The 144,179-nt window shown below is 45.0% G+C and overlaps 2 protein-coding genes across 2 annotated transcripts in view; one reads left to right on the top strand and one right to left on the bottom strand.

Moving 5' to 3' along the window:
- The first annotated feature begins 69,484 nt into the window (after positions 1-69,484).
- On the top strand, positions 69,485-132,699 carry LOC132874726 (zinc finger protein 271-like). The gene is made up of 6 exons (XM_060911098.1): positions 69,485-69,629; positions 93,483-93,654; positions 97,759-98,030; positions 125,005-125,072; positions 125,242-125,420; positions 130,521-132,699. The coding sequence occupies exons 2-6, from the start codon at positions 93,495-93,497 to the stop codon at positions 132,317-132,319; spliced, it is 2,478 nt and encodes an 825-aa protein (XP_060767081.1). The 5' UTR covers positions 69,485-69,629; positions 93,483-93,494; the 3' UTR covers positions 132,320-132,699.
- Positions 132,700-143,149: 10,450 nt separating this feature from the next.
- The window catches only part of LOC132874767 (paraneoplastic antigen Ma1 homolog), a 1,470-nt gene continuing 440 nt past the window's right edge, over positions 143,150-144,179 (bottom strand). The window contains exon 1 of the mRNA XM_060911162.1: positions 143,150-144,179. This exon is cut by the window's right edge and continues 440 nt beyond it. Within this exon, the coding sequence (XP_060767145.1) occupies positions 143,150-144,179 (1,030 nt within the window).

The raw sequence follows: 144,179 nt of genomic DNA, 5'->3' as shown, positions 1-144,179 counted from the left end.
CCAGGTATTTAAACTCTGTGGTCTGTTTGAGCAGTTGTCCATTAACTGTGATCTCCAGTCTCTCTGGGCAGCGGCCAACTGACATGGATTCTGTCTTCCCAATGCTGATCTTCATCTCGTGATGATCGCATGCACTGTTTAGCTCATCTGTGTGGTGCTGGAGTTCCTCCTTGCTCTCGTTCAGGATACCTTGATCGTCAGCAAAAAGCAGTTCGTTTAAGGACTCTGGATCTGGGTTAGCTTCCTTTGTGATTTTATCCATGTACACTATGAACAGTAGAGGTGAGAGTACGCATCCTTGTCTCACTCCGGACCTTATCTGGAACCAGCTGGAGAGACCATTTGGTGTTTGTACTGCACTCTGACTGTTATGGTAAAGTGCTCTTATGTTCTCTAGAAGTTGGCCCTTTACACCGTACTGTTCCAAAATCTGGCAAAGTTTGTTCCTGTTTACCCGATCGAAAGCTTTTTCCTGATCGACAAAGACAAGGCGGAGGTGCTTTTGGTCCTCGCAAGCCTTCTCACAGAGTTGTCTGAGTGCAAAAATTGTGTCCGTGCAGCCCCTCCCTTTCCGAAATCCGAACTGGGCTTCCCTGAGCATCGGATCTACAATTGCTCTTGTGCGTTGTTCAAGAATTTTTGCAAATATTTTACCCGTGTGACTGATGAGGGAGATGCCTCAGTATGTGCTGCATTCTTTCTTGTTCCCTTTCTTCTTACATATTGGTATGACAATCGATTTCCTCCAGTCCTCCGGCACACACTGTTCCACCCATACTTTCTGGAAGATACTAGTGAGCCATCTAATGCCAGTCTAGCCACATGCTGTGATGATGGCTTCTACAGGGATCCCGTCAACCCCTGCAGCCTTGTTCTTTGGACTGGTCTTCACTGCTGTCCGTACCTCTTCCTCTGGTATGCTGGGTTCCGTGTGCTCTGGGTAGCTGGGGTTGAACTGGATGTGACTGTTGTTCTCGTCAACCCAGTTGAGGAGATCTCTGAAGTATTGCTCCCATTGCTGTTTAATCTTGTCCTCCTCATATATGGGGTTTCCATCCTGATCGTTTATCACAGGGGTGGGGTTGTAGGGTTCGTCTCTGAGTCGCATGGCTCTGACACTCCTATAGAACTTCCCTGGTGACCGTTTGCAGAGTTCACTCAGTTCCTGTCCGTAAGCCTTCCATAAGGCGTCCTTTGCATGTCTCACCTCTCTCTTGCTCTTCCTTCTGGCTAGTCTGTAGTTCACATAGTCTTTGTGTGTCTGTGATTTTACCCATACTTTGTAGAGTTTCTTCTTTTCCCATACTGCCTCTTTCACCTCGTCATTCCACCACTTTGTGGCTTTTCTCTGACTTCTTCCATGTCTCTTCGTCCCACATGTGTTCTTGAGGCAATCAAGGAGTGTGTCTCTAAAGATATACCATGTTTCTTCTGCGCTCTTGTCCTGTGTCTTCTTGCTCTAGTCTTTCTGTGACTCTCCATTTTATCTCTTCTTGTGTGTCCATGTTCTTCCGGAGTTTGTGTAAGTTAATCTGTGGCTCATGTGGCACCTTTCGACTGTGGTTCCCATTTTTCTTCCCTCTCATACTCTTCAGCACTGGTCTGTGTCCAGCCCGGCATTTGGTATCGCCCGTGCATCGTGGACTGTGGTTGTCCTGGATGCCCTAGTGAGGATGAAGTCTATCTGGGATGAGACTGTCATGTCACTCCACCGATACCAGGTCTGGGTGTGGCTGGGGCGATGTTGAAAGAGAGTGTTGGTGATGACCAGATTGTACTCTGCACATCGACTCAGGAGTTGATGTCCATTGTAGTTGCATTCTGTGTTTTTGTCACTGTGGGGGCCAAGATGTGCTGTCCATGGGTCTCTCCTTCTTCCTACTCTTCCATTGAAGTCACCCATGACAATTATTTCCTCCTCATCAGCCACTAGAGAAAGACTGTCAGAGAGTTGTTCAAAGAACCTGTCCTTCTCCTCTTCTGTGTAGTTGTTGTTGCATGGTGCATATATTTGGAAGTAATTGGTTATGCTGTCTTTTTCCTTGATCGTGATCTTGATGATCCTCTCTGAGATGTAGACTGTGTCTGAGAGATTCTTTGCTGTGTCAGGGTGCAGGATGAACCCTACTCCATGGGTTGCCCTTTGATTTTGCTCTACTCCACTCCAAACTAGGATGAAGTTGAGGTGGATTTCTTTACATCCTTTCCCCTTCCTTCTGCAGTCTGATATACTCATAACTGGGATGTTGTGCCTTTCCATAAACTCTACAATCTCTGGCTCCTTGTCCCTTAGACCACATATATTCTATGTTCCTATCTTCGTCAAAGCCTGTCCGTTCCGGGTCTTTCCATTCTGGTCCAGCCGTTTACATTTCCTTTTGTTTCTACGAGCAATGTAATACACTGCCGGCTTGCTGGGCCTGTCGCAGCTTCACCAGAGCCCCTTTAGCCAGATGGGTTGGTGTGCCGATGTTGTGGGCTGTCCAAACTCCATCTGTTACCATCTCCCACAACGAGGATGAGGGGTTGGACCTTGGGAGATGACCACACCTCACCCTACAATAACTGTGAATTGGACTCTGCATTGCTGCAACATTACATTAACTCCACAGCTGACCATGCTCTCTGTTTTTGGTGCCCCTGTTCTTGATCTGTTTTCTGATATACCTCTTGCTGCTATGACTATGACCGTTTACATTTCATGCCTGCACTGGACTCTATTTATAATGGGTATTATGGGACTTTGCACTACTATGCACTTTTTACATTGTACACTTTTACACCTACTATGTATGGCTGGGTTGCTCCAACGGAATTTCGTTGTTATTTATGAGAATGACAATTAAAAAGTGATTTGATATTGTTAACTACAGGGTCACTTACATTGTCTGACCTTAAATTACTAGTTTGAATTTTTTGTCAGATATTCTCAATTTTGTCATTAAAAAAATTCATGAAATCGTTGCTACTACATCAGTGTTGTTTTCGTTGATGATGATGACAAAATGATTTCATTAACGCACTTTTTTTCATGACTAAAATGAGACAGTGATGAGCTAAACATAACTCTTTGATCACAAAAATATGACGAGACGTATCTGTTGTTTTCGTTGACGAGATGAGATGAAAATGTTAGTGGGTTGGCTATAGGACTATCAAAATGCATGGTGTTAACTCCAACAGCACGTGCAACCTGTCTGCCAAATGCTGAAAATATCAGCAATGCACTCCATCCTGTCCTTGTTTGGCCACGCCCACCAGGCACAGTGCACACAGTTTATGGACCATGGCGGCGGCAACACCAGCCCAAGGGCTTGGTGGGCGGAAAAGACGCAATGATTTATGGACATACTTTACACATAATCCAGCAGAAAATAAAACGGAATGCCTTGTAGTGGGAGACAGAGGTACACGCTGTGGCTATAAACTACGTGGCAAGAATACGACTGACCTCAAGAGGCATCTAAAGCTCACCATGCTGCTATTTCTGCGACGGTAAGTTAACGCTACAAGAAGTCCTTAACAGATCATATATATATATATGTTTGCTAGCTTTGTTTAATGTCACTCAACAATTGGTCTGTGATGAATTTCCTATGAAGTTTTCCAAAACACCGTGACCTGGCAAAAATGAATGGGACCGCTAGCTTCATGCTAAAGTTGGCTTCGTTAAGCTAACTTAAATTCAATTAACATGTCATGAGTAAAACTTGTCCTGCAGGGATTATTGGTGGGACAGCAACTGAATGCTTTGTCATATATTGACCCATATTTGAGTTAGTATGAAACATATGGGGGGAAATGTAGCTTTTCAGACCTGTTGCTGTGCCTTAATATATTGCAACATGTTAAATGGAGGCAGAAACACGAGTCTGTGAACAATGGAGCATGCGCACTAGCAGACATCCCAGCCTGCAGAAACTCATTTCAGGGAGGTGTTGTGACGCATGACTTTTTTCCCCATCAGCGCGGGGGGGGGTCACGACACCTCCCTGAAATTAGTTGGGATGTCTGTAAATCAATCAGGATGCTCTTTGTCTAGCATGCGCTACTTGAACAGGTACACGCACAGTCTCTCTCGCTCTCCCTCGCGCATGCAGTCATATGTGTGATGCAGACATTAATGTTTCACGTGCACGCTCTTGCTCGCTTGCTCTAGATTCCGGGAGATATTATCCAATTTGCGGGCATCAGGGAGCCACTATCAATATGCGGGAGACTCCTGGAACTTCCGGGAGACATGGGATGTCTGCACTCGACAGTGTTTATGTAGAGAGCATGCACACTTCAATCAATCAATCTTTTATTTCAATTACATATAAACATATAATAGACTACACGAGTCTGCAAATAGCGCACTGCTAATCAAGGCAGACTCATGTTTACAAAGAAAAAAATTTTATATGAATTAATATAATACTTAAATATGTATGAAAAAGATAATAAAACATACTTGACAAATTAACAACTATTTGGTAACAAAAAGAAAAAGAGGAGACAATACTTGTTATTTGATATAAAGGTACAGTAATATATCATTCAATAACATTGAAAAAATATAGATAGACAAAGAGGTATACTTGTCATACTGATAATAATTCATGCATGTTATTAAATAATATTTAAAGTTAAAACTAAGATAAATAAATATAATTATATATAGACATAAAGTTATGTAGAAAGAAAGAGTTTGGAGATGTCAACATCATATCCATATCTACTTAAATCAGAAAAAAGGTGGTGTCTGACTTTTTTCTTGAACAACAATTTAGATGAAGATCTTATAGAAGTTGGAATCTGGTTCCATACCCTAACACCAACACGGGAAAATGAGTTCTTTTGTAGATTTGTACGAGAATACTGAGTATAAGTTCTTGGAGTAAGATGACCTAGTTTTAGATTAGATTAGATTCACTTTATTCATCCCACATCGGGGAAATTCACGTTACAGTAGCAAGAAAATGTCTTACAGATAACAAATAAAACTGAAATAAAAATTAGACAAATGAAAGATTAAATACAGAGGGCTATTTGCATTATCTACCGTGAAAAATTATAGAAAAATTGCCTTATTGAGAGGCTCGGAAAAATTGCACATTACAGGTAGACTCTGTGTATGTATATATACACACATATATACATAAAAAAATATATATATAATAAAAGGGCGGCATGGTGGTGTAGTGGTTAGCGCTGTCGCCTCACAGCAAGAAGGTTCTGGGTTCAAGCCCCGTGGCCGGCGAGGGCCTTTCTGTGTGGAGTTTGCATGTTCTCCCCATGTCCGCGTGGGTTTCCTCTGGGTGCTCCGGTTTCCCCCACAGTCCAAAGACATGCAGGTAAGGTTACCTGGTGACTCTAAATTAACCGTAGGTGTGAGTGTGAATGGTTGTCTGTGTGTCAGCCCTGTGATGACCTGGCGACTTGTCCAGGGTGAATCCCGCCTTTCGCCCGTAGTCAGCTGGGATAGGCTCCAGCTTGTCTGCAACCCTGTAGAACAGGATAAAGTGGCTAGAGATGATATGAGATGTATATACATAAATATAAGTATGCATAAAAAATAGTTAAGGCCTATATTATTGCACATAATTGCATTGATGAGAGATGGCAGAGGTAGGAGTGGTGAAGTAGTGCAAATATAATGACAAACAGGTTATTGGTGCTACATTACAAGTTGTGAGTGTTATACAGTCTGACTGCAGCAGGTACGAATGACCTGCGGTATCTCTCCTTCTTACACCGTGGGTGTAGCAGTCTACTACTAAAAGAGCTGCTTAAAGCCCCCACAGCCTCATATAGGGGATGAGAGGGGTTATCCATGATTGATGTCAGCTTGGCGAACATCCTCCTCACACCCACCACCTCAATGGAGTCCAGAGGACAGTCCAAGACTGAGCCAGCCCTTCTGACCAGTTTATTAAGTCTCTTCCTGTCCCTCTCTGAACTTTCACAGCCCCAGCAGACCACAGCGTAGAAAATCGCTGATACCACCACAGAGTCATAAAAAGTCCTAAGTAGTGCCCTGTACACACCAAAAGACCTCAGTCTTCTCAACAGGTGGAGACAACTTTGGCCCTTCTTATACAGGACATCTGTGTTGTTAGTCCAGTCCAGTTTGTTGTTGAGGTGAACACCCAGGTATTTGTACTTCTCCATGATCTCAATGTCCAAACTCTGGATGTTCACTGGTGCAATTTGAGGAGCTGTTCTTCTGAAATCGATCACCACCTCCTTTGTCTTGCTGGTGTTGATTGCAGGTGGTTCAGTTCGCACCAGGCGACAAAGTTGGTGATGACCTCTCTGTACTCCAGATCGTCCCCCTCTGACATGCGTCCAACGATGGCTGTATCATCTGAGAACTTCTGGAGGTGGCAGCTGTCCATGTTGTAGCTGAAATCAGATGTGTAAAGAGGAAAGGAGAGAGCACTGTACCCTGTGAAGCCCCTGTGCTGCAGACTACCACATCAGAGACACAGTCACGGAGCCTCAAATACTGCGGTCTGTTAATGAGGTAGTCGATGATCCATGCAGCCAGGTGGCAGTCGACACCAGCTCCCTCCAGCTTCCCCCTAAGCAGTGATGGTTGGATTGTGTTGAAAGCACTGGAGAAGTCAAAGAACATGATTCTCACAGTGCTCCCAGTGCCCTTCAGGTGCAAAAGTGACTGGTCTAGCAGGTAAATGACAGCGTCATCCACACCAATGCCCGGTCAATATGCAAACTGCAGGGGTCCATCTCACTGTTCACCAGGTGTCAGAGGTGGGAGAGAACAATCCTCTCCATGATCTTCATTAGGTGAGACGTTAAAGCTACTGGCTGAAAGCGGTTGAGCTCCCTGGGGTGCGCAGTCTTGGGAACTGGAACCACACATGATGTTTTCCACAGAAGTAGAACTTTCTCCAGACTGAGGCTCAGGTTGAAAATGTACAGAAGAATCCCACAGAGCTGATCTGCACAGTCCTTAAGCAGTCTGGAGTTGATACCATCAGGGCCAGCAGCTTTCCTTGTCTTGATCCTCCTCAGCTCCTTCAACACCTGATCAGCTGTTATGGAGAGGCGAGGGGTGTAGCCAAGGTGTGACTCCTGTAGAGTGAGGTTGGGGGTGGAGTGTGTGGATTGGTCTGGCAGGGAGCAGAGGGGGGTGATGTGGTGTGAGGAGGAAGCTGTTGGTGTCAGAGGTATTATGGAGGGGTGGAGTGATATCACAGACAGGTCAGGACTATGGTGAGTGGGGGAGGGTGGGGTGGCACAGTCAAATCTGTTGAAAAAGAGATTCAACTCATTTGCCCAGTCCTGGACCCCAGATACAGGGCCCCTTCCACTGTCCTTTGTGTGGCCAGAGATGGTTTTCAGGCCTCTCCATACCTCTCTGGTGTTGCTCCCCTTGAGGCACTCCTCCAGCTTCCTCCTGTAGCTGTCCTTGCCTCTCCTTATCCCCCTCTTCAGCTCCCTCTGCACTCTCTTCATCTCCTCCTTGTTGCCAGATTTAAAAACCCTCTTCTTCTCATTTAATAGTGCTTTTAGTTCAGAGGTCACCCAGGGTTTATTGTTGGGAAAACACCATACCTTCCTGACTGGCACAGTGTTTTCAACACAGAAATTAATGTAATCCGTGACGCAGGTTGTCAGGCTATTAATATCATCACCGTGACGTTCACACAACACATCCCAGTCCATGGTGTCAAAGCAGTCCCTCAGTCCCATACTGGTCTCCTCAGACCAGCTCCTTACATACCTCTTAGTGGGTGGTTGTTTATTCACCATAGGTATGTATGTAGGGGACAAGTGAACCAGATTGTGGTCAGAACGGCCCAGTGGGGGGAGGGGTGATGAGCTATATGCGTCCTTGGTGTTCACATACATTAAGTCCAAAGTTCTCTTGTCTCTGGTGTGGCATTTCACATACTGAGTGAAGGTTAGGAGAGTGGAGGACAGGGAAGCATGATTGAAGTCACCGGAGATTAGTCGCAGGGACTGGGGGTGTGATGTCTGAAGCTTTGACACTGTAGTGTGTAAGAGCTCACAGGCTGCAGCAGCATGGGCCGCCGGTGGGATGTACACAGTTATCGCGATAACGTGCGAGAATTCCCTTGGGAGGTAATATGGCTGAATGCTAACCGCTAGCAGTTCAGTGTTTTTACTGCAGTACTGCTCCTTTAACCTGATATGCCCTGGGTTACACAATCTGTCATTCATAAACATTGCTATACCCCCTCTTTTCCTCTTACCGCTCTCCTTGGCTTTCCTGTCCGCTCTCACGAGTTGAAATCCGTCCAGAGTGACGTGTGAGTCAGGTGAGAGTTCATTCAGCCAAGTCTCTGTGAAGCACATAAGGCTACACTCCCGGTACTCCCTCTGCAGCCTGGTTAGCGCCATTAGCTCATCCATCTTATTAGGGAGAGATCTTGCATTTCCCATGATGACAGATGGTATGCATGGTTTATACTGTCTTTTCTTCTCCCTGCACTTCAATCCAGCTCTGCATCTCCTTCTCCTTAATTCTGTGGGGATCACCGGTCTTTCCACGGGGAGGACTTTGGTGTTGCGCAGTATGAACAGCTGCTCCCGAGCGTAAACAATGGAGCCGTGGCTAAAAGGGTCCGCTGATGCTGATTTAACTAGCCCCAGAAAGAAAAAGAGAAAAATACAAATGCACAGTCTCGCGAGTAGTACATCCCGAGATGCACACTTAACGACTGAGAATAGTGCAGAAACATGAAAAAAGTCCAAAAACATACCAAAACACATAAACACGCTCGGAGCTACTGCAACTAGCTGCCACTCTTGTGGCGCCATCTTGAATAAGGATGGATACTAGAAATAGAAGGAAATAATTTACAAATGTTTGAGGGTGCAATTTGATTAACAACGTCATACATTAATTTAGAAATACATTCATAGAAAAGATGATTTACTGGTAAAATATTGGTTTTGGAAAACAATGGAAGGGCACTTTCTCTATTATCAACAAAATGGATTAATCTTAAACCTCATTTTTGTAGGATTAATACTTTATTTATATGAGTTTAACAAGCCTGTCCCCAAGAACTAAGACCATATGTTAAATAAGGTTGAATCAGAGAGCGATATAATGTCATAAGGGTATGTAGTGGAATAAAATGTCTTGGCCAAAAGGCCAACAATCTTGCTTATTTTGTTGCAAATAAAATCAACATGAGGCTTCCAAGAAAGATTGTCATCGATTATTGAACCCAAATATTTGACATACTTTTTACGTTCAAGTGAAACAAGTTTGTTTTGAAACACTGCTTTGAGAGTATGTTATGCACAACCTGTCAACCTCAATTACAATTTCCTATCTCTGTATTGGCCTAATTTAATGTTTTAAAGTAATTATTTTTTCGACTAAAATGAATGAATGACTAAAACTGGACTAAAACCCTTTTAGTTTTCGTCGACTAAAACTAGACCAAAACTATCAAGGATGGAATTGATTAAAATGTGACTAAAACTAATAAGCATTTCGTCCAAAAGACTAAGACTAAAACTAAATCAAAAATGGCTGCCAAAAACAACACTGTACTACATACTACAGGTGTGCATGTGTCTATAGTTGACGAGTTCTGCAGGGGCTGACAGTGACCCAATCAAAGTTGATAACTCTGGGAGATCATTTATAAAGCTCTGTGCAGTAGTTGACATGAATGTACATTTAATACAGTAGCGTGGTGATGTGTATATATTATTACTCAGACATAGTTTGAATGAGATGAGATAATGATCAGAGATAACTTCAGACTGTGGAAATATGACTATATTTTCTACGTTTAACCCGAATGTTAGTATTAGATTGAGGGCATGACCACCATTATGGGTCGGTCCTATGGCATTCTGATTAATCCCTACTGAATCTAAAATGGACACAAATGCTGTTTTCAAAGGGTCTTCTGGGTTATCGAAATGGTTATTAAAATCTCTGACAACTAAAGCTTTGTCTAAGGAAATAACTAGGTCTGAGATAAAATCTGCAAATTCAGAAAGAAACTCGGACTATTGCCCCGATGGCCTGTAAATAATAAGTAATGGAATTAACTGGGTAGACTTATTTTTCGAGGCTACATACATTATATGGGTATGAAGAACTTCAAATGTATTTAATTTATAACCAGGATTTTGTGTTACGCCTAGACACGGGCGTAGCGGACATGGGTTACGCGGGGGACATGTCTCCTGCACTTCCCGTATTTGTCCCCTCTGTCCCCCCGCACTTTTTACAGCCATTACAACCACTGAATTCATTTTTAACATGTGGAAACGTGTTTTTCCGAGCCGCCTCTAAACGCATCATGAGCAGGTGGAGCTAAGGCGGCAAACAAACACCGCTGTCATGTGTGATCAGAGACGCTCTAGAAAATATTGTATGAGTATCTTTGGTGTGATTCAGATCTGGGCATGTTCAGCAAACCAGCCAAGAGGCTAAAGACTTTAGACAGTTTTTTTTCCAAACAAACCATGTAAGTTGAGTAATGCTGTTGAATGTAGATAATGTTTAGCTAAAAGATGACAAATAGATGTTAATTTAGTTAGTTAAGCTAGCTAGCTAACTTAGAGGTGGTAGTAACTAGTTACATTTACTCCGTTACATTTACTTGAGTAACTTTTTGGATAAATTGTGTAGGTACACAGTCCGTCTCTTTAAGAAACTACATTTCCCATCAGCCCACTTCCACGTTGACCTGCGTCACGCCGGGGCGGGATCACCAACATCACGTCCTCCATGAAAGCATAAATAATGGAACAAACTTCCGTTCTTTCTCTTTCCGTCGTGGGACCAGCGGTCTGCGTACACAAAGAGGCTGCTCACCCGAGCAAATTTAAAAAGACGTCTTTTCTTTCTTGCAAGAATCAGAGTTTCGCGCTTTTCTTTGTTTACCTTTGGCCACGGTAGACTCTAAGATCACGCGATTTCAAACTCAGCTTGAGTTTACAACCGGTTTTTCATTTGTTCCTTCTAAGTACGTACAACACTGCAACCAGGCAGTTATTTTAAAGTTAAGAAGCAATTGAATCCTTTTTAACTCAAAAGCTGTGCACAGTATTTAATCAGAGACTTTCTTTTCATCACGAGCGACCGTCGTCGGATCAAGAAGTTCTCTGCTCCACGGAATCGCCTCACGGAAGCCTCACGTGTTCCACAACGGCGAACCTCCAAAGTCTCGGAACATCTCTTCATAATCTTGCTAGAGGCAAGATACTAAGTAAGACTGGCAAATTTTGGGCATAAAGACTAGTCTTAGGAATTTGCTTTTATTGAAGTAGTGTGAATTTAAACTCGCGTTTAATTGTTACATTATAGACATGCAGCATGTTGAATTGATTTATTTTGTTTTAATCTCTCAATTGTTTAATAGATAGGCTGTGCATGCTTCTCTCTATCCCTTACTAACATTTTGATTTCCTTATTACACTTTTTGATTGTATCAAGATTTCAGTGAATTTGGTAATGTTATAAAGCTAGTGGATTAGCTGCTACGGCTAATTCTTCTATCTTATTAGCAAACAGAGATAACTGTATTGTCCCCAAAGGACTGCTAGGCCTTACCACGTGGTCAAACACACCTCAGTTAGCAATCCACAGGCTAGCTCTTTGTTCAGGCCACGTGGCCACTCACAAACACACTTTAGCTAGCTCCCCTTTGTCTTAGCTTAGCCACACGAGGTTAATCTAGGCCTACCCGAACACGTGGCGGTCCTTCCCCCACACTCAAACACACCTTTAGTTAGCTACAAGAGCTAACCCTCTTGTAGGCCACACCCAAGGTCTCTCTCTCTCACACACAAACATATCTTAGTTAGCTACACAAAGCTAATTATTTTGTCTTAGCAACCAAAGCTAATTCTTTTGTCTTAGCAACCAAAGCTAATTTTGTGTAGGCCACACCCACACAAGGCCTCTCATACACACACACACCCACACACACCTCACTGTTTGTATATATTTCAATCTGCTATTATCCATTTTTATTTTTGTTATAATAAATTCATTTATTATTGAAACTCTGTGTTTTATTTGTGTTCCAATATCTTTGAAGTCCCCAATCTCCCAAAGAATTCAGAAAGGTGCATATAAGTTATGTAATACGGTAAGTGATCATAATAATTTGGAATATACCATAATTTGGCTGTTTGGTAATTTATTATTAAGCACCAAAATTAATGGTATGATTCACTTTGAATGTTTCACTTGAATGATTCACTTGAATGATTCACTTTAAATGATTCACTTTAAACAATTCAAATGAGACTGATTCAATTTAATTATTAACCTTCAAATTTAATGAGACTGATTTAATGAGATTGATCACTCAATTACCCAAATGCACCGACAATTGTACTCTTAAGAGTTTTGTTGCAAAATACGTTTTACTTGAGTAATCTTATTCTAAAGTAACAATACTCTTACTTGAGTAACGTTACTATTTTGGCTACTCTAAGTTTACTCACTTCTGGGTAGAAAATAAAAATATAAATGTATTTGTGTTCCTTTGTTATTTTTGTAAAGATTTAATTTATTTTTGTGGTAGTTAAAGTTTAAAGTACATGAATTTGCTGATTATTATTACTGTATTCCTAATTCTGTTTCAAACTGTTGCTTTCCACATATTTTTTAATTTTTATTGCCACAATAGAAAGAGCAGGGTGAGAGAGGAGACAGTGGACCAGACGCCAACAGGGATGATTACGCAGGGTCACAGGTGAGAAGAGAATATAGCTAGCTATGTCACTACTACTATTTTAATTCTATTTATAAATTTTACTTTATAGATTTATAGATTTTGACTTTAGATTTTGATATATCATTTTAAAGAACTAAAGTTGGTTCCCTGGTGCTGTGCTGTTTGTGGTTATGTGGTTCTTTAGCTGCTAAGGAGAGGTGCAATTGAATGCGAGAGGATGATAAATCACTCAAAAGACCTCTGAACAATTTGTCCCCCTCACTTCTAAAATGATGGCTACGCCCCTGCACCTAGATAATCATTATAAATAACCTCAACACCTCCTCCTCTGCCAGTTAGACGAGGCTGGTGTATATAACTGTATCCAGGAGGACTCGCTTCATTTAATGCTATATATTGATTTGGCTTAATCCATGTTTGAGTTAAACACAGTACATTAAACTCCTGATCAGTAATGAGTTCATTAACCATTAGCGCTTTAGATGTAAGAGATCTAATATTTAATAGCCCCACCTTTAGATCAAAGGTGCTGGCAGCAGCTGTACAGTCAGTATGATCTAATTTTACATTGATTAGGTTACTGGAACAAACTCTCTGAATATTTCTACTTTTTTGTTGAGCTCGGGGAACAGACACCATCTCGATGTAGTGGACCCTGAGTGACAACTCTGTGCAGCTAGCAGACAGTCGGTTTAGCCTGTTCGTCTGCTCCCTGGCCTTGGCTCTGGATTGTCAGAAATTAACTAGGCCTGTTCTGAGACTATGACCTATGCTACAGGAAATGAGAGCAGCACCTTCCCGAGTGGGATGGATACCGTCCCGGCCTAACAGGCCAGCAGTGACCTCAAAGTTAGCCCAATTATCTATAAAGCCCACACTGTTTTCAGAGCACCATCTGGACAACCAGCAGTTCAGTGACCATAACCTGCTGTAAGCTATATCGCCATGCCGCATTGGGATGGGGTCAGAGCATACTACAGCATTGGGCATCGCCTTTGCTAATTTAAACACCTCTACAAAGTTACTCTTAGTAACCTCAGACTGGCGAACGCATATATCATTAGCTCCTGCATGGATAACTACCTTTGAGAACCTGTGCTTGCCTAGGACCCTATGATTACCTGCTATGTCCGGCACCCTGGCTCTCTGTATACACCTGACTAAAGCTGCTGGTGCCCCTAAAGGCTGAGCTAATTTCACATGCCGTATGATAGAGTCCTCTGTAACCAGAGCTCTTTCAGGTTTCTCAGCGGGTGCATCACTAAGGAGAGCAAACCTGTTCGACATGTGATGCGGAGAGGAGTGGTGCTCCCATGGGTGAGCCTCAGTGGTAGCTTTGGCTCTACACTTATGCCACCGAGCCGTCACCCATTCGCCTCACTGTGAAGGCTCTAATGCCGGAGTTGGGGGATTACTAACTCGACCTAGGGCATCCAGACTTTCCTCTACAGAAACTACACTATTCTCACGCTCACTGACCTTCTCTAAAGCCTGGACACATACTTCTAGCACTATAATCTTCTCCATCAGAGAGCTAACTAATCTGCACTTATCATAAATAAAGCTATCGCAAGTGATGGAGGAAGAATAACTAAACATCCTGCACTCAGCACACTGAACAGGCTGAAGGTGTGCCATGATGAAAAGATTCACGTACCCTTAATCAAAGATCTACTGATATTAAGGCAGATCCGATGTGGATGGCCTCCGCTTGTGGTCTTTACGCAGGGGGGGAAGAAAGCTTCCAGTCTCGGCGTTCTTCTGAAAAAAGGAAAAAAATGGAAAAAGGAAAGCGACAGTACAATAAAAATGAAGATGTTACTGGAAAATTATTTGTAGAAAAAAATGTAGATTAGTAATTAACGCCAACACTCGCGGGGAAAAAAGGACTCCTTTCATGTGCTATGATGAATGGATTCACATACCTCAATTGAAGATCTGTTGATATTAAGGCAGATCCGATGTGGATGGCTTCTGCTTGCGGTCTTTGCATGGGAGTTAAAACTTCCAGAGTTTGGCATTCTCTGAAAAAAATTTCAAAATGCGGAAAAGGAGAAAGTGAAAGAATAAAAAAATGAAAAAGGTACTGAAAAATTATTTGTACAGAAGATGTGTGTGTGTGTGTGTGTGTGTGTGTGTGTGTGTGTGTGTGTGTGTGTGCGTGCGTGCGCAAGCTCAGTACAAAAGCATAACCTGAATGGATTCCCCTTCCCAATATATTAAACCATATCTCCAAGATCATATGGCAGTTTTCACCTTAGTGTGTGAGTATAAAGTATGGACAACTGATACTCAACTTAGGCACTCGTCATCCAATGTGACAAGACCAAGGTGTCAACTTTCTTTTAGTTAACTTCACACAATACAGCTCACCTTAGAGCCTGCACAGCTCAGTAGATAGGACCAAGGTTCAACATTCTTTGAGGTACCTATACCATTTTCTGAAGCGAGGACATCTGTCAACAAGGCCACTGAAACCTGTGTTCTGAAAGCTTCTCAAGCAGTATTTTGCAGCATTTTTTCAAGCAAGCCCAGTGGACAAATTTTGGAAACATATATTGCATTACGTTGTGAAGTTATGAAAGGCACATTGGTGAAAGAGTTGTTAGCAGAGCAATCTTAGCTTTTTGCATGAGCTTGACAAAATCCTAAATGGTCATCATAGAGATAGGAGTCTATCTGAAAGTTTCTGCATGAGACTGTACAAAAAAACCAACAGCATTATCTTGGTGCATGACCTCAACATGCAACCTTCTGATCTGGAGTCAGATGCGCTACCATTGCGCCATGAGGTCTGAGCTGGAGTACAGCGGACCGTACAAGCAAGGTACAAAGTTGGCATCGCTCTGAACTTGAGCTCTTTCAGAGGATGAGCTCAGTATGAAAGCATAACCTGGCTGGATTCCCCTTCCCAATATATTAAGGGATCTTTCCAAGCTCATATGGCAGTTCTCACCTCAGTGTGTGAGTATAAACTGTGGACAACTGTTGCTCAACTAAAGCACTTGTCATCCAATGTGACAAGCCCAAGGTGTCAACTAACTTTCAGTTAACTTCACACTTTTACATTTTATATGAATCCTTTATGTCACTATTTGTGTCACATGATGGGCATTCAGTGGAAAAGTTGTTTTTTGAGGGTTCAAAGGAAAGGTATATTAAGATACTTTTGAATGTGACAAACAGCAGATGGTATGAGCAGGGCTTCAACTGAATCAGAGGAACCTGTTGAAAATGTGTGTCCAAAGTCCCGACATGCTTTGACTCTGACAGAAACAGAAGAGTGGAGCCTGGAAAGCTCAGTCGGGAGCGCATCAGTGTTTTAATCTGATGGTCCAATGATGAATTCCGTCTTTGTCAGAGGAGCGGACTTGCTTTTTAGTCAATTGGTCTCCTTGTTCCAAAAAGACAGGTATGGTTGAAAATGGTGATGCTTGTCAAAGGAGTCCAATACCATGACAAGAAAGGGTTCCTTGAACCAAGATAAGACTTTTTCATCTTTAACAAAAGTGTCTTGTTTATCCATCATTCAATGTGGGCACAAGCTTTTACAGGTTCCACAGACATTTGAAGTCAGATGACTGGATTCACCATCCAGAGTGCTAACCATGACACCGTGGAGCCAAAGGATTTGGTACTTGTGCTGTTCAGAAGATCAATACAGGCATATAGTGCCCAATTGATTAGATTAGATTAGATTAGATTAGATAGAACTTTATTGATACCTTTGGGAGGGTTCCCTCAGGGAAATGAAGATTCCAGCAGCATCATTACAGCATAAACAGAGAATAGAAAATAGAGAAAAAATTCTAGATAAATTAAATTAAGTATTTACATATACAAATATAAAAAGAATAAGATATGGGGAAGAGAGGAAGATATTGCACATTATATTGCACATTGTCTGGTATTGCTTATTGTTAGGCTAGGATACTGCTCTAAATTTTTTAAACTTTAATGAAAATAAAACTGAGGCCTTAGTCTTTTGGCCCAGTGCTGCTTGTGGTACACATGGAGACTTAGGCCCCCTTGAATCATATGTCAAAGACACTGTAAAAAACCTTGGTTTAACTTTAGACTGTAATTTTAAATTGGAGAAACAAATAAATACAGTTGTAAAATCTAGTTTTTTTTCCAGTTAAGGCTTTTATCCAAGGTTAAGCCCTTCTTATCCCTCAAAAAATTTGAGATGGCTATTCATGCCTTTGTTTCTTCCCACCTAGACTACTGCAATGCCCTATATGTGGGCATTAGCTGTTCCTCCTTATTCCGTCTTCAACTAGTTCAGAATGCTGCAGCCCGCCTTCTAACCAGAACACGAAGGTGGGAGCATATTACACCTGTGCTTGCAGCCCATCACTGGCTCCCTGTCGGTTAGAGAATAAATTTTAAAATTCTTTTGTTTTCAAATCTTTACATGGTCTGGCTCCACTTTATATATCAGATCTTCTAAAGGTTCAGACAACATCTAGGGCATGTAGGTCAGCCGAGCAACTCCGTCTTGTTGTTCCTCGTTCTAGGCTAAAAAGCAGAGGTGACCGGGCTTTTGCAGTGATTGCACCTAAGCTCTGGAACGAGCTGCCACTGCACATACACCTGGCTCCTTCCTTGGCTGTTTTTAAATTTCATCTAAAAACCCATTTTTATGCCCTGGCGTTCAATACAGCATGAATTATTTATCTGTATGTATGTGTATAATGTTATGCTCATGTTTTGTTGTCTTTTCTGTTGTCTATTAAGTCTACAACTTTGCCTATCCAGCACTTTGGTCAGTTGTTGTTGTTTTTAAAATGCTTTATAAATAAACGTGACTTGACTGCCCATCGTCTGTCCTCCTGTTACCCTTCCTCCCCCCCAGAGAGGAGTTGTACAGTCTGATGGTGTGAAGGACAAAGGAGTTTTTAAGTCTGTTCGTCCTGCACTTGGGAAGGAGCATTCTGTCATTGAACAAGCTCCTCTGGTTGCTGATGACGGTGTGCAGAGGGTGACTGGCATCGTCCATGATGTTCAATAGTTTGTCCATAGTCCTCTTCTCTGCCACCGTCACCAGAGAGTCCAGCTTCATGCCGACCACAGAGCCAGCCCACCTGATCAGTTTGTCCAGCCTGGATGTGTCCTTCTTTGATGTGCTGCCCCCCCAGCATACCACAGTGTAATACAGGACACTGGCCACCACAGACTGATAGAACTTCCACAGGAGTTTCCTGCAGATGTTAAAGGACCACAGCCTCCTAAGGAAGTATAGCCTGCTCTGTCCCTTCCTGTATAAGTGTTTGGTGTTGCAAGTTCCATCCAGTTTGCTGTCCAGCCACAGCCTGAGGTACTTGTAGGAATCTGGAGCCTCCACCTTGACTCCCTCGATCAGAACTGGTCGTGACCTTGGTCTGGACCTCCCAAAGTCAATGACCAGCTCCTTGGTCTTCGAGGTGTTGAGCTGCAGATGGTTTCTGTTGCACCACACAGCAAAGTCCCTCACCAGGCTCCTTTACTCCTCCTCTCTGTCGTCACTGATGCATCCAACGATGGCTGTGTCATCGGCGAACTTCTCAATGTGACACAGCTTCAAGTTGTAGCAGAAGTCCACGGTGTACAGGGTGAAGAGAAGAGGGGACAGCACCATGCCCTGGGGTGCTCCAGTGCTGCTAATCACAGTGTCAGACGTGATGTCCTTCAGCCTGACGTACTGTGGCCTGTTGGTGAGGTAGCTGGAGATCCAGATGACCAGGCAGAGATCCACTTGCTTCCTGTTCAGTTTCTCCTGAAGCAAAAGGGGCTGGATGGTGTTGAAGGCACTCGAAGTCCAAGAAGAGGATCCTCACTGTGCCATTTCCCTTATCCAGATGCGAGTGGGCTCGGTGTAGCAGGTAGAGGATAGCATCTTCCACACCCACACCTGCCCAGTATGCAAACTGCAGACAGTCCTGAGCATGTTGTACCCGGGGTCTGAGGAGGCTGAGTAAGAGCCACTCCAATGTCTTCATCAGATGTGAAGTGAGTGCCACCGGTCTGAAGTCGTTCAGCTCGCTGGGCCAATTCTTTTTGGGAACTGGAACGATGCATGATGTCTTCCAGAGGGTGAGCACTCTCCCCAGCTGCAGGCTGAGATTGAAGATGCATTGGAATGGTTCACCGAGTTCAGCAGTGCAGGTCTTCAGTAGTTGGGGACACACCTTGTTCGGGCCTGCTGCTTTCCTGGGGTGAAGCTTCCTCAGTTGACCTCTGACCTGGTCTGCAGTAATGCATGGAGGAGTCTGTGTTGAGGTGGGGGATGAGGGGGAGGAGGGGGCTGCTGTGATGACTGGGGGGAGGTGTGTTGAGGGAAGGAGAGATGGCTACAGTGAGGGGGAGGGTGGGGGGTACATGGGCTGGTTGAACTGGTTGAAGAAGTTATTCAGAGCGGAGTCTCCAGGCCAAAACCAGCAGGCTCAAGGACAGTTTCTTTCACCAGGTGGTCAGGAGGCTCAACTCCCTCCCTGTTCTGCCCCTTCTCCCCCCTTTGCCCCCTGCCACAGATTCTGCCCACACACACCCCTGCCCCCCCTTCAGCATCTGACATCATGTCTCCCTCACAGTCCCCCCCCCCAACACACACACACACACATGCACACATACTCTCAACATTCATTCGCACACTGAACTCAGGGACTGCACATTTCACTTTACCTCACTCATTTGCACTATTCCACACTACCTCATCTTAACAGCTATTAGTTTGTTTATACTGGTTATTTCATGTTTACCTGCTATACCTCAAGTGCCCATGACTAAGTATTTTATGTCCTTTTGCTCCAATTTATATCTGTGTGTGTGTGTGTGTGTATGAGTGTTTATTCTATGTCTATTTCTTATCTAGAGTGTTTATACTGTTTATATTGTTCATTTCAATTATTTTATTTTTTATTTATTGCATTGCCTGTTTGCACCGTGGGTCACAGAGGACTGAAATTTCAACTTTGCTGTTGACAATAAAGTTGACTTGACTTGATTCAGCTCGTTTGCCCTCTCCACTGTCCCCTCAATGACTCTGGTCTTGGTATTGTGGCCTGTGATGGTTTTCACACCTTCCCAGACCTCCCTCATGCTGTTCTCCTTCAGCTTCTGCTCTACCTTTCTCCTGTAGTTGTCCTTAGCTTCCCTCATGCAGCATTTCACGTCCTGCTGTGCTGCATTCATTGCCTCCCTATCCCTGCTCCTGAAGGCGACCTTCTTCCTGTTGAGGACAGCTTTGACTTCCTGTGTTACCCATGGCTTGTTATTAGGGTAACACCATACAGTCTTAGTGGGGGAAACCACGTCTGCACAGAAGTTGAGGTAATCCGTCAGACAGTGTGTCAGCCCCTCTATGTCCTCACAGTATGGGCTAAGCAGCACATCCCAGTCCGTGATGCCATAGCAGTCTCTGAGGGCATCTTCCATTTCAGGGGACCACTTCCTGATGGAGCTAGTTGTTGCAGACTGCCTTTGAACCAGGGGGATATACTTCAGCTGTAAACGAACCATGTTATGGTCAGACTTCCCTAGTGGGGGGAGGGGTGCGACTCTGTATGCATCCCTCATATTAGCATACAGCAAGTCAATTGTCCTGTTGTTCCTTGTTGGACAATCCACAACCTGGTAAAAAGCAGCCAAAGTAGAGTCCAAAGTAGTGTGAATAAAGTCCCTAGAAATGATCATAAATGCCTCAGGGTGCTGTGTCTGCAGGCTTGCTGTGACAGAGTGAATCCTCTCACATGCAGTGGCTGCGTCAGCCCTCGGAGGGATGTAAACACAGATGATGATCATGTGACTGAACTCCCTCGGCAGATAATATGGCCGCAGGCTAACATCTAGCAGCTCTAAGTCTGGGCAACATAAAACTGTCTATACGGAGATATGTCCTGGGTTACAGCAGTGGTTGTTAACATAAATGATGAGTCCCCCACCTTTGCTTTTCCTGCATGCGTTAGTGTCACTGTTGGCTCTAACAGCAGTGAATCCCCGCAGGTCCATGTTAGCATCCGGTACAAGGTGTGTGTGGCAGTTCTTATGAATGGGCAGAGCACAGAAGATGACAGGACAGAGCTCAGGTTGGTAAACCTTTTTATTTTTAACACTTTTCAGTGGACTCTCGTTAATAAACACAGACACGCGCGCGCGCACACAACCGGCGTCTGGTTCGAGGGAGAGCTCCCTCTGCTCTCGCTCTCCTTAAATAGGGCGCAGTCACTGAGGAAGACACGCAAACACATTAATTAACCTCAGGTGCAGTGATTCTGCCACTTACCTTCCCTGACTCCGCCCTCCGGTCACAGACCGACGCTTGACCATGCCCCCGCTGCCACATACTCCCACCGCCCGACTCAGGCTGGGCGGCCGTCCGGCCCGTAGCCAACTCCCCCCCCCCCCCCTTGACGGGAGAGGAAGTCCGCCACGACCATCTGCACCCCCGGCCTGTGGATCACCTTGAAGTTAAAGGGTTGGAGTGCCAGATACCAATGGGTGATCCATGCGTTGGCATCCGTCATGCGGTGGAGCCACTGGAGGGGCACGTGGTCCGAACAGAGGGTGAAAGGGCGTCCCAGCAGGTACTAACGGAAGGCGAGGACCACCCACTTGATTGCTAGGCACTCCTTTTCAATGGTGCTGTAGTGCCCCTCATGCACTGACAGCTTTCTACTGATATACAACACTGGGCGGTCCTCCCCCTCCACCTCCTGGGACAAAACAGCCCCCAGCCCTCTGTCCGACGCATCCGTCTGTAACCTAAAAGGGAGAGAAAAGTCAGGGGAGTGTAAAAGTGGCCCCCCACACAGTGCAGCCTTTACCTCAGAAAAAGGCCACTGGCATTGCTCCGTCCACTGGACCAGATCTGGTGTCCCCTTTCTAGTCAGATCAGTCAGCAGGCTGGTAACGTCCGAATAATTAGGTATAAACCTACGATAATAGCCAGCCAGCCCCAGGAACTGTCTCACCCCCTTTTTGGTCTTGGGCTTCGGGCAGGCTGCAATTGCTGCTGTCTTGTTAATTTGGGGGCGCACCTGCCCGTTGCCCAAGTGGAAGCCCAGATACCATACTTCCACCTGCCCAATCGCACACTTCTTCGGGTTGGCTGTGAGACCTGCTTGCCTCAGCGACCTAAGGACGGCCCTCAGATGTTGGAGGTGCCTCGGCCAGTCATTACTATAGATAATGATGTCATCGAGGTAGGCGGCCGCATAGGTGGCGTAGGGGCGGAGAACCCTATCCATCAGCCGCTGAAACGTAGCAGGCACCCCAAACAGCCCAAAAGGAAGTGTGACAAACTGGTGTAAGCCGAACAGTGTGGAAAAGGCCGTTTTTTCTCGGGATAATGGAGTCAAGGGGATCTGCCAATAACCCTTTGTTAAATCCAGTGTCGAGTAAAAGCGAGCCGTGCCTAGTCGATCGAGCAACTCATCAATACGAGGCATTGGGTATGCATCAAATTTAGACACGGCATTGACTTTTCTATAGTCTACACAGAACCGGACCGACCCGTCGGCCTTGGGTACCAAGACCACCAGGCTGGTCCAGTCACTGTGGGACTCCTCGACGATGCCCATTTCAAGCATGGCCTCGAATTCTTCCCGAACCATTTTTTTTCGTGTTCGGGTAGCCTGTAAGGGCGGCTACGCACTACCACCCCTGGGGGTGTCTCAATGTGGTGCTCTATGAGGTTGGTGCAGCCAGGCAGGGGCAAGAACACGTCCGAAAATTCGGTCTGCAACTGGGCAACCTCCGTGAGTTGGGTCAGGGAGAGGTGGTCTCCACAGGGGACCGGAGAGGTACGTGATGCTAATGTTCCTTTTTGAACCTCCGGTCCCAGCTCCACCTTCTCCGGAACCACCGACACCAAAGCCACAGGGACCCGCTCATTCCAGAGTTTGAGCAGATTGAGGTGGTAAATCTGTAGCGCCCCACCCCTATCCGTTCACCTCACCTCATAGTCAACGTCCCCGACTCGCTGTGTGACCTCAAAGGGTCCTTGCCACTTGGCGACCAATTTGGAGCTTGATGTGGACAACAGTACGAGTACTTTATCTCCCGGTGCGAACTTCCTAAGGCACGTACCCTTGTCGTACAGGCGGGTTTGTCGTTCTTGGGCCTGCCGCAAATTCTCCTGGGTTAGGTGGGTGAGTGTGTGGAGTTTTGCACGCAGGTCAATAATGTATTGGATTTCATTTTTACTTGGTGAAGGTCCCTCCTCCCAATTTTCCCGCAGCACATGTAGAATGCCGCGCGGCTTATGCCCATCGGACAATTAAAATGGGGAGAACCCCGTGGAGGCTTGGGGGAGCTCTCGCACTGCAAACAACAAGGGTTCAAGCCATTTATCCCAATTACATGCATCCTCACTTACGAATTTTTTAATTATATTCTTGAGGGTGTGATTGAACCGTTCAACTAAACCGTCCGTTTGTTAGTGATACACGCTGGTGCGGATCGGCTTAATACCCAACAACCTATACAGTTCGTTCAGTGCACGTGACATAAACGAGGTGCCTTGGTCAGTCAGAATCGCTTTTGGGATTCCAACTCGGGAGATAACGGAGAAGAGCGCTTCCGCAATACTGCATGCTGAGATATTGCGAAGAGGCACCGCTTCCGGGTATCACGTTGCATAGTCCACCAGAACTAATATAAAGCGGTACCCTCGTGTTGACTGATCTAATGGCCCGACGAGATCCATCCCAATTCTTTCGAGTGGGGTCTCGATTAATGGGAGAGGGCGCAAAGGCGCTTATGGAATGGCTGCTGGATTTACTAACTGGCATTCGCGGCACGCCGTACACCACCTACGGACATCGCCACGAATCCCTGGCCAATAGAACCGGGCCATTATTCGGGCTAGTGTTTTATCCTGCCCAAAGTGTCCAGCCATGGGATTAAAGTGAGCCGCCTGGAATACCAATTCCTGGCGTCTCTTCGGAATCTAAAGCTGTGTGACTTGCTCTTTAGTCTGAGTGTCCTGCATCACTTGATATAATCTAGCCTTCATAATTGCGAAGTAGGGGAAGGACAGGGTGGTGTTTGGCTGGAGTGTTTGACCATCGATTACTCTCACTTGGTCAAATGCATGCCACAGAGTCTCATCTTGCAACTGCTCTAATGGAAAATCCGTGAGGGATTCCCCAATAGAGAGAGGAGGAGCCGGCGGCTCCTCACTCTGACGTGGAGATGATGTCGACGGCTCTGTGTACAGCTGCTCCCACCAACGCGACACCGGGACCTCCCCCTATTAAACTACGGCAGGACCCACTCTTCACTAGATGACTCATTAATTCCTCAAATCCCAGCCAATCCGTTCCCAAAATTATCGAGTGGGTAAGGCGAGGATTAACCGCCGCGTTTTTACTCTAAATTTTTCCCCTCAAAAAAGAATGTGGACCGACACAAAAGGGTAGTTGTGAACATCCCCGTGCACACACAACACCTTCACCAATTGTGCTCCCCCCAGTGCCTCGTCTTGCAAGAGGTTTTGGTGGATTGAGGTCTGATTACAACCAGCATCCACCAACGCCTGATATGTATCCCCTTGGACACTCACCGGTATGCGATACACTCCGGCCTGATCGAGGGCGGCTCCTGGCGCGTTGGGGATCCGAACCACCGTGCCCACCTCCATTACCAAGCACTGCTGTTGGAGGTGGCCCGGCTCCCCGCAGCGCCAGCAAACCGGCCTGGGCTTCCTCTCTGCACTGGTGCTCTGGGGCTCACTCACCTGAGGGGGGGGGAGAGACAGACACAGAAGGGAGAAACAGGAGTGCACCGTGGGTGTGGCGGGCCGGCTGGTGGCGCCAGCCCCCGCCTCTGCGGTGGAGGAACGTGGCGAGGATGAGACACAGGAGGAGGGGGAGAGAGAGAGAGGAGAGAAGAGGTTGTCTATTGTCCTGCCGTCGGGACAGCCGCCAAATGGTCCTCCACCAGCTCGATTGCCTGATCTAGCGATGCCGGGCGGTGGCACTAGACCCACTCTGCAGTTCTGGCTGGTAAGTGCGCAATGAACTGCTCCAGTACCACCTGGTCGATGGTCCCCTTGGCATCGCGGTTGTCGGCCCTCAACCACTGCCAGCAGGCGTCCCAGAGTTGCTGGCCAAACGCGAATGGCCAGCCGACTTCCTCCAAGCGCAAAGCGTGGAAGCGCTGCCGTTGTTGCTCGGGGGTGCACCCCACACCCTGGAGAACGGCCCGACCAAGGCCCGCATAGGCCAGTCGGTGGTCGGCATGGAGCTGTAGCGCGGCCAGCTGCGCCTCTCCCGTTAGCAGGGCGAGGTATGCCACGTGCTGTTCACCGGCCACCCCAAGGTCTCTGCTACCTGCTCAAAGAGCGTGAGGAAGGCCTCGGGGTTGTCCTGCGGGCCCATCTTCATGAGGGTGAGGGGGGAAGGGCCTGCGGCGGTGGAGTTGGTGGACCCCACCAATGCGAGGAGGTGCCGGAACGCCTGTTGATCTTCCTGCTGAGCCAACACCAGGGCCTCGAACCGCTGTTCCTGCTCCTTCCGGAGGGCGACTAGCGCCTAGTGCTGGCTTTGCTGGGCCGTGGTGAGGGCATGGACCAGGTCAGCGAAAGGGGAGGACTCGATGGGGCTGTTCTGCTTCTGTGCTCCAAGCTCCTGGGTTTCGGCACCACTTTGGCAGTTCTTATGAATGGGCAGGGCACAGAAGACGGCAGGACAGAGCTCCGGTTGGTAAACCTTTTTATTTTTAACACTTTTCAGTGGACTCTTGTTAATAAACACAGACACACGCTCGCATGCACACACACAACCAGCATCTGGTTCGGTGGAGAGCTCCCTCTGCTCTCGTTCTCTCTCCTTAAATAGGGTGCGGTCACTGGGGAAGACACACAAACACATTAATTAACCTCAGGTGCAGTGATTCTGCCACTTACCTTCCCTGACTCTGCCCTCCAGTCACAGACCGATGCTTGACCACGCCCCCGCTGCCACAGTGTGTTAGCCATGTCTCCGTAAAGATGAATAAGCTGCTCTCCCATTAAATCCACTGGTTGTTCAATATGGATAGCTCATCGACTTTATTCGGCAGCAAGTTCACATTCCCCATGATAACGGAGGGAATGGATGGTTTGCAGCACCACTGGTTGTCCGCTAGCCTAGCCTTTAGCTTAGCTCCGGTTTTGCAGCCCCTGGGTTTCCTCCTCAGCTTCGCTGGGATGGGGTGTCATATCCCAGCTCGTTCCATTGTTTTCAGGGCTAGCAGCTCCTCTCTCGACTAAGCAAGGAAACTGGCTCCTGGTTGCGTGTTAAAGTTAAAAATATCCATGTGATATAAGTAAAACACACTATGTCTTTGTAAAATAGATTAGATTAGATTAGATTAGATTAGGTTAGATTAGGTAACACTTTATTGATACCTTTGGGAGGGTTCCCTCAGGGAAATTAAGATTCCAGCAGAATCATTACAGCATAAACAGAGAATAGAAATAGAGGAAAACTTCTAGATAAATTAAAATAAATCAAGTATTTACATATACAAATATAAAAAGAATAAGATATGGGGAAGAGAGGGAGAGGGAGGAGGAAAAAAGGGGGGGCGGCAGGAGAGATATTGCACTTTATATTGCACATTATATTGCACATTGTCCGGTATTGCTTATTGTTAGGCTAGGCTACTGCTCCTTCCCATCGTCTGTCCTCCTGTTACCCCTCCTCCCCCCCACAGAGGAGAGTTGTACAGTCTGAAGGTGTGAGGGACAAAGGATTTTTTGAGTCTGTTCGTCCTGCACTTGGGAAGGAGCATTCTGTCACTGAACAGGCTCCTCTGGTTGCTGATAATGGTGTGCAGAGGGTGACTGGCATCATCCATGATGTTCAATAGTTTGTCCATAGACCTCTTCTCTGCCCCTGTCAACAGAGAGTCCAGCTTCATGCCGACCACAGAGCCGGCCTGCCTGATCAGTTTGTCCAGCCTGGATGTGTCCTCCTTGGATGTGCTGCTCCCCAGCACACCATGGTGTAAAACAGGACACTGGCCACCACAGACTGATAGAACTTCCACAGGAGTTTCCTGCAGATGTTAAAGGACCACATCCTCCTAAGGAAGTATAGCCTGCTCTGTCCCTTCCTGTATAAGTGTTTGGTGTTGCAAGCTCCGTCCAGTTTGCTGTCCAACCACAGCCTTAGGCACTTGTAGGAATCTGGAGCCTCCACCTTGACTCCCTCGATCAGAACTGGTCGTGACCTTGGTCTGGACCTCCCAAAGTCAATGACCAGCTCCTTGGTCTTCGAGGTGTTGAGCTGCAGATGGTTCCTGTTGCACCACACAGCAAAGTCCCTCACCAGGCTCCTATTGAGGTATTTCACTCACGTGACCAAGTCATGTGACACTGCCATTTTGGACGGCACGGCTCGAATCAGTTTGAATGCGAGGAAGGCGACAAACGAAAAACATAAAAGAAAAAGGAGCGAGATGCAGAAAACACCTTCACTATCCAGCGACGTAGGGCATTTACAGGGCGAGCAGAGGGAGAGGTATTTGCAAAAATTGAGGTTAGCAGGCTTAGAGAACGATGTTTACCTGCTTCCACCAGGATTGTTCACTGACAGCTAAGGTTTGTTCACATTTTCATTTACTTTCGGTCCTCAGGATAAACAAAATGTTATTAAATGTCATTGAAATAACTTCTTAGTCTGTTGAGACATGGCCCGTTATAAGTTTTTCCTTTACTGTATTTACTAGTTTACTGAGCGCGCTCCGGAGCCGGCTGGCTGGCTGGCTAGCGCTCCGGAGCCGGCTGGCTGGCTGGCTGGCTGGCTAGCGCTCCGGAGCCGGCTGGCTGGCTGGCTAGTGCTCCGGAGCTGGCTGGATGGCTGGCTAGCGCTCCGGAGCCGGCTGGATGGCTGGCTAGCGCTCCGGAGCCGGCTGGATGGCTGGCTAGCGCTCCTGAGCCGGCTGGATGGCTAGCTGGCTAGCGCTCCGGAGCCGGCTGGATGGCTAGCTAGCTAGCGCTCCGGGGCCGGCTGGATGGCTAGTGCTCCGGAGCCGGCTGGATGGCTGGCTAGCTAGCTAGCGCTCCGGAGCCGGCTGGCTGGCTAGCTAGCTAGCGCTCCGGGGCCGGCTGGATGGCTAACGCTCCGGAGCCGGCTGGCTGGCTGGCTAGCTAGCTAGCTAGCGCTCCGGGGCCGGCTGGCTGGCTGGCTACCTAGCTAGCTAGCGCTCCGGGGCCGGCTGGCTGGCTGGCTAGCTAGCGCTCCGGGGCCGGCTGGCTGGCTAGCTAGCGCTCCGGGGCCGGCCGGCTGGCTGGCTAGCTAGCGCTCCGGGGCCGGCCGGCTGGCTGGCTGGCTAGCTAGCGCTCCGGGGCCGGCCGGCTGGCTGGCTAGCTAGCTAGCGCTCCGGGGCCGGCCGGCTGGCTGGCTAGCTAGCTAGCGCTCCGGGGCCGGCCGGCTGGCTGGCTAGCTAGCTAGCGCTCCGGGGCCGGCCGGCTGGCTGGCTAGCTAGCTAGCGCTCCGGGGCCGGCCGGCTGGCTGGCTAGCTAGCTAGCGCTCCGGGGCCAGCTGGCTCAGTAAACTAGTAAATCCAGTAAAGGAAAAACTTGAGACTGAAAGGTTTTAACAGTCATCCAAATGACTGAACGTAAACATTGCTCCAGTAACATACCAGCTACTGTTATTGAGATTAGCTAGCTTGTCGTCCAAAATGGTGGACACCGGGGCGTCACGTGACCCTGTGACGTCAGGTGAAATACCTCAATACTCCTCCTCTCTGTCATCACTGATATACTCAATGATGGCTGTGTCATTGGCAAACTTCTAATAATAATAATAATAATAATAATAATACATTTTATTTATAAGTGCCTTTCAAGGTACCCAAGGACACTGAACAGTAGAAAACAAACAATAAAAGCAGAACAATAAAATAACGATAATAAAACAATAAGAAATCAATAATAACAATAACGTTATTAAAAAGCAAAGAGAAAAAGCCAAGCTAAAGAGATGTGTTTTTAGCTGTTTTTTAAAAGAAGACAGTGTTGAGCATTGGCGTAACGCTAGTGGCAGGGCATTCCACAGCTTTGGGCCATTTACACTGAAAGACCTGTCACCCATAGAACAGAGCCGAGAGTAAGGGACTGCTAATAGGTGGGCATCTGTAGAGCGAAGATTTAAAGGTAACTGATATGGAGTTAGGAGATTTGATAAATAGGGAGGGGCCAGGTTATGTAGGGATTTGTAAACAAGTAAAATAATTTTGTACTGAATGCGGTATTTAACTGGGAGCCAATGCAGGTTGTATAGAACAGGCATGATATGATCCCAGGGCCTGGTATGAGTGAGTACCCTAGCAGCTGAGTTTTGGACATATTGCAACCTATTTAGTCGCTTGGCTGGAATGCCATCGAGCAGGGCATTGCAGTAGTCCAGTCTTGAGGTGACAAAAGCATGTATAAGTGTTTCAGCTGCAGATGAAGTCAAGGAGGGATGGAGTTTGGAGAGACTTTTCAGGTGAAAAAAAGCTGTTTTAGTGATACTTTTAATGTGTGAATCAAAAGAGAGAGTACAGTCCAGAATAACACCCAAATTTCTTAATTCAACAGTAGTGGAAGTGAAATAACCAGGAATAGATAGCTGTGAGTGCTCCAGTTTTTTCAAGATAGAAGGGGTGGAAATGAGGATGGCTTCTGTTTTGTCTTGATTTAATTTTAGAAAATTCTGCACCATCCAGTTATTAACAGCATTTAGACAGTTGACGAGATTAGACGGAGGGAGTGAGTGAGAGGGTTTGGTTTGAATATAAATTTGGGTGTCATCTGCATAACAGTGAAAGTTAAGCCCATAATGCTGTATTATGTGGCCAAGAGGAAGGATGTATATTACAAATAATAAGGGTCCCAAGACAGAGCCCTGAGGGACACCATGAAGGAGGGGTGATTTCGGGGATCTAAATTCTCCAATTGACACAAACTGTTCTCTCATGGTAAGATAAGATTTAAACCAGGCTAAAGAAGAACCAGTGATACCAAGCAGAGTTTCTAAGCGGCTCAATAAAAGATTGTGACATACAGTGTCAAAAGCTGCTGTAAGGTCGAGGAGAACAAGTATACTGACATGGCCAGTGTCAGCAGCTAACAGCAAATCAATGACAACCTTGACCAGGGCAGTCTCGGTGCTGTGCATGGCCCTAAACCCAGACTGAAACTTCTCCCAAAGATTATATTGAGTTAAATGCTCTTGGAGCTGATTGGCAACAATACGCTCAAGGACTTTAGCAATGAAGGGAAGATTGGAAATGGGGCGATAATTTTTAAAATCATCAATAGCTGTTCCAGGTTTTTTCAAGACAGGAGTGATAGCTGCTGTTTTGAGAGCCTGAGGGACTAATCCAGTTGAAAGGGACGAGTTTATTATCTTAACCAGCAGGGGACAGAGAACTGGCAGGCAAATCTTGACCAAAGAGGTGGGCATAGGGTCGAGGAAGCTGGTGGTAGGCCTGGATTTAGATACTAAGCCAAATACATACTGCTCATCAACTAATGAAAAAACAGAGAAAGATCCAACTGGTGGTGGACAGGAAAAGGGGACATTAGAGGGAGTGATGGAAGTGGATTTGATCTGCTTGTATATAGAGTTGATTTTATTTTCGAAAAATTCAAGAAATTTACAGCAAAGATCAGTGGAAGGAGTAAGAGGAAAGTTTTTAGCAGGCAAAAGAAGTTTGTTTACAGTAGAAAAAAGCGCTCTGGGGTTTCCTTGGCCTCTGGAAATAATGGTGGTGTAATAGCTGGTCTTGGCATCAATTAGAGACTCTATAGGCAGAGACATGGTTACTATATGCTAGTGCATGAACTGTCAGGCCAGTTTTACGACTTAGTCTCTCCAGCTGCCGACCAGCAGCCTTCATTTTACGAAGCTCAGGTGTAAACCACGGAGCAGAGTGAGAGAAAGAGACAGTACGCATCTTCAGGGGGGCAAGGTGATTGAGAGAGTCAGCAAGGTGAGAGTTATAGAGCATGACTAACTCCTCAGGGGATGAGTTTAATGATTTAGTGGTCAGAATAGGATGTAGTGTGTCAAATAAATCAGCTGTAGCTATGTTTTTTGTGTTCCTGTATGTGATGGTGCGAAATTCACCCCTACGATGGAGAGGCTCAGGGACAGCAATATTAAAAAAAATAGCCAAGTGATCAGAAACACAGAAATCTCTGGAATATAAGTTTGACGGTGTAATGCCAGAGGTACAAACAAGATCTAAGATATGACCCTTTGAATGGGTGGGAAAATCTACATGTTGGGTGAAATCAAAACAATCAAGGACAGCCACAAAGTTTTTAGCAAAATCACAGTTATCTGAGTCAACATGAATGTTCAAATCACCAAGCACCAGTACAGATGGACACAGAGCACTGACAGATGAAAGCAGCTCAGACAATTCATTAATAAAAACAGAGGAAACTCTGGGAGGCCGGTAAATGAGCAAAAGCAGTAGAGGTAGACCACCAGTAAACTTCAGAGCAAGACATTCAAATGATGAAAAATCCTGCAAGGGCATAGATACAATCCTGTAACTGGAGCGATAGATCACAGCAAGACCGCCCTCCCCCCCCACCCCCGCCCAGTTAAACTTGGCTTCTCCATATACTCATAACCTACAGGAGTAGCTTCATTTAGAGCCAGAAAATCATTTGGTATTTGCCACATTTCAGTTAAACATAATACATCTATGCCAACATCAGTGATCAAATCATTAATATAGGGTGCTTTTTTATTAAGAGATCGCACATTTAATAAACTGCGCATTTCTTGAAGAAGGGCAATTCTGCGAAGTTTTAACGAAATTTATGGGACACAAGTTCGTAAAGTCAACAGAGCGCCTCTCAACGACAGTCCACTTGATGTTACGATTCCAGCTCCAAAACGAATCAACGTTGTTTGGATGTTGATGGCGAGCAAACGTCCGTCCAGAGCCCCTGTGTATATATTTAGGCCGACACAGGAACCCAAGATGTTTGTGCGCAAGCAGAGTGTCAGGGAACTTATATGTTTTATTCTCCAAATAGTGGAGATAGGCAGACGAATATTTAAGCGCCATGTAGAAGTCCCAGGAAAGCTGATGCAAAAGTTTTGGCTCACTGTAAAGCCGGTGTCGGTGGCTTAGATCAAGAACAAGGAGCCAGAGTAGAATCACTGTTGCACACACCATCCAAGCGAGCAAACGTAGGCTACACATAGAACAGCTAGACAAACACCTGTGCCCTTAACACGTTAGCCAACAGGATACTCACTTGACACTCCAGAGGGCAGGCAACTGAAATAGCCAGCCCTAGGGAGAGCAGTAGTTCATTCAAACAAAAAACTTACCCTCATAGCGAGTAAGAGACTTACCCAAAAGAACAGGTAAGGCAGACACAGGGTAGTCAGCGTTAGTAGCAGCCTAGTCCATTAGTTTGACCAACAGTTCAGTAAACTCCTGTTAAAGTCCAGACAGGGAGATAAGATGAATCCCCAGTCAGTACACAGTCTATCTCCTGATTTCAACAGTAGCAGATGGCTTATCTTAGGATGTCAAGAGCAAAACAGGTTTCCGAGGGCATTGGAAGTCTGACACAGGTAGTCCTGGAATCCGCTCAACAGGTAACGTTACTGTTTAGGCAAGTATTTGCAGATGACATTCAAGGAAGTGTGAGATAAGGAACCCATCTCCAAAGAAGATTAGGGGAAAATAAAAACACACAGATAGCGTGAAAGTAAAATGCTAAAAATAATAATAAACAAACAAATACGGGACCGAAGAGTAGCGGCAGCCAAAAGCGCCAGCGTTCACTCTGGCGCTTCTGAATGTGACACAGCTCCGAGATGTAGCAGAAGTCCACGGTGTACAGAGTAAAGAGAAGAGGGGCCAGCACCGTGCCCTGGGGTGCTCCGGTGCTGCTAATCACAGTGTCAGACGTGATGTCCTTCAGCCTGACGTACTGCGGCCTGTCAGTGAGGTAGCTGGAGATCCAGGTGACCAGGCAGGGGTCCACTCGCATCCTGTTCAGTTTGTCCTGAAGCAATAGGGGCTGGATGGTGTTGAAGGCACTCGAGAAGTCCAAGAAGAGAATCCTCACTGTGCCAGTTCCCTTATCCAGATGCGAGTGGGCTCGGTGTAGCAGGTAGAGGATGGCGTCTTCCACACCAACACCTGCCCAGTACGCAAACTGCAGACAGTCCTGGGCATGCTGTACCTGGGGTCTGAGGAGGCTGAGGAAGAGCCGCTCCAACGTCTTCATCAGATGTGAAGTGAGTGCCACCGGTCGGAAGTCGTTCAGCTTGCTGGGCCGATTCTTTTTGGGAACTGGAACGATACATGATGTCTTCCAGAGGGTGAGCACTCTCCCCAGCTGCAGGCTGAGGTTGAAGATGCATTGGAGTGGTTCACCCAGTTCAGCAGCGCAGGTCTTCAGTAGTCGGGGGCACACCTTGTTCGGGCCTGCTGCTTTCCTGGGGTGAAGCTTCCTCAGTTGACCTCTGACCTGGTCTGCAGTAATGCATGGAGGAGTCTGTGTTGAGGTGGGGGATGAGGGGGAGGAGGGGGCTGCTTTGATGACTGGGGGGAGGTATGTTGAGGGAAGAAGAGATAACTACAGTGAGGGAGAGGGTGGGGGGGACGTGGGCTGGTTGAACCAATTGAAGAAGTCATTCAATTAATTCGCCCTCTCCACTGTCCCCTCAATGACTCTGGTCTTTGTATTGTGGCCTGTGATGGTTTTCACACCTTCCCAGACCTCCCTCATGCTGTTCTCCTTCATCTTCTGCTCTACCTTTCTCCTGTAGTTGTCCTTAGCTTCCCTCACACAACGTTTCACGTCCTGCTGTGCTGCTTTCATTGCCTCCCTATCCCTGCTCCTGAAGGTGGCCTTCTTCCTGTTGAGGACAGCTTTGACTTCCTGTGTTACCCATGGCTTGTTATAAGGGTAACACCGTACAGTCTTAGCGGGGGAGACCACGTCTGCACAGAAGTTCAGGTAATCCATCAGACAGTGTGTCAGCCCCTCTATGTCCTCACAGTGTGGGCTAAGCAGCACATCCCAGTCCGTGATGTCATAGCAGTCCCTCAGGGCATCTTGCATTTCAGGGGACCACCTCCTGATGGAGCTAGTTGTTGCAGGCTGCCTTTGAACCAAGGGGGTGTACTTCGGCTGTAGAAGAACCAGGTTGTGGTTAGATTTCCCTAGTGGGGGGAGGGGTGTGACTCTGTATGCATCCGTCACATTAGCATACAGCAAGTCACTTGTCCTGTTGTTCCTTGTTGGACAATCCACAGCCTGGTAAAAAGCAGCCAAAGTAGAGTCCAAAGTAGCATAATTAAAGTCCCCAGAAATGATGATAAATGCCTCAGGGTGCTGTGTCTGCAGCCTTGCTGTGACAGAGTGAATCCTCTCAAATGCAGCGGCTGCGTCTGCCCTCGGAGGGATGTAAACACAGATGGTGATCACGTGACTGAACTCCCTCAGCAGATAATATGGCCACAAGCTAACAGCTAGCAGCTCCAAGTCCAGGCAAAATAAAACTGTCTTTCTGGAGATATGTCCCAGGTTACACCAGCAGTTGTTAACATAAATGATGAGTCCACCACCTTTGCTTTTCCCACACGTGTGTCTCTGTCGGCTCTCACAGCAGTGAATCCCTGCAGGTCCACGTTAGCATCTGGTACGAAGTGTGTTAGCCATGTCTCCTTAAAGATAAATAAGCTGCTCTCCTGGTAAATCCGCTGGTTGTTCAGAGCGGAAAGCTCGTTGACTTTATTCAGCAGCAAGTTCACATTCCCCATGATAACAGAGGGAATGGATGGTTTGCAGTGCCACCGCTTGTCCGCTAGCCTAGCCTTTAGCTTAGCCCCAGCTTTGCAGCCCCTGGGTTTCCTCCTCAACTCGGCCGGGATGGGGTGTCGTATCCCGGCTCGTCCCATTGTTTTCAGGGCCAGCAGCTCCTCTCTCGAATAAGTGAGAAAACTGGCTCCTGGTCATGTGTTAAAGTTAAAAATATCCATGTTATATAAGTAAAACACACTATGTCTTCGTAAGAAGAGCAGAAAAGTAAAAAAAAAGGTGGAAAAAAGAGGTTTAAAGAGTTAAAAACTACAGAGCGACTGGAGAGGCAGCCATCTCACACAGCGCCCCACACTCAATACCATAGATGCTGTGATGATACTGCAATAAAGCCCAGATTCAAAATTGCAGAACTGGCCCATACCCATCTTCAAAAGAAGTTGTTCCATGGTGGCAGTCGCAAAGGGTTTAGGACATAAAAGCTGGCTTGCCTTCCTTTGAGACAGTCTTTACATATCAGTTTGGAAGTTGTCACTGAAAGATTCAAAGGTTCCACTGAGATTTGAACTCCGATCACTGAATTCAGAGTCCCAAGTGTTAACCATTACACCATGGAATCAAAGTTTAGTAATGCACTTGTTTTAACCACCAAATTACTGGCATTGACCTTGCCAAAAAAAAAAGGAAACATCACACTGGCCACAGACTGAGATACACAGAAGCCACACTTCTCAATGCTGAAACCCGAGATTGAACCAGGAACCTTTAGAACCAACAGCTCATCCACCGTTAAAATGCAATTCCAAGATGTTACTGTGACTCTTTGAGCTTGGTTTTGTGTCGAACAATTCTGACTGGTTATCTTCAGATTGCTAGCCATTAGAGGCCTTCGACTGCTTTTTCAAGCGAATTTGTTCCCACAACATAGCCTTTAATCTGAGGAACCAGGCAACTGCTGTCTTAAGACGCCTCCAATCAGAGAAATAAATGATGAACTGGTTAGCAGGATTAAACTTATCATGCACATTAATAACATTTGTGGTCATCTCACATCTAACCTCTGGATCGTTGAAGTCCACTTAATGTCCAACACTACTTTGAGCCAGTCCTCCTCATTCGTCCAAATAAATGCAGGCCCCTCAAGCCACCGCTCATTCTTCAGCAAGTCTGCCACCTTCAATCCTCTTGATGCATCATCTGTTGGATTGTCTTTGGTGCGGACATGTCGCCATTGTGATGGCTTGGATGCTTCTCTAATGGCTGAGACTCTATATGCCACAAATGTTTGAAAACACCTATCCTCATTATTGATATACTTCAACACTGAAGTGCTGTCAGTCCAGAAAACTGAACCATCCAGTTGGAGTTTAAGCTCTGCCTTTAACATCAAATCTATTTTGACAGCAAGGACAGCTGCAGTCAATTCCAGCTAGGGAATAGTAGCAGCCTTCAGTGGAGTCACTCTGGCCTTGCCCAGAAGAAAGGAAACCTGAATGTCACCATGCGGATGTATGTTGCAGTTCCATAGCCACCTTCGCTAGTATCTGCAAAGTGATGTAATTGAGCATACTTGATCTTGCCAAAATTTCCAGGCTTGATGGACCTGGTCACACTAAATGCTGCAAGCAGATCCAAGTTCTCCAACCCATGCTTTCCACTGATGTAAAATGTCATGTGGCAGATCATAATCCCAACCACATCTCCTCCTACACAGCTCTTGCTGCATCATCTTGGCAAGGAAGGTGACAGGTGCCAGGAAACCCATATGATCGTACACTGAGCTGGTGACTGACAGCATACCATGTCTGGTGAGAGGCTGCTGCTTCATTTCCACCTTAACCCCTTGGCTGCCACCCATAATTAATTGTAATGTGCTGGGCATATAGGTCAAAATTGGGATATTTTGATCATCTTTCTCTAACTTGTTCAGAACTTTATATTTTTATAGAAAAATCACAAAAAACACTGTTGTAGAGTAAAAATAACTTTAGTAATCAAAAACAACTTCAAAAACAGCCAAAAAAAATGGGTCTGGTCAATGAGAACCTGTCCATAAAAATGAATTACTAGTACTTGAAAATACAATGTACACCAAGGGTCCATGTATTCCAAGTACATGTAACTAGGTACCATTTCTATGATTATCTTTGGTTTGACCCAACTGTGAGTAGAGCTCATGATATCCCAAATGAAAGGCAGACACACTAACCACTAGACCAACTCACAGTAATACAAGCCTCTGAAGTAAAAGTGATGTGCTATGTAAGGTACATAAAAGGAGGTGTTTATGACTAGTAGCATACCTCATAAGGCACAGCAGTAAAAGATTTCATGATGTACATGACTCGTCCAAGGACAATGAAGGGGTTAAACTTAAAAGAGTCTGTCTCCACACACCACTGCAGACATAAAGCTCTTTCCACTGGGAGTTGGTCTCGATCCAGGTCCAACTCCTTTAGGTCTTGAGCCCTTTTATCTTCTGTAATGGGCTGCAAAACAACATGGTTATTGATAATCCATTTTTCCAAGAGAAAACCCCCCTTTAAGCATAAAGCAGTGAGTTCTTCAATCACATAGATAGCTTCTTGTGCCGTGACTGATCTCTTTAAACAATCATCTCATCTCATTATCTCTAGCCGCTTTATCCTGTTCTACAGGGTCTCAGGCAAGCTGGAGCCTAACCCAGCTGACTACGGGCGAAAGGCGGGGTACACCCTGGACAAGTTACCAGGTCATCACAGGGCTGACACACAGACAACCATTCACACTCACACCTTTGGTCAATTTAGAGTCACTAGTTAACCTAACCTGCATGTCTTTGGGGGAAACCGGAGCACCCGGAGGAAACCCACACGGACACGGGGAGAACATGCAAACTCCACACAGAAAGGCCCTCGCTGGCCATGGGGCTCGAACCCGGACCTTCTTGCTGTGAGGCAACAGCGCTAAGCGCTAACCACTACACCACTGTGCCGCCTAGGAGAAACATAATATTAATTATTTGCTCTTTTATTATCAAGCACAAAACTATTGATAAATCGCAGCTTTTGGATCCCAGAAAAAGGCAGTCTTGCCCCAGGGCTCATCTCGCATGACATCTGTAATGGAAATTTTCAATAAACACTTCAGAATGCTTAGCAGTCATCTTTTCAGTTATTTATTATAGTAAATCATATAAAAGGAATATAAGATAGGAAAGAAAGAAAATTAAAGCAGAACATCACCTCTAGTGATGTGAGAGTACGCGCGCGCTCTCTGAGTTGTGTTTTTGTGGCTGTTATCTATTATACTCTAAAGGCATTCGCTTACTGCTTGCATCTTCACGTGATTGCCTCAAGATTTTCTATGAAGCTTTGTTAAAGCATGCACCTGGCATTCTCTGAGATGTGCAGGAACTCAGACACCCTGCTTATCACCAGCCAAGGCCACAGAAAGGCAATTATAACATTGGAAAAATAACTTTTCTCAGTACACTAAGTCCCTTGAGCTTAACATACAGAGGCACAGAGAATAATAATGTTTGTCCATTAATTTTCCTTCACATTTCCCCCCTTATTATCCTATAGGATAATAATTGCTAAAAGGAAAGAACTGTACACAGTTTCAGTGATAAGAGTTCCCAGAGAGATTCAACTTAACACGTCATTGAGTGTACAGGGATAATGCTAAGGCTGTTTTTATAAGATATAGACGTCTTAAATGAATGCTAGCAAGCCATATACATAGATCAGGAATAATAGAACAGGAAATAATCATAATGAAAGTGTTTTAAATCAGGACTAGTTTCATGTCAACTGTGCTGATGTCATCGAACAGTGGGTTATAGTCTTCATGTGAGTTTGGAGGCCAGTCAGGCAAGTCATCTGAGTCTATTTTCACCATCTGGTAACCGATATTTGTCAGCTGCCTCTGAAACAGACATACAACATTGACAGAAAACAGGGAGCAAACATAGCATCACAATCACTAAGCTCAGGACCGGTATGGTGGATAGAATTAGAGTCTTCCATCCACTAAACCAGTGCCACCAGCTGTCTTTGTCTCCTCCATGTTCATCTGCTCATAATTGTTCAGCAACCTTGTGCATCTTGTTCAGTGCCTCAGTGATGTTTCCATGATTCCCGTCGTTTTCAGGAATGTACGTACAACAGTGTTCTCCTATCATGACACAAACTCCACCTACCTTTGCCAAAAGGATGTCGAGGGCCATGCGATTCTGTGTCATCATTAATCTGAGTGCGGTCAATTCAGTTCTCACACCCTCCATGGCCTCTATGGTTGAATTCACAAACTGCGCCAGTCTATAATGCACCACCTCAAGTTCATTCCAGAGTTGTGTTGTCCCGTACTGTGGAAACAGTGCCTGGAAGAATTTCTTCACCTTGTGTTGCAGCTGATGTTCTGGAGGAGGAAAATCATCGTTGACACTTCTGCGCCGTCTGCCACTCGTCTCAGGGGTTGCTATTATTAGGTGGGCATCTAATTGGATCAGGGCACATGTGCCTTTCCAATCTACTGGAAGAAAGTTATACACATGGTGACCACACTTACTTTGCCAGCCTGGGTAATAGAAGGTTGGACCCGCTAACTGAGTTAGATTCCCTCCTGGTCCTAAGTCACCTCCTATTGTCGCTTTTCTGCCTTGCTTGTACAGAGTGCCACTTCATCCCGTGCAGGTCACATTTGGATTTGGGACTGAACCATGCACTGTGCAAACGGTTGAACACCTAGTTTCCTTGACCTTCCCTACAAGGTTAGAGTTCGGATCGCCCTTTCGCCCTGTGCATAAGGTATAATTTATCCCCTTTCCTGGTTCATTTACACTAATTTCTACCCTCGGGTCGTCTCCCCCACCTTGATACGTGACACTACAGCCTTTTTCTACATTGTTACAGACAGCTTCCATCACAGCTCACCATGCTTGTGCAGTATCTTCATCCGTTGTGTTGGCGATCTCGAACATGAATGGTTGTGTAACAGTGTGTGGCAGGGTTGAGCAAACGAGACAATTTGACCTGTTAGCTTGTTTCGCTGTAAAATTAGCATACTGCCGATACAAATTATGAGTTGGATGTCTCCCTTATCTCGATTCTGTGTCAGTCTGGGTTCCCTGTATCGACCAGCACACGAATCCTCCCGTGAGCCCCAGTAGGATCAGGATGCTCAGGCCCACAACTGGACCTAGTTTATAATGATTTACCCCCTTCATTTTATGTTAACTACGTCTCCGAATTAACCCTTGCCCTTCTTGATGTGTATTGGTGCTCAGAGGGCAGGCATGCCCTATCAGCCCTCGTCCCACCTCACCGGAGCTTGGAGAAACTCAGGACTTCTGAAACCAGTTTTACTGACTAGATACTAAAATAATCTTCTGTATTGAGGGTGCAGCAGCGTAACTGTGCTGCCACGCTCAGTTCTGCGGAACTTGCTCGCCATGTGGTTTGGATCAAGATAGGAAAGTGGTCATATGGGACACCTTCTAAATGATAATCACTTACCTCTCCTCCTGAGTCTCGGGTTACCACTTGTCCCACCTTATGGTTGGGGTTCTGTTCTCAGATGTACTCAATTAACACTTCTCTCTCCTCGAGCTTTATTCAGCATCTGGGTCACTTAGGCCTTCTTTTCCCTCCTGCTCAGCCGGTTCAGGAACCCTCCTGCAGTGGCTAGCGTGGATCCATGTCACTCTGCCTGTGACCTTCACTCTCCATTGGGGTCGTGAGCAGGACCTTGAATGGGCCATTCCACCGTGGCTTGTTCCACTTGGTTTGTCGGAAGTCCTTCACCACGATCCAATCCCCTGGTTGTAGATCGTGCAGAGGTCCCTCAGCGGGTTTGGGAAGTGCTTCTTTTACCTGTTTGTGGATAGATTTCAAAGCAGAGGACAACGTTGCACAGTAATTCAACATTGCATCATCACACAGTGTGGTGTCCGGCAGTGTTCCTTGAGCTGGCCCTATCCCCATGTTGGGTACTCGTCCAAACAGAATTTCGAATGGGCTTAACCCATGTTTAGGCCTAGTTTGCATCCTCATTTGTGTGAGTACTACAGGGAGGACCTTTGTCCATCCCAGCCCTGTTTCTGCACAAGCTTTGCTTAGTTTATTTTTAAGGGACCCATTTTCCCTCTCTACTGCTCCTGCACTGGCAGGATGATAGGCACAATGTTGTTTCAGGTCTATCCCTAGGAATGCTCCTATTTTCTTTAGGGTTGCATTAACAAAGGGTGTTTCATTGTCACTTGAGATTTTGCTAGGTATACCCCACCTAGGAATTATATCTCTCAGGAGTGCTTTGACTACTGCCTCTGAGTCTTGTTTAGCGATGGGGAATACTTCAACCCATTTTGAAAACATGTCAACTATTACCAGGCAATACCTTTTCCCTTCACTAGGTGTCAGTTGAATAAAGTCCATTTGGAGGTGATCAAATGGTTTGTCTGGTATTGGGTGTGCTGCTTGAGTTAGTCTGATACCTTGACCTGCATTATGTTGTGCACATATCAAGCATTGCTTGCAAAATTTCGCAGCATAATTTGAAAACCCCTTTGTGAACCATCTCTTTGTTACTTCTGCTACCATCCCCCCTTTTGACACATGGGTGAGCCCATGTGCCAATTTTGCACAGAAAGGGAACATGTATTTTGGTAGACAGGGACGGCCCGAGGGACAAACCCAGACCAAGTTTGCAAGGATACAGCCTGCCTGTTTCCAGACTCGTCTCTCGTCCTGAGTGGCAGTGCTCTGAAGGTCTGCTAGCTGTAAACAAGGGGTAGAAACCTAAGGAAAAGCAAGGTTAGAGAGTGAACTGGAAGCCAAGGCTGCACACTTAGCTGCAGCATCTGCCCTGGCATTCCCTTGAGACACAAGATCAGTATTGTTAGTATGGGCAGCACACTTGCACACAGCAATGGCTCTAGGGAGTAGAATAGCATCCATCCAACAACTTAGAGACCAGTTTATGATGTGCAATGGGAGATCCTGTGCTAGTAAGAATTTCTGTGTTTCCAAATGGTGCCAAAATCGTGCACAACGCCAAATGCATACCTACTGTCCATAAAAATATTGACAGATTGCCCTGCCCCCAATTTGCATGCCTTAATGAGGGTACAGAGCTCTGCAGCCTGCACCGACAGGTTTGAGGGCAGACACGATGCCTTGAGGACCTCGTGATCTGAGACTACAGCAAAACCTACTTTGTTCTTTCCCATCTCTGGAGGCTGAACCATCCACAAAGAGGATCATGTCTGGATTTTCCAAGGGGTCGCTCTTTAAGTCTGCCCTGGGGGAACAAAAATCGTTAGTGAGAGCAACACAGTCATGTGGCTCTCCATCGTCCTCTGTAGGGAGAAGAGAGGCAGGATTCAGAACAGTACAATGTTTCACAATGATGTTAGGCATATCAAGTATGACCGTGCTATACTTCAACCATCTCTGTGCTGACAAATGTGACGTCTTTTTCTCCAACAGAAGCAGGGAGACAGCATGTGGGACCAAAAGGGTGAGGTTAGAATACCCCACAATATTTCTGGAGGCAGTGACCGCCTTTTCAGCTGCAGCAACTGCACGCAGGCAAACAGGAAGTCCAGCTGCCACTGGATCCAGCCTGCTGGAGAAGTAAGCTACAGGTCTCAATTTATCCCCATGTTCCTGCAAAAGAACAGAGGTCATAAAACCCTTCTTTTCATCGACAGTTTGAACAAATGGTTTATTGGGGTCAGGCAGTCCCAGCATGGTTGTGGTCTGCAGGGCGCCTTTTAGGGCCAGGAATGCTTCTTCAGCCTCTGGTGTCCATACGACAGGTGACGAAGCTGTGAGGGACAAAGCAGTGAGGGACGAACCGTGCACGAGCTCTCTCACTGGACTTTCCAGGATGGAATAATTCAGAAAGAATGCTCTGCAATAGGAACACATGCCCAAAAATGACAAAACTTGTTTCACAGTGATCGGCTTGGGAATTTTCTGAATAGCTGAGATTCTGTCTGCAGACAGTGTTTTTCCCTCCCCTGTGATATCATGCCCCAAGAAATGCACCTTCTGTTTTGCAAACTGTAATTTTGTGAGGCTAGCCTTATGACCTTCCTTAGCGAGGTGTTGCAGTAGCGTTATGGTGTCATCTTCACATTGAGCTTTAGTTGGGGCACAAATAATTAAATCGTCAACATACTGCAGCAAAGCTGATCTTGGTGACAAAGTTAGCAAAGCGAGGCTGTCTCTGAGGCACTGGTTGTATATGGTTGGGGACTCACAGTAACCCTGGCACAAACGAGTGAAAGTGTATGGACGACATAAAGGCAAACCAATACTGGCTGTCTTTATGTATAGGAATAGAAAAGAACGCATTTGCTAGGTCCACCATTGAAAACCACTTACTGTCAGTGGGCACCTGGCCCAAAATGGTGTATGGGTTGGGGACGTCAGGTGCGCGCAGAACAACCGCAGCATTGACTGCTTGCAGATCTTGGACAAACCTCCACTCATCGGGCTGGGATGGTTTTCTTGCCTTCTTAACTGGAAAAATAGGAGTGTGCACTGGAGAGTCCGGGCAAGGGACAATTACACCTGTTTTCAGCAACGAATCAAAGACCGGTTTTATACCTGCAATTGCTTCTGGTTTGAGTGGGTACTGGGTCTGTCTAGGCCTGAAATCTGATTTGGGGGTGATCACCACTGGTTCAGCATTCTTTATTAGGCCCACATCATGTTTACCCTTTTCCCAAACGGAATTTGGAACTCCTGCCAATTTGGGGTGCACCTCTGCTGGAGTTATGCCTGTGTAAACAGAGACAAACAGGCCACTATGGCCAGGGTCCTCAGGACCCTGGTCATCAGTGGCTAATATTACGCTGCGCTTAACATGCGCGCACACAGCCTGACTTTGCTTGTAGACCCCAAGCCTTTGACAAAACAACACACTAGGGTCCTCTGTTCGGGACCATTCATTGTCATCGGCTGCACACTTCCTGACCCACTTCCCCACGTCTTTCCAATGGGCGGCTCGCGGTTTTGCTAATGAGACATGGGGTATAGAATTAACGATGTCAAAGAAATCATATTGGCAGCAGTCAACCTCAGAGTCCTCTGTCATGAGGCCACATATAACATGTTTGAGAACACTGCGATGAGTATTGATGCAGCTGTTTGGACAACAAGTAAAATGGACCTGCACAGCACAATAATGTTTAGACCAGTATGTAGTTTTGAGGGTCAATCTTTCATGTGTGTGGGGGTCTGCAAACCAAGTCTTTTCAAACTCTACATCTTGCCCTTGGTGAACATGTGCTGTGCAATGCAAATCTTCCTCTTTCATATAATCTGTGTCAACTGATGAGGTGTTCAAGTGTGCGAGCTGTACAAGGTGTTTTGGAGTTTGTGTGAGTTGATCTGAGCAGAGCCGCCAGACATACACATACAGGGGGCTTCCAAACCCATACTGCACACTGCACATTTCACTTACTTCAATAGTTAGCCCATTTGGAGTGGATGTGAGATTTACTCCTAATTTGCACATTAAATCACGTGCTAACAAATTTACTGGACATGTATGTCAGATGAGAAATGAGTGGGACGTAACTATTCCTCCCTCGCTTTCACACGGGAGGTTGACTGAGAAAGTTTCAGTTACAGGTCATCCTGAGATGCCCATTGTCTGAATAGAATTTGAGCTGAGTGGTGGGTCTACTGGAAGTACCCCATGTTGTATCACTGAGTGTCCTGCTCCAGAATCTACTAAAAAGGTTAACACATGCCCACACACAGTGAGGGGCATACAAGGGAGTTTAGAAAAGGGAGTAGTTGTGTATTTTAACAAACTTAAGGCAACTTCAGGTGTATCAATTTGGACTGGTGTATCGGGCATTTCCATGTAGTCTTGCTGTTGCATGCAGGTGCTGCTACTAATATGTTGAATGCTATGTGAATGTTCCTGTCTATGTGTATGTGTATCATCAGGTGTGTGTGTTACCTCCCTTGTTCTCTGTGTGGGGCCCGTTCCCGGAGTCCGCCCATCAGTCTGCTTTGCTGTACTCCTCACAGGGCTTCTGCCTGTTACTGTGGAGACAATCTCGAGCCATGTGTCCCTTCTGATTGCAGTTGTAGCAGGTTGCGCCTTTTATCCAGGACAGGTCACCCCAGGTCATCCTGCCTCGGCCTCTACCTCGATCTCTTCCTCTTCCTCCTTGTCCAGGCTGAATAGTCTGGAAAAGAGTGAAAGTGGCAGCGTGTAGGTCTTGGTCTCTTTGTGCCGACTTTGTCTTCTCCTTCTCTTTCAGCAGCTTTTCTGCATGCACAGCGTACTGCTCGATCTTGGTGAGACTGGTGGTTTCCCACAGGAGACAGAGCTGCTTTACTAACTTGGCCACTGCTGGATTCATACTGCTTATGAAACTGTTCCGCAGGTGCACTTCCCAGACCTCAGGAGTGCCTTCCACTCCAGCCAGGGTGGCGGGTCTGGTCAGGCCACTGTGTTTCTCATGCGCGGCGGTGAGACGGGCGAGAAACGCTGACACCCCTTCTCCATCTTCTTGCTTACACATACTGATCTTAGTCATGTCTATGTTCAAGGGAAAAGCACTGTCCAGACGAGCACAGAGAGCAGTGATGCTATCTCTATACTCACCATTGCCAGCCGCGCTACAGTCTGGTGTAGTCATTCGCTGGTCAGCTTCCGGCCACTCTTTGGAAACTTTGTTCCAATCTATACCCATCTTGATCATGAGCAGGTGGCAAAGTTCATGGGTGGTTGGTTGGAATTCTCTGCAAAATATCAACAGCTCATTACCAAATCTCTTTCCTGCTACCTCTCTCACGTTGGGAAGAGAAGCCATGCTTTCCTTCATGTCAGCTGTCTTCCAGGGTCTGTGGACTAAAAGCATACCATCAGCTCCAGCCACTTCCATCATTGGAAGATGAAGGATTCAGACTTTAGATTATGGCCTTGTGGACCCACTGGTGAGCACGTGGTCAGGTCCAGGAGGGTGTCTTTTCCATCGCCATATGCAAGACCGGATCTCATGTGTGATGGAGAAGCGAGGGGAGGCACTGACGCTGGAGGCAGCTGGTAGGCTGGAGGAGATTCCAGAGGCTCAGTTTTTTTCTTTGTCTCGACTTCTCCCCTTCTCTGTGGGTGAGGCGCTTGTGGGAATGATGCTCTGCCTTGCTGAGGAGGCAGTGTGTGTCGGGGTGGTGGGGCAGACTCCAGGTCAGGGTCCATCTGAAATTTCAAACACCGAGAAGAGGGTGAGAACCCTGCCTGTCGTTTCTCTCTTTTGTTCAGTTCAGTTGGTTGGGTTCAATGCCCGAACTGATGATCACATCATCAGTTTTTCTTTGGCTAATCAGACACAAGGTACGCCACCACTCTTGCCGGAGCGGTTGGGGGTTAGGTGCCTTGCTGAAGGGCACTGAAGTCAATCCTGCTAGTCTGGGGAATCAAATCAGCAACCTTTTGGTCCCAAAGCTCTTTCTCTAACCATTAGGCCATGATTTCTCTTTTGTACTCTCTCTTAAGTGTTTCTTCTTTCCATGCAGAAAATGCCCTCCAGTCCCCTAAGAACTTAACATTATCTGCAGGCTCTTCTTTTTCCTTCTGTTTCAACATTTCTTCTAACTGTCCTATCTGCCTGGGACATGTCTGTGAAGATTCTCAGTCATCCAGGTCATAGTAACTGTGGGTGGTAAAAGAGAGCAACTGGACTTGCTTGAAGATTCTTGAAGACGTTTCACCTCTCATTCGAAAGGCTTCTTCAGTTCTGTCTGACTAGTAGGGAGTATCAGGTATTTATCCTCTCATGGATGAAAAGCTCATCTAAGGTGTCGTTGAGTCATCCTGTTGGTGTGGGTCACTGGGGGCTAGATGTGAATGGTCTCGAGAGTCGTTAGGGTGATCAGTGGATTGCCCATTAAGGTGATCAATGGAATGCTGATTCTCTCTGTCCTCTTGTGAGTCACTGAAAACAGCTGGGTTTTGGTGTGCATTCAGTTGTCTGGGAAGTGTGCCAAGGACTGCATTGTAGGTGGCTGATAAATGATGTCTTAGGCTACATCCACACGACAACGGCAACGAGATGTTATTTAAAAATATTTCGCGTCCAAATGGGCAACAATCAGTAAAATATCAGGTCCATATGGCAACGCAACGCTTGCTGAAAACGATGCAATACACATGCCACACCTCTAGGGGCGCTGTAAGACGGTCCCTTCGGAGACACCAGAACAATAGAAGAAGTAAGGACGCATGCGCATAAACTATTATGCGCGAGACTTCATATTAGCCACAAAGTCAGGAAAATCTGTTTGTAAAATTATATTATAATGACCAAATACAATGAAAAGTATTTTTCCAGTCTCACCTGTGAAAGGTAATCCCATGTGATCTCGTTTGGACAGCAAACCTGTTGGTAAAGTTAAACGCAGCTAATCTTTATTCTCCGCTTTGACCTCTCCAAAATGGCGGCGAGGATGACACATGATTCTATGCGGAAGGCGGCGTCTTTAATGGTCCGGAATAAATTGAATACTACACGTTGATGGATTAATTTGCTGTTTCTCACCTGTGAAAGGTAATCCCATATGATCTCGTTTGGACGGTAAACCTGTTGGTACAGTTAAACGCAGCTAATCTTTATTCTCCGCTTTGACCTCTCCAATATGGCGGCGAGGATGACGTATGATTCTACGCGGAAGGCAGCGTCTTTAATGGTCCGGAATAAATTGGATTAATTTGCTCCTCTACGCCCTTTTTGAGGAATGTATTGTCGGACTTAAATCAACATCTGAAGAGGTGAGATCGCTCCTTTTTTTTTCCCCTATTTTTGCTGGTGGGATTGCACCATTACACAATAAATATTCACAGTGAAAATATTTTGTAAGCGCGTTTCATGAACCAAGTTATAGGATTTGTTGACAACTCGCATCGCAATGAGAAGATCATTGGCACTACTGGTGTTAAGAATCAGACCATTTCATAAATGAATATTTTGCTGTAGAGCTGCAGTGTTTGTACAATTGCATGTTTTTGCTTCACTATTACTGTCACTATTCTGCTTCTTGCATTACTACTGTGAACTAACACTGAACATAATAATAATAATAATAATAATAATATCCAAGCTCGTGTTTCACTCTCACTAGTGCTCTGTAAGGCTTTTTCCTGGTGATATTCGTTACACTTCTACCCGGCGTGAAGCACTCACAGTCATGTGGTTGTGACGTCATCGTAAACAAATCCGTTCTACTCATCCAGACGACTTCACAACGGCAACGTTGCCAGATCTTTCCACTCTGGAACCCGTTCTCAAAAAGATTGCGTTTTGGGCACCCAAAACGCCGGTGCCGTATGGACACCAGGCCTAAACGATAAGCAATTGTATCGGAGTCACCTGAATCCGTTGCCGTGTGGACAGGGCCTTAGACCCCCACCTCTGTTCAGTGATGGCCGTTCCAGGTTGACAAAAATGGCTTCTTTAACTCCTCGCTCATACCAACGATCCTTCACACACACACACACACACACACACACACAGTGCACCAGATGCAGGATTATGAGCAACATTTACATGCCCGCAACGTCCGATCTTATCATATCTGATGCACTTTAACAGGAAGAAAAATGCATGCGCGCAGTCATCATAATTAATTATTAACTCAAACATGTTAAATGCTCTCAGATTGCAATATTGCAAGACTCGATTTGTTTTTAGTTTTTTTCAGGAAAACATAATGAAAGGTAACCACTGTGTTCTGCACATCTCTCTATCTATCTCTCCATCTTGCACGTGCTATAGAGGAAGACTGTCATGAACTGAGTGAACTGGCAGTTTCTCATGTTGGGGGCTCGAAAAGATAACCATTTACTCTGGAATATCCTTGATAATCTTCTGCCCCCTTCATCTGACATATAAGAATCCCAGTCACTATCAGAATTCTCTCCAAAACGTGATTCCATATTGAGAATGGTTTAACCACTGCTGCTCATGGGAATGAAATTGATACCTGAATTGTTACACGCGTGATGTCACGTACCCCTTCAGGATCTTCCAGTTCAGTCTTGGCAGATTCCATGAAAATCAGCTGATCTTATTGATTTTCCATCAATTTATGGCCTTTTGCATCAGCTATGGTTCGAAAACACATGGTCAATCAACATAATGATTATTGCTTTGTACAAGGAAAGAAGTGTGGCTTAGGGACATTACATACATTTTAAGAATGATGCAGCCAAGTAAAACCACGTGGTCCAGGCTTCCTTTATTTTTCTTTCCAACAGGAGGTCGATGTTTTAAAGTTGAGGCTCTCTGGGATTTTAACCCAACACCTCACAGCAAGATTCATACCCCTAAATCAATGAGCCAAACAAGCCAAGCAACCCACCCACAAGCTAGCATGTGCTGCTGGAATTCCATTATATCATGCAAAAGTATATCTTTTCATGTCTGCAGGATCATGCTGAACATTTCAGACAGTTGCACTGGATATTCCAGGGAAAGCAGGTTCATGTTACCTTTGCCTTCTTCAGAAAATCTGTATGGCTTCACTGATTCTGCTGTCTTCAACCAGGGCTACAAATACATTGTCTTGGTATGTGAGACAAATTCGGTAGCAGGGGTTGTGATTCCAAGAAGAGTCACGACAAGCTGTCTGCTGTCCTAATGAACAAGAAAATCCTTTTTTGATGTGGCCATGACTTATGTGTACTGCAATAATTCCAGTGATTACATTCTGTTGGAAAGGAGACATCCAAAAACAGGGTTCATGGTGACAGATTCATCTTCAATTTGGTGTTTTTGTTTGTTTGTTTTAATTTTATTTATTTATAACCAAGTTTATCTTGGTTAAAAAGAAACCTCCTTGAAACAAGGTCTCATTAATAAAATGGGATATGACTTAAAAATACTTTTTTTTCAATTAGGTCACTTGTTTTATCATCAGATCTACTCATAACTAGTTGCAGTATCTGAGCTCCTGCCATCTGGAAAAAAGTTACCAAAGCATTCGGGTCTTCACAGCTCAGCTCTGTAACAGTTTCTTCCCTCATGCCATCAGACTCCTCAACTCTGAGGGACTGGACTGATTATCACGGACTGTTGATCACACTACTCATACTGCAGTGTTTTGCACAGTGGACAATAATGCACTCTTGCCTTACAATGTTTACAATGTCTCTCTCACACACAAGGTTTACATGACATGAGAGGAGAGGAGAGGAGGGGCGGCACGGTGGTGTAGTGGTTAGCGCTGTCGCCTCACAGCAAGAAGGTCCGGGTTCGAGCCCCGTGGCCGGCGAGGGCCTTTCTGTGTGGAGTTTGCATGTTCTCCCCGTGTCCGTGTGGGTTTCCTCCGGGTGCTCCGGTTTCCCCCACAGTCCAAAGACATGCAGGTTAGGTTAACTGGTGACTCTAAATTGACCGTAGGTGTGAATGTGAGTGTGAATGGTTGTCTGTGTCTATGTGTCAGCCCTGTGATGACCTGGCAACTTGTCCAGGGTGTACCCCGCCTTTCGCCCATAGTCAGCTGGGATAGGATCCAGCTTGCCTGCGACCCTGTAGAACAGGATAAAGCGGCTAGAGATGAGATGGGCAGGAGAGGAAATGAAGAGGAGAGGAGGAGATGAGATGGAGAGAGGAGCAGATGAGGAGGAGAGAAAGACATGAGAGGAGAAGAGGAGATGAGATGAAGAGGAGCAGATGAGGAGGAGGAGAGAAAGACATGAGAGGAGATGAGGAGGACAGAAAAACATGAGAGGAGAGGGGAGCAGATGAGGAGAGGAGATGGAGAGGAGATGAGAAGGAGAGAAAGACATGAAAAGAGAGGAGATGAGGAGGAGACAAAGACATGGGAGGAAATGAGGAGAGGTGAGGAGGACATGATATAAGGAGGAGAAGAGATGAAGAGGAGAGGAGAAGAGGACGGGTGATGAGGAGGGGAGGAGAGAAAGACATGAGAGGAGAGGAGGTTGAGAGGAGAGGGGAGCAGATGAGGAGATGAGAGGAGGAGGAGAGGGGAGAAGAGAAGGAAATGAGAGGAAAGGAGGACAGGAGATGAGGAGGAGAGGAGATTAAGTGTAAAGCAGAGAAGGACATGACAGGAGAGGTGGAGAAGGGATGAAGAGGAGAGGAGAGGGGAACAGATAAGGAGTGAGGAGGAGAGGAGATGAGGAAAAGATACATTTATTTTCTCAATTTTCAATCATCCAATTATGAAAAAATAATCATCTTCAAAGCAGACGACTTCTTGCTGTTCCCCAGGGTCCTTAGCAAAAAAGTAGTATACTTAAAGTTCATTTTATTAAGTATGCTTCAGTATAAGTATAGCAAGTATACTACAGACCATGTACTTTTAGTGTACCAGAAAGTATACGAATTTAATACTTTTTTGGACTAAATTGGAACATTTCAATTTTATAAAAGCATACTTTAAAGTTCATTTTAAGTTTGCAAAAGTACACTTTAAAGTATACAACAAGTACACTCATCTATATACTATCAATGTACTTGGTATATCCCTCTCGTATGCTTAAAGTATACCACAAGTACACTTATCAGTATACTGCCATTGTACTAGTTATAGACTTCGAGTCCCTATTTTTAATTTATTATTGCATACTTTAAGTATACTGTTATAAACATTGGTTATTTCACTAGTTTACTTGTTATACTTTAAGTTTGCTTGGCATATTACTTGTAGCTTACTATTTATATACTGGAAATATACTCCTTAAAGTATTCTTAAAGTTTACTCATACTGTATGTACACGAGTGTGATGGATTTACAAAATCACAAGACAATGTTGAAAACAAGTTTGATATATTTTCAAACATTTCAAAAACAAAGACCTATGAAATCAAGTCCTTCCTTACTGGAGAAAATGAAAGGAAAAAGTGCACATTTGCATGTAAAAATGTAAACATAATGGTCTCTCCAAGATCAAGTCCTTATTTGTAAAAAGTGGTAAAGCAAAACTTGTGCATATGCTTGTAAAAATGTAAACATAGCGTCTTCAACTGAGAACTAAAGTCCTTCCTTGTCAAAAAAGGTAAAAGAAAAGTGCACACCTTTAGAACCAAAAATAAATAACTAGATAGAAACAAAATCTGTACTTTTATGACTTCTTTTCATTTACTTGCTTGGCGTAGCTTATGTTGTTGCATTTCTTTCTTATGATTCGTCTCACATCTTGCATGGTGGTGTCAGGGAATTTCGCCTGCTTGATCAATAAAGTCAAGTCAAAAGTTTTTCTGTTTTTGTGTATGATTTTAAGGTACATAAAGATAATGCAATTGAGCACACATACTATATACTGTAAAGTTTTAAACTCCAGCATTATATTATATTAATATATAAATTAAATGTTCAGCATGAGTCAATGACTTGACCTTATTATGCACTTGGAGCAAGATATACGGTACTAAGTATTAGTACTTTGTGGCAGAAAAACGTAAAAAGTATACTAAAGTATAAGTTTTAGTATTAAAGTATAAGTGTAAGTCTTAGTATTAATGTACTTAGTCTTAGACTTTTGCTTATACTTTTCAGTATAAGCCAAGTATACTTCACTATACTATTCTTAAGTATATAAAATATAGTTTATAAAAAGTCAACTTCAAGTATACTTCCTCAGATTTAGTACAAACTAAGTATACTCATAGTACACTTGAATAAACTTCTTTTTGCAAAGGGGGTACTCAATGAGGCAGCAGACAACAGCATCCCTTTTGTTACTCAGTGCTCTGGGACTGTAAGGAGGTGAATTTTAGTGAGAAGACTTACAGTTGAAGTCAGAAGTTTACATACACTTAGGTTGAAGTCATTAAAGCTCATTTTTTGGCCAATCCACAGATTTCATGCTCACAAACTATAACTTGGCAAGTTGGTTAGGACCTCTACTCTGTGTATGACACAAGAAATGTTTCCAACAAATTTAATTTCACTTTATCACAATTCCATTGGATCAGAAGTTTCCATGAAACATGATGTCATCTCCTGTGCACCAGTTCCTCCTGCAGCAAAGCACCCCAACATCATGATGCTGCCTGACACCCCCCAGTGCTTCACAGGTGGGATTGTGTTATTTGTGTGGGCAGCTTTGTGGTGTAGTGGTTACCACTTTCGCCTCACAGCAAGAAGGTTCTGGGTTCGAGCTGGGATGGGCTCCAGCTTGCCTGTGACCCTGCACAGGATAAGTGGTAATGGATGAATGGATTTATCACAATTCCACTGGGTCAGAAGTTTACATGAAATGTGATTTGATGTAATTTCCTGTGGACTAGTTCTTCCTGGTTTGAGCCCAGTGGCTGATGGGGGCCTTTCTGTGTAGAATTTGCATGTTCTCCCTGTGTCAGCATGGGTTTCCACTGGGTGCTCTGATTTCCCCCACAGTCCAAAGACATGTGGTTAGATTAACATGGGGCAGCCTTGGGCTGAAGTACCCTTGAGCAAGGCACCTAACCCCCAACTGCTCCCTGGATGCTATCAAAGATCCTGGTCAGTGAATAAGGAAAAATCAGAGTTGATTTTATGATTTTCTAACATTTTTCACCATGTTGTTCTTAAGCACAAGACATAAAAACACATAATACATAATTAAACAAGTGCCTTGACTTGTATACATATATTCATTCACTTTCTGTACCCATGAGCTATCTCAGGGGTAACCTAGACACATCCACACCTCTGGGCTATTGAGAGTTGTCACGTGACCTAATCCACATCCACATGTCTTGGGCGGCACAGTGGTGTAGTGGTTAGCATGGTCGCCTCACAGCAAGAAGGTTCTGGGTTTGAACCCAGTGGCCAGCAAGGGCCTTTCTGTGTGGGGTTTGCATGTTCTCCCTGTGTCTGTGTGGGTTTCCTCTGGTTTCCCCCACAATCCAAAGACATGCAGGTTAGGTTGATATGGGATGGCCTTGGGCTGAGGTGCCCTTGAGCAAGGCATCTAACTCCCACCTGCTCCCTGGGTGCTGTTAGCATGGCAGCCCACTGCTCTGGGTATGTGCGTGTGTGTTCACTGCTTCATATGGGTGAAATGCAGAGAGGAAATTTCACAAGTGTGTGATGAATAAAGTTGTGCTTTCTTTTTGGACTGGGGGAGGAACCCAGAGCATCCAGTGGAAACCCTCAAAGGCACAAGGAGAACATGCAAACTCCAGACATAAAGACTGCCGGTCATCCACGAGACTCACTCTAGATCACTCACGAGGCTGCTTGCTGTGAGGTGACACTGCTAACCACTGCGACATCGTGTGGCCTATGTAAATTCAGTACAAAGCTGTGTTTTCCTGTGTAAAATTGACTGGCTTTGAGTGGCAGTGTACATGCCTCCAGAGAAAAGTGTACTTACTGAAGTCAGGGTAAAATTATTTGCAAGCAATTTATGATTGAAATGAGGATGTGCTGACATTAAAGCCAGACTTTACAAGTGTTTGACTTTGGTGCAGAGCCAGCAAAGTATCTCAACTGAGCAAATCGAGGACACACAAAAGAAGATTCTGTAGCTGAGATGAAAAATGTCTGAGGAGCAATCCTTGCAGTTTTTGAGTCACTGTACTTTTTCAGTAGCATGTAGCAGAGCCCCAATGGTCTCATGTCAAGTCAAGTTTATTTGTATAGCGCTTTTAACAATAAACATTGTCGCAAAGCAGCTTTACAAAATTTGAACGATTTAAAACATGAGCTAATTTTATCCCTAATCTATCCCCAGTGAACAAGCCTGTGGCGATGGTGGCAAGGAAAAACTCCCTCAGACGACATGAGAAAGAAACCTCGAGAGGAACCAGACTCAAAAGGGAACCCATCCTCATTTGGGCAACAACAGACAGCATGACTATAATATTAACAGTTATAACATGAAGACAGTTTTGTTGATGTTATAAACTCTTCATTGATGGAAACTTGAGTGCAAAACTGTTCATGACAACTGCAGTCCTAAAGTTAGCAAGTCAACTGCAGTCCTCAGCCATAAAAGCATTACTGTAAGAGTCCAGGGCATCCTCCAGGAGTAACTTTCAACTGTCCTCATGGGCCCATCCTCCACAGGAGCAATGCGATGAGACTCCAACCAGACACAGGGCAGCAGGATGGATCAAGCAGGTCCAAGGAGCAGAAGAGGTCAGCATCTTGATCCCAGAACCGACATGTAACTCAGAGGGACAGATTTTTTTTTTTGGGGGGGGGAGAAAACACAGGTTGTTAGGTATGCCCTAAAAATGACACAAGTATTAAGTCTGTGTGGTAGACTCACAGAGACGAGAGTCCTGACATCAGGCATAATACACAACAATGGCATGTTAATATGGTTAAAAAAATATCATGACCTGCTCTGGCTGGATGCTTGACTGGGTGATGGGAGCACACTCCTCAGCAATGAGACAGTTGGAATTATAGATCAGAGTGAGTGCAGGCAGATGCAGATGGGACCCTTAGGGCTGGCCAAGACAATTCAGTTACATTTCACTGGGACATGTGACAGAATGTCTGACAGCCGATTCCCTGCAGGCTACGAGACCCAGTTGAGGGCTCCACCCTCTCCACCAAAAGATTTCCTGTTGACTCCATGTAACTCAGAGAGACAGATTTGGGGGGGGGGAGAGGGAGAGAAAACACAGGTTGTTGGGTATGCCCAATGTCACCTGAATAAGTAGGAACAGTAAACATATTGCACTGAGTACAAGCAGGGACTCCGGCAACTAACTATGACAGCATAACTAAAAGGGGAGAGCCAGAAGGTAACACAGGCATGAGGGAGCCCCGGGACATAAAGCAGCCAGCCACTACACTGTCAACAAACTCGAGTGAGCAAGCAAGTGGGGACGGACAGCATCCATACATCCCAGTTTACCAAAACACTCTATGTCTGAGGACCCTCCAGATCTATACCTTTTACCTCATAAACACCATTAACACAAGGCTTGACTAAACAGATATGTTTTCAGTCTAGACTTAAACGCTGAGACTGTGTCTGATTCCCGAACATTACTTGGAAGGCTGTTCCATAACTGTGGGGCTTTGTAAGAAAAGGCTCTGCCCCCTGATGTAGCCTTCACTATATGAGGTACCAGCAGATAGCCTGCACCTTTTGATCTAAGTAGGCATGGTGGGTCATAGAGGACCAGAAGTTCACTCAGGTACTGTGGTGCGAGACCATTTAGTGCTTTCAAGGTTAAGAATAGTATTTTACAATCAATGTGAAATTTGATTGGGAGCCAGTGCAGTGTGGATAAGACAGGGGTGATGTGGTCATATTTTCTAGTTCTAGTAAGGACTCTTGCTGCTGCATTTTGAACTAACTGGAGCTTGTTTATGCACTTATTGGAACATCCAGACAGTAAGGCATTACAATAATCCAACCTGGAGGGAACGAAAGCATGGACTAATTTTTCTGTGTCGTGTAGTGACATTGAATTTCTTCTCTTAGAAATATTTCTGAGATGAAAGAAAGCTAACCTGGTAATGTTAGTGATGTGAGTTTTGAATGAAAGACTGGGGTCAATAATCACCCTGAAGTCTTTTACTGCTGCACGTAAAGAAAGAGAAAGGCCATCCAGAGTTACTGTGGAATCAGAAAACTTACTTCTAGCTGCATGTGGTCCGAGTACAAGTACTTCAGTCTTGTCAGAGTTAAGCAGAAGGAAATTAATAAGCATCCAGTGTCTAATGTCCTTAACACATTCCTCAATTCTATTAAGCTGGTGTCTCTCATCAGGTTTTGCAGAAACATACAACTGTGTGTCATCAGCATAACAGTGGAAACTAATACAATGTTTACAAATGATATCACCCAGTGGTAACATATATAAAGAAAAAAGCAGTGGACCCAAGACAGAACCTTGTGGAACACCAAACTTTACCTCATTACGTCTAGAAATATCACCATTTATATCAACATACTGATAACGATCAGTTAAATAAGACCTGAGCCAGGAGAGGGCCGTTCCCTTAACTCCCACAGTCTTCATTTTCATTTCTCATTGTTTTTTTCCTTTTTTTTTCAATGTTTGATTGTATTTGTGCCTCGTCTGACTTTTTCAATTAATCATAAAAAGATTTGCTGCCTAGCTCGATTAGCTTTTCAGTTATATCTAGGCAGCATCATACTATTTGTCTGTTTTATTTTTTTGTTACTTGTAAATTTTAGTGTTTAGTATGAAATGAAATAATTTTAGTGTTTAGTATGAAATTTTTGTCTTGTCTCACAATGTTTTCTAGTCTATCCAGAAGAATGGAATGATCAATGATATCAAATGCTGCACTAAGGTCAAGCAACACAAGTAGCGAGACACAGCCCTGATCAGACGCCAACAGTAGGTCGTTTACTACTTTAACCAGAGCTGTCTCTGTGCTATGATGAGGTCTAAATCCTGACTGATACATTTCATCGATGTTATTCCTATGTAAATATGAGCATAACTGCTGTGCCACAGCTTTTTCAAGGATCTTGGAGGTAAAGGGGAGGTTTGATATTGGCCTATAATTGGACAGCTGAGAGGGATCAAGGTCAGCTTTTTTAATCAGGGGTTTGATAATTGCTGGTTTAAAGGATTTGGGTACATAGCCAATCATGAGAGAATAATTTATTATTTTTAGAAGCAGTTCAATTACTTCAGATATTATCTGTTGAATAGATGTGTAGGTAAGGGATCTAGTACGCAAGTTGAGGCTTTTGATGCCGAAATTAATGAAAGTAATTCAGTTTCTTTAAGGGGAGTAAAACATTCTAACTGATGATCTGATACAGTTATATGGTTAACTACAAGGTCACTTTCATTGTCTGACCTTTAATTAGTAGTTTGAATTTTTTGTCAGATATTCTCAATTTTGTCATTAAAAAAATTCATGAAATCATTACTATTACATACTGCAGGTGTGCATGTGTCTATAGTGGACTTATTCCTGGTTAATTTTGCGACAGTATTAAACAGGAATCTAGGATTATTTTTGTTATCTTCTATTAGGGAGGAGAGATATGCTGATCTCGCAGCACTAAGAGCTTTTCTATACTTCAGGAAGCTCTCCTTCCACTCTAATTTGAACACTACCAATTTTGTTTGACGCCATTTACGTTCCAATTTTTGAGTGGACTGTTTTAATGTGCAAATGTCATCATTATACCAGGGTGCTAATTTTTTGTCTCTGACCATTTTCCTTTTTAGAATTGCTACATTATCTAAGGTATGGCGGAATGTTGACTCTAAGCATTCAGTTGCCTGATCAAGTTCTGCAGGGGCTGACAGTGACCCAATCAAAGTTGATAACTCTGGGAGATCATTTATAAAGCTCTGTGCAGTAGTTGACGCAAATGTACATTTAATACAGTAGCGTGGTGAGGTGCATATATTATTACTCAGACATAGTTTGAATGAGATGAGATAACGATCTGAGATAACTTCAGACTGTGGAAGTGTGACTATATTGTCTACGTTTAACCTGAATGTTAGTATTAGATCGAGAGTGTGACCACCATTATCGGTCGGTCCTATGACATTCTGTTTAATCCCTACTAAATCTAAAATGGACACAAACACTGTTTTTAAAGGGTCTTCTGGGTTATCGAAGTGAATATTAAAATCTCCGACAACTAAAGCTTTGTCTAAGGAAATAACCAGGTCTGAGATAAAATCTGCAAATTCAGAAAGAAACTCAGAATGTGGCCCCGGGGGCCTGTAAATAATAAGCAATGGAATTAACTGGGTAGACTTATTTTTCGAATCTACATACATTATATGAGTATGAAGAACTTCAAATGTATTAAATTTATAACCAGGTTTTTGTGTTACACCTAGAGTGTAATGAGTTCATTAACCATTAGCACTTTAGATGTAAGAGATCTAATATTTAATAGCCCCACCTTTAGATCAAAGGTGCTGGCAGCAGCTGTACCGTCAGTATGATCAAATTTTATATTGATTAGGTTACTGCAGTAAACTCTCTGAAAATTTCTACCTTTTTGTTGAGCTTGGGGAACAGACACCGTCTCAATGTAGTGGACCCTGAGTGACGACTCTGTGCAGCTAGCAGACAGTCGGTTTAGCCTGTTCGTCTGCTCCCTGGCCTTCGCTCTGGATTGTCAGAAATTAATTAGGCCTGTTCTGAGACTATGACCTATGCTGCAGGAAATGAGAGCAGCACCTTCCCGAGTGGGATGGATACCGTCCCGCCCTAACAGGCCAGCAGTGCCCTCAAAATTAGCCCAATTATCTATAAAGTCCACACTGTTTTCAGAGCACCACCTGGACAGCCAGTAGTTCAGTGACCATAACCTGCTGTAAACTATATCGCCACGCTGCATTGGGATGGGGCCAGAACATACTACAGCATCGGACATCGCCTTTGCTAATTTAAACACCTCTACAAAGTTACTCTTAGTAACCTCAGACTGATGAAGGCATATATCATTAGCTCCTGCATGGATAACTATCTTTGAGAACCTGTGCTTGCCTAGGACCCTAAGATTACCTGCTATGTCCGGCGCTCTGGCTCCTGGTATACACCTGATAAAGCTGCTGGTGCCCCTAAAGGCTGAGCTAATTTCACATGCCGTATGATAGAGTCCCCTATAACCAGAGTTCTTTCAGGTTTCTCAGTGGGTGCGTCACTAAGGAGAGCAAACCTGTTCGACATGTGGCGCGGAGAGGAGTGATGCTCCCGTGGGCTACCCTCAGCGGTAGCTTTGGCTCTACGCTTATGCTGCCAAGTCGTCACCCATTCGCCCCGCTGTAAGGGCTCTAATGCCGGATTTGGGGGATTACTAACTCGACCTAGGGCATCCAGACTTTCCCCTACAGAAACTACACTGTTTTCACCCTCACTGGCCTTCTCTAAAGCCTGGACATGCGCTTCTAGCACTATAATCTTCTCCGTCAGAGAGCTAACTAATCTGCACTCATCACAAATAAAGCTAATAAAGCCATCACTAGTGACAGAGGAAGAATGACAAAACATCCTGCACTCAGCACACTGAGCAAGCTGAAGGTGTGCCATGATGAAAAGATTCACATACCTTAATTGAAGATCTGTTGATATTAAAGCAGATCTGATGTAGATGGCCTCCGCTTGTGGTCTTTACACAGGGAGAGAGAAAAAAAAAGAAAAAGAAAGCTTCCGGTCTCTGTGTTCTTCCAAAAAAAGAGAGAGAAAAAATGGAAAAAGGAACGCAAAAGTGGAAAGTACAAAAAGGAAAGCAACAGTACAATAAAAATGAAGAGGATACTGGAAAATTATTTGTATAAAAAAGTTAAAGATTAGTAATTAACGCCAGCACTCACGGGAAAAAGGACTCGGCGCAAACAACTCAGGAACCAGGAAGTTCCTGAGTTGTAATGGGTAAGGCACTAACCTCCTAACCCAGGGATTATGAGTTTGAGTCCCACCTGGGATGTGGGGGGCCCTATAACCCAGAGATTAATGTGTCAAAACCATCCTCTGCTAGTTCTGAGATCTCTTACACCAATGTTTTCCATGAGCCAGGGATTGTGGGTGCAAGTCCCAGGTAGCACACAAGCTAAGCAGAGTGGCACAGTGGGAGCATGCTGGGCCCATAACCCATAAGTTGATGGATCGAAGCCATCCTCTGCTAGTTCTGAGGTCTATTATGCCAGTGTGTTCCAGGGATTGTGGGTTTGAGTCCCAGGAGGCATGTGAGATGAGCAGAGTGGCACAGTAGGAGCATGCTGGGCTTCTAACCCAGAGGTTGATGGATTGAATCCATCCTCTGCTCATTCTACAGTCTTTTACACCAACGTTTTCCATAAGCCAGGGATTGTGGGTTCGAGTCCCAGGCTGCACATGAGATGAGCAGAGTGGCACAGTGGGAGCATGCTGGGCCCATAACCCAGAGGTCAATGAATGGAAATCATCCTCTGCTGGTTCTGAGCTCTTTTACAGCAATGTTTTCCATGAGGCAGGGATTGTTGGTTTGAGTCCTATCTCGGGTGTGAGGTGAACAGAGTGCTGCACCGGAAGCACACTGGGCCCAGAACCCAGAGATCAAAACCATCTGTTGCTTTTTCTATCCAGTTTTCTTCCCAAAATTCCCAGCAGAGGCAAAAAACTTCATCTAATTATCTTACTATAAATTTATTCGCTGAAGGCAGCTCACTGGCCCACCATTCCCTGACCTTGAAAATTGTCCATAAGAGGCCTGATTTTCAGTGCTCTGTCACTAGTTTAGCATTGATCAGTGTCTTTCTATCATCACATAGACAAGCACATACGCATTATGGAAATGAAATAATGCCCACCCTCAGTACCAATTTTGTCATAGTATGTTACTCATGTCTAAGACTCACAACTCAGAGCTGTTTTGGTATCAAAGATCCTGGTAAGTGAATAAGGAAATATCAGAGTTGATTTCATGGTTTTCTAACATTTTTCACCATGTTGTTCTTAAGCACAAGATATAAAAACACATAATATATAATTCACAGAAACATTTCCTGTTGACTCAGGGCAGTTAAAAGCAGAATGTCTGTACTCTTTCAAAAAACATGGAGAGGAAATGAGCATTTTACTTTGTTGTGTGGCATATTAAAAAAAGGGCACTGGGAGTGACGGCAGTAAAAAAAAAAAAGGACACTTTGGAGCACTTTGTACACTCTGTGCACATTACAGCTGCTGCTTATTTTAACCAAGTAGGTGCCAGATGGTGAAATAATTAAGCACCAATGTGCAGTTTCTACCCCCCCAAAAAAAAAATAATAATAGTAAAAGAAACAACCCCAGAATCTTCAAACGTATTGAAACAATTCACTGATAAATCATTCAACATATTGTCAAAAGCGACGTCAGGGTGACAAAGGTGAACAAGGACCCCCTGGTGAGCCTGGGCCAAAGGTAAGCATTCTGTGGCATTCTGTAAGCATTATTCTCATTCTGTGGCAGGCATGTGACCAGAAGCGGTAGAAGCAAATCAATTTTATACGCAAGTAAAAGTGCTAAGGCTTGTGTTAAAAAAAAAAAAAATCCTTCAGTTAAAGAATAAAAAAAATTGCTGAAATTACCTTGAAGTACAAGAATAAAGAAAGCAAGAATAAAGAAATCTTGTTACCCAAGATTTTGGGTAACAGTAACAAACTGAAGCTATATGTGCAATCTCTCAAATGTTAGCAAGCCTGTTAATAATTCTGACAATACAGTCTCGCTTACATGCTAGTAATAAGCAGTTAAAATTCAAATTTCCTGATACAAATACAAAACACAGCTCACAACATATACTTGTAATAATGCTGCAATTTTTGGAGAGAAAAATATTGCTATTTAGTGTAAACACTCTGCTTACACATGTAAAATGTGCATATAAATAGTTCCCCCGTTTATTTATTATTTCACAGCAGCTAAAAAATTGATTGAAGCTATCAGAAGAGAAAAAAATGAGCTAGAGTTATGAAAAAATATGTATATCATAGAATTTTGAAATGTAGTGAGTAAAATCAATAGAAAAATAATTGAAAAGAAATATAGATACTTGAAAAAGACACTAAAATACACTGTAGCAGTTCGGATGGGTGGGTGGAGCACAGAAGGACGGCAGGCCAGAACTGAGTTCACAAAAACTGTTTATTTTAGCTTTTCAGCCTTGACTATACACATATATACACACACTCACGTCGTCTGGTTGGGGAGAGAGCCCGCTCTGCTCTCGCTCTCTTCCTTAAATAGGGCACGGCTGCTGGGAAGACACACAAACACAGGTTAATTCACATCAGGTGTCGTGATTCTGCCACTTACCTTCCCTGACTCTGCCCTCCGGTCACAGACCGACGCTTGACCACGCCCCCACTGCCACATACCCCCAACGCCCGACTCAGGCCAGGCAGCTGTCCGGCTCACAGCCGACTCCCCCCCCCCACCCTTGACGGGAGAGGAAGTCCGCCACGACCATCTGTGCCCCCGGCCTGTGGACCACCTTGAAGTTAAAGGGTTGGAGTGCCAGATACCAATGGGTGATCCACGCTTTGGCATCCTTCATGCGGTGGAGCCACTGGAGGGGCGCGTGGTCCGAACAGAGGGTGAAAGGGCGTCCCAGCAAGTAGTAACGGAGGGCGAGGACCGCCCACTTGATGGCCAGGCACTCCTTCTCTATGGTGCTGTAGTGCCCCTCACACACTGACAGCTTTTGACTTATATACAGCACTGGGCGATCCTCCCCCTCCACCTCCTGGGACAAAACAGCCCTCAGCCCTCTGTCCGACACATCCGTCTGCAATATAATATAAAAGGGAGAGAAAAATCAGGGGAGTGTAACAGTGGCCCCCCACACAGTGCAGCCTTTAACTCAGAAAAAGCCCACTGGCATTGCTCCGTCCACTGGACCGGATCTGGTGTCCCCTTTTTAGTGAGATCAGTCAGCGGGCTGGTGACGTCTGAAAAATTAGGTATAAATCTATGATAATTGCCAGCCAGCCCCAGGAACTGTCTCACCCCCTTTTTGGTCTTGGGCCTCGGGCAGGCCTCAATTGCCACTGTCTTCTTAATTTGGGGACGCACCTGCCCGTTGCCCAAGTGGAAGCCCAGATACCATACTTCCACCCGCCCAATCGCACACTTCTTCGGGTTGGCTGTGAGACCCACCCACCTCAGCGACCTAAGGACGGCCCTCAGATGTTGGAGGTGCTTCGGCCAGTCATTACTATAGATAATGATATTGTCGAGATAGGCGGCCACATAGGTGGCGTGGGGGCGAAGGACCCTATCCATCAGCCGCTGAAACGTAGCGGGCGCCCCAAACAGCCCAAAAGGAAGTGTGACAAACTGGTGTAAGCCGAACGGTGTGGAAAAGGCCGTTTTTTTCTTGGGATAATGGAGTCAAGGGGCTCTGCCAATAACCCTTTGTTAAATCCAGTGTCGAGTAAAAGCGAGCCATGCCTAGTCGATCGAGCAATTCATCAATACGAGGCATTGGTTACGCGTTGAATTTAGACACCGCGTTGACCTTCCTATAGTCTACACAGAACCGGACCGACCCGTCGGCCTTGGGAACCAAGACCACCGGGCTGCTTCAGTCACTGTGGGGCTTCTCGACGATGCCCATTTTGAGCATGGCCTCGAGTTCTTCCCGAACCACTTTTTTCTTGTGTTTGGGTAGCCTGTAAGGGTGGCTACGCAAGGCTTCTGCAGACATACACTGGAAAAATAAATGATCAGAGGTTTCATTATTTTCACAAAACACAATTCCTGGTTTCAATAATTAACCACTGTCGCAACAGATCACTGGATGGTACACTCCATTTAGAGTTTGAAAATGTATTTCTCTGACTTTGGGATTTATCAGAAATTGTACATATTTTCTATGTAAAATATGAAGTTATTTTTGAGTAAATTTGTAAGATGCAATTTCTATAACAAATGGGGGACAACATTGATTGATTGATTCTTTATTGTCATTGCACATTACTATACAACAAAACACTGTTTGAGGGCTCAGATCACAGCAGCATATCAATAAATAATTTTATATATATATATATATATATATATATATATGAGTGATTCCACGCTTATGGGTACTGAAATGGGGACATGAACTTATTTTTAAAAATTCACCTAAAACCATTCTTTTTTTACCATCAGGTCACAAAACATGTAATCTTTAATGAATTATATGTTAAAAGATAACTTTAATTTTCTGAGATGTAATAAAAACATATTTATATGCCAAAGTCAGAACGTAACAGAAGTGTTGTGGACATATATGTTCTCAATTTTAACAATGTAGAATTACTTTTTGAAACATAGGAAGGTGATGTTTTAGCAAATATAATTAATAAACATGTGTAGTAGAATAAACATACACATTCTTTCAATAAGATTAACATGGTATATAGCTAGATTGTAATTAATTTGTAACAGACGCGAGATGGACAATCGTAACAGAAGTAATGTAACAGACATCATTTTGGAACTCATAGGCTTGACTTTGGCATATAAATATGTTTTTATTACATCTCAGAAAATTAAAGTTATCTTTTAACATATCATTCATTAAAGATTACATGTTTTGTGACCTGATGGTAAAAAAAGAAATGGTTTTAGGTGAATAAGTTCATGTCCCCATTTCAGTACACATAAGCGTGGAATCACTCATATATATATATATATATATATATATATATATATATATATACATACACACACACACACACACACACACACACACAACCTTTTAAAAGCAGCATAATGGCATATAAGCAGTAGTATAAATTGTTAAAAGTTAAAGTCCTTCCCGCGCTGTGTGGCGCCGATCTCCATTTCCACAGCCCTCGGCCTCTCGCCTATTACATAGCTAGGGTTACAGTGGGGGGCTAGTCCTCTGGTAACCATGAGAGTTTAACTCCCCACTCACATCTGTATTGCAGCGTGCCTTGCCAGATGGTAGTAGGTACCATTTTTATGATGGTCTTTGGTATGACCCGACCGTGACTAGAACTCATGATCTCCCGATCGAGAGGTGGACACACTACCACTAGCCGGTAGTATAAATTGTAGTATGTAATTATTTAATGTAGCCAAACACAGTAAGGTGCAGAGTGTGAGTCCAAGTCCAGATCAAGCCTCCAGCAGAGCTTTTACAGCCCTGGGGAAGAAGCTATTTTGGTGTCTTGCTGTTTGTGACTTTCTAACCCTAAGCCTTCCAGGAAGGGTGTCAAAAAGACATTGTCCGGGGTGAATGCAGTCAGTCCTAATCTTTGTGGCTCTGTTTCTCAGCCTGGCAGAGTAGATCTGTTCCAGGGATTGGAGAGGGTTACCAATGATGCAGTCCTGATGATCCACTGCAGATCTTTCCTCTCCTCTGAGGTGCAGCTGGAGAACCACACTATGCATCCATAGCTCAGAACACTTTGTATGGTGCACTGGTAGAAGTTGGTGAGCACAATCTGGATCTGGGACGGGACTTCCGTCTTGCTGGCATTCACTTCCTGGTTTGCTCTGCTGTGTAGAAGGGGACTTTGCCAGAATGTCTTGTTTGTTTCTTGTGCCATTTTTGTGCTTCCTGGATTTCTGCTCTTGGTGGCATGGTGGTGTAGTGGTTAGCGCTGTCACCTCACAGCAAGAAGGTCCAGGTTCGAGCCCCATGGCCGGCGAGGGCCTTTCTGTATGGAGTTTGCATGTTGTCCATGTGGGTTTCCTCCGGGTGCTTTAGTTTCCCCCACAGTCCAAAGACATGCAGGTTAGGATAACTGGTGACTCTAAATTGACCGTAGGTGTGAATGTGAGTGTGAATGGTTGTCTGTGTCTATGTGTCAGCCCTGCGATGACCTGGCGACTTGTCCAGGGTGTACCCTGCCTTTCGCCTGTAGTCAGCTGGGATAGGATACAGCTTGCCTGCAACCCTGTAGAAGGATAAAGCGGCTACAGATAATGAGATGAGATTTCTGCTCTCTGTTTTGCCTAGTCTTGTCACAGTTTTTTGCACTGTTTTTTGTCTCCAGTTTTTGTCAGAACTATTTTTCATGTTTTTTCATATTAGCTCTTTGTCTACCTCGTTGTTGTCTGGATTATTTTGCTATTTTTGTTCATTGACTTTTTTTGGACTTTAATTAAATCACTTTTTATTCATTGGATTGTCTGGTTTGTGTTCTGCTATTGGATCCTAACTCACCACATCTTGCTACCCTTAACAGTTTTATTCTCTGCTGGCTGTACAACAAATTGCCCCTCACAGAGATAATAAAGTTTACTATACTATAATGCATCAATCAAGTGGAAGTGAGTAGGGGGAGGGCAAAGTAGCTAGTTTTGGAAAGGGCCACAGAGTGCTTCCACTGGCGATGCACACAGCTGTGTGCATATTTTGCTCTCCCATACAATCCTGAGTGCTTGTACATTTTCTCTATGATTGGAGGCCTTGAATACATACTCTTGTGTATTATAAAATAGAGAAACTTCCCCTAATCCTGTCCAATTTCCATAAACAAATGCTCTTGGTATGGTCACTAACTTATAAGTACAACTTCTCCCCACATAGATGCTTCATCTGGAATAATCAGCACATTAAATATAAAAATAAATCCTTATTTTTTTTTCAATCCTGGTTCAACAACATAACTAGTAACACAACTACTCAATGATAATCAAAATCTGCTAAATTACTGAGTTCCTCCAAACATTTGGTATTCCTGTTACCCCAAAAGAGTTTGCCATTGTAATGGATGCCATTCCCTCTGGTATCCTAACTCTTCTCAGAGGGGCTGAAAAACCAGTTTGCTTAAGGCCAATTTATGCTGACAACCCAGTCCTCGCAGATGGCATCGCAGATGGCGTCTGCGAAGCCCCCCCTTCGCAGATGCTCTGCTCGCACCTCCCAAAAATTGTGACCACCGCAGACAGCGTCGCAGACAAGAGGGCTCTGATTGGTCCACTCTACATCCACTGTACACACACTTCCGCTTCCCTACTTTCCCGGTTTGGTTTGTTTTCACGACCGCCATTTTTAAAAACATGAGCGAAGATGGAGCAGCATGAAGAGCGGTTGATCGAGGAAGTGAGGAAGTACGTACATCTATATGACTCCAGTTCTAGTCATTATAAGTAACCCGAGGATAAACACTCCACTAACCACACCCACCAACTACTCCTAGCGATTTCACGACTTCGCGCCCCCTTGCGTTGTGGCGGTGAATAACATCGTGCACGCCTATTACTCCCCGCTCAATGATAAATTACAACTGTCTGCGAAAAGCTATCTCCGAAAGCCTTGTCGCAAGAGCATGCAGAGGCCTTTACCATCTCTGGACCCCATATTGACCTCAGTGGGTCAGGTATGCTTCTCTGTCACACACAAGAACAATAATCACAATATTCGTGCATTATTCCAGGCAGATATCACCACTATCCCCTCTGTGGTTCAATACTGGACTGGTCTTGTTGGTGACCTGAACTGGAGCAGTGTGTGGAGCCTCCCATACAGATACTTCCTTACAAAGTAAGGGAGGTGTCTTTCAAACTGATTCATAGATACTATCCTGCCAAGCATTATATGCTTAAGTTTAAGAGAGACATTTGTGTGGACTGTTCATTGTGTGAGACAGACCCGGAAACAATAATGCACCTGTTCTGGCAATGTCCCTTTACCATCACATTCTGGACAGAAATAACCTGGTACATTAAAGCCAAACTTGACTCTGATTTTTCTCTGTGTTGGAAATATGTACTGTTTGGTTTCTATAACAACAAAATAAAAAGAATTATATATAAATTTGTTGATAATTTTAGGAAAATGCCATATTCATAAAGCCAAGTTTAGTCATTCAAAACCTTCATTTATAGCCTTCAGAAAGGAAACTGAACAGGAAATCAAAATCACCTCTAACTCCAAAAACAAGAAAGCTGCTAAATTTTTTCATTTGTGCTTATTATTTTGTTTTTATTTGAAAACTCCCCCTGGCTCTTGGTTTGTTGTTTGTGTGTGTATTAATAACTGTATTTATATTTTGTTGCTGTTATTTTCAATAAAGATAAAAAAAGAGAGAGTGCTTGTGTTGCGTGGATAATTTTAGACTGCAGGCAGCTGCTCTACTGTGTTTATCATAGAAATACCCAATAAAAAAGTAGCTTGTATGGCCATTGCCATGCTACTTGATCAATAAAAGAGTTAAGCTACTGAAAAGCTATTTGATTCAGTAAATAGTGATGTTACTGAGAAATTTAGTTAAGTTACTCATGATGCTACTTGTAGTGACGCTACTGCCCAACACTGAATTTCCCTTTGGACGGACACTTTTTGTAGACATCAACAAGATTTTGACAGAAAGCTTCTTGGGCAGGGGGCGGCACGGTGGTGTAGTGGTTAGCACTGTCGTCTCACAGCAAGAAGGTCCCGGGTTCAAGCCCAGCAGCTGATGGGGGCCTTTCTGTATGAAGTTTGCATGTTCTCCCTGTGTCTGCATGGGTTTCCTCTGGGTGCTCCAGTTTCCCCCAAAGGCATGCAGGTTAGGCTAATTGGTGGCTCTAAATGTGAGTGTGAATGGTTGTTTGTGTCTATGTGTCAGCCCTGCAATGACCTGGCAACTTGTCCAGGGTGTACCCTGCCTCTCGCCCATAGTCAGCTGGGATAGGCTCCAGCTTGCCTGCGACCCTGTAGGACAGGATAAGCAGCAACAGATAATGGATGGATGGAGCTTCTTGGGCAGTGGTGCCTAATTGCTGCGACAGAAAAGCATTCACCCTATCATCTAGAGATTGGGAGTCCAAATCCTGATGTTCTCAAAAGTCAGGAAGGGAGAGGTGTCAACTGCAAGTTACACTAGCCAAATGTCTATGAGTTCCTACATATAGAAATGGGTAGACAGCTGGTGTGTGATGCTGTATGAGCAGCAGTTCAAATAGATGCTGGCTTTATGTGCCCCAGAGGAGTCTTTATTATTCCAGCCCCAGAGAATTTTAGCTTCTGGCAGAAAACAAACAAACAAACAAACAAAAAACCCCAATCCGGACATGTTCAGAACAACCAAATGGGTCCAGGCATGCAACATTACACTTTTTAAAATTACATTATAGTTGTTATTAGTAGAAGTGTGTGAGGGTTAAGTCAGTATCTCACTGGGCTGCGACAGCCTGCGACTAGTTGGAGACACAACAATTGTGATAAAATATGTGAATTAGCGACAATTTTCACTTGGAATCACACTGAATTGATATTCACATATTTTATCGCAATTGCTGTGTCTCCAACTAGCCGCAGGCTGTCGCAGCCCAGTGAGATACTGGCTGAAGAACTCGCACTTCCTGTCTCACGGAAACTGACTTGAGAAGGGTTCGTGACAGCTTTGCGACACCAGCGATGCATTTGCGGCTATTTTGAGAGAAATTTTGTCGCACTAATTTTTTGAACATGTTCAAAATATCAGCGATGAAGGGGCGACACTTTGCAACTCATGCGAGGAAATTGAGAAGTCCCGCGAATGTTTCAAGACACTTGAAACTACCTCGCGCATGACGTTCGCAATTTGTCGCAGCCCAGTGAGATACTGGCTTTTGGGTTCGGCTGGGATAGGCGTCCTCTACCCTGAAACTCCGCTCCAGTCCAGGTGGTGGCGGTAACGCGTCCAGTAGCTGCTTCTCCAACCGCCAGAAAACACTGGAGAAGAAAAAGCCGCTGCTCGCCTGAGCCGCTTTAGCCCCTCGAGTTATAAAAATAAAAACGCGTTATTGTGTCTGGCTCTGAGGATTTAAAACCCTGAGGTAAGTTAAACTGAAGGTGTGCGGTCGAATCCCAAATATATCTCCACTTTACTGTTTTAGGAACTCCGTTCAGTATGAAATAATGCCGTGTGCACCCTAGATAGTGCACTATTTATCCACTCAGGAGAGAGTTGTAGTTTGGCTAACCTGCTTAGTTGTATATTGAAAGTATTTAAAGCTTCACTTCAAGTTTATTTCCATCACGGGTTTTTTTCCCTCTTTCTCTAAATTGTGACTTTCTCGCAATTCCAGCTTTTTATTTCTCAAAATTCCGACTTGATTTCTCACAGACTTTTTTTTTCTCGGGGCTTTTATTTTTTAAAATTATTATTATTATTATTATTATTATTATTATTATTATTAAGCTAATCAGGCAGAATCACCCCCTCTGCAGTGTGTTGAGCAGAAAGCTTTACACACTGAAAATGGATGAAATCATAGGGGAGGGTGATTCTCTTTTTGGGGCAACATTTCATGTCCGCATGTTTTACTTGCCCTGATTTTTGCCCAAACTGTGCCAAATATTAAAAAATAAGGTAAATCAATGATGTGTCAAGTGTTTGCCAAACATTATATGCAATTCAAATGCATTTAAAATATTATTTCATATTTTACACACCTTTTTGGTATCACATGCACTTAATTTTACTGTGTCCCACAGTGCCAGGTAATCAACATCATCTAGTAGAATGACATAAAAAAAAAAATTTATATAAAAAACTCTTTTTCACAGTTGAATAGACCAAACTAAGTTTTATTAAATCATGTAATTTAATATGGTAAAGTTCTATTTCTTATATACTATTTTAATCCTACTTTATATGTCTCAGTAGTAATTTTCCCCCCTGTTAGAATGAGTGTCATTGCGATGTAATAAAAAACTACAATTCCATACGAGCCATTTACAGGAAGTGACATCATTTTGGAGGCATTTTCAAACTGTGGAAACTGAGGTAAGCTTCTACTAAGACTCTCTCCTCACTATTTTTTATCTTAAACATGTTACTCCCTTATGGATCAAGCTTAAAGTTCCCCCCTGTTAAGCTAACTTAAGTGGAATGTTAATTCAGTTTTTTTTTTTTTTTAATATTCAATTTAGTTATTAAAGTAGTGTTAATCTACTGAAGGTCAGATAGCTAATTTTTCATCTATTAAGGAGCTAGCATGAGATTAGCGAAAAATTTTCCACCCTGTCGGGTTCCCCCCTGTTAGAACTATGAGCCTAACAGGGGGGAATGGGAATCTTCCAGGGTGGAAATATTTAAATTATATTATTGTTGTTATTATTATTATTATTATTATTATTATTATTGTCATTATTACTATTGTTATTGTTATCGAACCTGCAGTTCATGGCAAGCCCTCTTTACAGATGTGGGCTTTTGTCAACTAAACACCTGGAAGAGCTGACAGACGCATCCATGTACAACACTGTATCCAAATCCTGTGCCTATGGAGAATGTGGCACTTGTAAGACCACGGCCATCCCAACACTCCGGCCTGCCACAAATGGTCCCCTGAAATTCCAGCAATGGGCAACAGAATGCATTTCATCAGAGGACAAGAAATCCATCATAACAGTGAAGAAAGAGCGTACCATAACGGAGGATGAGGCTAACGGAATTCCAAGACAGGATGGTGAAATTCAGATGCCACCTATTTAACATCCGCTGGCAATACAGGGCATACAGGGAGCTGAGGGAGAATCTGCTGAGCCACGAGTGCCTGCTGCACATAGACTTTAGTGAAAATTATGTGTGCCAATACAGTGATGAGGTGCAGTCTGTGCATTTTGGGGGGTCCCACCAGCAGGCCACCCTCCACACAGGCGTGCTGTATACAGCACAGAATCCTCCCCTTCCGTTCTGCTCAATCTCACCCAGCAGACGGCATGACCCGCCGGCAATATGTGTCCACCCAGTGCTGGATATGATCAAGACAAAGTTCCCCGAAGTCAGCTGCCTGCACTTTTTCAGTGATGGCCCAGCGACACAGTATCGACAGAAGGGGAACTTTTTTCTTCTATCCAGGGAACCATTCAAAAATGGGTTTCAAGAGGTGACCTGGAGTTTCTTTGAGGCCAATCACGGCAAAGGGGCTCCAGACGGTGTTGGGGGCACCCTCAAACGTTCAGCAGACAGGCTTGTTTGCATGGGCATTGACATACCATCTGCTGAAATGCTCTACACAAAACTGAAGGAGCGGGAATCGGCTGTGCAGCTGTTTTTTACAAGGGAGGAGAGTGTGGAGGCCAAAGTGCATGAAATGTTACAGGTAAGAGTTTTATTTTACCCCAGACTTGTGCCACACCCACCTATAATGGCGTTTCAGACTTGTATTGATATGCACTCTCATTCATTTGCCATCTTTCTGTTGTATTTTAAATAGCTACCCCCATTGACAGCCATCAAAGGGACCATGCGCATACACCAGGTCCTCAGCAAACAGAGAAGCAAGATCCTCTACAGAGATGTCTCTTGTTTCTGTAGAAGACAGCAGGGGGTGATCGACTGCCCCTGCTATGAGCTGAAAGAGGCAGTCTTGCAAGAGGAGGAAGCTCAAGGGCAAGAGATGACGAGAGCCTCTCGGCCAGAGGTATTCGGCGCCGACCATGTCGGAAGGTGGGTTGTGGTCGAGTACGACCACGACTTCTACCCTGGAGTCATAACTCGGGTAGAAGATGGAAATGTGGAGGTGGACTGTCTACACAAAAAAGGGATCAACAAATTTTACTGGCCAAGCCCAAGGCGAGATATAAGCTGGTACGATGAAAGCCAGGTGCTCTGCCTCATCGAGCCAACAGCCGAACCAACAGCTCATGCAAGATACTTGCAGCTTAATACAGCCACATGGAAACTCATTGAAGAGCAAATGTAATGAACCATAATGATTAACTGATATGTGAATGAAATTATATGTATGATGATATGTGATGATATATGTGATTTGTGTTATTGTTATTGTTAGGCTATAATAGCTAAATGTTGTTGTTTTTATTATTGTTATAATGGCTAAATTGAAACGTATGCCATACCGCAGATGAAATGAAATATGTGATGATTTGTGTTTTTCATTGATAACTTTTAAATGTTTGTTCCTCAAACTTTTATTCACATCTTTTAAGGATTACATAACTAAATAAAAAATAAGTATTGTGTGAAATAGGTGTTGTTGTATGATTTTAAATACTGAAACACTGCTTCCACCCTGTTATGTTCCATTCCACCCTGTTAAGTTAAATGGTTTTTTTTAAATATTTTGACATAATCACTAACTCTTGTTAATATGTTTGTGCTACATTGGAAGGTTAGGAATATTAAATGCACCTATATATGTAGGTTTGAAGAGATGACAATTTGTCCAGTGATGTCAGTAAAAGGGATGTTCAAAAAAGTCATTTCATATAGGATACACCCATATACTGTTTTATTATCAAATAACTTTTTATAGATTAAAACTAAATCCTATTATGGGATCAAAAAGGACAAATTATTACTATGAAAATGTTCTTATTCATCAATATTACTATATTGAACTATATGCAGTTTATAGGTTAATGTCCCTAACAGGGTGGAACACTTTCAGCAACAACATTTAATAAAACTACCTGTAATTATTACTATATTCATCCCTGAGCTTGACCTTTATGCATTTCTTATAAACATGTCAATATTGAAAAACAATATGAAAAAATATATTCCACGAGTATTTTTTTCCCCAACTTTACAAACCTGAAATGTTGCCGCAAAAAGAGAATCACCCGGGACTGTTTTAGGCATGGTTTCCCGAACAGGGAGGTCTTGTTGTTGGAAGAATCGTATGGTGTTGAGCTCGAAACCTCTTATCCCTGGAGAGAGAGAACTGTGTCTAACAATTAGTTCTGGCAGCAATGAAACCTCTTACTTTAACTCAGGGCTGGTTTTATACGCAGGGCTTTATTAGGCACGAGTGTTGGGAGTAACGCGTTACAAAAGTAACCAATTACTGTAATGCATTGCTTTTTGCAGTAACACGGTAATGTAAGGCATTACAGAAAAAAATTTGGTAATATTTTACTCGGTACAAATGTCAGTAATGTGCGTTACAATGCATTTTTAACCTGGAATGAAGTGGGTTTTTTTCCTTCATACAAATTCGCCAAAATCACGCGAGATCAGCAGAGGTGAAACGTCCGCGCAAAATGTTTCGCTTCCTTTTCCTTTATTAGGCTAGTCAGACAGAAGAGAGAGATGAGTGAACCTGCAGCTGATCTAACGTCGGATAGCACATTCTCCAGATGGGCACACGCCCATTACTTGTGAAAAATAAGGATGTGAAGAACATCGTAGTCAAATGCACTTTGTGTGCTAAACCTAAAGAACGGTCCACCTCCCGAAATAGCACCAGTAATTTAACTAAACATTTACAGAGGTGCCACAGTAACATAGCCTGGCTAACGTGACTTCAAAGCTCTCTGAGCATTTGGTCTGGCCAAGCTATTAAGCCAAAACGTTTCCCAGAGCCCGTGGTTGACCCGCCTCCCTGAAATGCCTCAGTTTGCTACTGGTCGAAGCCAGAAAAGGCTGTGACGAAGCTTAAACCAATCACATCACTCTTTCGTCTGACGTATGCGACGCGACAGGGCTAACTGGTAGATTAAACTCTTACCGAAGCCGGTCGGGAGCAAGGCGAAAACGTCCTTCTTTCAATAAATGCCTCCAGGGCTGCTCCTTGCTCCGTTTTCATTGAGAACTTCCCGTTGAATGCTTTCAATACAGCATCTACCGCTGTGTTAAAGGCTTGCCGCTGCTTCATGTTCGTGATGTGAATAAAGCGCTTCCGGCATAGATTCTGTAAACAATCTATGGCTTCCGGTCGCAGTTCTACTACGTCACTGCCTTGAACACGCCTCTACCCAGGGCCGTTGGAGATGCTCAAAGTTGATTGGTTCCCGATTTTTCGGGAGCTTGGAAATGCTGTAGATAGCCTGCCTGGCCAGACTAAGCTCGGAACAGGCCCTCGTGTTGCGTCACGCTTAGGATGGGCGGGCCCAGGCTAACAGTAACATGAAGTTAGCAAGGAAGCAAGCGGAGGATGAGAGTGGCGATAAAATCACCAAGCAGCCAAAATTAACGTTCTGCCGCTCTGAGATGCTCCTTCAGCCTCAGGAGGTGAGGAAGCTTGTGGCGGAGATTGTTGTTGAAGATATGCTGACTGTTTGTTTACATTTTTGTCCTGTATAACTGAGGTTTTTTTTCTGGTCGGAAGTCAGACTAAAGTGATTGAGCTGCCTTTCCTTCGAGGGCTAATAGGCCTAATCACTTCAATATCAGTAAAAGCACTTTGATTTTGTTATTTCTAATTCTGTTTTTCTAAATGTGACTGGGTAGCCTCATATAGCTAATAGTCATTGTCTAGCTGTGATTTAAAAGGCTTGTGGGGTTTTTTTCAGGCCAGTTTTATTGTAGGCTACGATTTGCCATAATATGTTCATTTTTGTTAAATTTCTGAAATGGAGTCATATCCCTTAGGGCTAATCTTTTTTTTTTTTTTTTTATGAAGCATAAACTATGCTTAATGCTGTAAACTTGAAAACAATAAAGGCATAGAAATGCTAATTTTGTATCCTGTAATATCTTTAGACATTACAATACAGTTCAATTAATGTTAATATGAATAGGCCTAAAGTTACAGTATTTCTGTCACAGTTTGCCAGACTTTCACCTTTTGTCTGTTCTTGCGATGATTGTTCCTTGTATTGTGCCATGAGCATCACTGTGGCTATTATATTCTAGTGTTTTTAACCATCAGCCTAGCTCAGTCAGATACCACATCACCTTCCACTGGATGTGTGATGAGCTAATTGAGCGTCTTGAGCTACATTTAGATTGCCAAATCCATACTTCCAGTTATTTTGATGAGAGCAACTTAAAAGTAATGCAATAGTAGTGTAATGCCTTACATTTTAAATACAGTAATATTGTAATGTAACTAATTACTTTAAAATGACAGTGACAAGTAATAGTAAATAATGCAAAACAGTTTTGAAGTAACTTGCCCAACACTGTTAGGCACTGCAAACTCATTCTTCTACATGTTTCTTCTTCTTAAACTTATTCATCTTCCGTACAAATTTCGATTTCGAATAACCCAATAACCGTACATCGCACACAGACAAACAATACATCAAAACGTGTGGCTCGATCGGACTCGCTGTGCTATTACTTTGTTCAGCATTCTACGATTTTTTTAGCGACGTAGTCGCGAAAAAAATCACACAATTTCCCATTCATTTCAATGGGAATAAATGAAAAAAATCACACATTTTCAACGTTTTTCAAACATCTGCTGCTCTGGCATGCTTTCACCAAAGGGGTGTTCACACGGCAACTTTTACTCCGGTGTAGCACCGGGGCTGCCCCGGTAGAGCGTTCACACGGTACAAAGTTATACCGGTGTAGCCCCTGAAAGCTGCTTAAACCGGTGCAAATCTAACCCTGCTCGGGAGGTGGTTTAAAGCAGGGATGAGAGTTTTCCGCTTTTTGGCGGAATTCCGCTTTTTTTCAGTCAAAATGGACCTTTTTTATATTGTTGCAAATCCGTTGAGAAAATTTTAGGGGGGTAGGGTATAGGGATGTTAACCAATGACCATTTGACCGGTGGTTGACCAAATCAACGTCAACTGGTTAATTTTTTTTTGGTTGTCAGTTAAAAAAAAAATCAATCGTTTTGAAGCTGCCGATTTTGGAGCGGAGAACCTGGAATTCTGTGTTTGTAAACGCTTGGGGCATGCCATGCGGTGTAAGGATGACAGCTGACGAATCAGAAACACCCATTCAGTCATGTCCCGCCCTCCCGCCCCAGTTAAAGACAGCTAACAAATCAGAAACACCCATTCAGTCATGTCCCGCCCCAGTTAAAGACGGCTAACAAATCAGAAACACCCATTCAGTCATGTCCCACCCTCCCGCCCCAGTTAAAGACAGCTAACAAATCAGAAACACCCATTCAGTCATGTCCCGCCCCAGTTGAACACAGCTGCCACTCGGCGAAAGAAAAAAGTGTAGACACAGGCTTTTTAGCTTACAAATTACTATTCTGTTCTTTTTTTTTAAATTATTATTAGAAGGCACATCGAGTTTAGTCCTGCCAAAGCACTCTTCAAAACACTTAAGATCACCGCTAAGATGTTGTCGGGTTGACTGTTGATGAACTATATTAGAGATGTTAAATGCGATTTATTTGGATACTGTTCAAGAGGTCTATATTTCGTGTTGGTTCGTAGTGATTTTTGTTAGCGTCTGCTGTTATTGTTTAGAACTAGCTCGTGCATAACTGGGACAGTGTCTTAAAGGGGCAGTGTCATTAAATTAAAGGGATGGTTCAAACACCATTAAAAGCATAGAAACTTGTACTAAGTGGATTCTAATAAGTGTATTTATTAATGACTGTGCCTTATTTATGTGTTTATTGCTATTTATTCATAAATATTTCTTATTTCACTATGATTATTTCTAGTCCTATTTGAACTGGGGGTTACGTCGTGCATTCTGAAAGTATGTTTCGGTCTGTAGCCAACAATGCATGTTATTGCAGATCATATCTCTCCACACAAACTAAAGGCGCGGATGCCGACTTTTTCACGGCTGAATCGCGCAGATCCGATTGCTTTCCTTTGAGCATACAGAAGGAGTTGTTAGACAGGGAGCAAAAGAAAGCAAGGCTGGAGCATGTGAAAAATCAAGAGGAGTTGGCTAAAAAGAGGGAGAGGACCAACAAGCTTTTAGCTCTTGCTAAAAAGCTCAAAATAAAGAAGAAATAAATTTTCTACACCATGAAACTGAAATAGGGGCGGCACGGTGGTGTAGTGGTTAGCGCTGTCGCCTCACAGCAAGAAGGTCCTGGGTTCGAGCCCCGGGGCCGGCGAGGGCCTTTCTGTGTGGAGTTTGCATGTTCTCCCCATGTCCGCGTGGGTTTCCTCCGGGTGCTCCGGTTTCCCCCACAGTCCAAAGACATGCAGGTTAGGTTAACTGGTGACTCTAAATTGACCGTAGGTGTGAATGTGAGTGTGAATGGTTGTCTGTGTCTGTGTGTCAGCCCTGTGATGACCTGGCGACTTGTCCAGGGTGTACCCCGCCTTTCACCCGTAGTCAGCTGGGATAGGCTCCAGCTTGCCTACGACCCTGTAGAAGGATAAAGCGGCTAGAGATAATGAGATGAGATGAGATGAAACTGAAATAGTTGTATATATTGTAAATAGACAAACACTTTATAGAACCAACGGAAAAATGTATTCATAAATCATATAAACCATTATTTAATATAGCAGTGAATGTGTTACCTTAGTTTGGATTTAGAGCAGCAAATTTGAAGTATCATGTTGGTGCTCACCTGGAATGTATATGCAAAATTGATCACAAAAGGCCTATGTCAATGTTTCCTTTACATAGGTGTAGTTGATCTTTATCAAATGAAAGTTTAAGTAATGTATGTACTTGAAAGAGAGTTCTACTTTTGTATGAGTGTCAATTTTGTAAGCAAACAGGGTATGGTATTTCAACAACATTTGTAAAAATTTTCATGATAAAATAAATGGTTTTTAGGGTAAAAAATATCTAAAATCCATGAGCTCCCGGGGGCTTCTCCCCCTGGGCCCCCACCGGGGCTTCGCCCCTGGACCCCACTGGGGGCCTATGGCCCCCAGACCCCCGGCTAATTTTTCAGATTTTTTCATCACAAGCCACTCTCATCCCTGTTAAAGGGGTGTTCACACGGCACATATTTGCATCGATGCTGCACCGATGTATTTTGTTGCGATATATCTTAACACCGGTGTAAATTTTGTGGGTCGTTCACACGTCACAAACCTGCTTTCTAGAGAGAAGCGTGTTAGCACTGGTGCAGCCCCACTTGCGCTCACACAGCAGTTTTTGCGACCGTGCTATATGATAGTAATAATGAAAATGAAATATGCGCATGCGTGAAAATGTACTTCCTTTTCCCGGTTGTCATGGCATCACCAAGCGCCGGGAAAACAACGTGGATGAAGACACCAGTGTTGCCAGATACTGCTGACGTTTTCCAGCCCAAAATATGTTCAAATCCGCCAAAATGCACTTAGAACCGCCCAATCTGGCAACACTGGAAGACACGCAGTTTTGTTGTTGTTGATATTCACCATTTTGGAAGCGCAAAATACCAGGATGCAAATTATGCAATGCCCATATGTAACCAACTCTCCTCACGCGTAGCGAGTCTACCCCTGTAGCGTTCAGACGTCCCGTTTTATATCGGTGCTGCCCCACAAACTAGCATTTACTCCGGAGTAAATTTCTTAAACCACCTCCCGAGCAGGGTTAGATTTGCACCGGTTTAAGCAGCTTTCAGGGACTACACCGGTATAACTTTGTATCGTGTGAACGCTCTACTGGGGCAGCCCCAGTGCTACACCGGAGTAAAAGTTGCCGTGTGAACACCCCTTAAGAAATTTACTCCGGAGTAAATGCTAGTTTGCGAAAACTGTAAATCCTATCGTTTAGGTAGAGACATGATTCAAACTTTAAAATGGAGACAAAATTCTCCTGTGTGGATCTGGCGTTCAACTTTTTTGCTAGGTTGTATACTTTTTGATCAGTCACAGATCAATCACCATGATCAATTCTGGAGAAATTCAGACTTTATAATGGGTGTCTATGCAGTCGAGCTAGAGTGAGCTAGAGTGTACACAGCTTTAAAAAAATGCCCTACATTTCTCATTTAAACTGTGTTTTCAGCCACAAATTTCACTCTACACATATAATTTTCTCAAAAGTTGGAATCACACTTGTCTTGATTCACACGATGTGTCTACCTAAACGATAGGATTTACAGTTTTCGCACAAGAAGCCTCAAAGTGACAGGTTCACAGCCCGACTGCCCAATTGACTCCCATTATAATCCTGACAGCGCTTTTACTACAAAATCAGAAATGTCAGTTGTTTTCAACTCGCTCTGTTGTCCACATTTTTTACACTAGGGACAAAAAAATTACATCAGTGTGTTCATGAGAGCCTTGTAGCGCTCAATGTGAAAGAATTTTGTGGAAATCTCTTTTAGTTTTCGTGTAAATTGCCATTGTTCAAGGAGAAGAAATTCTGAGAAAATGCTCTCTGTGCCAGTGATATTATGTGTCTGCCTCCACCTGTGCACCGTCACCATGGCAACCAGCTCCAGTCAGGGAGCAGATGGGGGAGGGGCTGCTCTCTCTCTCTCAAACACACACATGATCATAGCATCGTAGCATCATAGCAAGTCACACATTCACACAGTACAGTACAACTCCTGCAATAGCGACTGCTACGGCCACTGCATCACTCTCACGATTTCCCACAGGGGAATTGTCTAGTTAAACTTATTCATTCATGGATGTGTTCTCTCTCCCTTACTTTTTATCCTTTATACAGATATGTTTAAGAGTGTCTATGTAAACAGGCACATTGTAAGTTTGTTACACAATAATGAATACAGCCATGGTCCAGTCTTGGAGGATTTTGTTAGGTGGTGTGATCTTTCTTTCTTGGTGCTTAATACATCCAAAACAAAAGACATGATTATTGATTTTAGAAATCAGGCTCCAAACCATGATCCCACAGTCATCAAGGGCCAATCTGTTAAACGCGTGGATAATTTACAAGTATCTTGGGATTGTCATTGATGATAAATTGACTTTTAACAAGAACTGCGAAGCAGTATGCAAGAGGGCACATCAGCGGTTGTTTTATCTTCGGAAATTGTTCCATTTTAACATTGATAAAACTATGCTGACCTTATTTTATCGTGCTTTTATTGAGTCATTGTTATCTTTTGCCTATGTGTCTTGGTTTGGTAATCTGTCACTACAGGAAAAAAACTCCCTGAACCAAATAAATGGGCTGGGTGGCTAATTGAGAAGCCTCAACCCACCATGTCTTCTCTTTATGACATACAGTTACAACGTAAAGCTACCTGTATTCTTAAAGATGGCTCACACCCTTTGCATGGTGAGTTCCAGCTCCTTCGCTCTGGTTGTGGTTTTGGGGTCCCTAAGGGAAGGACAAAACGGTACAGAAAGAGCTTTGTACCAACAGCAATTGTATTGCTGAACAGTAAGGCCCAGAGGTGAATAATTTTGTTCTCGTCTCGTCTTCTTCCGCTTTATCCGGGACCGGGTCGTGGAGGCAGCAGTCAAAGCATGGAAGCCCAAACTTCCCTTTCCCCAGACACCTCGGCCAGCTCCTCGGGAAGAACACCGAGGCGTTCCCAGGCCAGCCGAGAGACATAGTCCCTCCAGTGTGTCCTGGGTCTTCCCCGGGGCCTCCTCCCAGGGGGACATGCCTGGAACACCTCCCCAGGGAGGCGTCCAGGAGGCATCCGAAAAAGATGCCCAAGCCACCTCAGCTGATTCCTCTCTATGTGGAGGAACAGCGGCTCTACTCCGAGCTCCTCCCGAGTGACTGTGCTTCTCACCCTATCTCTAAGGGAGCGCCCAGCCACCCTGCGAAGGAAACTCATTTCGGCCGCTTGTATCTGCAATCTTGTTCTTTCGGTCATTACCCAAAGCTCATGACCATAGGTGAGAGTCGGAACGTAGATCGACCGGTAAATTGAGAGCTTCGCCTTTTGGCTCAGCTCCTTCACCACGGCGGACCAGTAACGCGACCGCATCACTGCGGAGGCTGCACCGATCCGCCTGTCGATCTCGCGCTCCATCCTTCCCTCACTCGTGAACAAGATCCCGAGATACTTAAACTCCTCTACTTGAGGCAGGACTTTTCCACCAACCTGGAGAGGGCAAGCCACCCTTTTCCGGTCGAGAACCATGGCCTCGGACTTGGAGGTGCTGATTCTCATCCCAGCCGCTTCACACTCGACTGCAAACCGCCCCAGTGCATGCTGAAGGTCCTGGTTTGAAGAAGCCAACAGGACAACATCATCCGCAAAAAGCAGAGATGAAATCCTGTGGTTCCCAAACAGGATTCCTTCCGGCCCCTGGCTGCGCCTAGAAATTCTGTCCATAAAAATTATGAATGGAACCGGTGACAAAGGGCAGCCCTGCCGGAGTCCAACATGCACTGGGAACAGGTCTGACTTGCTGCTGGCAATGCGAACCAGACTCCTGCTCCGTTCGTACAGGGACCGGACAGTCCTTAGCAAAGAGCCTCGAACCCCATACTCCCGAAGCACCCCCCACAGAATACCACGAGGGACACGGTCGAATGCCTTCTCCAGATCCACAAAGCACATGTGGACTGGTTGGGCAAACTCCCATGAACCCTCGAGCACCCTATGAAGGGTATAGAGCTGGTTCAGTGTTCCGCGACCAGGACAAAAACCACATTGTTCCTCCTGGATCCGAGGTTGGTCAAATTCTCCTCTCCAGTACCCTGGAGTAAACCTTCCCCGGGAGGCTGAGAAGTGTGATTCCCCTATAATTGGAGCACACTCTCCGGTCCCCTTTCTTAAAAATAGGGACCACCACCCCAGTCTGCCACTCCAGAGGCACTGTTCCTGACCGCCACGCGATGTTGCAGAGGCGTGTCAACCAAGACAGCCCCACAACATCCAGAGACTTAAGATACTCAGGGCGGATCTCATCCACCCCCGGTGCCTTGCCACCGAGGAACTTGCAAACCACCTCAGTGACTTGGGCTTGGGTAATGGACGAGTCCACCTCTGAGTCCTCAGCCTCAGTCTCCTCAATGGAAGACATGATGGTGGGATTGAGGAGATCCTTGAAGTATTCCTTCCACCACCCGACAATGTCCCCAGTCGAGGTCAACAGCTCCCCACCCGCACTGTAAACAGTGTTGGCAGAGTACTGCTTCCCCCTTCTGAGGCACCGGACGGTTTGCCAGAATTTCTTCGAGGCCGACCGATAGTCCTTCTCCATGGCCTCCCCGAACTCCTCCCAGTTCAGAGTTTTTGCCTCCGCAACTGCCCGAGCTGCAGCACGCCTGGCCTGCTGATACCCGTCAGCTTCCTCAGGAGTCCCGGAGGTCAACATGGCCCAATAGGACTCCTTCTTCAGGTTGAGGGGGGAAGAGAGAGAGAAAGAAAACATGTTGTTAGGTATGCCCTAAAAATGACAAGTATTAAATCTGTGTGGTAGGCTCGCAGAGATGAGAGTATTGACATCAGGCATAACTCACAACAATGGCATGTTAATATGGTAAAAAATATATCATGACCTGCTCTGGCTGGATGCTTGATTGGGTGATGGGAGCACACTCCTCAGCAATGATGAGATGCAGATGGGACCCTTAGGGCTGGCCAAGACAATTCAGTTACATTTCGCCGGGTCTGGGACATGCGACAGAAGTCTGACGGCCGATTCCCTGCAGGCTACGATAGCCAGTCGAGGTCTCCACCCTCTCCACCAAAAGATTTCCTGTTGACTCCATGTAACTCAGAGGGACAGATTTGGGGTGGGGGAGGGGGGAGGGAAAGAAAACCCAAGTTGTTAGGTATGCCCAATGTCACCTGAATAAGTAGGAGCAGTATACATATTGCACCGAGTACAAGCAGGGACTCCGGCAACTAACTAAGACAGCATAACTAAAAGGAGAGAGCCAGAAGGTAACACAGGCATGAGGGAGCCCCGGGACATAAAGCAGCCAGCCACTTCACCGTCAACAAACTCGAGTGAGTAAGCGAGTGGGGACTGTCAGCATCCATACATCCCAGTTTACCAAAACACTCTATGTCTGAGGACCCTCTAGATCTACACCTTTACCTCATAAACACCATAAACAAAAGGCTTGACTAAACAGATATGTTTTCAGCCTAGACTTAAATGCTGAGACTGTGTCTGATTCCCGAACATTACTTGGAAGGCTGTTCCATAACTGTGGGGCTTTGTAAGAAAAGGCTCTGCCCCCTGATGTAGCCTTCACTATACGAGGTACCAGCAGATAGCCTGCACCTTTTGATCTAAGTAGGCGTGGCGGGTCATAGAGGAGCAGAAGTTCACTCAGGTACTGTGGTGCGAGACCATTTAGTGCTTTAAAGGTCAATAGTAGTATTTTATAATCAATACGAAATTTGACTGGGAGCCAATGCAGTGTGGATAAGACAGGCGTGATGTGGTCATATTTTCTAGTTCTAGTAAGGACTCTTGCTGCTGCATTTTGAACTAACTGGAGCTTGTTTATGCACTTATTGGAACATCCAGACAGTAAGGCATTACAATAATCCAACCTGGAGGTAACGAAAGCATGAACTAGTTTTTCTGCGTCATGCAATGACATTAAATTTCTTATCTTTGCAATATTTCTGAGATGAAAGAAAGCTATCCGGGTGATGTTATCAATGTGAGTTTCGAATGAAAGACTGGGGTCAATAATCACTCCGAGGTCTTTTACTGCTGCATGTGAAGAAACAGAAAGGCCATCCAGAGTCACTGTGTAATCAGAAAACTTACTTCTAGCTGTATGTGGTCCTAGCACAAGTACTTCAGTCTTGTCAGAGTTAAGCAGAAGGAAATTAATAAGCATCCAGTGTCTAATGTCCTTAACACATTCCTCAATTCTATTAAGCTGGTGTCTCTCATCAGGTTTTGCAGAGACATACAACTGTGTGTCATCAGCATAACAGTGGAAACTAATACAATGTTTACGAATAATATCGCCCAGATGTAACATATATAGAGAAAAAAGCAGTGGACCCAAGACCGAACCTTGTGGAACACCAAACTTTACCTCGGTACATCTAGAAATATCACCATTTATATCAACATACTGATAACGATCAGTTAGATAAGACCTGAGCCAGCAGAGGGCCATTCCCTTAACTCCCACAACATTTTCTAGTCTATCCAGAAGAATGGAATGATCAATGGTATCAAATGCTGCACTAAGGTCAAGCAACACAAGTAGCGAGACACAGCCCTGATCAGACGCCAACAGTAGGTCGTTTACTACTTTAACCAGTGCTGTCTCTGTGCTATGATGAGGTCTAAATCCTGACTGATACATTTCATGGATGTTATTCCTATGTAAATATGAGCATAACTGCTGTGCCACAGCTTTTTCAAGGAACTTGGAGATAAAGGGGAGGTTTGATATTGGCCGATAATTGGACAGCTGACAGGGATCAAGGTCAGGTTTTTTAATCAGGGGTTTGATAACTGCTAGTTTAAAGGATTTGGGTACATAGCCAATCATAAGAGAAGAATTTATTATTTTTAGAAGCGGTTCAATTACTCCAGGCATTATCTGTTTGAATAGATGTGTCAGTAAGGGATCTAGTACGCAAGTTGAGGCTTTTGATGTAGAGATTAATGAAAATAATTCAGTTTCTTTTAGGGGAGTAAAACATTCTAACTGATGATCTGATACAGTTATATAGTTAACTACAAGGTCACTTTCATTGTCTGACCTTAAATTAGTATTTTGAATTTTTTGTCGGATGTGAGCAATTCCAGCGTTATGGACGTGACACTTGAACTCAAAATGGCAACAAATGACCCAGTGCATGTTTTATTGTCTCCCAGTATTTAAACAGGTGTTGCATATTTTAAGGTTGTACCATACTGGAGAAGTGATAGAACAAGAACAATTCCCATAGTACATCTAGGGCATGCCAGAAAATGCCAATAAAAGATGTGTTATGGATGTGACAGAAAAAGTATCACTTTTCTTGGGTGACTGTACATTTTTATCAAACTCTGTGAAATTGTAAACCTAATGTCGAAATGGAGATATCCATTTGATAGAGGGGTCCAAGGTGAATATTAAAAAATCTTTGTTTAAAATATTTTGTATTTCATGCAGAGTTTCGGAAGGAAAAGTCAGTGTTATGGATGTGACGAAATTCCGTTACGGATGTGACGCGTCTGAAATAGACATGGCATATGTTTAGAAAATCAGCAATTTAACCACCATAACCCTTTGAAAAACTCTCTAAATATCAGCTAAAACTATCAAAGTTCTTAAATAATATTTAGGATGGCTATTGTTTTGCTGTTTTGTGGATTTTAGCATACATTTCTGTGGCTTATGGCAATAATATAGAATTGTACATGATCAAAGTTGGTTTGGTTTTAGCTTGGGGTTTACATTATAAGAAAGAAAGACTGACAGTGATGTATTAGGTTGGTTACAAATTGGTTCAACTTATTCACATCTGTAAAATACAGGTCTAGGTGATATCTCTGGGAGTGGTTTTGATGTATTACATGTTGCTTTATTTTTGCATGGTGAGGTTGACATTTACATGGAATTGCCCATATTCTCAATTTTGTCATTAAAAAAATTCATGAAGTCGTTGCTACTACATACTGCAGGTGTGCATGTGTCGATAGTGGACTTATTCCTGGTTAATTTTGCTACAGTATTAAATACGAATCTAGGATTATTTTTGTTATCTTCTTTTAGGGAGGAGAAATATGTTGATCTCACAGCACTAAGAGCTTTTCTATACTTCAGGAAGCTCTCCTTCCAAGCTAATTTGAACACTACCAATTTTGTTTGACGCCATTTACGTTCCAATTTTCGAGTGGTCTGTTTTAATGTGCGAGTGTCATCATTATACCAGGGTGCTAATTTTTTGTCTCTGACCATTTTCCTTTTTAGAGGAGCTACATTATCTAAAGTATGGCGGAATGTTGACTCTAAGCATTCAGTTGCCTGATCAAGTTCTGCAGGGGCTGACAGTGACCCAATCAAAGTTGATAACCCTGGGAGATCATTTATAAAGCTCTGTGCAGTAGTTGACGTGAAAGTACGTTTAATACAGTAGCGTGGTGAGGTGCATATATTATTACTCAGACATAGTTTGAATGAGATGAGATAATGATCTGAGAACTTCAGACTGTGGAAGTATGACTATATTGTCTACGTTTAATCTGAATGTTAGTATTAGATCGAGGGTGTGACCACCATTATGGGTCGGTCCTATGACATTCTGCTTAATCCCGACTGAGTCTAAGATGGACACAAACGCTGTTTTTAAAGGGTCTTCTGGGTTATCGAAGTGAATATTAAAATCTCCGACAACTAAAGCTTTGTCTAAGGAAATAACCAGATCTGAGATAAAATCTGCAAATTCAGAAAGAAACTCAGAATATGGCCCCGGGGGCCTGTAAATAATAAACAATGGAATTAACTGGATAGACTTATTTTTCGAGGCTACATACATTATATGAGTATGAAGAACTTCAAATGTATTAAATTTATAACCAGGTTTTTGTGTTACACCTAGATAATCGTTATAAATAACCGCGACGCCTCCTCCTCTGCCAGTTAGACGAGGCTGGTGTATATAACTGTATCCAGGAGGACTCGCTTCATTTAATGCTATATATTCATTTGGCTTAATCCATGTTTCAGTTAAACAAAGTACATTAAACTCCTGATCAGTAATGAGTTCATTAACCATTAGCACTTTAGATGTAAGAGATCTAATATTTAATAGCTCCACCTTTAGATCAAAGGTGCTGGCAGCAGCTGTACAGTCAGTATGATCTAATTTTATATTGATTAGGTTACTGGAACAAACTCTCTGAATATTTCTACCTTTTTGTTGAGCTCGGGGAACAGACACAGTCTCGATGTAGTGGACCCTGAGTGACGACTCTGTGCAGCTAGCAGACAGTCGGTTTAGCCTGTTCGTCTGCTCCCTGGCCTTGGCTCTGGATTTTCAGAAATTAACTAGGCCTGTTCTGAGACTATGACCTATGCTGCAGGAAATGAGAGCAGCACCTTCCCGAGTGGGATGGATACCGTCCCGCCCTAACAGGCCAGCAGTGCCCTCAAAATTAGCCCAATTATCTATAAAGCCCACACTGTTTTCCCGGAGGTGGGAGTTAAAGACCTCCCCAACAGAGTGCTCGGCCAGATGTTCCCAGCAGACCCTCACCATACGTTTGTGCCTGCCAGGTCTGTCCAGCTTCCCCCTCCGCCAGCAGATCCAACTCACCACCAGGTGGTGATCAGTTGACAGCTCAGCCCCTCTCTTCACCCGAGTGTCTAAGACATGGGGCCGGAGATCAGATGAAACGACAACAAAGTCTATCATCGACCTCTGACCTAAGGTGTCCTGGTGCCACGTGCACTTATGGATGCCCCTATGCTCGAACATGGTGTTTGTTATGGACAAACCGTGACTAGCACAGAAGTCCAATAACAAAACACCACTCGGGTTCAGATCGGGGAGGCCATTCCTCCCAACCACGCCCCTCCAGGTGTCACTGTCATCGCCCACGTGAGCATTAAAGTCCCCCAGTAGCACAATAGAGTCCCCAGTCTGAGCACCCCTCAGTACCTCTCCCAGGGACTCCAAGAAAGCCGGATACTCTATACTGCTTTTCGGCCCGTAGGCACAAACAACAGCAAGAGCCCTCTCCCCAATCCGAAGGAGCAGAGAGGCGACCCTCTCGTTCACTGGGGTAAACTCCAACACATGGCGGCTGAGCTGGGGAGCTATAAGCAAGCCCACACCAGCTCGCCGCCGCTCACCATGGGCGACTCCAGAGAAGTGGAGAGTCCAGCCCCTCTTGAGGAGCTGGGTTCCAGAGCCCAAGCTGTGCGTGGAGGTGAGCTCGACTATCTCTAGCCGGTACCTCTCAACCTCCCGCACAAGCTCAGGCTCTTTCCCCCCCAGCGAAGTGACATTCCATGTCCCAACAGCTAGCCGCTGTGTCCGGGGATCAGGTCGTCGAGGCCCCTGTCTTCGACTGCCACCCAATCCACACTGCACCAGTCCCCTACTGCTACCTCTGTGAGTGGTGAACCCACAGGAGGTCGGGCCCACGTCACCTCTTTGGGCTAAGCCCGGCCAGGCCCCATGGGCAAAGGCCCGGCCACCAAGCGCTCACATACGAGCCCCAACCCCAGGCCTGGCTCCAAGGTGGGGCCCCGGCTGCGCCATACCGGGCGACGTCACGGTCCTCGATGGTTTCTCCATAAGGGTTTTGGTGAACTGCTCTTGGTCTGGCCTGTCACCTAGGACCTGTCTGCCTTGGGAAATGCTGACAGGGGCATAATGCCCCCGACAACATAGCTCCTAGGATCATTCAAGCACACAAACTCCTCCACCACAATAAGGTGGCAGTTCTACACTGAACAATTAATGTTGAAGCACTTTTTAAACATCACACTTTTAAGGATTGTATATGTTAGGATGTGTGTACTGTTGCTGTCTTGTCTGTTACAATGTATTTTACATAGCTGTTATTTTGTATTGGGATCGCTGAATTCCTGCCTGCACAATGAATTTACCAATAATATGGTATGTTACAAATAAAGAAACTTTGGACCCGCCCTCCATTCTCAAACTGCCGCTAGGCCATGTCCCCACTGCCACATACCCCCACCGGTCGACTCGGGCCGGGGAGCCATCCATCCTGCAGTGGACTCCCCCTTCAATGGAACAGGAAGTCTGCCACCACCATCTGTGCCCCGGCCTGTGGACCACCTCGAATGTAACCATGTAACCTACTGGAGGGTGAGATACCAATGGGTGATCCGCACATTGGCATCCGTCATGCGGTGGAGTCACTGGAGGGGCACGTGGTCCGAACAGAGAGTGAAAGGGCACCCCAGCAGGTAGTAATGGAAGGTGAGGACCGCCCACTTGATGGCCAGGCACTCCTTTTTAATGGTGCTGTACATACTTTCATGCATAGAGAGCTTGCAGCTGATTTACAGTTCCTTGCTCTCCACCTTCTGGTACAAAACGGCCTCCAGCCTTTTGTCCGATGCATCTGTCTGTAAAATGAAGGGGAGAGAGAAGTCAGGGGAGTGTAAAAGTCCCCCCTCCCCCCCCCACACACACTGCAGCTTTTACCTTGGTGAAAGCCTGTTGGCACTGCAACGTCCACTGGACCGGATCTGGTGCTCCCTTTTTAGTGAGATCAGTCAGTGGGCTGGTGACATCTGAATAATTACAACCCCGATTCCAAAAAAGTTGGGACAAAGTACAAATTGTAAATAAAAATGGAATGCAATAATTTACAAATCTCAAAAACTGATCTTGTATTCACAATAGAACATAGACAACATATCAAATGTCAAAAGTGAGGCATTTTGAAATTTCATGCCAAATATTGGCTCATTTGAAATTTCATGACAGCAACACATCTCAAAAAAGTTGGGACAGGGGCAATAAGAGGCTGGAAAAGTTAAAGGGACAAAAAAGGAACAGCTGGAGGACCAAATTGCAACTCATTAGGTCAATTGGCAATAGGTCATTAACATGACTGGGTATAAAAAGAGCATCTTGGAGTGGCAGCGGCTCTCAGAAGTAAAGATGGGAAGAGGATCACCAATCCCCCTAATTCTGCGCCGACAAATAGTGGAGCAATATCAGAAAGGAGTTCGACAGTGTAAAATTGCAAAGAGTTTGAACATATCATCATCTACAGTGCATAATATCATCAAAAGATTCAGAGAATCTGGAAGAATCTCTGTGCGTAAGGGTCAAGGCCGGAAAACCATACTGGGTGCCCGTGATCTTCGGGCCCTTAGACGGCACTGCATCACATACAGGCATGCTTCTGTATTGGAAATCACAAAATGGCCTCAGGAATATTTCCAGAGAACATTATCTGTGAACACAATTCACCGTGCCATCCGCCGTTGCCAGCTAAAACTCTATAGTTCAAAGAAGAAGCCGTATCTAAACACGATCCAGAAGCGCAGACGTCTTCTCTGGGCCAAGGCTCATTTAAAATGGACTGTGGCAAAGTGGAAAACTGTTCTGTGGCCACACGAATCAAAATTTGAAGTTCTTTATGGAAATCAGGGACGCCATGTCATTCGGACTAAAGAGGAGAAGGACGACCCGAGTTGTTATCAGCACTCAGTTCAGAAGCCTGCATCTCTGATGGTATGGGGTTGCATTACTGCGTGTGGCATGGGCAGCTTACACATCTGGAAAGACACCATCAATGCTGAAAGGTATATCCAGGTTCTAGAGCAACATATGCTCCCATCCAGACGACGTCTCTTTCAGGGAAGACCTTGCATTTTCCAACATGACAATGCCAAACCACATACTGCATCAATTACAGCATCATGGCTGCGTAGAAGAAGGGTCCGGGTACTGAACTGGCCAGGCTGCAGTCCAGATCTTTCACCCATAGAAAACATTTGGCGCATCATAAAACGGAAGATACGACAAAAAAGACCTAAGACAGTTGAGCAACTAGAATCCTACATTAGACAAGAATGGGTTAACATTCCTATCCCTAAACTTGAGCAACTTGTCTCCTCAGTCCCCAGACATTTACAGACTGTTGTAAAGAGAAAAGGGGATGTCTCACAGTGGGAAACATGGCCTTGTCCCAACTTTTTTGAGATGTGTTGTTGTCATGAAATTTAAAATCACCTAATTTTTCTCTTTAAATGATACATTTTCTCAGTTTAAACATTTGATATGTCATCTATGTTCTACTCTGAATAAAATATGGAATTTTGAAACTTCCACATCATTGCATTCCGTTTTTATTTACAATTTGTACTTTGTCCCAACTTTTTTGGAATCGGGGTTGTAGGTATGAACCTAGGATAGTAGCCAGCCAGCCCCAGGAACTGCCTCACCCCCTTTTTGGTCTTGGGCCTCGGGCAAGCCGCAATCACAGCAGTTTTGTCAATTTGGGGATACACCTGCCCATGACCCAGATACCGTACTTCCACCCACCCAGTTGCACATTTTTGGGGGGGGGTTAGCTGTGAGACCCACATGCCTCAGTGACTCTAGGACAGCCCTAAGGTGTTCAAGGTGCCGAGGCCAATCATTGCTGTACGCGATAATGTCGTCAAGGTACATTGCCACATAGGCAGTGTGGGGATGGAGGATATTCTCCATGAGCTGCTGGAATGTGGCAGGAGCCCCAAATAACCCAAAAAGAAGCGTGACAAACTGGTGTAATCCAAACGGTGTGGAAAAGGCCATTTTCTCTCAGGATAGAGTAGTCAAGGGGATCTGCCCATATCTCTTTGTTAAATCCAGTGTCGAATAAAAGTGAGCAGCATCTAACCGATCAAGCAACTCATCAATGCGAGGCATTGGGTATGTGTCGAATTTAGACACCACGTTGACTTTTTTCTATAGTTTACAAAGAACCGGACTGATCTATCAGTCTTGGGTACCAGGACCGCTGGGCTACAGGAGGACACCACTGGTGCGGTGGGCCAGCTGTGGGGAGCCAGCCCCCGTCTCTGTGGTGGGGGAATGGGGTGGGGATGGGACGAGAAGGGAGAAGAGGTGACCCATCCGCCTGCTGTCGGAACCGGCATCAGATGGCCCTCCACCAACTTGATGGCTTGCTCCAGGGACGCTGAGCGTTGATGCTGGACCCAGTCTGCCGTTCCTTCCGGAAGTTGAGCAATTAAACTGTTCCAGTGTCACCAGATCGATGATCCTGTTGGTGTCATGGTCTTCCACCCTCAGCCGCTATTGGTCGAATGCGAACGGCCGGCTGACGACCTCCAATGTCCGTGTCCAGAAGCACTGGCGCTGTTGTTCCGGAGAGTGGCTGACACACTGCAGGATGGCTCTCTTCAGGTCGGTGTATATGAGCTGGCTGCCGGCAGCGAGCTGCTGTGTGGCGGGCTGTGCCTCGCCAGTCAGAAGCGGAAGTAGGCATGCTGCGCGCTGCTCGACTGGCCACCCCCACACTTCGGCTGCTGGCTCGAAGTGAGCAATTAAAGCCTTCCGGATCGTTGTACGGGCCCATCTTTGTGAGGGTGCTGTGGGGAGGGTCCGCTGCGGTCGAGGTCCCCGACAACACAAGCAGATGCCGGAATGCTTGGCGATCTTCCTGCTGGGCCAGTATCAAGGCTTCAAAGCATTGCTCTTGTTCCTTCTGGAGGGCGGTCAGCGCTTGATTCTGGTTCTGCTGGGCAGTAGCGAGGGCATGGATGAGATCCTTTAATGGGGAAGACTCCATGTCATGGTTCCCTTCTGTACTCCCGGGTTTCGGCACCACTCTAATACGTCCCTCATGTGGGTGGAGTACAGAAGCATGGCAGATGAGAGATGACGTTCACACACACCTTTTATTTTCATGTTGTTTTTCAGCTTTAACGTCCGTTTAGGTACACAGACGTGTGTATACACACAGTTGTGTTTTGGTCTGGGGAAATCTCTTCTCTCTGCTCTCTCCCTCTATTTCTGTTCTCCACAGTCACTGCAACACACACACACACATTTAATTGACAACAGGTGCATTGACTTTGCCACTCACCTTCCCTGGCCCCGCCCTACATTCACAAACTGACACTAAGCCACGCCCCCACTGCCACAAATGCGTTTGAAGTTCTTCATACTAACTGTCCAGGTTTTTGTGTCATGCCGAGATAATCATTATAAAGAATCGCGATGCCTTCTCTGCCAGTTGGATGAGGCTGGTGTATATAACTGCAACCAGGAGGACTAGTTTCATTTAATGCTACAGACTCATTTGGTTTAATCCATGTTTCTGTTTAAACACAGTACATTAAACTGCTGATCAGTAAGAAGTTCATTAACAGTTCGTGCTTCAGACATAAGAGAGAAAATATTTAAAAGTCTTACCTTTTACAGTAGGTCAAAGGTGCTGGCAGCGGCTGTACAGTCAGTATGATCTAATTTTATATTAATTAGATTATTAGAACAAACTCTGAGTATTTCTACTTTTTTGTATAGCTCGGGGAACAGGCACAGTCTCAATGTAATGAAACCTGTGTGATGACTCTGTACAGGTAGCAGACAGACAGTTTAGCCTGTTCGTCTGCTCCCTGGCCTTGGCTCTGGATTGTCGTGGATTAACTAGGCCTGTTCTGAGACTGTGAGCTATGCTGTGAGAAATGAGAGCAGCATCTTCCCGAGTGGGATGGATACCGTCCCGCCCTAACAGATTTGTTTGATCTTTAGCTGTGTGAGGACATGAAGACAGAGACATCCATGGATGGAGAGACCTCAGAAGCCTGTGTGAAGAAAGAGGAGACGTTGGAGCTGAATATCTACAGCTATGGAGACGATCTCAACAACCCACCTGAAGGCCTCTCCGTTAAAGTGGAAGATCCTGACGATAAAGACTATCTCTGTAAGACATTAGGCCACTCTGGTGCTCAGTAACACTCACTGTTTATTCTACCCTGCACACTATTTGGTGCACTAAAAGTGCAATACAGTACATTTGGGATGTAGCCTCAGTCTCTTATTTTAATCAACAAATTGACATTGAAATTTTTATTTTTTATTGATGAAAGTATGAACTTTGTTTATAGAGTGTGTAACATGGTAGCGAGGAGTGAGAGAAACTTTGTTTGTTTGTTTGTTTGTTTATTTATTTAAAATACTTTCGTCATTATAAACCGAGGATGTTAACCTGAACAAAAAAAGCATGGAATATCACACGATGGGTGTGTATTAAAAAAATCTGTGCTGCGTGGTTTTATTTTCATATTACAGCATGGCCCAAAATGTATGATTCCCCTCAAACCATAGTGATTTGCTTGTTATTGCAATTTTGAATTTATTAATGAATGACACATTCAATGTTTAATTTGTCTCTGTTTACATTTAATGTTGCAGAATGTCTGTCATTCCCTCCAGCCACTCCTGTGTTTTATTCTGAGACAAAAAAAAAATGTGGCATGTCGTGTGACTGATGCCCCTTTTCCACCAAAGCAGTTCCAGGGCTGGTTCAGGGCCAGTGCTTAGTTTGGAACCGGGTTTCCTGTTTCCACTAACAAGAACTGGCTCTGGGTCCAGAAAAAATGGTTCCAGGCTAGCACCAACTCTCTGCTGGGTCAGAGGAAAGAACCGCCTATGTCAGCGGGGGGGCGGAGTTAAGACCAACAACAATAACAAGACCGCGAAATATCGCCATTTTTAAGCGACGAGAAGCAGCATCTGTACAAACGCGAAGTCCTCCATTATTATTATTGTTGTTGCTGCTGCTGCTGCTTCTTCCATCTTGTTTTGCTTCGATATTCGCGCCAAGGTTTATGCAAACGTAGCAACGTAACTGACGTATACAGCGACGTAATGACGTGTCTTCTCTTAGCACCAGAGCTATGGAAAAGCAAACTGGTTCTCAGCTGGCTTGCAAGTTGAACCAGTTGTGAACCAGCACCGGCACTGGCCCCGAACCTGCCCTGGAACTGATTTGGTGGAAAAGGGGTATGAGAAACCAGAAAGCACAAAGTCCTCTGTCCTGAAGACACTTCCATCTTGGGGAAATTTACTGACTGATACCTGGGTCTCCTTCCATAAATGTTAAATAAATGTGTCCTAACGTCTTCACCACATTAGAAGATTATAGGTTCCCCCCCCTTCTTGCACCCATTTGTCGTCCAGTGTGGTCACCTGCTAGTATCCACCCACTAGCCAGGTCTCTCTAACCATGTGAGTGAAGGCTAACACGTACTTCCTCCAAGACATGTCAAGCCATCAAACTCCTCTTTTTCAATTGCAGCTCATGCTGTGTCACATGATAGCAAAACACACCTGGAGGACAGTGCTATGTGCTCTGTTCCCCACATGCATAAGCTCGCAGAAGATCCCAACCAGCTGTGATTTAATAGGGGACAGAGAGTATGCCCCTCATTATGCCTCTAGAATGGAATGTTCAATAAGAGACAGTGGGTGTGAGAGACAGGAGTCCAAATATACGGATTTTGGGGCATCACAGTGGCGCAGCTCCAGGGTCCTGGATTCGATTTTAAGCTCAGGTTGCTGTCTGTGTGAAGTTTTGCAAGTTCTCCTCCCCGTTGGACTATCTATTTATTTACTTACTTTCTTACTTACTGTGTGGACAGAAGAAGAAGAAACTTTTTATCACATGCACACTTCAAGCACAGTGAAATTCATCCTCTGCATTTAACCTATCTGAAGCAGTGAACACACACGCGCACACACCCAGAGCGGTGGGCAGCCACACCAGAGCTCCCGGGGAGCAGTCAGGGGTCGGGTACCTCGCTCAAGGGCACCTCAGCCCAAGGCCGCCCCACGTTAACCTAACTGCATGTCTTTGGATTGTGGGGGAAACCCACGCAGACACGGGGAGAACATGCAAACTCCACACAGAAAGGCCCTCGCCAGCCGCTGGGTTCGAACCCAGAACCTTCTTGCTGTGAGGCAACCGTGCTAACCACTACACCACCGTGCTGCAGTTGATTTTGTTTGTACCTGCATGTGATTTTCATAACAAATTTGGGAAATTCTGTTCCCCAGAAGATAAGCAAACAAGTAGGTGAATTTAAAACAACCCTGACCAGGCAAGTCCTAAGACAATACTGTAAATATATCATGCAGTGCCACAGTCATGTTAATGAACATTCGTTTTATTTTGCCCTGCAAGCTTCGTATCTGACCATTTGTTTACTCCCACAAGGAAGTAAAAAAAAAAAACTCATACTCGTATCCAGTACTGGCACAAAATATGGAAATGCCTAGGAAAAGATCAATTTTGCATACTTAATCCATGCAAATAACATCAGAATCTGCACTGAAGGCAACTGAAATACATTATGGAGATACAGAGACACCTTTTAACCACAATTTTATACTTTACCCATGAAAATACTAGCAGTTTTGGCCATCATTGTGTGATAAACAACATAAAGATATTGGAAATAGTATCATCTGTTTAGTTTAGCCCCAAAAACCACCTTAATCACTCCTTGTTGGGCAATCCTACCCTGATATGCTAATTATTCCACAGGTGAAAACCATTAACTAAATCATGTGGTCTCGACAAATAATTAATTAGAAAAAGTATTTATCCTCTGACTACAGCCAGGCAACAGGCAGAAATGGCATCAGAGAGAGAAACTACAGAAGAGCAGCGTATTAGGATGAAAGTTTTGTGGGAGGAGGGTCATTCATAATGAGCCATAGCAAAGAAACTGCATGTGACCCATAGTGCTGTCTGGAAATGCCTCAAGCATCACCAGAAGACTGGGAACTTCAAGAACATTTCAGGCAGAGGAAGGAAGAAAAAGTTGACTAAAGCTGATGTCCAGTACCTCAAGACTACATCCCTACAAGAGAGGAAGAAATCCAGCAAGGAACTGGCACAGGACCTCCAAGATGCTACAGGCAAGGATGTGTCCCCACACCTGGTTAGGAAGACGCTCTCAGCAGAAGGCCTCAAAGGTCATGTGTCATTGCGCAAAACTTTTGTTGAGAGGTGGAAATAAGCAGAATAGACTTAACTGGGCAAAAATTCACAGGAGTTGGACTTCTGAGCAGTGGAAAAGGGTCATGTTCTCAGATGAGAAGAAATTTTGAATTATTTGGCAACGCTATGCAACAGTAAGTCAGGTGCAGAAAGGGAGAAAGATACAAGGCAAACTGTATTTCTCCCACAGTAAAACATGGCGGAGGGGTCCTGCAAGTATGGGGAGCCATCACCGACAATGGAGTTGGTCATCTCCTACAAAATAGATGGGACCTTTACTGCTGACAAGTACAGACAAATCCTTATCCATCATGCTGTGCCTTCTGGAAGAGCTCTCATTGGCAACAACTTTATCTTCCAGCAAGATAATGACCCAAAACACACAGCCAGGATGGTTAAACAGTATTTACAAAACAATGAACAAGATGGCAGCTTGGCAATTCTTGATTGGCCAGCCCAAAGTCCTGACATGAATATAATTGAGCAAGTCTGGAACTACATGGAGCGAGAGAAGGTGAAAAGGGCTCCTTCAAACCTGCAACAGCTCTGGGAAGTGTTGCAAGACATATGGAGATCAATTCCACTTGATTTTATTCATAAACTTTATGATAGCATGCCTGATTGTGTCAGTGCACTTCAGTGTCAAGGGGTTCCATACCAAATATTGATAATATTTTAGAATGATTTACTCTGGTTACTTGTAACATTTGTTTGTTATGATGAAAATGTTTAGTTTATTAAGAGAACTTGAGAACAAAAGGTCAAATTGTGTTGTTTTGTCATTTTGGTAGGTGTTTCCATATTTTTTGCCAATACTGGTACCTTGTTGTGTCCTGTTTGATCCCAGTCCTGATGGACACCTCTAGTCTCAACCAGATGCTCAGTGAACCTTACTGGCAAGCTTTCTTAGGATAATCTTTATACAGTACTAATGTACTGTATATGGTCTTGGATAGACACACACAGATTGCACACACATTTGGGCCTCATTTCTTCCTGTTGTGTTTTCTCTACTCCTAGACTGTGAAGTTTGCAAATCCTTCTTCCTCAACAAATGCGAGGTTCATGGACCACCCCTCTTCATCCCCGATACTCCTGTTCCCATGGGAGTCCCTGACCGAGCCAGACAAACACTTCCTCTTGGGCTAGAAATCCAGAAGTCCAGTATTCCTGATGCAGGCCTGGGAGTGTTTAATAAGGGGGAGACTGTTCCAGTAGGTGCACACTTCGGCCCCTGCCAGGGAGAGCTGGTGAACCGAGAGGAAGCCAAGAACAGTGGAGCTTCCTTGGTTGTGAGTTTGTCATAAATTTTATTATAAAGATTGTATATTTTTATGTAACAAAATATGATGACTAGATGAAGGTAGCTCCAATTAATATCAATTTCTTCTTGCAGATGATATGTGGAGTAGTGGTGTAAATCGCAAGTTTGAGCACAATGCGGTCCGTCATCAGTTCTTTTAGCCAGTGTGGTGGAACTTGCCTGTTAATAAAAATACACCTCAGTGCTCAAGTTGTCTGTGTCTATGTGTCAGCCCTGTGATGACCTGGTGACTTGTCCAGGGTGTACCCCGCCTTTCGCCTTTTTTTTATCTAAATGGCCTTTAATCCCATTTTGAAAATAAATTTGGCTCCAGGGAGGAGGATTATTATTGTAGCGACCAGAAAAGGCAGTCGCTTTAGTTGTTGCTAGTTCCACGGAGCCTTGCCAGAGTGCAAAGGCTCATGGGGCTGTTAATGTTTAAGCTTGGAGAACATTAGGGGCTAAATAGCAATGAGCCACCTTGACCAAGACTCCTGCAGTAATTGACCACCTCTGTCCTGTATTTCTGATAGGCATGTATCTTGTAGTAAAATAAAACATCTAGAACCATGTTATGTACAGAGCATAGGATGTCACATAAGTCAATCAGTCCCTATCCCAGTCCACCATCCCACCCTGCCTGAAGTCCTCTACCATCTTCCATTGCCAAAAAAAGACCATGAGCAGCCTGAATATCCACTGACCAGTGGCACTTACTCCCGTTATCATGAAGCGCTTTGAGCAACTGGTTCAGACTTGCATCATCTCAAGTCCCCCACCCATGTTAGACACCAGTATACTTATAGAGCTAATGGGTCTACAGAGGACGCCCTAGCAACAACTCTCCACACTGCCCTCACTCACCTTGAGCAGCAGGAGAGCTATGCTAGGCTGTTCTTTGTGGACTTTAGCTCAGCATTCAACACCATTCTCCCTCACAGACTGGTGTCCAACCTGACAGACCTAGGACTGTCTTAATCCATCTGGCTCTGGATAAAGGACTTCCTCTCTGATTGCCTCAGCAATGGCTCCCCACTCTTCACCCTCTCGTCAAGTCAAGTTTATTTGTATAGCGCTTTTAACAATAGACATTGTCGCAAAGCAGCTTTACAAAATTTGAACGACTTAAAACATGAGCTAATTTTATCCCTAATCTATCCCCATTGAGCAAACCTGTGGCAACGGTGGCAAGGAAAAACTCCCTCAGACGACATGAGAGAGAAACCTCGAGAGGAACCAGACTCAAAAGGGAATCCATCCTCATTTGGGTGATAAGAGACAATGTGATTCTAACATTTTTAACATGAAATCAGTTTTGTTGATGTTGTAACTCTTCATTGATGGAAACTTGAGTGCAAAACTGTTCATGACAACTGCAGTCCTAAAGTTAGCAAGTCAGTTGTAGTCCTCAGCCATAAAAGCATTACTGTAAGAGTCCAGAGCATCTTCTAAGTGTGACTTTCAACTGTCCATATGGGGCTGTCCTCCACAGGAGCGATGTGATGAGACTCCAACCAGATGTAGGGCATCAGAATGGATCAGGCAGGTCTGAGGAGCAGAACAGGTCAGGATTGCCATGTAACTCAGATGGACAGATGGGTGGAGGGGGAGAGAGAGAAAACACAGGTTGTTGGGTATGCCCAATGTCACCTGATGAGTAGGAACAGTATACATTTTGCACTGAGTACAAGCAGGGACTCCGGCAACTAACTATGACAGCATAACTAAAAGGGGAGAGCCAGAAGGTAGCACAGGCATGAGAGAGCCCCGGGACATAAAGCAGCAGCCACTACAGGATCAACAAACTTGAGCAAGCAAGCGAGTGGGGACTGACAGCATCCATACATCCCAGTTTACCAAAACACTCTGTCTGAGGACCCTCCAGATTTACTCCTTTCCCTCATAAACACTCTTAAAAAAAAAGTCTCGACTAAACAGATATGTTTTCAGCCTAGACTTAAACATGGACTGTGTCTGATTCCCGAACACTACTTGGAAGGCTGTTCCATAACTGTGGGGCTTTGTAAGAAAAGGCTCCGCCCCCTGATGTAGCCTTCACTATACAAGGTACCAGCAGATAGCCTGCACCTTTTGATCTAAGTAGGCATGGTGGGTCATAGAGGAGCAGAAGTTCACTCAGGTACTGTGGCGCGAGACCATTCAGTGCTTTCAAGGTCAAGAATAGTATTTTACAATCAGTGTGAAATTTGACTGGGAGCCAATGCAGTGTGGATAAGACAGGGGTGATGTGGTCATATTTTCTAGTTCAAGTAAGGACTCTTGCTGCTGCATTTTGAACTAACTGGAGCTTGTTTATGCACTTATTGGAACATCCAGACAGTAAGGCATTACAATAATCCAACCTGGAGGGAACGAAAGCATGAACTAGTTTTTCTGCGTCATGTAGTGACATTGAATTTCTTCTCTTCGAAATATTTCTGAGATGAAAGAAAGCTATCCGGGTAATGTTATTGATGTGAGTTTCGAATGAAAATCCGGGGTCAATAATCACTCCGAGGTCTTTTACTGCTGCGCGTGAAGAAACAGAAAGGCCATCCAGAGTTACTGTGGAATCGGAAACTTACTTCTAGCTGCATGTGGTCCGAGTACAAGTACTTCAGTCTTGTCAGAGTTAAGCAGAAGGAAGTTAATAAGCATCCAGTGTCTAATGTCCTTCACACATTCTATTCTATCCTCAATTCTATTAAGCTGGTGTCTCTCATCAGGTTTTGTACAACCCCGATTCCAATAAAGTTGGGAAAAAGTACAAATTGTAAATAAAAACAGAATGCAATGATGTGGAAGTTTCAAAATTCCATATTTTATTCAGAATAGAATATAGATGACATATCAAATGTTTAAACTGAGAAAACGTATCATTTAAAGGATTTTAAATTTCATGACAACACCACAGCTCAAAAAAGTTGGTACAAGGCCATGTTTACCACTGTGAGACATCCCCTTTTCTCTTTACAACAGTCTGTAAACGTCTGGGGACTGAGGAGACAAGGTGCTCAAGTTTAGGGATAGGAAAGTTAACCCATTCTTGTCTAATGTAGGATTCTAGTTGCTCAACTGTCTTAGGTCTTTTTTGTCGTATCTTCCATTTCATGATGTGCCAAATGTTTTCTATGGGTGAAAGATCTGGACTGTAGTTCAGTACCCAGACCCTTCTTCTACGCAGCTGTTGGTAACTCGCCAGCGCCCCCTATAACGATCCCACAATTCCTTACGCGCTCCACCCGGATGTGACGTAAAGTGGAACTGCTTTAACTGTATCGAGAGCGCCTCGATTCGTCCTCTCGTGTTCTGACTACTGGAGTGGTCGGACGGACTGTAGGCACGCTCGCCTACAGTGTTGAGACTAACCGCTATTGTCTGAGAACAGCCTGTTCAAATTAGTTTCGGCCGAACTTTTGAACGACCCGCTAAGTTTCAGCGATATAGTGGTTTTGATTCTAAACCTTTGCAAAGTTTAACTACAGTTAAGTAGTTTTCCACGCTAAGAGGCATTTGCGGACAGCTTCGCTCCTCTCAGCTTTTTCTCGTCGACGCATCACCGGAGGTTTCTCCTGAAGCACCGTGGGCCAGCTAGGCCTCCATCTCCCTGCTTCGTTAGCCGCGGTTGGACGCAACGCGCCGCTAACCTCCTCTCCTCGGACTGCGACCCTCAGCGCGGACATCGGAGAAAGAACTTCCATCGCATTGAGTAGGCACTTGGGCAAATTTTTAATTTGTAGCTTATTCAGATGGTTGTTAGGGTCATGTTTAAGCTTTGAGCTATTTAGCATACCCGCTCAGACACGGAAGGTGTTTGTTTTTATTGTTTGTTTGTTTGTTTTTATTGTTTGTTTGTTTGTTTTTATTGTTTGTTTTGGTTCTGTTTTTTTTTTCCTTTGAACTTGTTAGACAGGGTATCTTGCATGATATCTTTCCTTAACTCCATTGCTAGCTTCCCTATCTGATTAGCAGCGCAGCGACAAGTTTGTTATTTTAAGCTCCGAGGCTAGACCGCTACAAGGCCTAGTCCTCTCCCTCCAACATCCACACACACACTCTCTCTCTCTCTCTCTCTCTCTCTCTCTCTCGCGTTGAGTTCTTTGCCTAGATAGTCTGTTGGGAATTGTTGTTAAGTGCAGTGTTTGGATCCAGCTGTAGCGTGGTCAGATTCTCCTTAGCAACTTATTGCTAGCTACCTCAGGGTGATACGCTAGCTCGTAGGCTTGTGTTCTCGACTAGGCCTGCAGGCGCCATTTTTCCGACGCCATTTTGTTACCTCCCTCATTGAGTTACCTGTGATACGACACCTAGGCACTGACCGCCATTTTGTTTAAGCATTGCCAGAGTGGCTAGTCATTAGCATCTGCCCACAGATACCTACACAAAGCACACATTAGCCACAGAGCTAATCCTTTGTTCTATTTAGCTAACATTCCTTTGTTTTAGCTAACGACAAGCTAGGTCACACACACACACACCTCCACACACACGCACACACAAGGGATTCTCTTTTTCTATCTTTTTCTCTCTCTCTTTCCCTCAAATTTATAGTCCAGGTGTAATTGTTCCATTGTTTTGTCTTGTTATTACCTTTGCCGACATTGAATGTATTTTGAGATTATTATTATTAGTGAGTAGTAGACAAATAAAAGCTAATAAAATTGAATTTGCATTTTACTTGTTCCTGTTGTTTATTCACAAGGTCAACTATTTAGAACTCCTTTTTCCTTCAGAATTTAGCTTTTGTATACAACTGGGTTTCCCATCTAATACAGAGCTACCATTAATCTTGAATGTAACCATTCACGGTGAGTAAGATTAATAATTTAAGATTTTATGAGACTGATCTTTATTTATAAATTGATTAATTTAATTATCAATTATTACATAATTTATAATTTAATTAATCCCAATTCAACCTACATTAAAGTGGTGCCCCGTGTGAGGATTAGTTTAATGACCTTGTGAATTTCTCAACAATAACTTGTAAACTGCTGTATACCCAAAATCAACTGCCAAGGTATAACACAGATGACTTTAATGGTGAATCATTAACAGTGTGTTAATCACAGAACTGAAATTCAGCTGCCAACCACAGTTAGCTGATAAACTGGTTTAATTGATTAGTACATTAGAGTAATATCTAATCCAAGTACTTAATATTATTAATAATAATAATCATTATTGTTAACTATTATTAATTGAGCTAATTAATACAAGTGAAACATTAGTGAAAACAAAGTAGCTAAGAAACCACATCAATTATTTAGCAACTTGGATTAAATTAAATTCTAACCTAATCAACCCCTAGTATTAATTTCCTTTAAGTTAATTAATACATTTCGAACAAAATGTCGCGTTCCCCATCAAGGGAGTCAGAAGGGCCCCTCCTCTCTCTCTTCGACGTTGTAGGCGATTTAGGCCAAGTCCCGGAGGATAGGAGAAATTACTTCTGTGATCTGGACCAAAAGGCTCGCTTTGATGAGATACACATAGCCGTTAGGGAACTTAAGGAGCGTACTATGACTCTCCCAGAAGGGCTACCCAAATTGTTCATGATCTACTATAAGGAAATGGAACATGTGTGTATGACCCTCGAACAAGAGAAAAGAACACTAAAACGACAACTGGCCGAAGCTCAAAGGAGAGCAGAAAGCGCGGAGAGTAGCCTCGTGGGCCTGAGAGCCACACAAGATGAACTAAAGCGCGAAATAGAATACCTCGGAGAAGAAGTGACGCAAGCACGTCGCTCAGATGAGGGATCGGCCAAACCCTCCCAAGAACAGAGGTCCGCTCTGGAGGAGGAAGAACCTGAGCTTAGAACGGTAGATCAGACACCGCACTCAAGCTCAACTCGCGTGAAAGTCGCGCGATCGCCACCTCGTGGCGCTGGGAGTTTTTACTTTACTCCCCACTACACCCCCTCGCGCTTCAATATCGCTGCAGCCTCTAGCCCGCAGAAAACGCCACGCTACGTACCCTCAGACTCCTCTGACGGAGAGGCCGCCTACAAGCCGAAACGCAGACATAGGCGATATGAGAGCAGCTCAAATAGCGAAGACAGCGAGGACCCCTACGGGTCAAAATCAAAACGCCTCGTCGCAGAACGCAAAACTAGGATCCGCCAAATCGACGTCCTTGCGAAAGACATAGAGCGTTTTGAGCCGGAAAATCATAGACACCGAAGCGTTAATGATTATTTCCGGGAAATCGAGCGTAGCCTCCTGGACCTGCCAGAGGCTACGTCGCATGAAAAGGCCAGACTAGTCTGGAAAACTTTAGGTAGTGGCGTACGAGCATTCGTTGAGACCCTACCGCAGTCAGTCCTCGACGACTACAAGAAAATACGTAAGTACTTGAAAGAGGAATACTCGTTGTACGAGGATGAGACTGCTGCGACGATGGGTGCTATTCTGATCAGACAGAAACGAAGCGAACACCCTCGCGAGTACTACCGTCGGCTCCGTGCAGCGTACTTTCAGGGCAGAAGCGAGCCCGGGCTAGAGGAAGATCGCAACTTCAAGTCCCTCTTCCTCCATAACCTTCACCCGTGCATCCGTAACCAAGTAACACTCGCGTGTCGCCAGCGCCCCCATACTATGAGAGAAATGCGTCGCACCGCACAACTAACGTGGGAGACGTTCGTCCGACCCACGGACCGCCACGAGGACGATCCCAGAGTCCTCAGCCTATATGAGCAGGGAGGTCAGTCCTTAGGCCTAGAAGGGGGTGAAGCCCCAAACCGCGGGCCCCCTTGGGCGAACCCAAACCCCGGCCACCAGACGTCGAGTCAACCCAAAGGTAACTGGAAAGTTCGACAAGCTGGAGCCAAGGGGGAACAGGGCCCCAACGCCCACGGGCAAGGTAACCGCAAACCTGGCAGTCACGGCCCTAAATCTCAGAATAGTGGACAGTCAAGGCCCCATCGCAACTCCTCTCGAAGGGAGCGGAGCCCTAAGCTAGCTACCGCTCAACAAGCCAACCAAGAGCCGCTTGGGATGGCAGAACTGAGGGCTGAATTAGCACGGATTAAACAAGCCAACCAAGAGCCGCTTGGGATGGCAGAACTGAGGACCGAATTAGCACGAGTTAAACAACTGCTGAGCAATAAGAACAGGAAGGGTAAGCCGAGCAAGGACAGGGACGAACCGTCAGCATGACTAGGCCGGGACCCATCCCCACCACCACCGCGTGTCTACCTCGTGGGGTGGGGAAAGGACCCCTGCCCAATAGGCAGCGATGAGTTGAAACCACCCCCTCCGTTAGTAAAGCCTGACCCGCAGGATGCACCCCTGACGCAGTTTCTTGGAGATTTGGTTAGGAAAGGCAACGCCAAGCGTATCTATACCCCAGTGGTGGTAGAAGGCAACGTTTCCCTCCAAGCTCTCTTGGATACCGGGTCAGAAATCACCCTGTGTTCCAAAGTCTTCGCAGAGGTTTCTGATGCGCGGCGCGCGCAAGGTAGACCCCTCAGAACCGAACGTTGTGACGTCAACTTGGTTAGCTTCACCCAGAATCAAGCCCCAGTAACAACCATTGCATGGTTAGAACTCACATTCCAGGGCATGTCCATCACTCACCCCACTTACATCTGCTCTGTTGGTGTAGAACCGTTCCTCATTGGCCAAGACCTACTAGATAGGCTAGCGCCCCTCATTGACTGTCGTCGTGGGCAACTGTGGGCCCAGGTCGCGTCCCCACAGACCCCAGATCCTCGTCGTCATGATCGAGCCTGTTGCGATGAAGTTAGCGTGGAGGCTACTCCACCGATAGCTGAGTCAGGGCGGGTCCCCGAGAACCTCGAGACCACTCCGCTCCACCCTGAGCCGAGTCAAGACGCACCAAACTCAACCGACACTCTTCTCAACCGCAACGCGCTTGATGGCCACCCGTCTTTCCTTTGCTTTCTTGGCGAATCTGCCCCAACCAGGTACTACCCCTGGATATCTGGCAACATTATTGTCAACGGCGTCACGGCACCGGGCGTCAGGTTAGCGCTTTGGTCAGAGAAGTCAGCCATCAGCCAAACGTGGTTCGACATAGTGCGTCAGAGCACTCCTTCCCCTGTCTTTGTGCAGAAGAGCCACCGGCTACTGTCAGCCGAACAACCCCAGAGCCCCATCAAAGCCACGGGCGTCTGCGCCGTGTCGCTCGCCATCGGTCAGAGAGAATTCCTTCATTTCTTGAGTGTCGTCCCCGGACTTCCTGACCCACTGGTCATTGGGGCAGACATCTTGGTCAGACTGGGAGCCCAACTGGACCTAGTCAACCGGGTCATCTGGACCCAAGCCGACGCTGCTAAGCACCCGTTCCAAGCTGACCCGGAACAAATGCGGTCAGGACAAATGATTCCCCAAGCCTGCCATGTCGCTAGCGAATTTGACATCGTCATTCCCGCTAGGACTGCTGGTTCCCCTCTTAAGCTGGTCATCATGAAAGACCAACAGTTTCGTAGCCCCCAGGCGTTCTTCCAGCCTCTCAGATTCTTCATGGAGCTCGATTTAGCCGTGTGTGGGACTCCGCTGCTTGAAGTGAGTCATCGTTCCGCTTACCTCCTGGTTCAAAACTCCACGCGGGACGCCATCACGATCCCCGCCCGTCGGCCTTTAGGCCTTCTGATAGACCAGGCATTCCATGACTTTGAACTCACCATTCCAGTCATCGGTGAGCTGCCAACGCCGGACACTCATTCCGATCCAGTGGAACCTCCCTGGATCACTCTTCCTTTCCACATGATCCGCGTCGAACCTCACGACATGCTTCGCGACGAGCACATAGTCATGACCAGAACTGACACCCCGAAACACATGCTGGTGTACGCTCTTGCCACGCAATCGAGCAACGACACCCCTGCAACTGAGGTCGTCGATTCAGCTCTAGGTGAACCGTACCCAGGCTTCGAACGAGAAGTTCAACAACAGCTGGTGAAAGCTGACAGCCTGACCACGGACGCCCAGAGACGACAGCTCCGTGAACTGTTCTACGACTTCAAGGCGATCTGGGCGCGAGATTCCAATGACTGCGGAGTCACGGACATCCACACCGTCCGAATCCCAACAGATCCGAACGCTCCACCGACGTTCGTGCGGCAATACAAAATCCCGTTAGCCGCATACGACTCAATACAAGAAACACTGGACACTCTGCTGGAAAAGCAGATCATTCGTGAGTGTAACTCGGCTTACAACTCCCCCTTATGGCCAGTGCTGAAACCGAACGGCAAGTGGCGTCTCACCATTGACTATAGGCAGCTGAACAAGCAAGTGCCCTTGTCAAGATGGCCCATGATCCATCTGGATCAAGAACTTGCCAAGGTGAAGGGTGCAAAGTTCTTCTCCACCGCCGACGTGGCGAGTGGATTCTGGACCATGCGCGTGGATCCAGCTGACCAGCACAAGCTGGCCTTTTCCTTTGGGAACCGCCAGCTAACTTTCAACCGATGTCCGTTCGGCTACGCGAACTCCCCCGCTGAATTCAACATCTTCTTGCATAAGGCAATGAGCGATGCCGCAGCTCGTGGCAACTTGATCTATGTCGATGACATCCTCATTAGGTCACAGACTTTTGATGCACACCTCGAAGAGATACGCCATGTTCTGTCTCAGCTGTCCAGAGCAGGAGCGAAGCTCTCTGTCACCAAAGGGCAGTGGTGTCGCACCAAAGTTGAATACGTTGGACTGTGCGTCGGGCCAGATGGCATTGAACCCCAGTCGGGGAGGGTGCGGGCTATCCAAGACATCAAAGCCCCATCCAACGTACCCGAACTCAGGAGCTTCTTAGGGGTCTGCAACTACTCCCGACAGTTCATCGAGGACTACGCGGAGATAGCACGACCGCTCACCGAGCTCCTCCGAAAGGATAAACCCTTCCAGTGGAGTGAGCCTCAAGAACTCGCGTTCAAGAGCATGAAGCAGAAGCTCTGCTCTGCTCCCTGCCTCGCGTATCCCGACAAAGACAAACCGTTCTTCTTGGAGGCTAGTTTCTCCACCCACTGCCTGAGCACTGCACTGTCACAGCAGCATGACAAAGATCGCCGTGTCGTAGCATACGCCAGTCGGCCCCTCAGTGCTGTGGAGTTTAAATTTTCAGACTGCGAAAAAGCCCTGCTGGCCACGGTCTGGGCCGTTGAACACTTTCGCAGTTACATTGGTGGCCAGAAGGTGGTGATAGAGACCAATCATCAACCGGTCTCGTTCTTGAACAGCCAGAGGCTGAGAGAGGGAAGAGTTTCGAACAGTCGCATCGCAGCTTGGATGATGGCACTACAGGGCTACGACGTCGAGGTGAAGTACGCCCAGAACCACAAGATGGCGCTTGGCCGAGGCCTGGCGGAATGCCAGCATTGCGACTGCGAGAATAGTCCGGATCAAACCGAACTAACAACCGTACCTGCTCTCCCCTCCGACCACCACTACTATGACGAGAACGTCTGCAAAGACCTCCCCACCGCTTACATAGATGGATGCTCATTCCATCATGAACGCAAAGTGCAAGCCGGTGTCGGTATCGTATGGGCAAACGGCCCTATACAAGGGAAATACCAACATCGACTCGGGGCTAAGACTAGCCAATATGCGGAGGTAGCAGCCGTGCTCATCGTCCTGCAACAAGCTGCCCGTGAGAACATCAAGCGGTTAGTCCTCTGCTCTGATTCAAATTATGCCCGGCATAGCTTCGTCTCACACTTTCCCTCGTGGAAGGTGCAGGACATGAAAAACGCAAGGGGCAAGGAAGTGAAACACTCCGAACTCTTCCTAGCATGCGATCGACTCGTAACCGAACAGGGAATGTGCGTCTATTGGAAGGTGAAGGGACATTCTCAAGTCCCAGGACCTGACAAAGTCGGTAATGATGAGGCAGATGGCCTCGCCAAAGCGGGAGCCGTAGACGGCCCCCTTTGGGAATTCCAGCCGTCATGGCTTCCCGAGACGCCACACCATAACGTAACCGCGATTATTCGCCGACAGGCTAGAGCAGGTCAAACTGACGCAGTACCCCAAGCAGGAACCGTGCAACTCGGCCGACTGCCCCAGGACGCCGACCTGGTGTCTATGCAGGAAAGGGATCCCGTGATCCACCAAATCCGTAAGTTCCTTGCGGACCCCGTGGCGTCCCCAATTTCCCCACAAGAGTTGCAACAGTCCCGAGACTTAAATCACCTTCACAATCTCAAAAACGGCTTAAAACTCGAGAAAGGACTCCTGGTGTACACACCACGCAACCAGGGACCTCCCCGGTGGGTCGTGCCCACAGATCATAGGGGGGTCATGTTGCAGTACGCTCACGACAGCCTGTGCGGGGGCCATAGGAACGCTCAGGCGACCTACCAGACACTCCAACAGATTGTCTATTGGCCCTTCATGATTCAGGACGTTACCGAGTATGTCAAAGGGTGCTTGATTTGCTGCCAATTCCGACCAGCCCAACCGTTGAACCGCGCCCCACTGCAAAGCAGAGGCATCTCATTCCCCTGGTCTAATCTCCAGATAGACTGGGTCGGACCAGTGCCGAAATCGGCTCGAGGTAATAAGTATCTCCTGACCGTCACTTGCGCGTTCACGAAGTGGGTGGAATGCTTGCCCGCCCCAAACGAAACCGCAGAGACCACCGCTCTCCTTCTTATGAACCATGTGTTCAGCCGTTGGGGCTTGCCCCTATCCATTGATTCCGACCGAGGTACTCATTTCACCGCAGAGGTCATGAGAGTGTTGTGGGAGATGCTCGGAGTCGAGGCAAAATTCCACATCGCGTATCATCCTCAGTCTTCCGGTCAGGTCAAACGCGCCAACCAAACCATCGTGAGCATGCTTCGCAAGTATGTGAGTCACCATGGCAAAGATTGGGACATCAAACTCCCTCTGGTGCTGATGGCCATTCGGTCCACTCCTCACCGCACCACCGGAGTCACCCCGTTCGAAATGATGACTGGCCGTGAAATGGTTCTTCCCTTACACCTCCTCTACCGACCAGAGGACCTAAGCGTTGCCACTGCGTACACCGCACACCAGTACGTCACCGACTTGCAACGCCACTTGCAGGCCACATTTGCGTGGGCCCAGGAACACCTTGAAAAGAGTGCGAAAGGACAGAAAGCTTACTACGACAGAAAGGCGACACACCGTGAGTACGAAGTAGGCGACAGAGTCCTATACTTCAATTTCACCAAACCGGTAGGAGTAGCCAGAAAATTCTTACCCCGTTGGTCCAGCCCTTTCGAAATCGTCGGTAAACTGTCCCCCGTCGCCTACCGCATCAAAACTTCGAAGCCCAGCCAGGCGCCTTCGTATAGATGGGTCCATAGCAACCAAATAAAGCTTTTTGAGCAGTCCACACTCCATAGGGGGGTGGACAAACAATAAGTTATAGCCTGCCCAACTTAGTTGCATGCCTCTCAATCTATAAGCGTGCATCTATAAGTAACCACCCTCTTTACCACTCAAATCGGAATAACAAACTCCTGTATGTTGCAGAATGGCCCCTCTCTGGATCCTCGGCATCTTCCTAGTCCTGCAGACCACATTGGCCGGTAACATAGTGGAACCAGGTCCGCCAAGTGGCATTGTTCTCCAAGATGCCCCAGGACTGCTCCTCACCAATTGCCGCGTCCATACCCAGCGCGTGTACACCCGCCTCGATCCTTGGGACGTGTACCGTAAGCATTTTAGATCGCCCACACAAACAAACCTCGAAACCGGGCCTGACTCCGAGATTGGGTCCAACATCGAACACGCCAAGCGTACCACAGTTCACATGCTCGAACAGTTACAGAAGTTCATAGTCACTGAGGAGGAACTCAGCGGCAAAACACGCCCTAAACGGTTCCTCGGAGGACTACTTACTGCTGCATCCGCCATTGGCTCTCTGTTCTCAATGGGCCTCTCTGCCGTTAACACCGTTAGCCTAACCGCGGTCAAACGAGAAATGAACATTCTTAAGGAAGAAATGCCAGAAATCCAGGGTAGACTACTAACTCAACAGGAGGAGCTGCAGGGCCTAGGCAAAACCCTGCAGGGAACCATACTAACCGTTAACATGCATTCTACATTAATCAAGAACACAGTACATGCCGTAGACAGGCTAGCAGCAATCATGAGAAGCGAAGTCAAGTATGTCCGAGTAATCCGAGACCTAATGCAGGACCTGATGAGAGAAGTAAGTAGCTCTCTCAGCACCCTGAGTGGAGGTAAAATCCCACCATATTTGATACCCCTCAGCATGGTTGACAGCATACTCCGATCTACTACCACGACTAACGTTTACTCATCACAGATTCATCTGGCTTATAGTCTTGGCAGTGCTATCCCCATTTTTGTGAACCCTCAAAACCTAGAAATAGGCTTCATCCTCAATCTCCCCGTTATTGAACGGCAAAACATATACAGAATCAAATCTGTCCTTAATGTAGGTTTCTGGAACAACGACGTACACGTACGTTTGCAGACACCTTCCACCATAGCCTATCACGATGACAACCCCTCTATCTACCTCGTCCCTAATTTAGACATGTGCACCTCTACCAAAGATATCCACTGGGTCTGCCCCAGCAATCCCTTTATCCGAGACACCACAGACCGTCTCTGTGGATTGACAAAAGTCCCCGAGCAGAAGTGTGCAGGCAAATTGTCTATTAAAGATGAAGGAATAGGAACTAGAGTAGAAAGAGCTGGTAATCGGTGGCTAATCAACACTCCCCAAACTGAGATTCTGGTATCATATGATCAACATAACACTGCCACTAGAATGAAGATCCCTAACGAAACCTCTCTCCTAAGTGTCCCACTAGGAGCCACTGTTCACGTGGGTGACATCACCCTCCATCACCTTAGCGCTGACCAGTATGAGACCGAGATAGAAATGCCCGATGCCTTCCCAGGTCACGAACTTGAGATAAACTCCACCCTCCAAGCACAACTACTGCTGGAAGGGACCAAAACCGTGCAATTCGATCTTAAGCCCACTGGCATCGCTACCACTTTCTTGAATAACCGCGCAAACCCTTCGTCCGATCAAGGATCTTTAATAAGCCGAATTGCGCTGGGATTTCTAGCTAGCGGTTGGGTTATCACAGTCTTCATAGCCATCACTCTACATAGGTACATACTGACACTACACCGCAAACTGGACAAAACGATCTACGCACCTGAGAAATTAGATCGTGGCATTGTCCGATTCTCCATCAGGCCTAAGGCCTCCACTAACTTTCTTGAAGAGTAGGCTTGCTAACATGCTAACTAACCTCTCTTTTCCATTTTCCTTTATGGAGTTTTGATTATTTTTGTTTGCTGTGTGAAATATTGTATGTAGAAGGTAGTTAAGTAGCCATAGTGTAATTGTTTTCATGTCCAAGTGCCTATGCTTTCATGCCCAAGTGCCTATGCATCTTATGGACTGTATGAAATGAATTGAACTGTTGAACTGTGTCTGAAAGACTTTTCACAGAAAGGACCCTTGGAACTACCTCTTTGTGGAACTACCTCTTTGTGGAACTACCTCTTTGTGGATTACTAGGGACCGTGGGTCGCAGACTAAACACCATGTGCCCATAGGGTATCACTCCTTTCAGCGCCTATGGCCAAGGGGGGAATGTTGGTAACTCGCCAGCGCCCCCTATAACGATCCCACAATTCCTTACGCGCTCCACCCGGATGTGACGTAAAGTGGAACTGCTTTAACTGTATCGAGAGCGCCTCGATTCGTCCTCTCGTGTTCTGACTACTGGAGTGGTCGGACGGACTGTAGGCACGCTCGCCTACAGTGTTGAGACTAACCGCTATTGTCTGAGAACAGCCTGTTCAAATTAGTTTCGGCCGAACTTTTGAACGACCCGCTAAGTTTCAGCGATATAGTGGTTTTGATTCAAAACCTTTGCAAAGTTTAACTACAGTTAAGTAGTTTTCCACGCTAAGAGGCATTTGCGGACAGCTTCGCTCCTCTCAGCTTTTTCTCGTCGACGCATCACCGGAGGTTTCTCCTGAAGCACCGTGGGCCAGCTAGGCCTCCATCTCCCTGCTTCGTTAGCCGCGGTTGGACGCAACGCGCCGCTAACCTCCTCTCCTCGGACTGCGACCCTCAGCGCGGACATCGGAGAAAGAACTTCCATCGCATTGAGTAGGCACTTGGGCAAATTTTTAATTTGTAGCTTATTCAGATGGTTGTTAGGGTCATGTTTAAGCTTTGAGCTATTTAGCATACCCGCTCAGACACGGAAGGTGTTTGTTTTTATTGTTTGTTTGTTTGTTTTTATTGTTTGTTTGTTTGTTTTTATTGTTTGTTTTGGTTCTGTTTTTTTTTTTTCCTTTGAACTTGTTAGACAGGGTATCTTGCATGATATCTTTCCTTAACTCCATTGCTAGCTTCCCTATCTGATTAGCAGCGCAGCGACAAGTTTGTTATTTTAAGCTCCGAGGCTAGACCGCTACAAGGCCTAGTCCTCTCCCTCCAACATCCACACACACACACTCTCTCTCTCTCTCTCTCTCTCTCTCTCTCTCTCGCGTTGAGTTCTTTGCCTAGATAGTCTGTTGGGAATTGTTGTTAAGTGCAGTGTTTGGATCCAGCTGTAGCGTGGTCAGATTCTCCTTAGCAACTTATTGCTAGCTACCTCAGGGTGATACGCTAGCTCGTAGGCTTGTGTTCTCGACTAGGCCTGCAGGCGCCATTTTTCCGACGCCATTTTGTTACCTCCCTCATTGAGTTACCTGTGATACGACACCTAGGCACTGACCGCCATTTTGTTTAAGCATTGCCAGAGTGGCTAGTCATTAGCATCTGCCCACAGATACCTACACAAAGCACACATTAGCCACAGAGCTAATCCTTTGTTCTATTTAGCTAACATTCCTTTGTTTTAGCTAACGACAAGCTAGGTCACACACACACACACACACACCTCCACACACATGCACACACAAGGGATTCTCTTTTTCTATCTTTTTCTCTCTCTCTTTCCCTCAAATTTATAGTCCAGGTGTAATTGTTCCATTGTTTTGTCTTGTTATTACCTTTGCTGACATTGAATGTATTTTGAGATTATTATTATTAGTGAGTAGTAGACAAATAAAAGCTAATAAAATTGAATTTGCATTTTACTTGTTCCTGTTGTTTATTCACAAGGTCAACTATTTAGAACTCCTTTTTCCTTCAGAATTTAGCTTTTGTATACAACTGGGTTTCCCATCTAATACAGAGCTACCATTAATCTTGAATGTAACCATTCACGGTGAGTAAGATTAATAATTTAAGATTTTATGAGACTGATCTTTATTTATAAATTGATTAATTTAATTATCAATTATTACATAATTTATAATTTAATTAATCCCAATTCAACCTACACAGCCATGATGCTGTAATTGATGCAGTATGTGGTTTGGCATTGTCATGTAGGAAAATGCAAGGTCTTCCCTGAAAGAGATGTCGTCTGGATGGGAGCATATGTTGCTCTAGAACCTGGATATACCTTTCAGCATTGATGGTGTCTTTCCAAATGTGTAAGCTGCCCATGCCACACGCACTAATGCAACCCCATACCATCAGAGATGCAGGCTTCTGAACTGAGTGCTGATAACAACTTGGGTCGTCCTTCTCATCTTTTGTCTGAATGACACGGCGTCCCTGATTTCCATAAAGAACTTCAAATTTTGATTCGTCTGACCACAGAACAGTTTTCCACTTTGCCACAGTCCATTTTAAATGAGCCTTTACCCAGAGAAGACGTCTGCGCTTCTGGATCATGTTTAGATACGGCTTCTTCTTTGAACTATAGAGTTTTAGCTGGCAACGGCAGATGGCACGGTGAATTGTGTTCACAGATAATGTTCTCTGTAAATATTCCTGAGCCCATTTTGTGATTTCCAATACAGAAGCATGCCTGTATGTGATGCAGTGCCGTCTAAGGACCCGAAAATCACGGGCACCCAGTATGGTTTTCTGACCTTGACCCTTACGCACAGAGATTCTTCCAGATTCTCTGAATCTTTTGATGATATTATGCACTGTAGATGATGATCTGTTCAAACTCTTTGCAATTTTACACTGTCGAACTCCTTTCTGATATTGCTCCACTATTTGTCGGTGCAGAATTAGGGGGATTGGTGATCCTCTTCCCATCTTTACTTCTGAGAGCCGCTGCCACTCCAAGATGCTCTTTTTATACCCAGTCATGTTAATGACCTATTGCCAATTGACCTAATGAGTTGCAATTTGGTCCTCCAGCTGTTCCTTTTTTGTACCTTTAACTTTTCCAGCCTCTTATTGCCCCTGTCCCAACTTTTTTGAGATGTGTTGCTGTCATGAAATTTCAAATGAGCCAATATGAGCATGAAATTTCAAAATGTCTCACTTTCGTCATTTGATATGTTGTCTATGTTCTATTGTGAATACAATATCAGTTTTTGAGATTTGTAAATTATTGCATTCCATTTTTATTTACAATTTGTACTTTGTCCCAACTTTTTTGGAATTGGGGTTGTAGAAACATACAACTATGTGTCATCAGCATAACAGTGGAAACTAATATCATGTTTATGAATATCACCGGGCGGCACGGTGGTGTAGTGGTTAGCGCTGTCGCCTCACAGCAAGAAGGTCCTGGGTTCGAGCCCCGGGGCCGGCGAGGGCCTTTCTGTGTGGAGTTTGCATGTTCTCCCCGTGTCCGCGTGGGTTTCCTCCGGGTGCTCCGGTTTCCCCCACAGTCCAAAGACATGCAGGTTAGGTTAACTGGTGACTCTAAATTGACCGTAGGTGTGAATGTGAGTGTGAATGGTTGTCTGTGTCTATGTGTCAGCCCTGTGATGACCTGGCGACTTGTCCAGGGTGTACCCCGCCTTTCGCCCGTAGTCAGCTGGGATAGGCTCCAGCTTGCCTGCGACCCTGTAGAAGGATAAAGCGGCTAGAGATAATGAGATGAGATGAGATGAATATCACCCAGAGGTCATATATATATATCAGGGCTTTACATTAACTTTTTTGCTCACCGGCCACTGTGGCTAGTGGTTTTCCTGAGTCACTAGCCATTCGGCCTTTTCACTAGCCACAATTTTGTTGCCAGGAAATCGCAGTTTTTTCTTCACCATGATACGTTAAAGTTCGGAAGACCTAGATTTAATTATGAATGGCAGCATATAATGTATCTCTACAGTTGCACTCCAGTATTCAGTGCTGTTAAGGTAGCTCCCTCTATGAAAACATGGAACCAATTCAGACAAAAATATAAACAGAGTATTCTGTTTATTGAACTCAAATTCAAGCCCCTTACAATATGAAATATCATATAATATGAAAACTAACATTCAGTACAACTGAACTGATTCTAATATTAAAAGTCCAATTCAAAACATTTATCATATCAAAACATCAAATGTCGATCATCGACCTCCGACCTAAGGTGTCCTGGTGCCACGTGCACTTATGGACACCCCTATGCTCGAACATGGTGTTCGTTATGGACAAACTGTGACTAGCACAGAAGTCCAATAACAAAACACCACTCGGGTTCAGATCGGGGAGGCCGTTCCTCCCAACCACGCCCCTCCAGGTGTCACTGTCATCGCCCACATGAGCATCCGAAAGGAGCAAGAACAACGGTTCGAGGCCCTGGTGCTGGCGCAACAGGAAGATCGTCAGGCGTTCCGGCACCTCCTCGCGTCGGCGGGTTCTACCAACACTTCCACCGCGGGCCCGTCCCCTCCCACCCTAACAAAGATGGGCCCACAGGATGACCCCGAGGCATTCATCACGCTCTTTGAGCAAGTTGCTGAGACCTCGGGGTGGCCGATGGATCAGTGCGCGGCGCGCCTCCTCCCCCTGCTAACGGGAGAGGCACAGCTGGCCGCGCTACAGCTCCCCGCCGACCGCCGGCTGGCCTACGCGGACCTTTGCTGGGCCGTCCTCCAGCGGGTGGGGCGCACTCCCGAGCAGCAGTGTCAGCGCTTCTGCGCTTGGAGGAAGTCAGCCGGCCGTTCGCCTTTGGCCAGCAACTCCGGGACGCCTGCTGGCAGTGGTTGAGGGCCGACAGCTGCAACGCCGAGGGACTCATCGACCAGGTGGTACTGGAACAGTTCATTGCCCGTTTACCAGCAGGAACCGCAGAGTGGGTCCAGTGCCACCGCCCGGCGTCTGTCTCTCTCTCTCTCTCTCTCTCTCCTCCTCTTGTGTCTCCTCCTCGCCCCATTCCCCCACTGCGGAGGCGGGGGCCGGCACCACCCCAGCCGGCCCGCCGCACATGCGGTGCCCTTCCGTTTCTCCCTTCTATGGAGGTGGGCGCGGTGGTTCAGATCCCCGATCGGGCCGGAGCGTATCACATACCGGTGAGTATCCAAGGGGATACATATTAGGCGTTGGTGGATTCTGGCTGGAATCAGAGCTCAGTCCACCAAAGCCTGGTGCAAGACGAGGCATTGGGGGGAGCACAATTGGTGAAGGTGTTGTGTGTGCACGGGGATGTTCACAACTACCCTTTAGTGTAGTTGTAGTAGTGTGTGGTTGCCCAGTTGCAGACCGAGTTTTCGGACATGTTCTCGCCCCTGCCCGGCCGCACTAACCTCATAGAGCACCACATTGAGACGCCCCCGGGGGTGGTAGTGCGTAACCGCCCTTACAGGTAACCCGAGCACAAGAAAAAGGTGGTTCGGGAAGAACTCGAGGCTATGCTTGAAATGGGCATCCTCGAGGAGTCCCACAGTAACTGGAGCAGCCCAGTGGTCTTGGTACCCAAGGCCGACGGGTCGGTCCGGTTCTGTGTAGACTATAGAAAAGTCAATACGGTGTCTAAATTCGATGCGTACCCAATGCCTCGTATTGATGAGTTGCTCGATCGGCAAGGCACGGCTCGTTTTTACTCGACACTGGATTGAACAAAGGGTTATTGGCAGATCCCCTTGACTCCATTATCCCGGGAAAAAACGGCCTTTTCCACACCGTTCGGCTTACACCAATTCGTCACACTTCCTTTTGGGCTGTTTGGGGTGCCCGCTACATTTCAGCGGCTGATGGACAGTGTCCTCCGCCCCCACGCCACCTATGCGGCCGCCTACCTCGATGACATCATCGTCTATAGTAACGACTGGCCGAGGCACCTCGAACATCTGAAGGCTGTCCTTAGGTTGCTGAGGCGAGCGGGTCTCACAGCCAACCCGAAGAAGTGTGCGATTGGAAGTATGGTATCTGGGCTTCCAGTTGGGCAATGGGCAGGTGCGTCCCCAAATTAACAAGACCGCAGCAATTGCAGCCTGCCCGAGGCCCAAGACCAAAAAGGGGGAGAGACAGTTCCTGGGGCTGGCTGGCTATTATCGTAGGTTTATACCTAATTATTCGGACGTCACCAGCCTGCTGACTGATCTGACTAAAATGGGGACACCAGATCTGGTCCAATGGACGGAGCAATGCCAGTGGCCTTTTTCTGAGGTAAAGGCTGCACTGTGTGGGGGGCCACTTTTACACTCCCCTGACTTTTCTCTCCCCTTTATGTTGCAGACAGATGCGTTGGACAGAGGGCTGGGGGCCGTTTTGTCCCAGGAGGTAGAGGGGGAGGATCGCCCAGTCCTATACATCAGTCGCAAGCTGTCGGTGCGTGAGGGGCGCTACAGCACCATTGAGAAAGAGTGCCTGGCGATCAAGTGGGTGGTCCTCGCCCTCCGTTACTACCTGCTGGGACGCCCTTTCACCCTCTGTTCGGACCACGCGCCCCTCCAGTGGCCCCACCGCATGAAGGATCCCAACGCGCATATCACCTGTTGGTATCTGGCACTCCAACCCTTAATTTCAAGGTGATCCACAGGCCGGGGGCACAGGTGGTCGTGGCGGACTTCCTCTCCCGTCAAGGGGGGGGGGAGTCGGCTGCAGGCCGGACAGCCGCCCGGCCTGAGTCGGGCGGTGGGGGTATGTGGCAGCGGGGGCGTGGTCAAGCATCGGTCTGTGACAGGAGGGCGGAGTTAGGGAAGGTAGGTGGCAGAATCACTACACCTGTCGTTAATTAATGTGTTTGTGTGTCTTCCCAGTGACCGCGCCCTATTTAAGGAGAGAGAGCGAGAGAAGAGGGAGCTCTCTCCCGAACCAGATGGCTGATGTGTGTGCGTGTGTCTGAGTATGGGAGAGTGTTTACAAAAGCTGAAAAGCTGAATAAAAGAGAGTTTTGTGAATTCAGTTCTGGCCTGCCATCCTTCTGTGCTCCACCCACCTACACGAACTGTCACAGTAATTTCAGCATAAACACACTGGTTGTATCGATATGAATGGTGATGCCACAGCAAAAAGGCCACATCCCCAAAGCATGGTTAAGGAGTTTAACAGTTCATAAACGGTTAAAAAAATGACTAGAGCATACATTTTAGCCCTCAAAGAAATGAAACAGAAGTGGTTACCTGTGTTCAACTGGTTTATTTATTTTTTTAGAAAATTTAAAATATTGAAGAGGGAACATGCAGAATAATTTAATTTTAGCCAAAAATAAACCTATTTTGAACTCTGTTTAGACCATGCACTTGTGTTTTGAATGACGAATACATACTACCGGATGTGTTAGCAGCTTTTCTGACTCAAATAAGCTAAAACTCTACAAATTTAACCTTGCACTGTTTTAAAGCGAGGAGATGAGATTCGTACATGCTGATGTTAATGTTCTCTAATCTCAAGTTTGATGAATGCTAATTATCAATGCTAACTTCTCCATTGATGTAATCTGTTTGCTGTTTTAAATTGATAACCATAGTATTGTGTTTGGACTAGTGGATGACTGGAGTGGACACTTAATGTTATCAGTCTCAAATCAAATGGTGTTTGTGTTCTGAAAATGCTTCCTTCACTCACTACAGTCTAGGTAACTCATGGAAAACACTGTAATGAACGTTGCCTCATGTTTTTATAAAATTATACAATTGCCTGTCTGATTTACCTATCTGTTTTAATAATTATTTGACAATCTGCTGTCGTGCAATCTGGGTCAAATTTTGCAAATGACCTTCTAGCCCATCATAATGTGTGTGACGTTCTTCTTAATCGATAGCCAACTTTTAATTTGGTGTGCCTTGACGTTCTGATTTGACCTTTTGATGTGCTGCAGCTCCAACAAGCTTGGAAATCTCTGGTACATATGATAGTCAGTTATGGTTGGGCAAGTTACGGCAGTTTTAAATGAACATGCAGCCTAGCCCATCTCTAAAGTCCTTCCCGCTCCATGCAGTCAGGCACATTGGGCGGCGCTGACCTTCGTTTCCATAGCCCTCGGCCTCTCACCTATACAGCTAGGGTTACAGGGGGGCTAGTCCTCTGATAACCGCAAGAGGCAACAACCTAGTCTATAGCTATGTTTTAATGTCCATTTTAAGCTCTTCATTCTGGTCCTTGAAAATGGCATTGCAGGCCAATTCAGGGTGCTGATGCCCAAACAGTATGTAGATTTTCTTTTTTTTAAACATTTAGCAGCCTATGCCTCGAATGCCTTGTTTGTTTGTTTGTTTGTTTGTTTGTTTGGCCCCTCCTTTAATTTTTGACCTTTCCATGGCTTTTGTTTCACTGCTGCACACTGCTTTTGCATTAGTGTAGAATGTTCATGTGCATTAGCTAACTTGGTTGTGATTGACCGGTGAGAACATGTATGCTGTCATGTGAACCTGAAATGACAGGCCCACAGAGAGGGCCGGTAAAAGCACGGCAAAACAAAATCTCTGTTCATTATGCCCTGACGAATAAATGTGACCCAAGAATAGCTGGTTCTGTTCAGTCATCCTAGCTTACTTCTCAAGGGAATTTTTACAGCTAGGGGAAATATCCTGAGCAAAATCCATTCCAGTATGTTGCCTTCCCTCTTTTTCACGTTCCTGACTGTAGTTGGGAAGCGGGAGTGAATCCGGTTTGCTAGACTCGCTCACTTCCCTGCTCGCATGGCTTTCATAATGCTCCTGGATTCTAACGGGTATATGAGTCAGGACACACACACACGGCATTGGTCTGAACAAAGTAACGTTTTCATATGAAAATAGCGCTCATCACCATTACAGTCGTGGCTAACTCCACATACAGTGCTCAGCGTAAATGAGTACACCCCCTTTGAAAAATAACATTTTAAACAATATCTCAATGAACACAATTTCCAAAATGTTGACAAGACAAAGTTTAAAATAACATCTGTAACTTTATAACGTGAAAGTAAAGTTAATAATATAACTTAGATTACACATTTTTCAGTTTTACTCAAATTAGGGTGGTGCAAAAATGCGTACACCTCACAACAAAAACTACTACATCTAGTACTTTGTATGGCCTCCATGATTTTTAATGACAGCACCAAGTCTTCTAGGCATGGAATGAACAAGTTGGCGACATTTTGCAACATCAATCTTTTTCCATTCTTCAACAATGACCTCTTTTAGTGACTGGATGCTGGATGGAGAGTGATGCTCAACTTGTCTCTTCAGAATTCCCCATAGGTGTTTGATTGGGTTCAGATCAGGAGACATACTTGGCCACTGAATCACTTTCACCCTGTTCTTCAGAAATCCAACAGTGGCCTTAGATGTGTGTTTAGGATCATTGTCATGTTGGAAAAGTGCACGACGACCAAGGGCACGGAGTGATGGTAGCATCTTCTCTTTCAGTATAGAGCAATACATCTGTGAATTCATGATGCCATCAATGAAATGCAGCTCCTCGACACCAGCAGCACTCATGCAGCCCCACATAAGGACACTGCCACCACCATGTTTCACTGTAGGCACCAGGCATTTTTCTTTGTATTCCTCACCTTTGCGACGCCATACAGTTTTGAAGCAATCAGTTCCAAAAACATTTATCTTGGTCTCCTCACTCCAGAGTATAGAGTCCCAGTAGTCTTCATCTTGGTCAGCATGGGCCCTGGCAAACTCGAGGCGGGCTTTTTTGTGCCTGGGCTTTAGGAGAGGCTTCTTTCGTGGACGGCATCCATGCATGTCATTCCTCTGCAGTGTACGCCGTATTGTGTCACCAGAAATAGTCACCCCAGTTTGGCTTTCTACTTCTTTAGGTAACTGCAGTGAACTTGCATGCCAATTTTCTTCAACCCTTCTCATCAGAAGACGCTCCTGTCGAGGTGTTAACTTCCATGGACGACCTGGACTTCTCTGTGAGATGGTTGCAGTTCCATCTTTCTTAAATTTTTGTACCACTTTTGCTAAAGTATTCTGACTGATAAGTAAAGCTTTGCTGATCTTCTTGTAGCCTTCACCTTTGTGGTGTAAAGAAATTATTTTCTTTGGGGAATTCTGAAGAGACAAGTTGAGCATCACTCTCCATCCAGCATCCAGTCACTAAAAGAGGTCATTGTTGAAGAATGGAAAAAGATTGATGTTGCAAAATATCGCCAACTTGTTCATTCCATACCTAGAAGACTTGGTGCTGTCATTAAAAATCATGGAGGCCATACAAAGTACTAGATGTAGTAGTTTTTGTTGTGGGGTGTACTCATTTTTGCACCACCCTAATTTGAGTAAAACTGAAAAAAAATGTGTAATCTAAGTTATATTATTAACCTTACTTTCACGTTATAAGTTAAACAGATGTTATATTAAACTTTGTCTTGTCAACATTTTGGAAATTGTGTTCATTTGAGATTGTTTAAAATGTTACTTTTCAAAGGGGGTGTACTCATTTATACTGAGTACTGTAACTTCTGCATAGTGACAAAACCAGCCATATGCTGGGGGGGAATCCGGCTAAACCCCTGCTGCAACAGGCCCTCTTAAGACTGCAGGGCATATTGTACCATGCAACTATCTGAGGAAATTATGATTAAAACATTGATAGACTAAAATTAAAATTGAGTTCCATTGATGAAATCTTGACCAAAAAAAAAAGACTAAAATGTAACTGTTTTCAGGACACAAGACTAAAAGTAGACTTAAATCATTTAAATTAAAGATGAACACTGCTACACTGAACTAAAACAACATTGGCGCCCAAATAAATATTACTTGTACAGATCAAAAATATTTTATATAAAACCCATTTAGAGACAGAACTGACTTTTAAAGTTGTGTATTTTTGTAGCTGTCTGTTTAGAGACCAAAACAGAAGGGACAGATAGATATTTATCAGAGAGGTCTGATTCACAGCACAGCTTTGCCATGTCAGAAGTAAAGCCTTTTATGAGAAACCTTTGCCTAAATTCTGATAAAGCCTTGCCTGCATTTTCCTATAGTTACTAAATTCATCTTGGAGCTTGTCAGCTGTTTTGTGAATCTTACGATACAGTCAAAAACCTTTAATTCAGCCTTCATGAGGCTTAATAATATTGGCATGAGACATTGTTCTTGTTTCTGTAAACCTCATTTAAAGCCATATACAGTGGGGCAAAAAAGTATTTAGTCAGTCACCAATTGTGCAAGTTCTCCCACTTAAAAAAATGAGAGAGGCCTGTAATTTTCATCATAGGTATACCGCAACTATGAGAGACAAAATGAGGGGGAAAAAATCCAGAAAATCACATTGTTTGATTTTTAAAGAATTTATTTGCAAATTATGGTGGAAAATAAGTATTTGGTCAAGAACAAAAGTTCATCTCAATACTTTGTTATATACCCTTTGTTGGTAATGACAGAGGTCAAACGTTTTCTGTAAGTCTTCACAAGGTTTTCACACACTGTTGCTGGTATTTTGGCCCATTCCTCCATGCAGATCTCCTGTAGAGCAGTGATGTTTTGGGGCTGTCGCTGGGCAACACAGACTTTCAACTCCCTCCAAAGATTTTCTATGGGGTTGAGATCTGGAGACTGGCTAGGCCACTCCAGGACCTTGAAATGCTTCTTACGAAGCCACTCCTTCATTGCCCGGGCGGTGTGTTTGGGATCATTGTCATGCTGAAAGACCCAGCCATGTTTCATCTTCAATGCCCTTGCTGATGGAAGGAGGTTCTCACTTAAAATCTCACGATACATGGCCCCATTCATTCTTTCCTTTACATGGATCAGTCATCCTGGTCCCTTTGCAGAAAAACAGCCCCAAAGCATGATGTTTCCACCCCCATGCTTCACAGTAGGTATGGTGTTCTTTGGATGCAACTCGGCATTCTTTCTCCTCCAAACATGACAAGTTGAGTTTTTACCAAAAAGTTCTATTTTGGTTTCATCTGATCATATGACATTCTCCCAATCCTCTTCTGGATCATCCAAATGCTCTCTAGCAAACTTCAGACGGGCCTGGATATGTACTGGCTTAAGCAGGGGGACACGTCTGGCACTGCAGGATTTGAGTCCCTGGCGGCGTAGTGTGTTACTGATGGTAGCCTTTGTTACTTTGGTCCCAGCTCTCTGCAGGTCATTCACTAGGTCCCCCCATAGGGTTCTGGGATTTTTGCTCACTGTTCTTGTGATCATTTTGACCCCACGGGGTGAGATCTTGCGTGGAGCCCCAGATCGAAGGAGATTATCAGTGGTCTTGTATGTCTTCCATTTTCTAATAATTGCTCCCACAGTTGATTTCTTCACACCAAACTGCTTACCTATTGCAGATTCAGTCTTCCCAGCCTGGTGCAGGTCTACAATTTTGTTTCTGGTGTCCTTTGACAGCTCTTTGGTCTTGGCCATAGTGGAGTTTGGAGTGTGACTGTTTGAGATTGTGGACAGGTGTCTTTTATACTGATGAGTTCAAACAGGTGCCATTAATACAGGTAACGAGTGGAGGACAAAGGAGCCTCTTAAAGAAGTTACAGGTCTGTGAGAGCCAGAAATCTTGCTTGTTTTTAGGTGACCAAATACTTATTTTACTGAGGAATTTACCAATTAATTCATTAAAAATCCTACAATGTGATTTCCTGGATCCCCCCCCCCCATTCTGTCTCTCATAGTTGAAGTGTACCTATGATGAAAATTACAGGCCTCTCTCATCTTTTAACGTGGGAGAACTTGCACAATTGGTGGCTGACTAAATACTTTTTTGTCCCACTGTATTGATTTTGTGTAAAAAAAAAAAAAAGTAAATGTGGTATTTTTCTACAGGTATACAGGAGCATGCAGTGTGAAGAATACATCGATGCCAAAAGAGAGACGCATGTGAATTGGATGAGGTGAGCAGTACACCAGCTGTTGGGTCGTTTTAGTGATTTGATTTTACAGCTCCTCATTTGTTGGAAGAACTTTATCTTCATGTCATTGATATCTCCACCATGCTTTCTCCAAGTCTGTAACTCTGATTTGATTTTTACCTTTTTCTGAAACGTTGCCTCACTCTTTTAGGTATGTGAATTGTGCCCGTAATGAAGAAGAACAGAATCTTGTGGCATTTGAGTATCAAGGGGGAATTCTGTATCGTTGCTGTCAATCGATTAACCCTGGACAGGAGCTCTTGGTGTGGTATGAAGAGGAGTACACCAAAGAACTTAGTCCTGCACCTACAGGAACAACCACACAGCAAGGTGTTACTTTTGTCTAACAGGTTATAGAGGTTATTTTCTGCATCATTTCATGACATTTCTGAGCCTACCAGTGTTTCTGGGATGAAAGCTGTTGTACAATGCAGTCTGCGATAACTAGAGCATTCCCCAGAAAACTCATTTTGGCCTGTTCCACCAACCAGGTAGGTCTTCTCGATCATATGACCGTGACCAACCAGAGAGGGTGAAGTCTATCAGCTTCCTTTGAGACACGTGAAGTCCACCCACTGCATATCTTGCTATTGCAAAACTGACTACAGTGGTGCTTGAAAGTTTGTGAACCCTTTAGAATTTTCTATATTTCTGCATAAATATGACCTAAAACATCATCAGATTTTCACACAAGTCCTAAAAGTAGATAAAGAGAACCCAGTTAAACAAATGAGACAAAAATATTATCCTTGGTCACTTATTTATTGAGGAAAATGATCCAATATTACATATCTGTAAGTGGCAAAAATATGTGAACCTTTGCTTTCAGTATCTGGTGTGACCCCCTTGTGCAGCAATAACTGCAACTAAACATTGTTGTATTGTTGTAGTTTTATTCATCATGCCCAGTTTAACCAGAAGTAGCGTAAAATCCATGCCCTGTGGATCCCGAGTGGCACAGCAGAAAAGTGTTGTCCCCGTCATCCTCCCCATCATCCAGATATTGCCACTTTCAAATCCTGATGACGCCACAATCATCTGTGGTTGGGAGCTCAAGAGAGCAAAATTGTCTGGGCTTTCCGGGAGAGAGAGATGGCATGCTCTCTCTTCTCTGCCCTGTCAGTTACACTGGCCAGTCATGGGTGTGTGAGAGCACATTTAATAGGAAGTAAGTGGATTGGGCTTTCGTCCGAGTGTGCTTTGCAGCCCCCTGACATTGTATGAGTAAAACGTGGTCAACTGGTATTTCTTGTCTTGGAGGAAGCACATGATAGCCCTCCCTGGTTGGTAGCTGTTATGTGATACTGGAGAGGAGTCTGATGGGTGGGAATTGGCCATGGCTAAATTAGGGAGAAAATTGGGGAGAAATCGGGGGGAATGCCCTGTCACAGCAAACACATAATATAGGATAATGTCAGCCCTCCCCATATTACAGAAACACTGGGGGGGGCATCATTATAATACCTTCAGTGCAATATAACCAGCTGGCTGGAAAGAAGTTAGTTGAAAACACACATGCAGTGTCTCTGAACCAAGCGAAGTTGTTAATTGGATAATGCAGATGTCAGTCAAACCCATCACCCATTATAAAAATCAATTGCAACACATTTGCTTAATTTCAGGAGCATATGTGATGGTTATATTATCAAGCAATTTAACAAGCAATAACAATTTTAGTATTTTCATGGAATTCAATAATTCCACAAGAGTCATACCATGGAGAACTTATCTTTTTAAGTAAGTTAAATTTTAGCTCCTTAAAGTGCATATCACGGGTAAATTCAGGAGCAAGATCAATGTAATTCTCCTATTTTATATTAAAGGATATGGGACATGAAACATAAAAGCACGCTATATCAGTTTCTTTCCATTAAAAATATGAATTAATTGCATCAACAAATACAAAATCATCTATTAAATTCAGCAAAATCGTTATATTCGTGATGATTATATGGCATTTCTGCTCGACTTCCGATATGCATTTTTTGCAACCGGAAGAGCCGCTGTCACGTGATCATACGTCACAAAAACTTTCGGGCACAGCACAAGCGGGTAGATGAATGGAGAAGTGGATGACAAGAAAATTGTTTTTATAGTCTTTAAAGTACATTGGACATCATACATTGGACATCATGGTGTATTGTGCTGCTTATGGTTGCAATAATTCCAATGGGAAATGCCCTGGAGTAAGTTTTTTTGCATTCCCCAAGGACCCGAAGCTGAGGAAAGTGTGGGCTCACCTGCGCATGCGCAGTAGGCTTCGCGCATGCGCAGTAGGCTTGGTAGGACAACTTTACAGAACACCTGTTGAAAAAAACTTTGCACCTACTGTTTCCCACAAACTGTATTCGGACCATTTCACTGAGGATTCTTTCAACATTAATACTCAGGTACTGAGCGATATTAATTCATGAAACAGGAAGCATAAGGATGAGGAAAAAAAAAACAGTTCAAATCGGGAAGCCGCGCACACCTGCGCCAGGCTGGACAAATGCGCGCAGCTTCCCAACCCAAACCGCCTCTCTCTCATCCTTACACTTCATGCCTCATGCTCCATGAACCAACATCATTTTTTTTTTTAAATCGGATCTGCGCGATTCAGCCGTGAAAAAGGCGGCATCCGCCGAAAGGCGCGCTGTTTGCATCCCTGCACGGAGGCCAGGGGACAGGGCAGGAATATTTTTGTTGATATGAGTGATCCGGTGCGATTTTGCGACCCCCCTGTTGAAGACCTCTGCGCTAAGCGACTGAAAGCCGAGGTAAGGATTAGTATTATAATTTTGGGTGTATCAATTATTGATTATCATAATTCTGACTCGTTTCGCCATTTTGAATGTTTTCATCTCGGACTCTGGAAGCATTGTATCTCAATCAATCTCGAAAAATATCAGCAAAAAAAAAACTAGCTTGCAACGGACTTTAGCTAGATCTATGATGAACTTTCAATGTATGATACAAAAATAATACTTCTTTCAACAGATCATTAGTCTTTGAGCAGAATTGTTTTTAACTTACCAGGAAGTGTTATCGAGCCGACCGCTTTCAGTTTCATGGGGACTGAATGAACTCTCGCTCTCAGAATCATCTGACCCGTCAGAGTAAAGACAAGATCCATGTTCATATGAATTTCCAGCTATCGGTTCGAATTGATAGGGTCTAACTTCACATCTCTGTGAAACATCGGGAATATCACTGTCGATGGTGTCCATTTCGGTAACCTGTTTACATTAGATTCCCAAGCGCTGGCACCTTGGAAAGTTTTTGTGAGGTCACGGGTCACGTGACCACCTAGCTCATTAACGAATCCTTGTTTTACGCTGATGTATAAAAAAACTTGAATAATGTGATGATTTTCACATTTTTGACGCCCTGCAGTGATTTAGATGGCATTTCTTATGTCCTTTATACATAATTATGCCCAGGTAAAAATCCATGTCCCATATCCTTTAAGGAACAAATAGTGTCTGATGAATTAACGAACAATTAAACACATGGAGGTTTGGTTGCTTTATTACTACAAATCACATCGTGGCATTCTTCAAATACTGCAGTAAGGAAATTCCTACTGCTGCAGACCTACTTGAATGCCATCTGAACCGATGCAGTGTGTCTATGGAATCAATTTTGTGCCAAAATATTCATACAATACTTTTGAAATATCAAACAAAAACGACAAATCAAAATACAAAAAAAAAGTCAATTTTTTTAGACTGGCAGACAAATTATTCATGTAATCGTGCAAAACATGTCTATTGCGCTTCAGAAACCTTTTATTTTTGTTCCGCGTCTTTCTCAGTTTTGTTTGACATAATTTATTTTGGTTGCGATTCCAGCTTTCTCGTTTGCGCTCCCTGACTTTTTGCTTGCAGTTTTGGCACAAACTTCACGTGTGGGTGGGCTGTCCAGGAATGCATTCCCATTGGGTAACTTGTGTTTGACTGACAGCTACGCTCAGCGATTCCCTGGAGGCTGTTGTGGCCATTTCCTGCTCGGATTTTGGCGGACTGTTTGACGAGTGATCGATTCATTGACGGTAAACAAGGATCGAGTGGACTTCAGTGGCGACTATGATATTGAATTAATTCAACAAAGTGTAAGTGCGGGACAGATGTGTTGTATGTGTTGCAGTAGTACACATTATGCGGGTGTGTTTAACGTTAGCAAGACAGCTGTTATATTGGGTAGTGGAGCTAAGGCTAACATTTGACTTGCCACGAAACACCTGCATAATGTGCACTATTGCAGCACATACAACACATTTGTCCCGCACTTACATTTTGTTGAATTAATTCAATATCATAGTCGCCACTGAAGTCCACTCGATCCTTGTTTACCGTCAATGGATCGGTCACTCGTCAAACAGTCCGCCAGAATCCGAGTAGGGAATGGCTGAGCGTAGCTGTCAGTCAAACACAAGTTAGCCAGTGGGAATGCATTCCTGGACAGCCCACCCACACGTGAAGTTTGTGCCAAAACTGCAAGCAAAAAGTCAGGGAGCGCAAACGAGAAAGCTGGAATCGCAACCAAAATAAATTACGTCAAACAAAACTGAGAAAGCCGCGGAACAAAAATAAAAGGTTTCTGAAGAGTAATAGACTGATATTTTGCACGATTACACGAATAATTTGTTTCCCTGTCTAAAAAAATTGACTTTTTTTTCTTTTTTTGTATTTTGATTTGTCATTTTTGTTTGATATTTCAAAAGTATTGTATGAACATTTTGGCACAAAATTGATTCCAAATGTGTCCCATTTTTTTTTATACGCCTATATTTAAATTAAATGACTATTGTTATATGTCTTAATTTATGGATGTTGGCTTGCTTTCATCAATTACATTAATATGAATCATGGGGCTTCACAAAATCCCACAAAACTTAATTTCATGAAATTAGTGTGTAATTGAAATTAATAAGTGTTTTTAAACTTGACAACCTAATCCATATAAAAAATCCAAATAGAAAATACATATTTGCTTGTGTAAATGCTACTAGAAACTATTTGCAAATAAATCTATCCATATCCAGTTTGATAAATAAGGCCCATTTTTGGATCTTTCAGAACCTTGAATGTGAGGGCTGAGTTTCCTTCTCAATCCTGGATGAGACGTAAATAAGGCTAGGCTTGCCATTACCCAGACTTGACATGATGTCCAACAGGAACCAACAACTCTCCTTTGGTCGCTCAGACCCACGGGGCTATGGCCAATGCTGCGCATAGCTGCTGTTCCAGGATCTTATTGAATCTCCCAGTATTCCAAGCTAGAGGCTGCTATATCTTAGTCCGCAGCCTTTTGTTTTTGTCTCAGTCTTAATTCATGTAGAATCTTGAGTTTCAGTAAAAGCACTCCTTACGTTGGGTTAGTGTTATATTTTATAATCTTGTTGCATTTCATGTTCAATTTGTTATTTTTGTCCTTTCATTTCTCCAGAAGTAAAGAATGCTCTGCTGCAAGTCTTTTCATGCTCCACATGCCCTCGTTCTGATGCATCTCCAATTTACCTTGACAAGCACATCCAGAGATGCCACTATGAAGAGTACGTGAGACTGCGAGAATCAGGAGAGATTAAATATAAGCTTCAGATCCCCTCCAAATGCTCCAGTCGTCAACCAACATCAACTGATATTATCCATTTTGATACTTCCCATAATGATATACAGAAGGAAATTCACCACTGCTCAGATTGTGGAAAGAGTTTTAGTTATCAGAATGCACTCAAGACACACCAGCGCATTCACACAGGGGAAAAGCGGTATCACTGCTCACAGTGTGGGAAAAGTTTTACTCGCCAGAGTGATCTCCAACGACACCAGCGCATTCACACAGGAGAGAAGCCGCATCACTGCTCACAGTGTGGGAAGAGTTTTACTGAACGGAGTCATCTCCAAACACACCAGCGCATTCACACAGGAGAGAAGCCATATCACTGCTCACAGTGTGGGAAGAGTTTCTCTCAGCAGAGTGCTCTCCGACTACACCAGCGCATTCACACAGGAGAGAAGCCGTATCACTGCTCACCGTGTGGGAAGAGTTTTACTCGTCAGAGTCATCTCCGACGTCACCAGCGGAGTCACACAGGAGAGAAGCCGTATCATTGCTCACAGTGTGGCAAGAGTTTCTCTCAGCAGAGTTATCTCCGACTACACCAGCGTATTCACACAGGAGAGAAGCCGCATCACTGTTCACAGTGTGGGAAGATTTTTACTCATCAGAGTGCTCTCCGACGACACAAGCGGAGTCACACAGGAGAGAAGCCGTTTCACTGCTCACAGTGTGGGAAGAGTTTTACTCAGCAGAGTTATCTCCGAGTACACCAGCGCATTCACACAGGAGAGAAGCCGTATCACTGCTCACAGTGTGGGAAGAGTTTTATTCATCAGAGTTATCTCCGACTACACCAGCGCATTCACACAGGTGAGAAGCCATATCACTGCTCACAGTGTGGGAAGAGTTTTAATCAGCAGAGTGATCTCCAAACACACCAGCGCATTCACACAGGAGAGAAGCCGTATCACTGCTCACAGTGTGGGAAGAGTTTTACTCGTCAGAGTACTCTCCAAACACACCAGCGCATTCACACAGGAGAGAAGCCGTATCACTGCTCACAGTGTGGGAAGAGTTTTACTCATCAGAGTGCTCTCCGACGACACCAGCACATTCACACAGGAGAGAAGCCGTATCACTGCTCACAGTGTGGGAAGAGTTTTACTCATCAGAGTGCTCTCCAACGACACCAGCGCATTCACACAGGAGAGAAGCCGTATCACTGCTCACAGTGTGGGAAGAGTTTTAATCAGCAGAGTGATCTCCAAACACACCAGCGCATTCACACAGGAGACAAGCCGTTTCACTGCTCACAGTGTGGGAAGAGTTTTACTCGTCAGAGTTATCTCCGACTACACCAGCGCATTCACACAGGAGAGAAGCCGTATCACTGCTCACAGTGTGGGAAGAGTTTTACTCAGCAGAGTGCTCTCCAAACACACCAGCGCATTCACACAGGAGAGAAGCCGTATCACTGCTCACAGTGTGGGAAGAGTTTTACTCATCAGAGTGTTCTCCAAACACACCAGCACATTCACACAGGAGAGAAGCCGTATCACTGCTCACAGTGTGGGAAGAGTTTTACTAGTCAGAGTCATCTCCGACAACACCAGCGCATTCACACAGCAGAGAAGCCGCATCACTGCTCAGTGTGGAAAGATGTTTGCTTGTTTAGTTACATTTAAGACCTTCAAGTGCACTAACTCAGAGACACTGCATGATTTAAAGTTGTCAAATTAAATATGGTTGTTACGGTTTTGACTGAAAATGACCTGTACTTTGAACTTTATTGTTCATGATACACTGGTCAACAATTTTTCAGAAGTTGTCTGCTTCAGAGATGAAAATCTTCAACTTGTGTACTTGTGGGGATTTTTTTCACCCCTTATGTATATGATTCTTTAAACAAATAACACCAGAAGCAAACAAACCTCTTTGAAAAACAATCAGTTATTCTTTTAGCAATGGCTATGTACCTAAATCCTTGTACCTAGCAGTTGTCAGACTCTTGATTAAAGAACCTACCTCAACCCTTGTCAGCTGTTCCATTATAGGCCAATATCAAACCTCCCTTTTATCTCCAAAATCCTAGAAAAAACTGTGGCATAACAGTTATGCTCATATCTACATGGGAATAACATCCATAAAAGGTATCTATCAGGATTTAGATCTCATCATAGCAGAGCCACAGCACTGGTTAAAGTAGTAAATGACCAAGTAATGGCTCCTGATCAGGGGTGTGTCTCCTTGCTTGTGCTGCTTAACCTTAGTGCAGCTTTTGACACCACTGATCATTCCATTCTGCTGGATAGACAAGAAAATGTCATTGGAGGTAAAGGAATGGTCCTCTGCTGGCTCAGGTCTTATTTAACTGATCATTATCAGTTTGTATACGTAAATAGTGACTTTCGTATGCATGCTAAAGTAAAGTTTGGTGTTCCAGAAGGTGCTATCTTTGGCCCACTCCCCAAAATAGGCTACCTCTGGTTAGGATTAGGGTAGGGTGAGGGTGAACGTTTTCCATTGCCACAGCAAAAGCTGGGGCCTGCGTTCTGCACGGGCCTGTCCAAAGTCCATCTCACCCCCCACAGCCCAGACATCACACTCCCGAGCAAACAATCTTTCTGTACCTTAATCTGGATGTTGGTCGAAGGGGTTGGTGATCAGTCTGATGGTCCTCAACCAGGGTTTGGGAGCGGGATGAGGGGAAGGTCTAGATCCAAGATTTGATTTTAGTGGTTGAGATTAGGTTTAAGGGTTGAGAGGTTAGGGGTTGGGGTTAGGGTTAGGTACTGGGATCACAGTTAAGTTTAGGTGTAGAGGTTGTGGTTAGGTTTGGGGGTTGTGGGGAATAGCCCTTAAAACAAGTCTGATTGACTGGATACCCCCACTAGGCTTAATTGTCTGCTTACACTCAGAGCCTTCCAATTCTTTATACGATACACTTGGCTTAATTGGCTGCTTACACTCAGAGCCTTCTAATTCTGTATACAATACCTTGACCCCTTTACTAGCAATGATTGCTGTTTTAACCTCAAAACCTTCTAATTCTTGACCCATGACCTTAACCATTTAACTAGCCATAATTGCTTTCTTAAACTCTAAATGTTCTGCTTCTTAACCCAAAACCTTCACCACTGATCAGCAATGATTGTGATTTTTGACCTCAAAATTCTGTTTCCCAAGCCAACCCCTTGACCAATGACGGATACAATTTAGACAGACAGATAGATAGATAGATAGATAGATAGATAGATAGATAGATAGATAGATAGATAGATAGATAGATAGATAGATAGATAGATGCCTGCCCGCCCGCCCACCTCTCTCTCTCGCTCTCTCTCTGGTGGGTCCAGAGTTGGAATTTCTACTCAAAAGAATAATCCCTGAATCGGGAAAATTCAGTGTCAAAAAATTATGCTCTATAGCAATTTATTTTCTTGTGACGTTCTTGGGAATTTGTACGCCATCCCCTATGTCATGCATTGACCATTTCTAAGACGAACCAAGCCTTCTGTTGCAATATAGGCTCCAGCTTGCCTGCGACCCTGTAGAACAGGATAAAGCGGCTAGAGATGATATGAGATGTTGGCCTTGGCCTTAAGTGGAGCCTGGTACAACCCCGATTCCAAAAAAGTTGGGACAAAGTCCAAATTGTAAATAAAAACGGAATGCAATAATTTACAAATCTCAAAAACTGATGTTGTATTCACAATAGAACATAGACAACATATCAAATGTAGAAAGTGAGACATTTTGAAATTTCATGCCAAATATTGGCTCATTTGAAATTTCATGACAGCAACACATCTCAAAAAAGTTGGGACAGGGGCACTAAGAGGCTGGAAAAGTTATAGGTACAAAAAAGGAACAGCTGGAGGACCAAATTGCAACTCATTAGGTCAATTGGCAATAGGTCATTAACATGACTGGGTATAAAAAGAGCATCTTGGAGTGGCAGCGGCTCTCAGAAGTAAAGATGGGAAGAGGATCACCAATCCCCCTAATTCTGCGCCGACAAATAGTGGAGCAATATCAGAAAGGAGTTTGACAGTGTAAAATTGCAAAGAGTTTGAACATATCATCATCTACAGTGCATAATATCATCAACAGATTCAGAGAATCTGGAAGAATCTCTGTGCGTAAGGGTCAAGGCCGGAAAACCATACTGGGTGCCCATGATCTTCGGGCCCTTAGACGGCACTGCATCACATACAGGCATGCTTCTGTATTGGAAATCACAAAATGGGCTCAGGAATATTTCCAGAGAACATTATCTGTGAACACAATTCACTGTGCCATCCGCCGTTGCCAGCTAAAACTCTATAGTTCAAAGAAGAAGCCGTATCTAAACATGATCCAGAAGCGTAGACGTCTTCTCTGGGCCAAGACTCATTTAAAATGGACTGTGGCAAAGTGGAAAACTATTCTGTGGTCAGACGAATCAAAATTTGAAGTTCTTTATGGAAATCAGGGACGCCGTGTCATTCGGATTAAAGAGGAGAAGGACGACCCAAGTTGTTATCAGCGCTCAGTTCAGAAGCCTGCATCTCTGATGGTATGGGGTTGCATTAGTGCGCGTGGCTTGGGCAGCTTACACATCTGGAAAGACACCATAAATGCTGAAAGGTATATCCAGGTTCTAGAGCAACATATGCTCCCATCCAGACGACGTCTCTTTCAGGGAAGACCTTGCATTTTCCAACATGACAATGCCAAACCACATACTGCATCAATTACAGCATCATGGCTGCGTAGAAGAAGGGTCCAGGTACTGAACTGGCCAGCCTGCAGTCCAGATCTTTCACCCATAGAAAACATTTGGCGCATCATAAAATGGAAGATACGACAAAAAAGACCTAAGACAGTTGAGCAACTAGAATCCTACATTAGACAAGAATGGGTTAACATTCCTATCCCTAAACTTGAGCAACTTGTCTCCTCAGTCCCCAGATGTTTACAGACTGTTGTAAAGAGAAAAGGGGATGTCTCACAGTGGGAAACATGGCCTTGTCCCAACTTTTTTGAGATGTGTTGTTGTCATGAAATTTAAAATCACCTAATTTTTCTCTTTAAATGATACATTTTCTCAGTTTAAACATTTGATATGTCATCTATGTTCTATTCTGAATAAAATACGGAACTTTGAAACTTCCACATCATTGCATTCCGTTTTTATTTACAATTTGTACTTTGTCCCAACTTTTTTGGAATCGGGGTTGTACATGAAAGGGTTAATTGGTTCACCTGCGCTAATTAGCAGAGCACGCGTGAGTGCTCAAGGGTGTATAGAAAGTTTAGAAGCTTTGAGACGCCAGTAGGCACATGGTTTTGGAAGATTGGAAGCTGCGTTGTCGCAAGCTTGTGGATTACTTGTCGGGAGTTCGTGGATGTGGATTTACGTGCTTGTAGGATTGACTGACTTTTCTGGTTGGTGAGAATAAGGCTGAACTGCTGAATGGGCCGCCGCGCGCACTTTACAAACTGACCCGGCCTGTGCGCGCACTGCCTTTCGCCTTTCCTACTGCGCTGTGTTCAACCTTTTAAGTTAGTCATGAACTTTTGTGTTTAAAGCATTTGAGTTAAGTTTCAGTATGACTGAGGAAGAGACTGAAGACCAGGATTTCTCAAATGAACGACAACTGTTTAAGTTAATTGCAACACGCAGAGGGAAGCTTGGTGTTCTAACACATAAACGTAACGAAATCAACAGCCTTATTGGATCCGGCCAAGATAAAGAAACTGTTGAGAAACAAATTAAGTTATTTGAGGGATTTTTCATTGAGTTTAATAACTTGCAAGCATCAGTACAGAGATTGATAAAAGAAGACTATGAAAGAGAGGCCGATCATACAGACTGGTACAAACCAAAATTTCAGTTTTACAAAGCCTTCTTGGATGGCGTTATAAAATGGGTTCAGTGCGAACAAAGTGATGAAAAGGAGGAAGGGGTGACAAGGAAGAAGAGGGACAGCGTGAATGTGCCTTCAATATTAAACCCCAGGATAGCGCATCTCAAACAGCTCCCAGTGTTCCGCAGAGCTATAAAGCGGCACGCGTTCTCATGGTGCGTTTACACGTAGCCGAATATCTATGAAGACGCATATTTATTTATGCAGTTGCACCTCTCATTTACATGTAAACGGAGGTTTCAGTCACTGAAAATGGATATCTTTGAAAACTCCGTTTTCATGGCTGTGTGTAAATAGTGGAAAACAGAGTTTTAGGTTTTCCCGACGTCACGATATGCATCACAGAACAATAATTGCACCAGGCGCTCAATATTTTGGTTTGATGGTCTCATGGATGCAACACGGGTGGTTGTCCTTTTTACATATTTGCAAACACTTTTGGTTTGTTTGTGTAACCCCTTTTTAACAGGTGCTGATCACCCAGCACAGTAGGCTACAGGCTACTAAAGAGTTACACTAAATCCCAATAAATAATGGCGCAACAGGGTCCTAAGTTCTCAGCGGTGGAGTGGTGAGCTGGCTGAGATTCCTGATACCATAAGGGTACAAGTACGAGTATAGAGAGAGAATAATAAGCATGAATCTAATAAATGATAAATTTAACAGCGCGGTGCCTCCACTGCGAAAATACTACATGTACCTTTGAAGCTAGTGTATGGTGTATTTCCTCAGAATTTAAAATAAACAGTACTTTGAGTGAAAGAACTTATGGCTAGTCTGCAGTGTGCATGTCAGAATGTTCAAATATAAAGAACCAAATGAGCAGCCAATACACCCAAGATATAATTAAATAATAATAATGATTATATTTATTAATAAACAAATAATAATAACAATAGGAGATATTATTTGACAGTAAATGCTTCCCAAAGAAGCAATGTAATCACCAATATGAATAAAATAGTAACACTTGCACAAGAAGAGCGGAAACAATTAGCCTACATCATAGAGGTGTTACAGATAGCACATCAACATTGTGTATACCAGCAGTACATAGTAAGAAAATAAACTGGGTAAAGTATCAAAAGAAAAGAAGTGGAAAAGAAAAATAACGCGCGTGCAGTTGGGGCCCGTTGGTGCACAGGTGGCAGCTCTGTGAACTGCAGGCAGAACAGCAACCGCTGCAATGCCCTTCTAAAATGCTGGCAATCCAGATGAGACTAGAGGAACGTGTGTGTCAGTGTAAGTGTGGGTTCGCGTTACTCACAATCCACTGGTCAGACCAGATGGATCAGGTTACAGATGTCGGTACAGTCACGCAGTAGATGCTCCTGAGCAGAGGGCTAGCTACTGCTGTGGGTTAGCTCGCTCAAACACGATGTTGCTCATCCCAAACCCCTCGGTAGCTGGCTGGGTCCCAGACCTGACACAGTGAGTCCCCGAGAACTGACGAAAGCGCTCCGGTGGGCCCAGCAACGGAGGGCAGATGTATCTGCGGAAAAAAAAAACAGCAAGATCACTCACTGGAGTGACACCGGAGTCCCAGGTACACATTATGGCCACAAGCAGGCCAAACTATAAAAATACTCTCTGCAAAATCAGTGCTGAAATAGAGCTCACAAACAACACGATTTCTCTCTCCTCTGCTGCAGGTGGGAACTGACATGAGCTTCTCTCGCGCGAAGTGATGGAACATTCAAAAAGCCCGCAAACTCGCGGGCATTAAACATATACCAATTACCATTGGCTGACATCAAACTTCAAATAAAAATACAACGAGCAAATAAGTCTGATTGGTCCGAATGCATAGTACGTCACAACACATCAGAACAGTGAAAATATTCCAAACCAAAAGACATTATGGTAAATGGAGTTAATTACACAGAAAATAGGGCAATCCAATATAGAGTATAAAATACAGTGTTATTTTAGAGGACCTTTCACTCTCCCCCCACCAAACAAATAGCATGCCCCCATGCTGGGTTACATATATTATAAGGTGAACAGGAAAAATAGGTAAGAAAACAAAAATCAAAACAAAGACCCAAAACAAACATGGCCTATTGCTTAAAAACTAGCTATGGGTGTAAAGGCAGGTGAAGTGCATGGCATAAGGAATGGCCGGTTTGTGCATGTACTGCAAAGAGCCTGCAGATTACACCACCAGGCATGAGAAACGTTATACCATGCAGGGAATGGCTCGGCAAGTGCAAAGTGTGATGCTACAACATTCCTGCTCTGCACTCCTAGCTTGCTGTAAGTCAAGCGGTCAGTAGGCTTCCTATCCCTATGTGACCTACGTACTAAGGGAGGAACTGAGTCTGTGGGAGCTGCAGGGTAAACTACAGAGTGAACATCAGGACAGCTAACATCCTGGTCTGTGGCTACTAAATCCTTCACTACCTCAGGAGACCTATGTGGAGAGGTAAGGAGTGCAGGGTTGAGTGGAGTTATCACATCATCTCTAGGTGTGGGCACTAACCTAGGGCTTCTAACTGTGGTGGAGACACACGGCGCAGTAGAATCTGGTACGGGCTGGTCATTATGCGTGCCAGCAGTCAGAGGAGCATGTTGCACTGCATCCTCAGCATAACAACCATACTCAGAATCAGAAGTGCTAGACTGTGCATGTACCACAGGAGGCAACACCTCAGAGACACCAGTCCTACGATTTTTCCTTAGCCCTTCTCTGTTTCACAGCCCTTGGGCCCAGGGCTGGAGCAGTGGCGACCACTGGACCTAGTCTTACCTCCTGTCCTAAAGGCAAGATATGGTTACGGTGCATCACCTTGACTGGTCCATTACCATCAACAGGTGTCAACCTGTACACAGGGAGGTCAGAAAGCTGACCATCAACACTGTAAAGACATGAGCTCCATCTATCCGCTAGCTTCTGCTTCCCTTTCAGACCCAAGTTTCTAATCAAAACCCGATCCCCAGGACTCAGGCTATGATGGTGAACTTTCTGGTCATACCTCTCCTTGTTGCTCTGATTCATCCTATCCGCAGAGGCACATGCCAGCTGATAAGCAGCTTGCAACTCCTCTTTCATCTTTGTCACATACTTAAAATGTGATGCAAATGACGTGTCATCAGATGAAACACCAAAGCAAACATCAACAGGGAGCAGAGCCTCCTGACCAAACATCAAGAAATAGGGTGAGTACCCGGTAGCCTCATTAGGAGTGCAATTATACGCATGCACCAAATGTGCTATATGCTGACTCCACTTTGACTTTTGATGTGACTCTAGGGTGTCCAACATGTCAAACAAAGTCCTATTGAACCTCTCAGGTTGTGGGTCACCCTGTGGGTGGTAAGGAGACGTCCTCGACTTTTTCACACCCAACATGGTCAACATCTCAGTCACCAGTCTACTCTCGAAATCCCTACCGTGGTCGGAGTGGATACAGGTGGGCAAGCCATAATGAATAAAATATCTCTCCCAGAGAGTCCTTGCCACTGTGATAGCTGTCTGGTCCTTAGTAGGAAAGGCTTGTGCATAACGCGTGAAATGGTCAGTGACGACCAACACATTGCAAACATTTCGAGAGTCAGGCTCAATCGAAAGAAAATCTATGCATACCAAATCCATGGGTCCAGAACTCTGTATGTGGGAAAGAGGAGCAGCCCTCTGAGGCAACATTTTCCGCCTGATGCAGCGCTCACATGTCTTACAGTATTTCTCTGCATCAAGCTTCATACGAGGCCAGTAAAACCTGTCCCGAACCAGACTGTACGACTTGTCAAACCCCAAGTGGCCACTATCATCGTGCAGCAGCTTAAAAACCAGACCATGGAATTGCTTAGGGAGCACCAGTTGTCTCACGCACTGACCACCCCACTTAACAGTCCTGTATAGCAGTCCCTTGTCAATAGACAGCTTTGCCCACTCCTTTTTCAGGATCTTAAAGTCAGGATGCCACATCAGGATACTACTAGCAGGCTTCTTCAGACTTATAGCTTGCCAGACATCTCCTATAACAGGGTCGCTTTTCTGAGCTTCTTGAAGCTCACTAGAACTAAAAGTAGGCAACTGATCAGGTGCTACAGCAGCAACATGACAGAATGCTGTTGGAACAGCTGACTCATGGCTGCAAATCTGATCAGCAACCCGGGGGAATGAAGAACAACCAGCTCTCTGTGTGGCTACCACCTGACAAATAGCTCGCACTCCAGGGGTGGGAATCTCTTGCCACTCATCGTCAGGGGACAGGCTGACGTGAGGGCGTCGCAACAGTGCGTCAGCATCCATGTTCCTCCGCCCAGGCCTGTACTTCAAGCTAAAGTCGTAAGTGGACAATGCCGACAACCAGCGATGACCAGTGGCATCCAATGTGGCAGACTTGGTTATATAAGTCAGGGGGTTGTTGTCCGTCCTGACTTCAAAACTGGCTCCATAAAGGTAGTCATGCAGCCAATCCACAATAGCCCACTTCAAAGCTAAAAACTCCAGTTTGTGAGCTGGGTAATTCCTCTCTGAAGGGGAAAGACTACGACTGATGAATGCCACAGGACGCAATCCTTCAACATACTCTTGATAAAGGACACCACCTAGACCATCCAGGCTTGCATCCATATGCAAAACATACGGCTTTTGGGGGTCTGCAAAAGCTAGCACCGGGGCCTGAGTTAACCTTGACTTCAACTCCTGAAAAGCGAATTCGCACTGATTGCTCCATCTAGGGCCAAAAGGTTCAGAGGGCCGGAAAGAAGGTTTCGAGTCAGCAGCCTGTGAACTTGAGCTCTTCTTCTGAGGCAGACAGCCCTGCAGCAACTCATTCAATGGTCGGCATAATGTGGAAAAACCCTTCACAAAACGACTGTAATATCCACAAAACCCCAAAAATGACTGTAGCTCAGTGACAGTCTGTGGTCGTGGCCATGAAACAACAGCCTCTATTTTGGAGGGGTCAGTGGCTATGCCATCCTGTGAAACTATGTGCCCCACATAGTTCACAGACGTCCTGCCAAACTGACACTTATCCAATGAAAGTTTGAGACCTTCTTCTCTCAACCTGTCCAGAACCTTTAAGAGTCTCTCCTCATGCTCCTCCAAGGTGCTACCAAAGACAATCAGGTCATCTAAATACACCAGAACCTCCAGAAAATTCCTGTCTCCGACTGTCTGCTCCATGACCCTCTGGAACGTGGCAGGGGCACCACAGATTCCCTGAGGCATACGCTCAAACTGATAGAAACCTAAAGGACAGATGAACACTGTCTTTTCTTTATCAGCCTCGCTCATGGGAATCTGGTAGTAGCCACTTCTCAAGTCCAACACCGAGAACCACTTACTACCAGAGAGACAATGGAGGGCGTCTTCGATCCTGGGAACCGTGTACTGGTCAGGGATGGTCCGCTGGTTAAGGGTTCTATAATCAATGCACATCCTGACTTTACCTGACTTCTTGCGCACTACAACAGTGGGCGAAGCATACGGACTCCGAGACTCCGAAATGATGCCATGATTCTGGAGTTCCAGCAAATGCTGAAGCACATTCTCTAGATCAGCAGGAGCTAAATGTCGAGATCACTTCCGAAAAGGCCGCGAGTCATTTAACCTGATTTCATGCTGAGTGCTTTTTGAGCAGCCTACATCCCACTCGCTACAAGAGAACACTTCCTTCCTCTGCAACATCATCTCGCAGAGGTGATGTTTTGCCTCCTCTGGCATAGATGAAGTGCCAAAATCAAAAGAAGCAGAAGTAAGCTCACCAGCAGCTATGGGACTGCAAGTGGACGGAAACTGTGGCACCATCTCTACAGGGTATATGTGAGCGAGGGAACTACCTCTCTTCACAAGAACATCCCTGGAAGAAACATTCCTCATATTTACCATAATACAATGGCAGGACACAGCAGAGACTGGATGGACTTCAGGCCGAACCTCAAGCTCAGGGACAGATGCATCATCAGCACTAAAAGGCTGGTCTACAAGGACTAAAGAGTCATTGAGTTCACCAGGAAACTTGGGCAGTCCTGAAAGCTGCAGCTCCTGCCCAGGCTTTAAAACAACAGGTTTAGGTTTTGTGAACCACACAGTACCGTGTTTATCCACATCCTCCGGTGACACACCTGTGTGCTTAACGGACTCAAAAACCTCTTTTATCACAGGGTGTATGGTCAGCATGTTAAGAAACCCGTCACCTGCCTGTTCACGACAAGAGTGGAACAACTTCTTCACCAAGTGAGTGTTTGTGCCTACCAAAATGTCTATACCCTCTTTTGTCTGAGGTTCAGGACACACAAGAGCTAAAGTGTCCACCACCTGAGGCACACCAGTGACCACTTCAGTGAACTTGAGCATAAGAGGCAAATATCCATCATATGGGTATTTGTGAGAGCTCAAACCCCATATTTCCAGATTTTCCACTGGCTGCAGTGGCAAATGCTTCAAATATGCATTATAAAAGCTATGATACAAGATGGTGACCTGAGAACCACTATCAAGCAGAGCTTTAGCATAAATACCTTCTATCTGCACGGGCACCTCAGCCGAGGGCCCCACTAACCCAGATGGCAGTTGTGATTGGCTGACTTTGATTGGAGGTGAACAATGAGCGGAATGTGTTTTGTGTGATGGAGCTCTGTGCCATTCCTTCACTGAGCTCCAGGGAAGTTTCCCTGCTGCGTGACCCTCTTAAGCAGCTTCTGATTCACTACCCTCAAGTTCTCAGGACGTGTGCACTCTCGCTTGGTGTGGCCGTCTTCTCCACACTTGTAACAAAAAATGGCAGGAACAGAAGAGGATGCCGTAGACTTCGGCAGGTTCGAAGAAACAGCCCTTGTGGGAACAGCTGGGGCAGTGGTTTCTGTGCTGTGGCTTACGCCAAACTGTGAGACTTGAGGATTTTCAGGAGCCACAGTAGTAGCAGTCAAAAGTTTAGTTACTAAAGACGTCAGCTCCTTGACCTCTTTCCTCAGACTGTCAACCTCAGACGTTAGGGGAGTAACAGGCACATGAGGAAGAGTGACAGCAGCAGTCACAGGAACCTGGCGAAATGTAGATGAGGCCACAGAAACCTTTGCACTCTCCCTTGCACTTACCCACTGCTCTTCCTCTCTCACATTTCGCATTAACTGTGAAAAAGAAGGCGGAGCTTGAAAAATGTGCAGAAGTCGCACACGTAAAGCCACAATGTCAGTGGTGAGAGCACCCTTGAACAACTGCTCCAGACGTGCACGATTCAGGCCTGCAGCTTCAATCCCTCCTCTCAAAAGAGCACGGTGGAGAAGCTTGTCCAGGCGATACAAGAAAGCAGAAAGTTTCTCACCATCTTCTTGAAAAGTATGGCGAAACGATGTCATAAGGTCTGCCCCACTCTCAGTCGATCCATAAGTAGTGTCAAGAGCGGTTAAGTAATCAGTAGCAGTAGCAGATGGGCTACTGACTTTCAAGAACCTTACTATATCTGCAGCAGGCCCACGCAAACTCTCAACAATGCGCTGTCGCTTAGCAGCATCACTGCACTGCCACTCAGTAATCATCTGAGTAGCCTGCTCCATCCAGGCCTCATACTCTTCCTCGCCTGGGGGAACGGGCCGTAAACCGGAGAACAGCCTCAGTTTTCTGTAGCCAGGCACATCAACAGATGCCTGGTTACAGCGATCAACGAGCTGGCCTATGGCA

This window comes from Neoarius graeffei, chromosome 27, assembly GCF_027579695.1.
Source record: "Neoarius graeffei isolate fNeoGra1 chromosome 27, fNeoGra1.pri, whole genome shotgun sequence".
NCBI lineage: Eukaryota > Metazoa > Chordata > Actinopteri > Siluriformes > Ariidae > Neoarius > Neoarius graeffei.
This window is presented reverse-complemented; position numbering and strand designations above follow the sequence as displayed.

What these genes read in the sequence shown, in the direction of transcription:
- LOC132874726 (XM_060911098.1), top strand. Translation starts at nt 93,495, where the DNA reads ATGAAGACAGAGACATCCATGGATGGAGAGACCTCAGAAGCCTGTGTG. An exon ending in ACGCATGTGAATTGGATGAG is followed by an intron (nt 125,073 to 125,241) that starts GTGAGCAGTACA and finishes TCACTCTTTTAG; the next exon opens with GTATGTGAATTGTGCCCGTA. An exon ending in AGGAACAACCACACAGCAAG is followed by an intron (nt 125,421 to 130,520) that starts GTGTTACTTTTG and finishes TCATTTCTCCAG; the next exon opens with AAGTAAAGAATGCTCTGCTG.